The sequence below is a fragment of the Vulpes vulpes genome, chromosome 3 (genome assembly GCF_048418805.1).
Source record: "Vulpes vulpes isolate BD-2025 chromosome 3, VulVul3, whole genome shotgun sequence".
In the NCBI taxonomy this organism is placed as follows: Eukaryota; Metazoa; Chordata; class Mammalia; order Carnivora; family Canidae; genus Vulpes; species Vulpes vulpes.
The window spans coordinates 39656932-39800511 of record NC_132782.1 but is presented as its reverse complement, the minus strand read 5'-3'; the positions used below and the strand labels follow the sequence as shown (position 1 = coordinate 39800511).

General features: G+C 43.3%; 4 protein-coding genes and 3 pseudogenes across 9 annotated transcripts in view; 3 read left to right on the top strand and 4 right to left on the bottom strand.

Moving 5' to 3' along the window:
* The window catches only part of LRRC34 (leucine rich repeat containing 34), a 16566-nt gene extending 8559 nt beyond the window's left edge, over positions 1-8007 (bottom strand). Inside the window, exons 1-6 of one of the 2 annotated variants that reach the window (XM_072752253.1) lie at positions 7875-8007; positions 5073-5187; positions 4453-4571; positions 4288-4352; positions 3025-3108; positions 1479-1607 (exon numbers count right to left, since the gene is read on the bottom strand). In XM_072752253.1, the coding sequence (XP_072608354.1) occupies positions 1479-1607; positions 3025-3108; positions 4288-4352; positions 4453-4571; positions 5073-5187; positions 7875-7983 (621 nt within the window). In that variant the 5' untranslated portion in view covers positions 7984-8007. The remainder of the gene's footprint in view (positions 1-1478; positions 1608-3024; positions 3109-4287; positions 4353-4452; positions 4572-5072; positions 5188-7874) is intronic. The other variant, XM_072752254.1, reaches the window with a different exon arrangement.
* A 6493-nt stretch (positions 8008-14500) lies between these two features.
* On the top strand, positions 14501-27495 carry LRRIQ4 (leucine rich repeats and IQ motif containing 4). Its single transcript, XM_026007697.2, has 5 exons — positions 14501-15523; positions 19289-19462; positions 20996-21134; positions 22165-22361; positions 27310-27495. The coding sequence occupies exons 1-5, from the start codon at positions 14501-14503 to the stop codon at positions 27460-27462; spliced, it is 1686 nt and encodes a 561-aa protein (XP_025863482.2). The 3' UTR covers positions 27463-27495.
* Positions 27496-29597: 2102 nt separating this feature from the next.
* On the bottom strand, positions 29598-58612 carry LRRC31 (leucine rich repeat containing 31). Of its 5 annotated transcripts, XM_026007693.2 has the most exons (10): positions 58359-58513; positions 57193-57445; positions 51409-51552; positions 49542-49709; positions 46085-46252; positions 45693-45860; positions 44596-44763; positions 42063-42230; positions 37755-37922; positions 29598-30235 (listed from the first exon to the last, which is right to left on the bottom strand). In XM_026007693.2, exons 2-10 carry the CDS (start codon positions 57380-57382, stop codon positions 29904-29906), a joined length of 1674 nt encoding a protein of 557 aa, XP_025863478.2. In that variant the 5' UTR covers positions 57383-57445; positions 58359-58513; the 3' UTR covers positions 29598-29903. The 5 variants fall into 5 exon arrangements, with proteins under 5 accessions (XP_025863478.2, XP_072608345.1, XP_072608343.1 ...); XM_072752244.1 differs by lacking the exon at positions 42063-42230 and having other exon boundaries at positions 58359-58612; XM_072752242.1 differs by lacking the exon at positions 51409-51552 and having other exon boundaries at positions 58359-58490.
* Positions 58613-61598: 2986 nt separating this feature from the next.
* LOC112926635 (lysine-rich nucleolar protein 1-like) lies at positions 61599-63089 on the bottom strand (annotated as a pseudogene).
* A 9282-nt stretch (positions 63090-72371) lies between these two features.
* On the top strand, positions 72372-72685 carry LOC112926636 (ATP synthase membrane subunit K, mitochondrial pseudogene; annotated as a pseudogene).
* A 2203-nt stretch (positions 72686-74888) lies between these two features.
* LOC112926693 (large ribosomal subunit protein uL11-like) lies at positions 74889-99171 on the bottom strand (annotated as a pseudogene).
* A 9140-nt stretch (positions 99172-108311) lies between these two features.
* SAMD7 (sterile alpha motif domain containing 7) lies at positions 108312-126403 on the top strand. Its single transcript, XM_026007772.2, has 7 exons — positions 108312-108397; positions 109630-109754; positions 113442-113520; positions 114891-115522; positions 116551-116672; positions 122727-122837; positions 126287-126403. Exons 1-7 carry the CDS (start codon positions 108312-108314, stop codon positions 126401-126403), a joined length of 1272 nt encoding a protein of 423 aa, XP_025863557.2.
* Positions 126404-143580: the final 17177 nt, after the last annotated feature.

Below are 143580 nucleotides of genomic sequence, written 5' to 3'. Positions count from 1 at the left end.
CTCTTAAAGTTTCAGGATCCATTTCCTATGGTGTTCACTTCTGGGTTTGCTCCTAAGCCCTCAGGGTTCTGTGGGCTGCAGACCTCAGATGCCCAGACACGCAAAGCCCAGCTAGGGCTCTACACCACTCACACACCCTCGTGCAAGCATTCTATGTGCATACTCGTACTTCGGGTGTATGTGGTGGGAAAGGTTACTAATCACCTTTTTCACGGCTTCCACACGGTTCCCTCTTGACCACCTGGGAAAGGCCTCATTCCCCCATTTCTATGGTGGACCCCACCACACACACCCAGGTGTTGTGCCAGAAAACCTGGGCCTCCTCACTGCCCATCTATTCACCCTCACATGCAATTAATCAGTTAAGTCTTAGAGATCGTCTCCACAAGAGGTCTCAGGTTAGCCGTCTGCCCCCACCCCAGCCCCGTACTCACGACGCCTATAGTAACTTCCTAAGTGGTAAGTGAGCTTCCTCTTTCCACCCTCTAGTGCCCCAGAAGCCAGAGTGATCTTTTTGAAGGACCATTAGATCATGTAAGCCCTCAAAGCCTTATGATACGTATTTATAATATGACCCCCTCTTCCCCTGGCCTTGACCCACAGCCCATACAATGTTGCTGGATCTGGCCTCTGCAGACCTCTCACCTTCACGTTGAGATACTCTTAACTCCCTTGGTCTAGCCATTCTGGCTTTTCAGTTCTTAAAACCCGCCAGGCTTGACATTTCATTATTCATATACGTCTCATGATTTTTGCGGTATTTGTCAGTTTTACTATTTACTTAGTAGTTTTCTGTTAAATCACTCACTTTTTCCAATTTTAAAGCTCTATCACTACCAGAAATGGAAAACTGTAATTTCTCAAAATAGAAAGCATCTGTAAAATACAGATAAAATACAACAGTAGTAAAATTACCTCAATCCATAATAGCATTGTAACCCATACCACGCTATTTTAGAGTCTGTGTGTGCTGGACCCCTGCCTGGAATGTTGTGCCATGGACCCTCTTCCAAGGCAGTTTTTTCTCATCCTTCATGACTCGTAACTATTATGTCCTCAAATATTAGGCAACTGTCCTATCATGCATATTACCTCCTTCCAAATGGAGTACTTGGCCATCTTTGTAGCACTTTTCTCTTTATCGATAGAATAAATTAGAACTAGAATATAGGTTTTCTAATGAAGTAGCAGTTGTTTAATTAAACAGTCTTTAAAAATCCCATTTAGATTAAGAAGGGTTATAGATAGAGGCTTAGGAACAATTTTATTCTAGGCATTCCTCTATAGTATTATTTAATACAATCTGATTTTTTTAATAGCACCATTATGTCTAATAGTAAAAAAAACTTGTGATATTTAGGGACAAGTTTATTCATTCATAAGACTGTTATTTAGCTGGTCTCTTTAACGGTTCCCTATCCTGGTTTCCAAGAATGATGCAGTACCTGGGTGATTTTTCTCATAAGTATTTTACTCACCAGATCACAGTCACCCAGATCTAACTTTTCTAAAGATGAATTAATTTGCAGCATTGCAGCAAAAAACATTCCACCTTTATTTTCAATCTTGTTTCCAGTCATTCTGAGGTATTTCAGAGTTGTATTCTTCTGAAAAGGAAAAGAATCAAAACTTCATTAAATTCTTCTTCCACAGAATTGTCTTTTGATTACATAAGTTAGGAGACTATTACTATTTGCAAACTCATCAATTTTTCATGAAGATAGAATAGGCTGTACTCTTTAAAGGTAAATATTGTTTCCCAATAAGAGATGAAAAAAATCCAGCTTATTTTTGTAGTGTCAGGATTCCCAGGAAACCGATGCCGAAACAATGCCTAGTAAATGATGCAAATCTTAATTAATTTTCCTTTCAGTGGGAAATCTATACATTTGTTTTCTAAAAAAATTATACCGCTTTTTAAAATTGTGAAATTCATATAACCCACAATTAACCATTTTAAAGTGTATAATTCACTGGTTTTTAATAAAGTCACAATGTTACACAGCCATCACCTAGCTAGTTCCAAAATACTTTCATCACCCCCTCACCCCCCACAAAAGAAGACCCTGAACTATTAAGCAATCACTCCATATTCTACCTGTATTACTTTTTATTTTTCAAGATTTTATTTATTCATGAGAGACACACACAGAGAGAGAGAGAGACGCAGAGACACAGGCAGAGGGAGGAGCAGGCTCCATGCAGGGAGTCTGACGTGGGACTTGATCCGGGACTCCAGGATCACACCCTGGTTAGAAGGCAGACCCTTAAACCGCTGAGCCACCCAGGCTGCCCTCCCTGTATTACTTTTAAAGGAATGTAATTTCTCAGACACTTGCAAAGTTTAACTCCCCATTCCACTCCTTTCACTATTCTTTCACAAAGAAAGACGTTTTCTAATATTCACACGGAAGTCTGCAAATATTGACAGGACATTATTATAGACAAAAAGTGGAAACCCAAACATCCTTAACTGATGCATGAATAGGATATATCCAAACAAGGGAATATTATTCAGCAGTAAAGAAGGAATGAAGTTCGTTACAATACGGATGAACCTTGAAAGTATTAAGCCGGTCACAAAAGACTACATATTGTAAGAGTCCATTTATGTGAAATGTCCAGAATAGGCAATCTATAGATGGAATATAGATTAGTGACTGCCAGGGGCTGGGGAGTGAAAGAAGCATGGAGAAGTGAAAGAAGTATTGCTAATGGGTGCAGAGCTGCTTTTTTGGGATAAAAATGTTCTAAAAACAGTGATGGTCACACAATTCTGAATATACAAAAACCTACTGAACACCTTCAAATTTTCATGGAAAATTTTTATGTGAATTATCTTAATAAAGCTATTTTTTAAAGAAGTTCAAAAGTGTTCATGTAAGGTTACATTTAAATAAATTGAAGTGTAATGAAAATACACATTTGCACAAGTTCATAATAACATTTGACCCTGTTAATTACAAGCTATCAGAAGGTAAAATTCCCAAGGAAAATATTAGTTTGAGGTCTATAAATGCTTACATGTAGTGCTTTAGCAATCAGTTCTCCACCTTCGGGCCCAATATCATTAAACATAAGATTTAAGTAAATGAGTTTATGTTGTTTCTGTAATAAGAGAAAACAAGCTATTACACAGGTAATTATGAGGAAAAAAATATCAGTATAGGAGCTGCTTAATTTAAGTAAAAGTATTTACCTCCAAGGAAAATCTTTGTAACATAGAAAATCTGAAAGTCCAACAAAACAAACTACCATTGAGGGGTGGGGGGTGGGGAGGGTGTAAATGACCATTCTCATTTAAACATAACTGCAAAATAATTGAAAGAAAAAGATTATTCTATTTTGATTGATGATTCAAAGTACGAATGTCCTTTATATATTTAACTGTTCAGGTTTGCAAAAGAGGACTCAGGAGCTCTAGGTACCAACAATCTGATAACACACACAAGTGGGTTTTCAGTGTTTTTTTTTTTTTTAATATTTTATTTATTTGACAGGACTTAAGCAGGGGAAGCTGCAGGCAGAAGTAGAGAGAGAAGCAGGCTCCCTGCTGAGCAGGAAGCATGATAGGGGCTCCATCCCAGGACCCTGGGACCAAAGGCAGACACTGAACCGACTGAGCCCCCAGGTGCCCCTTTTCAGTATTTCAAGTGTTATAAATACAGTGCAAGTCAGGACCCTGGACATTTTGCGAAACTAGCATTTTTGTGTGTGTGCCCCTAGTCTAGGGGGTTTCACTGTAAACAAAACTAAGAACATTTTGATGATTTTTGCAGCATTTTGTACTTGCTGAGAATAAATTAGTTCATATTCTTTTTTAAATCTTCACTCTACTGCTCTGCACCATCTCACGAATATGCAAGATCATGTTAAAGCTCATTGGAAGCACATTTAGCAGTTGGGACAAGTAGGTAGGAACTTAAAGAGCTAACTAACTTAAGAGGTATCAAATGATACAGGCTGCTTTAAACATTTTAACTGAAAATACAGACATATACCCATATTTTCCAATCTTCTGATGTTGAAACAAAGCCTTAAAGTACACCTACTCTGATTGGTGGAGCAGGCTGGTTTTTTTTGGTTTTTGTTTTTTTTACCTCTTTCTTAAATAAAATGCAACCTTAATGCAGCATTTCAGCAGGGACATCTCCAAAGTGAAGTCTGCAATAAAGGGTTAACTTAGCAGGCTTGGGGTGCTCAAACCCTGCACCTTCCAAAGGACTGGTTCTTCACTGACTTCTGGAAGAAAACAAAGAGAACTAAGAACATTTTGTAGTAAAATACCTGGAGCAGTCTTGCAGCATAGTATGCACCAACGTCACTTATGAGGTTATATCTAACATCCAAACCTGAAGAACACAGATGAATAGAGACGGATATTCCATATACTGAATAATTAAAATCAGGAAAATGAAAGCAAGAGGCAATGATTGTTAGGGAGACATATACCATTAATATATAGATTCTTCTTTAAAATTCTGGAAAGAATCCAAAAATCTTCACATGTTACTCTTTCTACTGGCATTAAGCAACTGTTACCAGCAATGTTTAATGTGAGTCCTTCCAATCTGTTAAAGTACAAAAAAGAAACCCAATAAAGAAATGAGTACTTTTTTCTTCCCCCGTAAACAGTAACATCATGAATAGCATTTACTGAAACCAGGTATGTATCACAATACAGATTTATACCAAGTAACTTAAGACTACTGAATATTCTGCAGATTTTGTAAATAGTTTTACACTATATAATTTTTTCTCACAAAAAAAAAAAAGGTATCTCTACTTGATAATGACATCAAAGACTTCAATGATTTTCATAAGTAAATCCAGCTCACAGGAATTCAGGACAAATCTGAAGGAGAGCGCTGGTCTAGTGCTCTTCCCCGTACTCCACTACCCTCAAGGCCAACTAACCGCGTCCATCATCTACTTCCCCAAATCAAAGGGTATGTGTGTCCATTTTAATAAGCATTTGCAAATCATCTTAAACAAATCACTCAGTATTGCAAGGTTTTCACACAGATCCAATGTCAGTGGATATTATGTAATCAAGTATTTGTCTTCCTTACCCCTTTTCAATTTCTTTATCCACTTCTTGGAGCTTATGCAATATAAAATAGTTAATTTTCTGGGACTTTTCCACACATAGATTATAATAATTCTCCTGGAGATGGCCAATAATTTCTGGAGATTTTGAAAGATAAGTACATTGCTCTTCATCACTTAGAAATTATACCAGGACCTTTCCTGTCCCCCTCCCACCCACCCACCCCCAATTGCACTTCTTTCAAAGATATGAATGTGTGTGTGTGTATAGAGTCAGGGGTGAGGAAGAAAAGGAGATAGAATTAAGAATAGAGAAAGGAAGATGGAATTGGGAATAAAAATGCTGTCTGGAGAAGCATGCACTGAGGGTGGGCAGACACTAACTTGCAAGTGGCACAAGGGAAAAACTGGTCCTGGTAGCTGAGGAAAGGGATATTCAAAGAAATTATTTTGTTCAAAACCACACAGCTAATAAGGGCAGAGTATAAAAACAGACTCCAAAGCCTCTTTTTGCCACCTTGGGTTAGGGTGACTCACAGGTTTTGGTTTTTATTTTTTTTCCCCATGACTTCAAATAAAGACATTTTTATCAGAGAGTCTAAACTCTAAAAGGATCCGAAAAATCACCAAGTCCCAGAAGCTTCTTAGATGCCCTCTACACCATCCTTGAATATAGCTCTGGCGGTTCCTCCTAACACTGAGTTGAAGCCTGGCTCATAGAAGCTCTTTGCCCTCCCGGCCTTCCATTACCTCTTTGTAAAGCTTGATTCTTCTCTGTTCGGTCCTTAATAAAGACAACACAAACAAAGCAGGAGTTGAAATCTCCTTCCTCTGTTATGCCTGCAGCTTTCCTTAACGGCCTTACTGTTTTTGGTATTAATTTAAAAGGATCTTTTGCATTCTGGGGTGGAATCTATGTTAGCAGCACATACCACTATCTTTGTTTTTTGTCCTATCTTTTGTATAGGTCTCTTAAAACAAACGAACAAAAACAAAAAACAAAAACAAAAACAAAAAACAATCTGCTCAGAGATCTCACTACTCAACCATCCTGGTGTCTTCAGGAGCCAACCTCTGAGTCTCTGCATCTCAAGAGATATCCTTGTGAGTAGATTTGTGCACTACATGAACTCAAGAGTTTGCTAAACAAATTTACAAAACAAGATTAAAAAAAAAAAAGATTTTATTTACTCATGAGAGACACAGAGAGAGGCTGAGACATTGGCAGAGAGAGAAGCAGGCTCCATGCAGGGAGCCGGATGCGGGACTTGATCCTGGGACTCCCGGGTAACGACCCGAGCCAAATGTAGACGCTCAACCCCTGAGCCACCCAGGTGTCCACAAAACAGGATTTAAAATGAGGAACATTGACAGAAAAAAATAAAATAAAATAAAATAAAATAAAATAAAATAAGGAACATTAAAAAATGAAAGCAGTAAACTTTTCTTAATAGTTTTTAAAAATAACCTTTAAGAAATTAACCCACTTATTCCAGACAACTTGGAAATTTCAAATTCAAAAGCAGCTAAGTATCAGCAATCCCCTTGCTAAAGAACCATTACAACGGAGGCTCACGTGGAATTCAACCTATAAAATGCTACTTCAATAGCAAACAGATCTCGAAGGAATTTACTTGTTGGAGCTGGGATCCCACTGGGCTTCTTTCTTCCCTTTCTGGCTCCTACCTTCCTCGGTATTCAAAAGAGAAGAGGGGCAGCCGGGGTGGCTCAGTGGTTCAGCGCTGCCTTGGGCCCAGGGCGTGACCCCGGGGTCCTGGGATCGAGTCCTGCAGTCAGGCTCCCTGCATGGGGCCTGCTTCTCCCTCTGTGTCTCTGCTTCTCTCTCTGTGTCTCTCATGAATAAATAAGTAAAATCTTAAAAAATAAAAATGAAAAAGGAGAAGACTGCCCTGAGAATCCCTGAGGTTCAGTGCCCGCCCTCAGCGGGCCGCAGCATACCCGAGGCCTGCAGAAGAAACGTGTCAGACTTGAACTCCTTGCTTCTCTGAGCGAAGGAATCTTCCACTACAACCTGAATGGGGCTAAAGAAAGTCACGAGAAGATTCTTATTACCTGACCACGGGCTTAAAGTATTTAAAAGTTTCTGCTCTATTTTCCCTGCTGTGCTCCCTTGACTTAAAATTCACCTGTTGCAACGTCAGGATTCTAGGGCACCAGTAGCTTATTTCCGGTATTCCTATCAGGGGAGCAGTACCAAGTCCGGCCTCACCCTGCCAGGAAAGCTAAAACTAGGACTAACCAGTTGCACAAGAAAATAGCAAGAGCCTGACTCAGACGTCCCTCTTCATCCGTGCCGGTCTCGTATTCCAAGTACCTTTCACCTGGTAGCACGTTTTACATTTTCTAAAGAAAGGGCTCATTTTGCAGGTGGCCGCGCACGCCCTTCTGCGCTGGAGCAGCCCAGGCCCAGGAGGCTCAGGGCGGAGCACGACGCCCATCTCAAGCTTGCTTGCTTGCTTGTTTGTTTGTTTGTTTATTATTTAGCTTTAAGTGAAGATCTTAGACCGGGGGGTGGTGGCAGGCCTGGGGGGGGTGTCGCAGGGCCACACGGGGGGAGGCTGCGGGCGCGGAGCCCAGGGGCCAGGGCAGCTCCGGAGGCCGGCAGGGCTGCTCGCGGCTGCAGGCCCAGGCACGCGCTTCCCGCCCAGCACCGAGCCCCGACGGCGGCCGCCCGCAGGGCCCCGGGGAGGGGGGGCCCTGGCGCTCCCGGGGCACCTCCCGGTCCCCGGCTCCGCGGAGGGGCTGCTGCGGCGCCCCTGGCACTCCCGAGGCCCGCGGCCGCCCGGGGGCGCCCTAATCCTTACCAGTACCGCCAGCCAGCGCCCAGGACGGGGCCGCGGTCGCGGCGGGGGCGGGGGCGGGGGGCAGAGGCGGGGGCCCGCCCGCGGCGCCCTCGCTGCCGCCGTCCCACATCCTCCGTCCCGGTTCCCGCGCCGCGCCGACGCGTTGTCATGGCGACCGCGCGCATGCGCCTGCGCGCCCCAGGCCGCCCGCCCGCCGGGGCTGCGACCACGCGGCTCCCGAGCGCCCCCTGCAGCCCGCGGCCCGCGGTGGCGGTCGGGCCCCGAGGCCTGGGTGGACGCGGGCCGCGGGCTGCGGGGCTCCTCGCTCACGCCGACCGCCTGCAGGTGCCCCAGGCCCGGACGATGACCGCAGGGGACGGCGGCCCGGGCGTGATCCTGGGGACCGGGGGTCGAGCCCCGCGTCGGGCTCCCTGCATGGAGCCTGCTGCTCTGCCGCTCTCTCCTTCTGTGTCTCATGAATGAATAAATAAAATCTTAAAAAAAAAGAAAAAGAAAAAGAAAATAAGTTCCCGAGGTTTGGGGCGCACGGCCGGGGGCCCGGGGCCGGGGCTACAAAGACGATTATGACACAGCGTCCTCCCCAAAGTGTGCAGGTCCCTGCGGGGCCCAGCGGGCAGCGCCGGCTCGGAGGGGGCCCGGGGCTAAGGGAGCCTCGCGGAGGGCGGCGCGTCAGGGAGGCCTTCCTGGAGGAGGAGGCTCCCGGACCGGCCCCAGCGATCTCCCCGCCTCCCGCACCCCAGGGCGGCACTGCGGGGCGCAGCCGGGACGCGCAGGTACTTGGATGTCCAGCCCCGAGGTGGGCGCAGGTGGGGCCGGGTGCGTCCCGAGGAGCACGGCTGGCAGGTGTGGGAGCCCCCCCCCCCCCCGGAGCCGCCGGTGCAGATGGAAGGCGGCGGGCTGAGGCCGCTGCACCTGCGCCCCCAGAGAGGCCCAGCGAGGCTGGACTTGGGACCAGCCCAGCCGTCCTTACAGGGCCGCTGCTCGGCCGCGGGTGGGAGCGCAGGAGGGAGGAGGGAAGGAAAGGGCTTGGGTTGGGGCAGCCCGGCCAGGCCACGAGGGAGGCGTTGAGAGAAGCAGAAGGGAAGGCCCGCAAGGGAAGCCCGGAGGCTTCTGCCCCCAGTCAGAGGTGGAGACCCCGAGGGCCCGGACCTCTGTCCTTGGCACCCCGAGAGCCAGGGGTCTCTTGACACCCTGCGTAGCCTTTCAAGCCTCGCCTGCATCATTTCAGGCTGAACATGACTAGAAAATACTGTTTTCATTTACTCCATGTGCTACCAACAAAGCGGAGGGTAGCCTGGAACACTAAAGCATGAGCGGGGGCACCCCCCCGCCCAGCACCCAGCGCCCCAAGCACCCTCAGGATATTTGGAGTTGAGTAGAGGAAAGTCAAGAAGGGCTCAGATTTATTCGCTGCTGTCCTAGGGGAAAGGAGCGGTACTCTAAGCGAGCAAGAGGCACCAAGCACTTTTGTTCCTGAGGGTGACCAGCAAACAGGGCCACCTGCTTTCAACCCGTCACACAGCCCTTAAAGCACTGTTCTGCAGCGGAGCAGTGTTGGCACAGAACTACCCCCTCTGTGTCCAAATGCAGACCAAATAGGATGGTCAAAAAAGAAATACTGACCCCCTGTACAACTCATTTCCATCAGTACATTTTTCATTAACCCAATGATTTCCAGATGGAGGAGAGATGTAATTTTTTTTTAATTTTTTAAAAAAATTCTCCCCTTGAGAATCACTGGCTGGGGGTAGGTAGCGAGGTCGGGGAAACGGGTTGCTGAGCTGGCTTCCAGGAAACTTCAGTGGATTCACTGGGGGCTTATGTGTCAAGAACCCAGAGTGGAGGTCTAGCTGGACTCTCAGCCGTCCTGAAGTCAGAACCGAAGGGAATACATGAGGGTGTATGGTCCCCATTCTTCTTCTTTTTAAAATATTTTATTTATTTATTCATGATAAACACACACGCACGCACACACAGGCAGAGGAAGAAGCAGGCTCCATGCAGGGAGCCTGATGCAGGACTCGATCCCAAGACTCCAGGATCACGCCCTGGGCTGAAGGCAGGCCCTAAACCACAGAGCCACCCAGGCTGCCCAGTAGTTGTATTTTTATATAAGTAACTTAATAGACAGGTCTTGGACTATGGTTTTATAGAAGATCCAGAAATATTTTTTAAATGTTTCTTTTATTGTAACTATTTAAAAAGCCAACAGCATGAGGTTTCATTATAATCTAAGGAAGTCCTGTCTTGAGGAAACACAATAGGGTCTAGGTAAATGGTTTCCCGCTGACATGGAGCTAGAACCTAAAAGAATCTGGGAGAAGCAGTGTTTAACAGGCCCCTTGGCTATTTTCCCCAGCTAAGCCGCTGGCAGGTGCCAGGCCCAGCAGAGCCCTGGTCGGATTCCTGCTGGGTGTCTCTTGGCTTCTGGCGGAGAAAGTCGTGTCATGGAAAAGCTGGGCGGGAACGGATAGAGGGGACGGATAGAGGGGGACCCAGTGGTCGAGAAGCTTAGTCCTTCTGGTCTGAGGAGCCGGGAAAGTCCACCAGCGGTCAGCGCCTCACCGCGTGCTCATCCCGCAGCAGTTTGCAAAACCACATTCTAAAAGGGGGGAAAGAAGAGCTTTGCCTGTGAATGACTAGATCTATAGTTTGGGGGTGCACGTGGAGGAATGAGGGGCAGAAACATTTCTGAAACGGGGTAAAATGCCATTTCGAGTCTATTGAAAGAAGACAAGTCCTGGGAAGCTCATTGAGATGCGTAGTTTGGGGACAACAGGGGGAGGGGGGGTGCCCGGAGCAGCCCAAGCTCAGGGGTCAGGCCGAACCCCTCTCCAGGGTCACTGGCCTGGGTGCTCAGGGACAGAGGCTCGGGGCGGTGCTGCGGCTTCCTGGCCCCCGGCTCTGAACACAGCGCACCAAGGGCACCCTGAGGCCCTGCACCCTGAGTGGGCGTCCTGAGGTCCTGCACCCCGAGTGGGCATCCTGAGGCCCCTGCGGACCCCGAGTGGGCGCCCTGAGGCCTCTGAACCCCGAGTGGGCCCTGAGGCCCCACACCCTGAGTGGGCATCCTGAGGTCCTGCACCCCGAGTGGGCACCCTGAGGCCTCTGTGGACCCCGAGTGGGTGCCCTGAGGCCTCTGCACCCCGAGTGGGCACAGACCCTCCAGCAGGAGGGCTCAGTCCCCCAGGGCTACTGCCACTTGGGGTACCTGTCACCAGGCCCTACAAGTCAGGGGCTCCCGCAGCTCCCTCCTGAGGTTCAGTCATTTGCCTTAACGGTTTCCAGAACTCAGAACAGTGCTCTAAAACCTACGAGTCAGAAACCCTCAAGTGGAAGAGCCGCCTGTGGGGAGAGGGCGCAGGCCTCCTTGATGTGCTCAAGGCCCCAAAGCCCTCCCAGCCCCGCCGTCTGGGGGATTTCTAGAGGTTCCCTTCCGAGGCCACGCTGGCCTAAATCACTGGCCACTGGGGATTAACTCAACCTCCAGCCCCGAACGTTCCACCCGCCTCGACCCGCAGGTCTCCCTCTGGCCCCGGCCCAGCTCCAGGAGGCTCTCTGGGGCCTCAGGAGAGTGACCCAGTTAAAAGGACTCGGGTGTACTTGGTTTGGGGCTTAGTAGGAAGAGCAAAAGGCCCTCTTCTCCAAACCCTCAGAAAATACCAAAGGATTTAGAAGCTCTTGTATCAAGAACTTGGGGACAAAAGACCAAATATATATTTAATGCTGTCTCACAACATCAGACCCAGAACCTGCCTTATTATTGGTTGAGCCTTTTAGACTTTCCCACACCCCTGCTAAAAACCGAAATTTGCTTGCATAAAAGTTTTCCATTTAGCCTCAGTATTACCTGAGAGAAGACTTAAGCCTCTTTCCTAGGATTTTAGTCTCCCAGACATTTTTATCAAAGCAAAGGGTGTTCCCATGACCGTTACATGGTTCTCCAGTCCTGGGCATATGGAGTTTTTCGGCTTGTCTGTGTCAGAGGGAGAAGATCAACCAGGTGGAGCTTTAGGTAAAATCTTGAAATTATTTTGACTAGAAGTGGTTCTTTATGCTTATCGGGGAGTCATGCTAACCTCAGGACCCTAATCTTATCTATCCAGTTGGTGTCTAATCAGACTTGGAAACAAATGTCCACCAACACTTGATATAAATGTAAGAGAGATGATCATTTTCCTAAATGGTTTTCTCAGGCATCAAAAATCACACAAAAAAAGGGTTAATTATTAAACTACCCAAACCCTGGCTCCTTGAAATGACACAACAGTCATTACACTTAGAAATTCTGCAGTAATATGGGGTTGTAACAGGTTAATCTGACCAGGTTGCGGTAGCAATCCTTTTTTTTTTTTTTTTTTTGCAGTAGCAATCCTTACGAAAAAAATATAGCCGATAAGGAACCCATCTCCTCCGTTCTTATTTACTGAGGCTGAATAACTGTCCAGGCTGTTGCAAATCTGGCTTTACAACCTCCTTTTATTAAGTCTGCTAATGGATATACAATATATACAGCTTTCAGAGCCCATCAAATTGGTTCCAGACACATGTGGGCTATATGATTCTGGCGAGATAACATGTGTACACACACGTTCAGACATTCTAGTCAGGTCTCATCGTGGTACCAGATGAATGTTAGGAGAAATAATTCATTTTATGGGTCTGGAAGCCCAGACGCACTTGTGTTAACCCTAATCAGATGGCCGGTCCGCAGCAATCTTCCCCCAGCTGACTCTGCTGGAAGGCCACAGAAGAAAATCAAGCTTGAATGCTCGCACCCAAGACTGATTTTAATAAAAACCATTCTTGTAAACAAACGTTAATATCTTCAGTGAGGTTAAGAGAAATTCTCTGCTTCCTACTATGTCCTGAGAAAAGACCATTTGGTTAGTTTCTGTATCTGTAAAGCAGAGGCCGTAATGGTGCCTGCTTCTTAGGGTTCTAGTGAGGATTACACACATTAATTGAAGTTAAGCTAAGAGGGTATAGTGTCCTGAGTGTTGTCTATTTTCATTTCTACCATGGCCTTGGTCTGTACACTGTGGATGGTCTAGCAGTCTTCAGCATTGTCAGTAGTTTGATATTTAGGACACTGGAAATTTGACCCTACAGGACTGGACAGTAGTAAATCAATCAAATGATCAAATGACAAATGTCGGAGACAGTTCATTCTAGATGTAATTTAATCAATGTTAAGTGTTTTTTTTTTTAAGATTTTATTTATTTATTCATGAGAGACACACACAGAGGCAGAGACACGGGCAGAGGGAGAAGCAGGCTCTCTGTGGGGAGCCCGATGCGGGACTCGATCCGGGAACCCCCAGATCACACCACTGAGCCACCGAGGCGTCCCAGTCTTTTTCTTTCTTTAAATAACAGAGAACAACCCTGTCCCAGAGCTCTGTTGGAGGTTAGGCATAGAGCAACGAGGATCCAAACCACCTACTGTTGTGTTGCAAGGTGCAATAGTATTAAGTGTGGGGCTGGAAGCACAGCCCTTCGTCTAGGGCCTGGGCCTCTGTGTGGGAGGAGAGGCCTAGTGCTGCAGCAGGAAAGCCCCATCCTAGAGAGCAAGCCAAAGACCCTAGGCTTAGGGATCTAGGGCCACGAGAAGACAGGATGTCTCTCTGCTCTTTCAGCTGGTCTGCAGCTTCTCCTAGGCCACTGAGTCAGCCCCAGGCAACCGAGGAGAGCCAGATCTGCATTTTGGGTTCTTCCGTGCTCATCCACCACGCCATTCGTGCACGGCTTTGGACAGTTTGGCTGGTTTCTCTTTATCTCAGAAGTTCCTCTGCCTGTGCGTATTCTCTGCCTGCCAGTCTCCAAAGTTGAAAACACCACCAGGCATGAAAGTACCCGCTGGGCTCTACTTAGGAAGGGAGAGTCCATCTCTAGAGTTTAATTCCACAGCTCTCTGGTGGCTTCAAGAAAAAATGCAATATTTTAAACTATTGGGTTTTTTTTTTCCCTAGTGTTCTCTCAGTGTTTATGGTAAGAGCAATTCTTTGCAACCTTTTTTAATTTTTTTAAAATTTTTTTTAAAGATTTTATTTTTTAATTTTCATTTATTTATGATAGTCACACACAGAGAGAGGCAGAGACACAGGCAGAGGGACAAGCAGGCTCCATGCACCAGGAGCCCGACGTGGGATTCGATCCTGGGTCTTCCAGGATTGCGCCCCGGGCCAAAGGCAGGCGCCAAACCGCTGCACCACCCAGGGATCCCTTTTTTTTTAATTTTTATTTTTTTCTTCTTTGCCACCGTCTATGTTCCACCTGGAAAGAGAATCAAGATAGGGATGTGAAAAAACTAAGACAATATTTTTCTTTTCATAGAAGTCAGCCTGTTAGGAGGCATCTATGCCTGAATTCATCTCCTGACACATAACACAGAAACCTACATTTCTCTTTTTTTTTTAATTTTATTTAAATTCAATTCATTAACACATAATGTTTTATGGGTTTCAAAAACCGACATTTCATGCTGTGTTAGAATGTCAAGGCCTAGATCCAATCAACTGAACTTATGTTTTCTCTCTCTTAAGGATATGGAGTCTCGTGGCAAGTAAACGGATTTTTTTTCTTTTCTTTTCACAATATTTCAGATTTTGAATATATTTGACTTCATGTCAAAGGACATGACAAAATCAGGAGGACAGGCATTTAAAATGCATCGGATAAATGATCCGCAACGGGCCTCCGATAGGACATTTTTCATTGATGCCTCCAGTCAGAGCTTGACGACCGTTCCACGGGAGATCACAGATTTAGAAGAATTAGAAGAAGTGCATCTGGAAAACAACCAGATCGAAGAGATCCCGCAGGATATTCAGCACTTAAAGAACCTCCGGGTTCTCTACCTGAACAAGAACAGGCTGGGCAAGCTCTGCCCAGAGCTGGGCAGGCTGGGCAGCCTGGAGGGCCTGGACCTGAGCCACAACCCGCTGCTGTCCTCATCCCTTCCCGTCCTGGGCGGCCTGCGCAGGCTGCGGGAGCTGCGCCTCTACCACACGCACCTGGGGGAGATCCCCAACGTCCTCTGCAAACTCCTGCACCACCTCGAGCTGCTCGGCCTGACCGGCAACCACCTGAGGTCTCTGCCCAAGGAAATCGTGAACCAGATCCAACTGCGGGAGATCTACCTGGGGCACAACCAGTTTGAAGTCTTCCCGCCGGAGCTCTGTGTCCTCTGCAACCTGGAGATCATCGACCTGGATGAGAACCAGCTCACCGCCATCCCCGAGGAGATTGGCAACCTGGCGAGGCTGCAGAAGTTCTACGTGGCCGACAACCGCCTGGCCGGCCTGCCCGAGGCGCTGGGCCTCTGCGCCGGGCTGGCCGTGCTGGATCTGTCCCGCAACCGGCTGCGCTCCCTGCCGCGGGGCCTGGCCCAGCTCGCCGCGCTGACCGAGGTGGGGCTGAGCGGCAACCACCTGGAGAGGCTGCCGCGCCTCGTGTGCAGGTGGAGCTCCGTGCACCTGCTGTACCTGCGCGACACGGGCCTGCGGGCGCTGCGGCGCTCCTTCCGGCGGCTGGTCCACCTGCGCCTCCTGGACCTCAGCCAGAACCACCTGGAGCGCGGCCCCGCCGAGCTCTGCGCGCTCAGGCACCTGCAGGTGCTGGCGCTGGACGACAATAGAATACGGCAGGTGCGATGCTGGCTGCATGGGGGGGGGGGGGGGGGGCACCGTCCTCGGTGCCACGTGGGGAGCTGGGGGGACAGGGGGGCTCACCCACCTGGCGGGGCACAGGCACAGCCCTTCCATCCCGGAGCTGCTGCGCCCCAGAGTCTGCATTCGGAACCATTCTGCGCCCCTCAACCGGGATTCCTCCTTAGGAGGCAGATTTTTTCTTTTTTTCTTTTTTTTCTCCTGACACCCACAGCCTCAAGGCCTTAATCTTCCACTCACGGTGAACTGCAAAAACAGCCTCATCCCTAGAGAAGCCCCCTCGCAGGTTGTGCAGGGCGGCCCTGTTCAAAAATGCCCATCATAGGGACATTGACGGGGAGCCTGGGAGACAGTCTCAAGGTCAGCGGAGCAGTGGGCAAAAAGCTGCCGCTACACTCCTAAAATTAAAAATCTACACAGTCATTTAAGTGACCCGGTGCAATATGTGCCTGTGCAGATAAACCTCGAAATTGTGGTGTTTGTTAGGAACGCAGACAACAAATTGCAGAACCTGCCACTATTTATAGTCTTTTTTTTTTTTAAGATTTTATTTATTCATGAGAGACACAGAGAGAGAGAGGCAGAGACACAGGCAGAGGGAGAAGCAGGCTCCATGCAGGGAGCCCAATGTGGGACTCGATCCCAGGACCCCAGGATCCCAGGATCATGCCCGGAGCGGAAGGCAGGTGCTCAACCACTAAGCCACCCAGGCGTCCCCATTTATAAACTCTTAATCACACAAAACTACATACATGCACACACAACACATAGTTTGTGGATATTTATATATATAATAAAAGAATAAAATATATGAACTAGGAAAAAACCTCGCTCACTTCTTAGTAGTGGCTGCCTCTGGGAAGAGGAAGGAAATCAAGGAAGTGAGGAGGGGATGACAGGGGGCTCAGGTTTGTTTGTTTGTTTGTTTGTTTATTTATTTATGTTAAAGGTTTTATTTATTTATTCATGAGACACACACACACACACACACACACACAGAGGCAGAAACACAGGCAGAGGGAGAATCAGGCTCCATGCAGGGAGCCCGACGTGGGACGTGGGACTCCAACCCGGGTCTCCAGGATCACACCCTGGGCTGAAGGTGGCACTAAACCGCTGAGCCACCAGGGCTGCCCAAGGGGCTCAGTTTTAATTGCAGCATTTCCTTTTATTTAAAAATTCTTTTTAGGGCAGCCCGGTAGCACTAAGGTACCCTGAGGTAGCACTCAGGGAAGCTCTGAGGTAAGAAATTCCTTTTACAGTGGACAAAGTCTGTCATTCCACATTGAGAGTGAAAGGCTCAAAATATAAAGTGCCCTTGGGAAGAATAACACATTGACTTGATTCCTATTGAGTCCTGAACCTAATTCTTTCCTGTGAGACATTGTAAGAGATCAGAATAGAGGAGGGAATCACACACAGATGGTTGCCTTCACAAAGATAAGCATCACCCAATACCAGGTTTTACCACTAGTCAAACTGTACTGAAATGTGGACGTTTTCAACATTATTATATGGGATGTGAAGATCTCTGGGTGCCATTGCTTGTTATTCTTCAGGTCTTTTTTTTTTTTTTAACAAACATTCAGGTCTTATGATGATATTTTTGTGGTTTTGGGTCTTCTTTTCTCGAGTCCTATTATGGTTAATCTTTCCAGTTACCTCCCAGTGCATTTCTCTGTATAATGACACATGGCTTTTAAGCCAGCTCCTTACCTCTCCTACCCCAAAGACTTACCTGATGGATTTCTTGCTCTTGGCCAGTAGCTTTTTCTAGGTGTATGCAAAAGTAGCTGACTTCAGTGTGTATCTACATAGATTTTATTTGTATGGTACAAATGTCCTGCTAAAGGACATTTGACTTATGCTCAAAATGACTGTAGCTCAAATTTAGGGCATCCATACTGACTGTCCTGATTTAACTCTCTATAGGTTTTCTGTACATCTGGATTTATTTTCCACTATACTTTAATGTGACTGTGATGGGATTAATTACTAGATCTTGAATATCCGGGGGAAAAAGAAACTTTGAACATTCAATGTGCTTTGAAAAAGAAAAGCTATACTTATGAGCTAACTGAACAGCAGTAAGAGGGACGTTACTAGGTTATAATGAAGGGGTAAGATTGAAAAACTTTATCCTATTATTTTGGACGGCACTGATGCAGATGCTGTGTATTAAAGGGATCTAAGTGCCTGTTGAAGAATTTTGAAATAGCCAAGAAGGAAAGCTTAAATATCAGTTTCTCCGGAGACTGACTTCCTCCGATTAAAAAATAAATAAAACTATAAACATTTTAGAGCACTTTTAGGAAAATGAGCCCTCCTCCTACACAATAAAGAGAAAAATACCATATGAAAGATTGCAGATGTGTGAGACTTACTGTTATGTTATCACTTTAGGGAGCTTTCTTTTGAGCTGCTCCCCAATTATGTTTCCAACCTTCCCCGCCCCATCTATGGAGAGGTGAGGCTAAGCTGAAGTGTCACCATTTTCATGAAGAAGAGAGGAATGGGTAGCGGAGATGCCAGGGCTGGGATAGGGAACTGTGGGGAATATATTTCCCCATTGGAAGTAAAGCCTGATAAAAGAAGGTGGTTCAAAGTGAGTTAAGAAGCTGTTGAGATCTAGAACTGTGTTTTATTTTTCTACAAGAAAATAGGTGTCTCGGGATCCCTGGGTGGCGCAGCGGTTTGGCGCCTGCCTTTGGCCCAGGGCGCGATCCTGGAGACCCGGGATCGAATCCCACGTCGGGCTCCCGGTGCATGGAGCCTGCTTCTCCCTCCGCCTGTGTCTCTGCCTCTCTCTCTCTCTCTGTGACTATCATAAATAAATAAAAATTTAAAAAAAAGAAAAAAAAGAAAATAGGTGTCTCAAAAAAAAAAAAAAAAGAAAATAGGTGTCTCTGCAACATAATCAATAGGGAGACTATCACATATTTTAAGAATGAGATTTTTCCGTGTGGTTCCAGATGGCCAGAAAGAGACCAATAGGTGAACATAATAGTGACACAGATTTTTGGCTTGACAAAAGAAGAAAATCTGATGATTAGAGGTCTCCATCCAAGTAATGAGCTTTGCATTCCAGGAGGTGCTGTTTAAATGTGTGCTGCATGGCTAGCATGTGTGGAATATGTTCAACCATCCCATTAAAGGATTAGAATAGACAACCTTTGTAAGACGTGCCAAGCCTGGCAGTCTGGGAGTCTAGGAAATGCCTCCCTGATACCTACAGAGGGTCCATAAGCCTCATTATTTACTGGTGGGGAGAATATGGTAAGATAAAATCATGATCATCTTCACTGTTTGCATCCAACTGAGATTTCAGCTGAAGTTTATAAATTGCTGACATGTTACTAGATTGATCAGTTCCAATAACTGAACTTATCAATATTACAGTTGGGGTATTACTCTGATAACTTCAGCACTTTTGCAGTAGTGTCAAGCATTTGCTGCACCACGGTTCAAAAGTTTGCAATAAAGTAGGTTAAAAATTGCTTCAGTTTAAAGCAATGCCTAAAGTGAAGAGCAGAGGGGCTTGGAGAAAGAGTGGGACTCCAGACTTTAGATCTACAAATACAAATACTCTATACGCAAGTATTTGTGCCAACTTCTCATCCGTAGGAATTGCTAAATTGCTCTACTTTAGGTTTATCAATTGTCCTCAAAACTAAGAACTCCATTTATTATCTTATTGTTCAAAATAATCTTGACCGGAAACTTATCTTTTTGGAATACTTCTAGTTACCTTCAGACTTCGGCTCACTTTCAAAGCTGAAGATGCTTGGATTAACAGGAAATCAGTTCCCTTCGTTTCCAGAAGAAATCCTTTCTTTAGAGTCTTTAGAGAAATTATACATTGGGCAAGACCAGGGAATGAAGCTCACCTATATTCCAGAACACATTAGCAAACTACAGGTAAGCCTCCCCAAATGAGTAAGCAATGAAGTACATGCCTACTGACTCCTTAAGTTGGCTGATACTGAGAAAACACAGTGGCATCCCCAGAGGCTTGAGGGAATCCTCCATATTATATTTCCAACCCCAAACAGTCAGTCATTCTAGCACTGTTTTCCTGAACCCCTGGATGCATATGCAAAGAACATAGCCAAGAGGCTATAGCATGCCCCCATGCTATGCCGGGGGTCCTCTCCGCTGTGCAGTTTGGCACGTTTTATTTGCAGAAATTGAGCCCTAAATAAAAGGAAAAGGAGAAAAAATGAGTGGGAAATATCAGAAAGGGAGACAGAACATGAGAGACTCCTAACTCTGGGAAACGAACAAGGGGTGGTGGAAGGGGAGGTGGGCGGGGGGTGGGGGTGAATGGGTGACGGGCACTGAGGGGGGCACTTGATGGGATGAGCACTGGGTGTTATGCTATATGTTGGCAAATTGAACTCCAATAAAAATAAATAAATAAATAAATAAATAAATAAATAAAACCTGGGAATTAGCAAAAAAATAAAAAATTTAAAAAAACCTGAAAAAAAAATTGAGCCCTATCACTTTCCATTTGATTTCTACCTTTTGTAAGAGGCCCCTGAAAATTGTACTATTTTTGAAGTTAAAGTATCCTACAGGTGACATGGCTAGGAGTCTGCATTCTGGATGGGTCAATGTGACCTCCCTCCCTGTATGATGGTGGGCAAATCAGGGTTTAACACGGTCCCAGGATCCTATGGAGATGGGCCCACACGCAGCCCTGTGCTAAATCCTAACAAAGCAACAGGATAACTTCATTCAAAGTAGCCATACCCCTGTGTCTTAATGTATGCATACTTTAAAGAATTGAGATTTTTTTCCATATTTGTTGTACTGCGCTCTTCCTAATGTTAAAGTAGGTGTGGGCCACAACATGAGCCCCAGTTGTGGAGCTGAGCGACAGCATGTATGGCATGGGTAACCTCTCACCTGTGACACAGATGTCCTATTCCTGATTCTCCACTGCTTTGCCCTGGGTTCAGAATTTTTCTCATCATCTGGCTCCTTGATACGCCACGGAACACTCTCTGAAAGCTTAGGGTGAGATGCAAACATTACATTTTTGTCCAGTGGATTTGAAAATAACTAATTCGTTTGCACATTTTGGCTACTTCCACCTGGACAATGTTAGATTGATACTTGATGCGATTTCAGTCCTACAGCAACTGCTGCTGCTAATTAGCTACTGAAGGGGAGCAAACGATATAAATTATCACAGTTATTTTTCTGTAAAGTTCTTGTGAAACAAACATGAGATTCCCGTGTTTTCTTTTCCCTGCATAAATGGGAACCACATCCAATGGTTTTACCCAAAAATAATTTTATGTTTTGATGATGGTTCTTAGTTTCTTCGTTGACCCAATGCACACTATCCCCATTGAAAGAGCATGGGAACTCATCAGTGAGTCTGGTTTTCTTAATTCTTTTATCAGTGTAAGGATCATTATGGTCTACTCCTATGTTTTTCAGAGTCTTAAAGAGTTGTATGTGGAGAACAATCATCTGGAGTACCTGCCCACATCTTTGGGATCAATGCCTAACCTGGAAATTCTTGACTGCCGCCACAACTGGCTTAAGAAACTTCCAAATTCCATTTGCCAAGCACAAGGTAAGGAATCTCAGTAGAGATCCTCAGCCTAGAGGAGTGCGAGGCCAGCATTTCTCATGCTGAAGCATTTCCCACTTCCTTGGTTCACTCAAGACTAATCTCAATGTTCAGAGAGCTTAGCCCTACCCCCATTACCTCCTCGCAGGTCTCACTAGTGAGACAGGGAAGGCCAGGTGCCTGATACAGGTAAGAACCTCACGAAGGCAGTTAGATTGTTTATTTGGAACTGAAGAGAGAAGGAAAGAGCAACTGCAGAGAAAATTAGCCTTCCTCCTTCCAGTCATTATGCCACCGACAATCCTTTTCTGCCTACCTACTACCTGCCAGAGTTTGGAGCCAGGGGTCCTAGAGCAAATTTGTGTTAGGTCACTAAGTCACTTGAATAAAATGAAAAGTGTTGACCTAGAGTGGTGAAGTCAGCAAGGGGGGGGGGGGGGTACTTCTGGAGCTGTGGGACTGGCATGAAAAATCACATATGATTCATATTTAAGCACCCAAACATCATTTGACACTAGGTTAAACCATTCTTTATTTGTACATGCATCAATCCATCCATCCACTTACCAGCCTTTTGCTGAGCTTCTGGTGGGACCAAATAAAATGGTTTTTGTTTTTTTTTTGTTTTGTTTTGTTTTTTTTTTGCCATAGATTAGAGTCGAGGGGTGGGCATGTGATGCTCCTGACCACACATTTTTTTCCTGTCCTTGGTCCCTGGAGGAATGAAACACTGTGAGATTTTTTTGGTGTGTGCTCTATTTCTGTCTCTAATATATACACTGGCTCCAACAATCTGAATTGTTAGAGGGAAGAGACCTTGGTTTACCTCATTAAATCGGTGTCTTTTGATACATGACACGGCAGGAAACAAACATTTCAAAGTAACTGGACTAAAGAATGCATGTTTTAACTTTGCTTCTTCTTCTTTTTTTTTAAAGATGTTATTTATTCATGAGAGACACAGAGAGAGAGAGAGAGGCAGAGAAACTTTGCTTCTTCTTAAGATAAATCTGTCATTCAAAAATTGTTTCAGCTTTGAAAGAATTACTGCTTGAGGACAACTTGATCACCTGTCTTCCAGAGAATTTGGATAGCCTGGTGAACCTCAAGGTTTTGACACTGATGGACAATCCCATGGAAGACCCCCCAAAAGAAGTGTGCATTGAAGGCAGTCAGGCTATATGGACATACTTGAAGACAAAAAGAAACAAGAAAATAATGGCCACAAAGGTAAAATCCGCAAAAATTCCGGATAACGCATTCACAGTTGCTGTGGAGAGGGGTCAGTGGTGAACATATCACAGACTGTTCCGGGGCTGCGCTTCACACATCTCTACGTCGTCCTCATTGAGAGCAGCGACTCTTACTTCCTTTATCTACTCAGAATTAAGCAAGGGGATCTTTGAACCTCATCTTAGCCTTTTTGCCTTTTTGACCTTCATCTCTTTGTCAGATAAGACAACAAACAGGCAAAAGAACCCCAAACCTCAGGATCCCGAAACAGCCTAAGATTCTTGGACTATTCACTGGACTGAAAAGTTTATATTCACAAAGTCACTAAGGCTGAAAAATTAGAAGTGAAAGTCTTTATGGAGCAGCGGTATAGAGACCAGAGTTCTGCTCTGCCACTAACTAGGGTCAGGAGGCAAAAAGCCTTTATAAAGGAGGGTGAGCGTGATGCCTGGGTGGCTCAGTGGTTGAGCTGAGCTGCCCTCCCTCAGCTCAGGGATCAAGTCCCACATTGGGCTCCCCCGCAAGGAGCCTGCTTCTCCCTCTGCCTGTGTCTCTGCCTCTCTCTCTCTCTCTGTATCTCTCATGAATGAAAAAATAAAATCCTAAAAAAAAAAAAAAAAAAAAAAAAGGAGGGGAGCAAAGAAACTTGTCATTTCCTCTTTGCCCACCTCACCCATGGATACAATTAGGATACCCCCAGTTAGGCCAGGCCAGGCCCCACTTCAGTCAGTATTCAATATTCTTTATTCGGCTGGTCCAAGCCCCCATGATCTCCCACCCTGATGGCCTTAGTCCTCTAACCAGTATCCCCACTTCCACACCTGCTAGCCTTACAGTGTACTTCCACGTAGCAGTCAGCCCCATGCTGTTAAAACTTAGGTGGGATCTTTTCACTACTCTACTGAAATCCATGATTTTTTTTAGCTGAACAGTCTTTGGTTTGCAAGACCCTCACCTATCAACGGCCCTCAACCATATCAAACCTAACACCCTCTCTTTTATGATAAATAGTATGTGATACCTTCTTTACTCTCCTGAAATTAAACCAAAACCCATAATTTTAATAAATGAAGATAAGGACAGCGCTGTGACATAAAAAGGAAAGTAATTTATCTTAAAACACTTATTTTAATATGTATATACTCAGGAGTGGCAACACTGGAAAAAGGAAAATAATACTTTTTGGATACTTCCTAAAACGCGTAAAAAGATTTTGAAAAACCACATACCCTCTTGCACATTTTAAAATTGGTGTTTTAATTCTTTTGCCACTAAGTTTAAACATTGCAAAGGATTTACTTTTCCGTGAGTTTTCAATGTTGACATCTTAAAATAAAGCTTTTAAATCAGTTATTTTAAATGTCCCCAATGGAATCTAAATACCCTTATGATTTGATACAAAATACTTGAGCAAGGTCTTATTTTACAGGCAGAAATTTTTTTAAGATTTATTCGAGAGAGCATGCACGCATATGTGTGCTGAGTGGGAGAGGGACAGGGGAAGAGGGAGAGAGAATCTCAAGTAGACTCCATGCTGGGTGCGGAGGCCGAGGAGGGGCTCAGTCCCACTGAACCCATGAACTCATGACCTGAGCTGAAATCACCAGTCGGACGCCTAATGGACTGTGCCACCCAGGGGCCCCTATAGGCAGAAATGTTATAATCCTTTCTTTTTTATTCTTGAGCATGTATTTCTACTTCACTTTCCCCCAAGAATTGAGCTTAACGTTTTATATATATAATTTTAAGTCATTTGTAGATCACCTTTCATGCTTTCAGGCAACAAAAATATTTATACAAATGAAGTTTTAAGATTAGAATTTTTTTTCTGTAATCATAGGGTTTTTTAATGTCCTGGATTGAGTCATATTACAATTATTAGCACTATAAAACTGACCAAAACACTATAAAATCCATTATATATTTTGACATTTAATTCTTTGGCCTATAGGATTTGGGAGTTACATATACAAGTGGGAGACCTTCCCACATAGGTTCTATATCCCTGCATAAACACTACCTGTTGCTGGGACGAGACAGAATTGACATTGGTTCTGTTCCTGTATTTCGTTTTTTACAGATGAAGCCCTGAGAAACCTTGTTTACTTAGAGAAGTTGACAAGAATGGAAGCAGCTTGTGTGTGTGTGTGTGTGTGTGTGTGCGCCTCTATGATTTTGTTTTAAATGGTAATGTTCACACGTCTCTGAACTTCTTCAGATTTGCATCCCCCCAAATCACATGGCAGGCTCTTAGTGGGCAACTCAGCTGGTCTTTCCATTTTCTTGAAGGCAAAGAGCTCGGGAACCACTTGCCTTACAAAAGAATCGGTTACCTAGTCCCTACGGCCAACGTCAATACTACCAGTCTTCTGTTTTTGAAATCGAATTGACATACAATTTTATATTAATTTCAGGTGCACAGCATATTGATTTGACGATTCTATGCATTACACGGTGCTCACTGCAAGCGTCGTCCCCATCTGTCACACACGATGTTATTACAATATTGCTGCCTACATTCCCTGTCCTGAACTTTTCATCTCCATGACTTACTTACTTTATAACTGGAAGTTTGTACCTCTTCAGCCCTTCGCCTATTCCACGCACCCCCACACCCACCTCCCCTCTGAGAAACAACAGTTCTCTGTATTTGTGTTTTTTGTTGTTCTTGTTTGTTTGGTTTTGTTTTCAATACGACTATTTTGTATTGTCTCTTCTTCGTGGTGTCCCAGGGGTTTTTGGAGTCCAGGGCAAAACACACCCTAGTCAGATTCAGGTGGCTGAGAGGTGTGCCAGAGAGGCAGCTGCGGAGGCCGAGGCAGGCGTGGAGAGCCAGCAGCTGTGTTCCTAGGTGGACACCTGGTAGGAAGGGGTGCATAGAGCAGGTGAAGCTCTGGAAATAGATTGCCTCCAAACTACCCACGCGTGCACCCCCTGGGAAAGTCTTTGTGGACTCGGTGCGTGTCCCACAGTTGAAGACTGCCTACCCTTAAGGCAAGAAAAAGCCCTGTAACTGTCTAGAACGCCTCTCGAGGGCGATTCTGTTCCCCTGGAAAACCACCACCTGAAATCACTTGTGGCGGCTCTACTCCCCATCATCTCCTCTATCCCATTTTCACAGCACAAAGGGATCCTGGGTGTTTCCCCAAGGCCCAAGCCTGCTGCTCCTCCCTCTGCCCAGAGCTGCATCCCCTCCATATGGATGAGACTCCCAGCCCTCACTTAGTCCCTGTCCAAATATCCTCATACCTGCCCTTGATCCCCCTTCTGTAAAACAGCATGCCCCGCCCACCTCATTCATTCATTTGTGCATTCATTCAGCAAATGCTCACTGAGCTTCCACTATGTGCCAGGCACTGTCGTAGGCCGTGGAAATACATCAGCGAACAAAGCAGACAAATTTTTTCTGTCCTCACATTGCTTAGGGTCTAGTGCGATGGAAATAAGAATCTGAGATATCAAACATAAAATTACAGAGTCTGTTAGAAAGTGATAAGTGGTATTGGAAAAAAGCTCAAGCTAAAGGGAACTGAGATTGCCAGAAGTCGTGTATATGTGTGTGTGGTGGTGGTGCTGGGGGTCGGGGGGGGGGGCGGGATTTGATTAAATGAGATAGTTTGGATAGGCCTCCTTGGGAAATGACTGGTGTAGGCAGCTCAGCCTACCCTAACAGTGTACCGTAGCCTGGGTGGCTCAACAACAGAAACTCTCTCCCAGTTCTCAAGGCTAGAAGGCCAGGATTAGGGCGGCAGCATGGTCCATCTCTGGTGAGAGCTCTTTCTGCCTTGCACACGGCTGTCTTCTTGCTGTGCTCTCACAAGACAGAGACAGAGTGAGTTATCTGGTGTTCTCATGAGGGCCCTGACCCCATCAGGAGGACCCCACCTTCATGATCACATCTCAGCCTAGTTACTTCCCAAAGGTCCCTCTCCAAATACAATCACATTAGAGGCTGGGGCTTTTAATAGGAGTTGGAGGTGAGGGGACACAATCCAGTCCACAGCTGTGCCAGTTGAGCCAATACTTGAAGAACTGGAGGTTAAGCCATATGAATGCTGGGAGGAGTGCTCCGAGCAGAAGCAGCAGCAAAAGCAGAAGCCGTGAGCTGGGGTCGTGCTGGGTGTGTCCAGCTGTGAACAGGCCTGCACAGCTGGAGCAGAGTGAGCAAGGCGAGGGAGTAGTTAGGAGGTCAGTGAGGGCAAGAGGAAGGGAGCAGATCACAGAGGGCCTTGTGACGCCTCCTAAGGACTTGAGCTTTTATTCTGAGAGAAGTGGGGGAGGCACCAAAAGGCTCAGAGCCTAGCACTAGAGGAGGGACGCTTGTGAGCATGTGGGAGGGAACAGGGTCTCAGAAGGAGTGGGGGGCCGGCCCAGCAGTCCAGTGACAAGAGGGAAGGCAGGTACAAGCCCTCCTGATCCCCTTACTGTGTCCTGTTGTCTCCGTGCCATTTACTACCATCTAGCAGATCATAAAGTCCTGTGTTTATTGTCTCCTTTGGCGGCAGTGTGAGGGCAGTGACATTTAGCTGCTGTTTCCTAAATGTCTAGAACAGTGCCTGGGACATAAAAGCACTGAATTTTTTTTAACGATTTTATTTATTCATGAGAGACACAGAGAGAGACAGAGACACAGGCACAGGCAGAGGGAGAAGCAGGCTCCATGCAGGGAGCCCGATGTGGGAATCGATCCTGGGACTCCAGGATCTTGCCCTGAGCCAAAGGCACAGGCTCAACCACCCAGACGTCCCTGAATTTTTTTTTTTAACTTGTTTTCCTTTTTACATTTGCCAGAATGGCCAATTAGGGAGGGAGAGAAAATAAGGTGTAGAGTTCTGATGATATTATATCCTTCACGTCTTTAAAACTACATACCAGAACGAAGAGATAGCCATCCCCAGTCTGGAGGGATACCGACTGACACTGTTTGGGTTTATCTTGTTTTCAGATTCAGGCGTGGTGGCGTGGAACAATGGTCCGGAAAGGACTGGGGAGATTTGAAGAACAGCAAAGACTGCTAAAGAAAGGAAAGAATTCTCCAAAAGATAAGAAAGGGGAAAAAGATGCAAAAGGAAAACCTGTAAAGAAAAAAAAGAGATAATTCTGTAATGAATTGAGATAATGAACCCTGTTGGATTAAGAAGGCAAAATATGTAGGAGTGAAGATGCCTACCACGCTGAAATTTTTCATAGAATCATGATTATGTCTAAAAATAAAGACTCTTACTTTATTGAATGAAGTCTTTACGGCTAAAATGATATGATGCCTGGGAGAAGTGGCAGAAAAGTATCAGGGAGAGGTAAGTGTGAGGGACCCAAATGAAACAAGACGGGCCATGAGTTGAAAATTGTAGATGCATGTGATAGGTAAATGGAGGTTGATCCTGTCTACTTTAAAACTTTATTTTAGTAACCTCTACCGCCAACATGAGGCTTGACCTCATGACCCCGAGATCAAGAGTCGTATGCTCTTCTGACTGAGCCAGCCAGGCACCCCGAAAACTTTACATTTTGAAATAGAGACTCACAAAAATCTCCAAAGAAATGGACAGGGAGGTTCGTGCACCCTTCACCCTCCCTCAGTGTTGACATTTTGCATGACTCTAAGACAATACCAAAACCAGAAAATTTACATTGGTGCCATCAACTGGGCTTTTTCAGATCCCATCAGTTGTAGGAACACTTTGTGTGTGTGTGTGTGTGTAGTTCAATGCAGTTTTGCCACATGTAGCTTTACGTAACCAACACAAGTCTCCCTGTGCTACTCCTTTTAGTCACACCTACCATCTACCCCATCTCCCGGTCCCTAACCTTTTTTCTCCAGCTCTATAATTTTGTTATTTCAGGGAAGTCATATAAATGGAGTCTCATATGTGTAGCCTTTAGGGATTGGCTTTTTAACTCAGCATAACTCAAAGTCCATCCACATTGTCACATGCATCAATTTGTTGCTGAGCAGTATTGCCTAGTTCCATAGTTGAATCATTCACCCACTGAAGGATATTGGTCTGTTTCTGGTTTTTGCTTAGTTGTTCATAGATTTTGCCTATGTTCATACAAACACAAGAGCATAGGTGCTCATGGAATTCACGGGAATGCCCAGAGAATGAAGAATACCACAATTACCTAAAACAACCCCATCTACACGACCCAAAGTTCCTCATCCTGATGACCTTTTTTTGGAGTAATATTGATTTCAAATCCTACATATCATTCAAGCAACGATTGCAATATAAATTACCAGTGTAGCAACAAGAAACCAAACATAATTTGCCCAAAGTGTGTCAGAATAGAAATGTGTAAAAAAAAAAAAAGAATAGAAATGTGTGAGCAAACATTTCTGCTGTGCAATGAGTTTCATGCTCCTGCAAAAGATAACCCAAAATTTCAAAAATCACTTAGAGCAAGACAAAAACCTTAATAAATCAGATAGGTTTTACAGAGAATATTCCATGCCAAAAAATGCCCAGAAGGTAATGTTCCCTTATTTTAATAATAGAAATTTTTTTTAAAGATTTTTATTTATTTATTTATTCTTGAGAGATAGAAGGAGAGACAGAGCCAGAGACACAGGCAGAGACAGAGCCAGAGACACAGGCAGAGGGAGAAGCAGGCTCCATGCACCGGGAGCCCGACGTGGGATTCGATCCCGGGTCTCCAGGATCGCGCCCTGGGCCAAAGGCAGGCGCCAAACCGCTGCGCCACCCAGGGATCCCTAATAATAGAAAATTTTACTTTATTTTAATAAGATGTGTTTTTGATACTGGGTTTCAATATTTTTGACCACTTTTTTTTTTTACCAAGATGCAGATATCTGTGACCATTACTAGTGTTCATGGTTTATATCTGAGATAAAAAGCACCAGAACATAAAACAATAAACCGTGGAAGGGTACGCTTGCTGCTACAAATGCAAACAGATCTCATTAAGACACATATAATAGTAAAGATAGTGTGAAACTGTCATAGCTAGTGCCTTTCACATTAGAATTTCACACACATACACACTCACTCACACTTATATTTAGAACATTTATCATGTAGGAAAAAAGAGGCAGAAAATTCCAGGGCAAGAAAAAAAAGGAAACATATTACCAAAGTCTAAACATTTTTGGCAGGCCTTCTACACAGTGAGCGAACTATACATCCAAAATAAATGGAAGTCCATGGAGGCAGGGCATCCTTGTCATTAGAGAGTAAAATCGTGCTTAGATTACTAGATACATATTTACAACGCTTTTTTTTTTTTTTAAGATTTTATTTACTTATTCATGAGAGATACAGAGAGAGGCAGAGACACAGGCAGAGGAAGAAGCAGGCTCTATGCAGGGAGCCTGATGTGGGACTTGATCCCAGGACTGCAGGATCACACCCTGAGTCAAAGACAGGTGCTCAACCCCTGAGCCACCCAGGCGTCCCTTTACAACGCTTTTGTAACATGGGGCCAACCAAACAGCCCAGAAGCTGACACTCTGATTACACTGAATGAAGGAATCTCATTCATGTTTTTTCCTATAGCGTAGTGGCGCCTGGGGAGGCCAGCCTACTGACCCTCGCCCAGGTCAAAGTGAATGCTGCCTCTGTGATCTTGCTGAAAATGTTCTAGTTCTTCCTCCTGTGAGGTGGGGAGGATCCATCTTTTCATGCCTATCTCAGTGATCTTGGAAAGTTTGGAGACAGCACGTAACAAGTGTCTAAACCAGCGTCCGCAATCCCGGGAGGTTGAGGGCCGAAGGCTGATATCCAGCTCGCTTAGCTCTTTGAGGAACCCCACATTTTGGCAGAAGATGGCCCATCCTGCATCACAGATGCTGTCGTTATAGCTCAGGTCGAGCTTCTGCAGCTTGGCCAGATGACCCGCCTGTATCACCGATGCTGAAAAATAAAATGACACCGAATGCTAAAACACAAGAACACTTTCTCCAGTGGCTGTTTGCTGCTTCCAGCAACACAGTAGTTCCAAGATTAGTGATGACAAGATTGGTGGTTCCTAAGGATTTGTTACTGGCTAGCAGCTTTATCCAGGATGTCTGAAGTCACTTTAGGACCCAAGCCCACGTACAGCTGGAGGACTGTTTTTTTCCTTTCCAAATCCCACCCCAAAGAATATCTTTTTTTGTCAAGTTTCTGCTCTGGGCTCCACTAGAGTTCCCAGCCCTGCCTGCAGACTCTAATTCAATGTGGGGAGTGGTGGCTCGCTGGCTTTAACCGAGGACCATTTGTCAATAGTCCTCTTGCTGTTTGATGCTGTTGAATTGTCCACTGCTCATTCCACCATTCTTCATTCAACAAGTATTTAACTGAGCACTTTTCACATGCAAGATACACCTGGGTGATTTCTAAGTCACCTTAGGGACCTCCAGTTCATAGGACACTTCTCCCTTTGAGGGGCACACATCGCAGTACTACTAAAAGGGCACCTGCTAAATAGTAGTTGGTGCTGAAGCTGAGAAAAGAGAGTCACAGGTGTGAGAGGAGCTAGGAGAGGCGCCCAAAGCAAGCCGCGCGTGCTTCCCTTGCCAGCAAATGTAGGCCTGGACTAGAGATCAGACGAGCGACACAGGATCTCAGAGTTGGCAGGGGCCTCGGAGGTCTCCTCATTCAGCCTCCACGTCAGTGACCCGAGAGGACTCTGTCACAGCCTCCCTACTGGTGACCAGCCGGCTCCTGTCGGAAGCACCCCCCTCAGGTTGCACCAGCAAAGTGAGGTGGCGAAGGTAGTGCACGCTTGGTAGACCACAGTACAGTGTACCCATAACTTCTTTTTTTTTTTTTTTAAATTAACTTTTATTGGTGTTCAATTTACCAACATACAGAAAAACACCCAGTGCTCATCCCGTCAAGTGTCCACCTCAGTGCCCGTCACCCATTCCCCTCCAACACCCGCCCTCCTCCCCTTCCACCACCCCTAGTTCATCTCCCCGAGTTAGGAGTCTTTATGTTCTGTCTCCCTTCCTGATATTTCCCAACATTTCTTCTCCCTTCCTTTATATTCCCTTTCACTATTATTCATATTCCCCAAATGAATGAGAACATACACTGTTTGTCCTTCTCCGATTGACTTATTTCACTCAGCATAATACCCTCCAGTTCCATCCAGGTTGAAGCAAATGGTGGGTATTTGTCGTTTCTAATCGCTGAGTAATATTCCATTGTATACATAAACCACATCTTCTTTATCCATCATCTTTCGATGGACACCGAGGCTCCTTCCACAGTTTGGCTATTGTGGACATTGCTGATAGAAACATCGGGGTGCAGGTGTCCCGACGTTTCATTGCATCTGAATCTTTGGGGTAAATCCCCAACAGTGCAATTGCTGGGTCGTAGGGCAGGTCTATTTTTAACTCTTTGAGGAACCTCCACACAGTTTTCCAGAGTGGCTGCACCAGTTCACATTCCCACCAACAGTGTAAGAGGGTTCCCTTTTCTCCGCATCCTCTCCAACATTTGTTGTTTCCTGCCTTGTTAATTTTCCCCATTCTCACTGGTGTGAGGTGGTATCTCATTGTGGTTTTGATTTGTATTTCCCTGATGGCAAGTGATGCAGAGCATTTTCTCATGTGCATGTTGGCCATGTCCATGTCTTCCTCTGTGAGATTTCTCTTCATGTCTTTTGCCCATTTCATGATTGGATTGTTCGTTTCTTTGGTGTTGAGTTTAATAAGTTCTTTATAGATTTTGGAAACTAGCCCTTTATCTGATACATCATTTGCAAATATCTTCTCCCATTCTGTAGGTTGTCTTTTAGTTTTGTTGACTGTATCCTTTGCAGTGCAAAAGCTTCTTATCTTGATGAAGTCCCAATAGTTCATTTTTGCTTTTGTTTCTTTTGCCTTTGTGGATGTATCTTGCAAGAAGTTACTGTGGCCAAGTTCAAAAAGGGTGTTGCCTGTGTTCTCCTCTAGGATTTTGATGGAATCTTGTCTCACATTTAGATCTCTCATCCATTTTGAGTTTATCTTTGTGTATGGTGAAAGAGAGTGGTCCAGTTTCATTCTTCTGCATGTGGATGTCCAATTTTCCCAGCACCATTTATTGAAGAGACTGTCTTTCTTCCAATGCATAGTCTTTCCTCCTTTATCGAATATTAGTTGACCATAAAGTTGAGGGTCCACTTCTGGATTCTCTATTCTGTTCCATTGATCTATGTGTCTGTTTTTGTGCCAGTACCACACTGTCTTGATGACCACAGCTTTGTAGTACAACCTGAAATCTGGCATTGTGATGCCCCCAGCTATGGTTTTCTTTTTTAAAATTCCCCTGGCTATTCGGGGTCTTTTCTGATTCCACACAAATCTTAAAATAATTTGTTCTAACTCTCTGAAGAAAGTCCATGGTATTTTGATAGGGATTGCATTAAACGTATAAATTGCCCTGGGTAACATTGACATTTTTACAATATTAATTCTGCCAATCCATGAGCATGGAATATTTTTCCATCTCTTTGTGTCTTCCTCAATTTCTTTCAGAAGTGTTCTATAGTTTTTAGGGTATAGATCTTTTACCTCTTTGGTTAGGTTTATTCCTAGGTATCTTATGCTTTTGGGTGCAATTGTAAATGGGATTGACTCCTTAATTTCTCGTTCTTCAGTCTCATTGTTAGTGTATAGAAATGCCATTGATTTCTGGGCATTGATTTTGTATCCTGCCACGCTACCAAATTGCTGTATGAGTTCTAGCAATCTTGGGGTGGAGGCTTTTGGGTTTTCTATGTAGAGTATCATGTCATTGGCGAAGAGGGAGAGTTTGACTTCTTCTTTGCCAATTTGAATGCCTTTAATGTCTTTTTGTTGTCTGATTGCTGAGGCGAGGACTTCCAGAACTATGTTGAACAGCAGTGGTGAGAGTGGACATCCCTGTCTTGTTCCTGATCTTAGGGGAAAGGCTCCCAGTGCTTCCCCATTGAGAATGATATTTGCTGTGGGCTTTTCGTAGATGGCTTCTAAGATGTCGAGGAAAGTTCCCTCTATCCCAACACTCTGAAGGGTTTTGATCAGGAATGGATGCTGTATTTTGTCAAATGCTTTCTCTGCATCTAATGAGAGGATCATATGGTTCTTGGTTTTTCTCTTGCTGATATGATGAATCACATTGATGGTTTTACGAGTGTTGAACCAGCCTTGTGTCCCAGGGATAAATCCTACTTGGTCATGGTGAATAATTTTCTTAATGTGTTGTTGGATCCTATTGGCTAGTATCTTGTTGAGAATTTTTGCATCCGTGTTCATCAGGGATATTGGTCTGTAATTCTCCTTTTTGGTGGGGTCTTTGTCTGGTTTCGGAATTAAGGTGATGCTGGCCTCATAGAACGAATTTGGAAGTACTCCATCTCTTTCTATCTTTCCAAACAGCTTTAGTAGAATAGGTATGATTTCTTCTTTAAACGTTTGATAGAATTCCCCTGGGCATAACTTCTATATGTACTGGGAAACCAGAAAATTTACTTGACTTGCTTTTTTTTTTTTTTTTTTTTTTTTTTTTTTGCAATATTTGCTTTATTGTGGTAGTTTGGAACCAACCCCATAATACCTCTGAGATACGACTATATTTTGTTTATTTATCCTACAATATTATTGACTACATTCTCTAAGCTATACTTTTCATCTGCGTGACTCATTTATTTTTATACATCTTAGTTCCCTTTATCTATTTCACCCATTCGCCACCCACCTCCCCTCTGGTAACTATAAGTTTGTTCTCTGCATTAAGACTCTGTTTTTTGTCTTGTTTGTCTTGTATTTTTAGATTCCACATAGAAATGAAATCATATAGTATTTGTCTTTCTCTGACTTATTTCACTCGGGATTATATCGTCTAAGTCCAACCATGTTGTCACAAATGGCAGGATCTCATTCTTAGGGCACCTGACCAGTCCGTGGAGTATGTGATTTGATCTTGAGTTCAAGATCATTGAGGCAATGATCTCATCACTGGGTCGTAAGTTCAAGCCACATGTTGGGCACAGAGCTTACTTGAAAAATAAAGAAATAAAATGTGTGTATCAAAAAAAAAAACCAAAAAAACCTCTATTTTATGGCTAATACTCCAGTGTGTGTGTGTGTGTACCACGCTTTATCCACTTTTTTTTTTCACTCTTTATCCATTGATCAATCTGTAGGCGCTTAGGTTGCTTCCTTATCTTGGATATTGTAAATAATGCTGGTATAAACAGAGGGGTGCATATATCTTTTCAAACTAGTGTTTTTGCTTTCTTTGGGTAAGTACTTGTGGTAGGATTACTGGATCATATGGTATTTCTATTTTTAATTTTTTGAGGAACCTCTCTTTGGCTTCCCACAGTGGCTGCACCCATTTACACTTCCACCGACAGTGCATGAGTGTTGCTTTTCCTCCACATCCTCTCCAACACTCGCTATTTCTTGTCTTTTTTTTAATCTTAGCCATTCTGACAGGTATGATACTTCATTTTTTTAAGATTTTATTTTTAAGTAATTTCTACACCCAACATGGTGCTCAAACATACAACCCTAAGATCAAGAGTCACACACTCTCCCACATGCCTGAGCCAGCCAGGCGCTCCCTTATTATGGTTTCGATTTGCATCTCCCTGATGATTATTGATGTTGAGCATCTTTTCAAGTGTCTGTTGGCCATCTGTATGTCTTCTTTGGAAAAATGTCTCTTCAGTTCCTCTGCCCATTTTGAAATTGAATCATTTGGGGTTTTTGGCATTGAATTATACAAATTCTTTATATATCTTGGATATTAATGCCTTATTGAATATATCATTTGCAAATATTTTCTCCCATTAAGTTGGCATTTCATGTTTTTTGGTGGTTTCCTTCATTGTGCAAAAGCTTTTAATTTGTGCAGTTCCAATAGTTTAATTTTGCTTTTTTTTCCTTGCCCGAGGAGACATATCTAGAAAAATGTTGCTAAGGCTGATGTCAGAGAGATCACTGCCTATGTTTTCTTCCAAGAGTTTTATGGTTTCAGGTCTCACATTTAGGTCTCTAATCCATTTAAAATTTTTGTGTGTGGTGTAAGAAAGTGGGTTCAGTTTTCCCAGCACCAGTCATTAAAGAGACTTTTTCCCATTGTTTTTTCTTGCCTCCTTTGTCAAGATTACTTGCTCATATGAGCATAGATTTTTTTCCCCCTTGGGTCCTTCCTTGCTCTGTTGTGTTGATCTACATGTCTATTTTTGTGCCAGTACCATACTGTTTAGATAACTACAACTTTGTAGTATATCTTGAAATTGGGGATTGTGATACCTCTTCTTTTGTTCTTTTTCATGACTGTTTGGCTATTCAGAATCTTCCATAGTTCCATACAAATTTTAGGATTATTTGTTCTAGTTCTGTGAAAAATGCTGCTGGTGTTTTCATAGGGATTGTATTAAATCTGTAGATCGGGGATCCCTGGGTGGCGCAGCGGTTTGGCGCCTGCCTTTGGCCCAGGGCGCAATCCTGGAGACCCAGGATCGAATCCCACATCCCGCTCCTGATGCATGCAGCCTGCTTCTCTCTCTGCCTCTCTCTCTCTCTATCATAAATAAATAAAAATTTAAAAAAAATAAAAAAAATCTGTAGATTGCTTTGGGTAGTATGGACATTTTAACAATATTTGTTCTCCCACCCGATGAGCATGGACTATCTTTCCATTTGTTTTCAATTTCTTCCATCAGTGTCCTGTAGTTTTCAGAGTATGGGTCTCTCACATCCTTGGGTAAGTTTATTCCTAGGTATTTTATTATTTCCAGTGCAATTGTAAATGGGATTATCTTCTTAAATTTCTCTTTCTGCTGTTTTATTATTAGTGTATAGTGTATAAGAATGCAACAGAATTCTGTATATTGATTTTGTGTCCTGCAGCTTTCCTGAATTCATCAGTTCTAATAGTTTTTGGTGGCATCTTTAGGGTTTTCTAGATATAATATTAGGCCATCTGCAAATAGTGAAAGTTTTACTTCTTCCTTACCAATTTGGATGCCTTTTATTTCTTTTTCTTGTCTGACTGCTGTGGCTAAGACTTCTATGTTGAATAAAAGTAGCAAAAGTAAACATCTTTCTCTTGTTCCTGAGCTTAGAGGAAAAGGTCTCCGTTTTTCACCACTGAGGATCATATTAGTTGTAGGTTTGACATATATGACTTTTATTACATTGAGGTGTGTTCCCTCTAATCACACTTTGTTGAGAGTTTTATGATGACTGAATGTTGAATCTTGTCAAATGTTTTTTTCTGCATGTCCTGAGATGATTATATGATTTTTGAGATGATCATGTTACTGTATTTTAAAGGAAATCCCAGACATAATTTTAACTTTCCTGTGCTGTTTGAATTTTCCGATCATGTGAGTATCCTAATTATTTCACTATTTTATACTTATTACATATTTTTAAAATCTGGGTAATAAGATCGTAGGCTATGGAAATACTCTTATAGTTTACTCTGAGAAAGTGCTGTTATTTATAAAAGAAAAAAATAAGCTACAGGTGATCAGGAAATTCTTAAAGAACATTTGTTAAAATAATCCAAGCAATATAAAAGTGGCAGTAGCAACTGCACATAGTAATAGTACTTGTCAGTCACTAAAAATCTTTTGGAGGGGTGCTCATTGCTTTGGAGATCTGGTGGCTGATGTCTGCGGAGTGCTCAGATGTGGGCACAAGGGTAGATGAAAGACACGGCTGTATTCTCCAATTCCCTGTTTCCAATGGGAAGTGGACATTACGGGGTGATTTTAGGGGATTTTGGGGAAATGTATTATATCCTCTGGAATCCAGCAGTGCAAAAGCTATTCCTTATTCAAATCTCTTTCCATCTTTCTAAATTGACATGGAGAAAGGGTCAGATTGATGCTAGCATGTCTTTAAACCCCTTTCTTCCCCTTTTTCTAATAAAGAGAGAATGAACCTCTATTCTAAGCCTTCAGCTGGCAACAGTCTAATAACATCTGTCTATCAGAAGTGATACCCATATTTCAGTGATGGTGATGGTCAGTCTCCTGTTTAAATAAAAGCATTTAAGAGTCAATATAAAAAGAAAAAAGTAAGAGTGCGGGTGCCACGTGGACAGGGCAAACTTTGTGAAGGGAGATGCTAGGTTACTGAAGTCTGAGTGTCCCGGAGCTGTCCCGGAGCTGCACAGGACCCAAGACTGTCCTGTGGGGAAGGTGAGGCGCTGACGTTGGGATGACCCACTGTGGTGTCTATGCCCATCGCTCCCTCTGTGGAAGGCCCCCCCTGTCTTCCTGGCTCTGGAACTGCCCTTATGCATTTTCACCCTTATCTCTCCTAAGCGGAGAGAAGGGAAGGTGTGCAGAGGGCTCCGCCGGAGGCCTGGCTGCGCTCCCGCCTCCCTTCCCCGCGCCGCAGGTGCACCGGGCTCCCGTGCCCACCGGACTGCGCGGGGACCAGTAGGTACAAACCCAGGAGGGCCACGTCCTCCGTCACCAGGGCACAGCTGCTCAGTCTCAGCACTCGAAGGGCAGCCAGGAACTTCAGCATTTCCAGAAGCAGCTTCAGGTTGCCACCAACACATTTGTTCCAAGAAAGGTCGACTATTTCCAGAGCAGGCAGGTAGGCGGAGGCTTCGGCTAAAATTGATAACAGAACAGCGATCACTTAGGCTTCCCTCTTTGGAACTGAGGAACCTGGGGCAACAGAGGACTGTAACTGAGATGAGGAAGCTGCGGAGACCGTTTTCTTTTGCCTGAAATTCATGACCACAACCTAAGTTGTCTATTTTTATTGGGCAGAAAAGTAAAACTCGATTAAGTGGAATTCACAACCAGCTGGGATTTTTCTCCTTTGGTTCCCATCGAAGAGGAGGAAGAGGCAAAGGATTTGGATGGTTGGTGGAGATTTCCAGAACGTGTCCTGGTTTTACATATTCCCGGGTAGGTCGTGGCTGAAGCTCAGCGCCGAGGGCCAAACCTGCTCGGGACTGAAATACCAAAGCATGTCTGCGCCTCCCTCCCTGCAGCTACAGAGACAAGGCAGGAACTAGTGAATTCTGGAGAGATTTCAAAAGGAGATTGAAAGAGGTTCTACTTAATTCTCAGTTACCCCAATGTTGAAATTAACCCAAACAACTTATTCCCTACATATAGTTAATTATGCTTTAATTCCACTCTTCTTTCTAAGGAATAACACATGTTATTCTTTAGAAGGGGCAAATATATATCCGTTTATAGTATCAAATAAGGGGATCCCAGGGCACCTGGGTAGCTCAGTGGTTGAGCATCTGCTCAGGTCGTGACCCTGGGGTCCTGGGATCGAGTCCCTCTCTGCCTCTCTCTCTCTGTGTCTCTCATGAATAAATATATAAAATCTTAAAAAAGGAAAAGAAAAAAATGCCTCCAACCTGCATGGTACAGAGACTTATGAATAAGAAATGGAATTTTTCTTCTAAAAGTGATGTGGAGAAATCTGTTTACTTGATTTACTTCTTTTTTTGTTTTTGTTTTTGAGAGTGAGAGTACAGGCATGTAAGGAGGGCGGGGCAGAGGGCGAGGGGCATCCTAATCAGGCTCAGGCCCAGCAGGGAGCTGACACAGGGCTCAATCTCATGACCCTGAGATCATGACCTGAGCCAAAATCAAGTCAGATGCTTAACTGACTGAGCCACCCAGGCGTCCCTACTTGATTTACTTCTTAATTCAAATTGAATGATAGGTTTATTTCAGATGATATAATTTAATGTAATACCTACTTGATGATGATTCATTATGCAGCAGTAATTGGGAAGAGCTCTATCTTCTGATCGCAGAAGACACAAAATTAAAAACAAAAATTTCTTTTAAAAATATCCAGCTTTGAGGGGCTCCTGCGTGGCTCATGGGTCAAGCATCTGCCTTCAGCTCAGGGCGTGATCCCGGGGTCCTGGGATCAAGTCCCACATGGGGCTCCCTGCATGGAACCTGCTTCTCCCTCTGCCTATGTCTCTGCCTCCCTGTCTCTCTCATGAATAAATAAATAAAATCTTCAAAAAATATATATCCAGCTTCTTCCAACTAGAGGCATCATGTTGTCTCTAAATTTATTTTTTTTGTAGAACTTCCCTAAATGGACATTATCCTGAGCAGTGGAATGTATCGTATGTGTGTGTGTGTGTGTGTGTGTGTGTGTGTTTGGGTTTACCTAATCATTTTGGGGATTACAGACTCCTTTGAAAAGTTTGTTTACTTGCTTAACTAATATGCAGAAATACCTAAAATGTGGTTAGGCTGTGCAGTGAAGATACGCACAAGCCTTGCCTTTGAGGAGGTTTATAAAATGGAGATAGACACATTGAGAAAAAACACATCAATAAATACGTTCTTACAAATTCTAATAAAGACTATAAAAAAACATACAGGGGATCCTAATTTAGATCAGAGAGGCGGGCAGCCCGAGTGGCTCAGCAGTTTAGTGCCGCCTTCAGCCCAGGGCGGAGACCGGGATAGAGTCCCACATCAGGCTCCCTGCATGGGGCCTGCTTCTCCCTCTGCCTGTGTCTCTGCCTCTCTCTCTCTGTGCTTCTCATTAACAAATAAATGAAATCTTTAAAAAAAAAAAATTTAGATCAGAGAGGCTGTCTTAACAGGGAGCATTTACACTGAGACCTGAAGTCAGAGCCTCCCAGGAAGGAACAGGAGGTAGGCAGGGGTGGGAGACATTCCATCCAGAGAACAGGAAGGCCTGGAGAGGAGGGAGAGCTCAGAGAGGGGAAGGAACCAAAGGAAACCAGCTGAGACTGGTTCAGGGAGCAAGGGGGAGAGTGGCCGAGAGGTCCTGGGGCCACATCACCTGGGGCCTTTTAGGTCCCCTGAAGAAATATGGATTTTACAAGGGATGCTATGGGCTGCCATGGTGTCTTTTTAAACTGGGTAGTGATAAGATCCAATTTACTTTGTAAATGAAATGGATAGATTCTCTCCCCATAGTTAATATTAGCAACTAATGTTCACTGAGCATTTACTATGTGCCAGGCACCTTTCCAAGAACTTTACAGGTGTCAGCACATTTAATTATTACAACCCCACGAAGTATCTATTACTATTCCATTTTACATTTTACAGACAGAGATGTTAAGTCATCTCTGTCTCAGGTCACAAGAGCCAAGCCAGGACTGGAGATTTAGGCAATCTGACAGCAGGTGCTGTGGAGCCAGAGAATGTACCACCCGCATCCCCCGCAAAGTAACCTCAGTCGACTTTGGGGAGTTCACAGCCCCCTCCCCCAGGCGCAGCCCCCCACGGACCCTCTGACCCAGGTGAAGAACTCCAGATCTGAAAGGTACATATCTTGCTGCTTTTCCCCATCCAGATGTGGGGACAAGATGAGCAATGCTGTGAGGGGTGGGCGTAGTTCACAGCAGGGACCAAGCCTGTGCCAGCTGAACAAAGTACTTGGGCCAAAAGGGGGACGACCATGCCCTAACTATAGAGTTCTTGGAAGTCGAAGAGAATTATATGCATTCATTTCTGTTAACAGATATTAATAACTAGCTTACTTTATTGATAGGACATATTTATTTCATGAGTCATAGCCCATAAAACAATTCATTTTTCATGAAGTGTCAGCTGGCATAGAACACCCGAGCGTTAGAGAGGAGCACTCTGTTTTCATCCTCATCCAGGGGGCACCAGGACGCAAGCCTGCTGGCCTGAGTGTGTGCCTAAAAACAGAGTTGACCGGCCAGGCCGGAGGCTGCAACCCCCAAAAGGTTTCCTTGCAAGGCTGGTTGGTACCTGGGAATTTGGGGTTTAGATGTGTTGCAACCATTCCTTACCTAGTACGAGTGGCTCGCTGCGCCTAAACTGTGTGTCTACCCGTTATATGGCTTACGCTGCACACCAGCTTTCCTTCTGGGCCGGGAAACATGACCTGTGACCGCACGTGTCCCCAAAAAAAGCCCCAGACGGAAGGCTCAGGGGAGCTTCTCTGGAGGGCGTCATTTCCCACGTGTTGCCAGAAGTCGCCGGGAGAGTGAAGTGTGTCCTGCGTGACTCCACTGGTGGAGGCCTCTCGGAAGCTTGTAGCTGGCTTCCTCCACACTTCGCGCCACTCTCCGTTCCCTTGGCGGGTTTTGCTTTGAATCCTTTGGTTGTAATAAATCGCAGCAGTGAGTAGTACAGTGATACGCTGAGAGCTGAGTGTCTTCCTAGGGAATCTCTGAACTGAAAGGTCGTCCTGGGGACCTCCCCCCCAATGCTCTCCACCTGGGTGGTGAATTCTGAAAAATGACGCAAAGTGCCTGTGCCCCAAAACATCTCTGTGTCCTTGCAGATGATGTTCTTGCCCCCGAAGAGACAGACATTCCAGATTCTATAGCCCCTTGACCGAGGCCAGACTGCATCCGTGACCTCAAGCAGGTCCGGAGTCCTAGACAGGACAATGAATCCTGCCAGAAAGTAGGTGCTGAGCAGTCAGCGAGGCTCGCACACTAGTGATTGCCTCAGTTTCCCCGCAGACTCCCGGCAGCCCGGTTTGTGCTGGCACCTCGGAGAAACCTGGACCTCCAGAGTTGGCTGCATACACTTTGGATTTTTAATGGTCAATTCGCAAATGCCAGAATCATTCATCTGGCCTTCAGAAGGCCACTTTTGAGCGAGCACATTTCCTGAAAAGCAGACAAATTGGTGCTTCACGGTTTTGCCTGTGGCTGAGTGTCGGGATGAAATTCCAGTGTAGGGAGTATGTGTTCTCGCGTGTTGTGTGCGTGCCTGCGGGGGCCTGGCGAATTCTCTTACCCAGGGCGGCGAAGGTCTCGCTCTCCAAAGCACAACCGTTGACCAGTAAGGACCTCAGGGCCGGTAAGAATCGGAGTCGGCTGAGTAGGTTTTCAGAAGAGCTGCCCATCTTTCTGTTGGCAGATAAATCCAACTCTTGAAGACTCGACAGTAAAGGGATTACCTGGGCTGTTAAAATGTCAGCAGTGACACGTTTTAGGCTGATTATGTGGGTCCCACAATCCCCTCCCTTGCACAACCTTACACACACACATACACATACGCCAGCTACGCTTTCGGTGTGCAGCTTGGGCTGCTTCCAAGCCTCTCTCCAGCCTAGACATTAGGAGCAAAGAAAGGCCTTGGATGCAGAATTGGGTTCTCGTCCTGCCTCTGCTGCTAAATAACTGTGTGATTTCAGGAAAGTGACTTCACTTCTCTCAACCTCAGTTATCGTAATAACAACAATAATAACAGTACTTCGCAGGGTCATTGGGAAGGTCAAATGTCCTGGTATATGGAAGGTACTTGGTACATTGCCTGGCACACATTAGCTGCTCAATTAGTGCTCGATACCATCATTCTTTTCTCCGAATAAAGTACTGAGTATGAGGGAGCAGTGAAGTCAGGCAGTCAGGACCGATGGCTGTCGGTGACAGCACTGGCGTGGTGGCCTGAGGGCCCTGCGGGGCCAGGAGCCACCCTTGCCTCACTGTCTTCCTGCTACCTTTCCTGCCTGCAGGCCTTTGCCCTGGCTCCTTCCGGTGTGGGAAATGCTGGGGTCTCTGTGGGGCTGGCTCACGTCCTCAGAGCCTTCCAGGGCCCCCCGAGCCACATCACCCCTCGGCCACTATCAGATCACCCTAGCAGAGGTGAGCTCTGTGTGTGAGGCCCGCTTCCTGCCCAGAGTGTGCAGCAGAATCTAGGCCACGGGAGGCATGGACATTTGTGGAAGGCGGGGGAAGGAGGATGGGAAGGCAAGAAAGGCAGGCAGGTGGGATCCCAGCGGAGGTAACCGCTTCTTCCCCTTGCAGCCCCCCTAGCACTCTGCTCTTCACCATGCGGTTGGTTTATGTCCGCCCTACCGGGCTGGGGCTCCTGAGGGTGACTAGCCGGTTAGCCGGTGGCACAGTGCCTCGTACCATTAGATGATTAATCAAAAGCTGTTGGCTAGGGGCGCCTGGGTGGCTCAGTGGTTGAGCGTCTGCCTTTGGCTCAGGGTGAGATCCCAGGGTCCTGGGATCGAGTCCCACATGGGGCTCCCTGCTGAGTAGGGAGCCTGCTGCTTCCTCTGCTGTGCTAGTAAGTAAGTAAGTAAATAAATAAATAAATTCTTTTTTAAAAATTTTTTTGTTTTATTTATTTATGATAGGCACACAGTGAGAGAGAGAGAGGCAGAGACATAGGCAGAGGGAGAAGCAGGCTCCATGCACCGGGAGCCCGACGTGGGACTTGATCCCAGGTCTCCAGGATCACGCCCTGGGCCAAAGGCAGGCGCTAAACCGCTGCGCCACCCAGGGATCCCAATAAATAAATTCTTTAACAAAAAAAGGCTGAACTCTTCTCAGTTTTCACATAGTCAGGAGCCTAAAATGTCATTTAGCGGGTCTAACATATAGATGTTAGACCTAAGAAACTATTTTACTGTTCTCCTTCCCAAATGGTACTGAAAACAACTAAAAAGTTCCTTTTACTCCTGTTCTTAACTGATTGATTCATGCATCCAGTCATATCCAGCAAGCATTTCCTGGGTGCGGGCTGGGTGCCAGCCCTGTACCTGACCGAAGGAGAGACCCTGGAGGTGCTCCTTCAGTGGGGCCCATGATCCAGAGAGGGAGCAGGGACGAAGGCCCCAGGGACAGAAGGTCAGCACAGACAAGGGCCGGGGTGATGTCGAGGAGGGAAGGGCTAGCAAATGAGGTCGGAAGGGCAGAGGGGGAACAGGGAGACCATTTGGACTTGCGACAATCTGGGCATGAGATGACAGTGGCCCGGACCAGGGTAGCAGAGGTCTAGAGGGTGACCTGGGGTCAGATTCGGGAGGCATTTTGAAGGTTCATTGTGGCCACAGAAGGCATAAAGCCCTCGGCCCCAGGCTATGCGTGTGCTGTTCGTTTCTCTAGCACGTGCCTTAAATGCAGGATTGTGCCGACTGTGCAAAGCAAGTGTAGGCACCTGGGGTCATAATGGACCCCCCAGACACCCCCCCCCCAAATTCTTCTGTGATTTCATTTGTATCTCAGGGGCTTGACTTCACTTTTGGCTATAAAACATGGTCATTTCGAAACAGCAACAAACACATATTCAAAATTTCTCCGCCAAGTGCCACGTCCATCATCTACAGACCCGCGCAGGAGGAGCTCAGACTCCCCGGCGTTCCCGGGCACCTCATCGTGCCAGATACAAGACTGGGGCATTCACTGGGCTTTTAGGACTTGACGCCTTTGAGGACTTCATAAACACCAAGTTTAGGGGGACACCCCAAATTTGCCAAGTTCCAAACCTCTACTGAGTTTCCAAAAGCCCTTCCTTGGGCCCCGCGGTTCACACTTACTCAGAGACGCCACGTCGGCGGCCGTTAGCGAGCACTGGTGAAGATCCAGGACTTCTAGATGCTCCAGCGCGGCCAGCTGAGCTGAGGAGTCTTCAAAACCTCCACCCAGCTCCTTGTTGCAGGAAAGGTCTAAGTTCTTCAGTTCACACAAGTACCGAAAAACAGCATCTACGAAGAGAGTCAGTAGGCCCGTTCTGACAGGTTATAGGGTGGGAGGCAGGTGTGGAACAGGGGAGTGGACAGGTGTGTAGGAGGAAGATCGAGAAGGCACACTGGGTTGAGAAAAGCCAAGACGGAGGCAGAACTTTAGACTTCCTGCCAACTGGCCCTCTTTGGACTTGACAGTGGCTTCAAACACACGCCCCGCACGCTCTGATCTGCACAGAGCGCCGAGGCCTTTGGTAGAACCCTGCAACTGATGGTGCTCCCCCTTCTACCCTGGAGCACTGGCATTTCACAGAATCCTAGGCTCGCTCACACTGCCAGCCAGAAGGATATTATGGGCTCTGAAAGTCGGAGGGGAAAACACAATTTCATTTCATGTTCTCCCTACAGATGCCACTGAAGCTATTCTTTTTATCTGTACCAAGTCCTTCCTACTAACTGAGCATAAAATAATGCTGACATTTTCCAAAGCAAGGGGGAAATGGAGAGCTTTAGGAGCACGAGTAACTTTTCTTTTGCCCAGTGTCTATCTCAAACCCAAAATAGCCTGGCCTTTTCAGAGGCAGCCATTTTAAAAGGTTATTTTTATAATCATGAAAGCATACCCTTGCCATAAAAGATCTAGAGAAGAATAAGACAAAGAAGATATAAATTGCCCATAATCTTATATTTTGTTGAATTTTCTAACAGCTTAAAAAATTAAATATAGGGACGCCTGGGAGGCTCAGTGGTTGAGCATATGCCTTCGGCTCAGATTGTGATCCTGGGACCGAGTCCCATAACGGGCTCCCTGCAGGGAGCCTGCTTCTGCCTCTGCCTATGTCTCTGCCTCTCCCTGTGTGTCTCTCAGGAGTAAATAAATAAGATAAAATAAATTGAATATAAACTAAAATGACACATGCATATAAAAACCTCAGTTGTTGCTAACTCACCCAATAGTCGGACACTGTCTTGTGATAATCCACATGAATGCAACTTCAGTACTTTCAGATTTGAGGTACTTCTTAACCCCTGAGCAATACTGTTCAGACTGGCACCGATGTTTCTGTTAATGGAAAGATCAAGTACTTCGAGATTTTGCATCATGGGCAGCAAGTCACCTAGAGGGAGGTGAATCCAAACAAGAAGAGCAACTCAGTAAAAATGCAGGGTGTGAATGTTGGGGCAGGAGGGGGGCAGCCTCTTGTGACCCTGGGGGGTACAGTGAGCCACTCTTCCAACTCAGGGTAAGAGAAAGCACAACCCACGTTGACTCTCAGGCTGCCTCATCATGGGGCCTGTTCATATTAATTTTCTGGAAAGGACTCTTCCAAATTCCACTTACCCACAAAGGTCCCGTCTTCTGATGTGAGGTCACAATCCACAAGCTCAAGCGTGCGTATCTTACTCCCTTTTTGGAACTTCTGGAGGATCAGAGGCAAGTTTCCTCCCACCCTACTGTTCCAGGACAAGCTCAGCTCCTCCAGTTCAGGTATTGCCTCGAGTGCTTCTCCTGTTACAAAACAGCCCAAAGACTGGGTTGACTGCTGACCCACAGAGCAGGGGACCCACCTCAAAATCAGTACAACCATTACCATGGGATAATAATGGCTGGGCCAGGGACTGGTTGGGTGCAGAGGAACAGGGCAAAGAAAAGGACCCAGCTGCTACCCGTTCCCAGCAGGGTGAGCCTCTATATCTACAGGCACAGCAGTTCTGGCCCCTCCAAAATTCAGAAGCCACACCCATGTGCAAGAATCACTGTAGCAAAAACTCCACCTGTCAGTAGGGAGGTTTCACAGAGTTATTTCTGTGGTAGCAAATATTTGTACTATTCCAGCTAACTTTCTGTCATCCACCTTGCCTGGGGCCAGCATCACGGGGAAGCTAGGCCAGGGGATGAGGTGGGGCAGACAGGGTGCCGGCTGCCACAGGGGTGAAGCTCACTTTGACATCAAGAGTATCACATGCAACTGAACCGAGCGCTGCAGAGAACAGGTCACACCGCACAAGGCGCTGGCAGCTGGTAGCAGGCGTGTAGCCCTGGGGGGTAGAGGAGGATGGGGGAGCTTGGCATTTCGGAAACCCACCCGCCTGGGAGGCTGGGAGGGGACAGGGAAGCGACCAGGGAAAATCAGCCTTGGGAATGGCCTCCGCTACCTTGGGCAGAGCAGAGAGGCACCTGCATGGAAAATGCACTTTCTCAACATGCAGAGTCAGTCTCAACACTGGACAAGTAAGAGTATTGGAAAGTCCCCCGTGTCTCGAAGCCTCTCCTCCACTGTCCGCTTCTGGGCCTGGATTACTTATTACCACTGGTTATTCGCTGTGTGGACTCAGGTTTCAAGAGCCCAGGAGCCACATGTTTAAATGCGTGTTCTCCCAGCACGGGTGGCATTTTGTGAGCCATTGCTGGTCCATTGGAGAGGCTTTCTAGAGCCCTGAAGCATTCCTCAGGGTCAGAGACAGAGAGTATGTGGCCGATTAGCCCTGTCTGCAGCGTCCATGTCCTGGGCGGTCCTGCATCTATCATCCTACACTGAGCAACTGTAACAGGTACAATAATGTTGGAATGTCTCCTCATTTATGGTCTCTTCTCCTTAAGCCATTTACTCTCCCTGCACCCCATCTGTCATCAAGGCTAAGGGAAGTCCCTTCTGATGGGGGAAGATGCAGAAGCCCCTCCAGAGAGGAGAGGGACTCTGGGAGAGGGAGCCGGTTACAAAACATCATAGCAACAAAGATGCAGACCCTCTCCTGAACCGGGTAAGTTTAGAACAAGTCCCAAGGCAGAAATCCCAATTCCTGATTTCCTAAGGACAGAAGATCTCTCTTAAAAAAAAAAAAAAAAAAAAAAGATTAATCCTAGAAGAGTAAACAGACTACATTTTCTTTTCATGCCTGAGTAGCAGTGAGTTAAATTCGCAGCTCCGCTACACAACAACCAGCTGCTAACCAGTGGGGCTAAACTGATCACATAAAACCACTGCACGTTAATTCTGAATGAGGGAATAGAGAGAGGAGGAACTATCCACCGTTGGGCACATACTATGTGCCAGGCATGTAGTAAGTGCTTCACAGAAATTATTCAATCCTCACCATAGTTTTTTGAGGTTGATAACAAACCCATTTCAGAGATAAGAGAGCTGAGGCTCAGGAAAGTTAAATAATTTGTCCATGGCCACAAAGCTAGCTGGAAGTGGGGGTTAGAATTTTGAACAAAGAGCTGGGCAGCTCCGAGATGCATGGTGTTTCTCCTCAGCTACAGGAAGGGTGGGCTGGGGGCATCAACCGACCCTGATTTTTCTACAGAGGGATCCGAGAGAAGACATTTGACATGGATTGTGTTGTTTTTATAGAAATCTTTGCCGAGATGTAAATGCTCAAAGCATGTCACTGAAATAAGACACATCAGACCAAAAGAATTTTTAAAAATATGAATGGCATCCAAGCAAGGATTGTAATAAAAGAGTTGGGTTAGTAGCATGACACATTTTATCCTACGCTCTATGTCATTCTATGTTGAGTATATAACGTAATTGAGGCTCTAGTTCTATTTAAGGCGTTGCTTTTAATGTAAAAATCTTGTTTTGATCCATTTTTTAAAATGAGAGTGGACGGCATCAGGGAAACACAAATGAAAACCACAACAGGATACCGCCTCACACCTGTCAGAATGGCTAAAATGTGCAAGTCAGCAAATGATGACATCGGTGAGGATGAGGAGAAAGGGGAACTCTTGCCCTGGTGGTGGGAATGCAAGCTGGTGCAGCCACTCTGGGAAACAGTGAGGAGGTTCCTCAAAAAGTTGAAAATAGGGCTACCCTATGACCCAGCAATTGCACTACCGAGTTTTCACCCCAAAGACACAGGGGCACCTGCACCCCAACGTTCACAGCAGCAATGTCCACAATAGCCAAACTATGGAAAGAGCCCAGATGTCCACTGACAGATGAATGGGCAAAGAAGATGTGGTCTGAATATACACAGTGGAATGCTACTCAGCCATCCAATAAAAAAGAACTCTTGCTATTTGCAATGACGTGGATGGAGTTAAAGGGTATTACACTTAGCAAAATAAGTCAATCAGAGAGAAAGACAATTATATAATCTCACTCCTATGTGGAATTTAAGAAACAAAGCAGAGGATCATAGGGGAAGAGAGGAAAAAATAAAACAAGACACAATCAGAGAGGGAGACAAACATGAGAGGCCCTTAATCATAGGAAACAAACTGAGCGTTGCTGGAGGGGGGTGGTGGGGCACAGGGTAACTGGGTGATGGGACACTGAGGAGGGCATGTGGGCATGTGATGTAATGAGCGCTGAGTGTTATATAAGACTGATGAGTCACTGACCTCTACTTCTGAACCTGATAATACATTATATGTTAACTAATTGAATTTAAATAAAAATTTTAAAAAATAACATTGCATAAATTTTTTTAAGTGGGAGCAGAAAAATTTAGAAGAGAATGTTTCAGAATTGGAAGATAATCATTACCTACCCCAACTCCTCAATTTCATAGACAAGCAACAGACCGAGAGTAAGCAAATTTGCTGAATTATCTCCATTTAAAATCCATGACAGCAGGTGTCCATCTGGCCAGCCCTGTTCCCTTCTCTGTCCTGGGGCTTACCACAGTGCTAGGTACAGGCTGCCCAGCTTTTTAGAAGTTATACAAGTGCTCAGCATGGCCTTCCATCACCCATGTGCTCTCATCCATGAGCACCCGAGGGGGTGTGACCCAGATAGTTTGCCCTTGACTCTTCAAAGCTGCTTCCAGGGAAGCATTCATCATACCCAGGGCTCGAACATCATCAGTGGTAAGTCTGCAACTTCCCAGCCTCAGGATTTTTAGCTTGCTGACAAGATGCATTTGCTGGGTGATTGAACGGAGGGTTCCGCTGACAAAATCATTCCAGGAAATATCCAGTGTTTCCAAGTCTGGGAGAAGAGGCAGCAAGGCAACTGGAGGCAAACAAAAGAAAATATGGATTTGCATATGTAATGTGCAACTGGTAGTAAATAGGATCCAACGCCTATTGCCCTGTAAGAGAGAAGGGAGGCGTGGACGTGTTGACTTGCAGCAAAGCAGGGATCCCTCAGCCATGCAGTTGGAGAGACCATGATGTTTACATTTCCTACTTCCTAGGACATTTTCTATTTCTGCCAGATAAATGCACTCTAAAAATGCAGCAGTATCTTCATAAGATTTCACAGGAGCTCCTTTATTGGAGCAGAAATGGTAATTCTGTGACTACGGCTGTCACTGTGATATGTGGTCTAGTCCTTTTATTTTGCAAAACACTCTGAAGTCCCTCACCCCTTCATCCTATTGGATCCTCAGGCTGAGAGCCAGAGGAGTGCTGTGTTGGCCAGGATTGCTGAGATTGAGGGTACCTGTTACCCTTTCTTTATATCGTGATTACCTGGGTATCACCACCCAGGTAAAGGCGCCCCTTATATTTAAATAGACCAACATGTGGAGGGTTAGGCAGGCATGAAGCCTGACTGGAACCTTCTCTGAGTACCTGCCACTGCTCATTAGAATGAAGTTACTGGCTGTGAAAAAGATTCTCAAAGGCCATTTTTATCTCCTGAAGCAGCGAGACTCAAGAGTGGAAATGCCAACCTAGAGTGGGTAAAGCATCTTGGCTTGTTTGCTTTTAGATATCTGTCCTGAAGGTTAAGGGCAGCAGTCAGAAGTAGCAGCTCCAGACCTCCCAAAGCTCTGAGGCCATGCTTAAGAGTGAAATTTGGTTTTGGTTTTTGGTTTTCACTAGCCTTCAATTTCAACTTGTTCACCAAAATCCTACCTTTATGAAGCATAAAAGTCTATTGAACACACTGAAAAGGAAAAAAACAAAAACAAAAAACACCAAGATTGCTGGGGCCCGCTCTCAGAGACCCCAAGTCGGTGGTTTGGGTTGAACACAAGTGCCTGCATTTCCACAAGTTCTGCTAGTAATTCTGACACACGGGCATCTGGAAACACGGGCATGGTTAGCGTTTCTCTTAAGAGAATTGCCCAAAACACAATGGCATGGATTTTAGTTAAAATAGTCACGGGCCCCTCCCTCACAATTCAGTTCTTTTGGTAACTCTGCGTTGGTGGACCCATCCAGCCTCATGAAAGACTTAAGGTATCTGAGAAAAAGGGAAACGAAAGGTGGCAGTAGTTGTGTGGGGAGGGGGGTCTGGTCTTCACAACCTGAGTCCTGTTGGCGTGTGACAATTGCTGGTTACGCTTTTGAGTACAAAAGTCGTGAGCGATAATTGCTGGTAGTTCCACTTTCATGCCACAGGTAACTGAGCACGACGCCCCTGTACATTCCCGGGGGCGTGGGCTCAGCTTTAGGGGTGAGTTGCATGAGTTTCTCTCGTAGGCAAGACAGATGCTTTCCAGGGAGTAAGGAGCAATCCACATGGGGGGCAAAGTCCTCAGGAAGAACCCACAAATTAACTTTCCTCCTAAAAGCCCAAATCTTTGAAGCTTGAGGAAGGATCAGTTGACTTGTTTTTTGTTTTAATTTTTTAAAAATATAAGTGGCCCAGCTGCTATCCCTGAGCCTTCTGGAGCCGCCCTGCAGACCTTGCAAGGCCGGCGGGTAATGAGTGTGATTTGCCTGCTTATCTCCACCCAGGGAGAGACCCACTGCATACAGACCCACTGCCCTCAGGTCCCCGGGTGTCAGTCCGCGGTTATTCAGATCGAGACTCTGGTCCGCGGCCGTCGGGCCCAGCTGGGGCGGCAAGAGCTCGCTCTTCTCCATCCTGGATCCCGGCGCGGTGTCTGGGGGAAGAGGCTTAGCTGCACGGTGAGAGCGGAGGACAAGGCTGTGAACGGCAGGGGGACGCACTAAGGCTGCAGGACAGCGCCGGCCAACCCTCTGCAAGGTCACCCAGAAGGGCAAGGAGCAGCCCCCGGAGGCCGCACGTGCCCTGTCCTGCCTCCGGGAGCTGGGCCTGACCCCTCCACCCGGCCTCTGCCCATGGAGGACCCGAGGAGCTCAGGGGCTCTGCCTTTGTGGCCTGGCCTCCTGGCCTGGGGGCGGCGCCGGGTCCCGGCCAGAGGGGGACACTGGGCAGCACGGCCTCGAGGCCCAGCGCCCCGCCAGACACACAGATGCGTCTGGCACCTGCTGACATGGGGATCGCAGGCATTTGACCAAACAGGGGAAGAAGGGCAGGCGCTGCGATCCCTGCCAGGGAGCCCCAGCTGCCACAGGGAGCCGGTGACAGCTGCCTGTCCCCTGCCCCGTTCCGTTGACAGGCCCAGGAAGAGGGGTGCGGGAGGGGGGTGTCTCCGTCCCTGCTGGAGCACGCGCTCAGAAGGCCTCACTGGGGGGATCCCTGGAGGGCTCAGCAGTTTGGCACCTGCCTTTGGTCCAGGGTGTGATCCTGGAGACCCGGGATTGAGTCCTGCATGGGGCTCCCTGCATGGAGCCTGCTTCTCCCTCTGCCTGGGTCTCTGCCTCTCTGTCTCTGTCTCTCTCTCTCTCTCTATGTCTATCATGACTAAATAAATAAGTAGATCTTTAAAAAAAGAAAAAAGAAAGCCTCGTTGGGCCTTCCTGCTGTTGGAGACCACGTGGCGGCCCTCGCCGACCTCTGGGTGCAGCGCTCCACGGCCGGCGGCATCGGGCAGGGGAAGCCTCACTCGCGCTGAGCACCTGCTACGCGCCAGTGCGCCTCCTACTCCACCAGCCGGCACGTAAGACACATGTAAGACACATCACAGTTTTGTAAGGAAAGATGAACCTGCAGGTACTGACAGTAACTTCAAGGAGGTTTTGAAGATGAAAATGTACAATTAAAACATATAAAATATATAAACTGGGGGCGCACCCGGGGGGCTCAGCAGTTAAGGGTCTGCCTTTGGCTCAGGTCATGACCCTGGGGCGCTGGGGCCCTGCTCAGCAGGGAGTTGGCTTCTCCCTCTCCCTCTGCCTCTCCCTCCCCTTGTGTCCTCTCTCTCTCTGTCTCTGTCTCTGTCTCTCTTCCTCAAATAAATAAAATATTTTAAAAAAAGAATATACTGGAATTCAACATGAAAACGTCAGCCCGAATGTGCAGTGATACTCTCCTGACCCTGACAAAGGGCAGCACCACACAGCTAAAAAAAGAAATCTACTAAGAACCACAGAAAATTAATAGGGGGATTTCAGTAGTAATCCATGTTGACTTAAATATTAGGGAGTAATAAAAACTCTACCTCTCCTCCCAGGGTGTCCTGGTGGCTGGCTATTTTTCAGGAAACACCTTCAGGGTGCACATCTTTGCAGGGGTGGCTGGTGTTGCCACAGTCTGCCAGTAAGAGGCAGCACCACCCACCGTTTTACCTCTTCCCTCGGGCCTTCCATCTGTATCGTGCACTGGACACAACAGACGTAATTTTGTGTTGGGGAGGGTTGCCAGATGTAGGAAAAACAAAAACAGCCTGTCCAATTAAATTTCAACTTCAAGTAAACAAGGAATCATTGCTTAGTAAAAGTCTGTTCCAAATACTGCATGTGTTCTATCTGGCAACTCTAATTTTGGGTAGAGCCCAAGAGGGTGGTGGTTTTGGGGGTGAAGGGTGGGTAACATACTCTTACACGGCCAGTGAGAACAGGGCATTTTCTGTGAACTTAATGCAAGCAGTCACAATCACACTATTTCATAGATTTGGAACCTGAGACAGAACGACTGTTAATTAGGAAGTAGCAGAGTCAGAATTTGAACCCAGGACAGTCTGCTCCAAAGCCCATTATATGGATGGGTGTATGTTTAAATATTTGTGTTAAAAAAAAAAATCTCTCCACATGGTACTGGATGGTTTCTGTCTTCTGTTTTCCAGCTTTTTATCTCCATAGGCTCAACCTACAATCAAGCTCAAGTTCCAGCCTCACTAAAGCGTCTTTGTTTTCTCCTCAAGCTACTGTTTTGTCTGTCATTAGGAAATGATTACTGTCAGATGTTTGGAAACAGTGGTTTGTACTTGCTGGGCCCCCTTCACCACATTCACCAATTAACCCTCTATGTTCTGGTGACCGCATTCACCGGTCCAAACAAATAATTTCTCAGAGGTCACCAGCAGTGACCTACCAATTGACAGATTCAGGGATCTCCTCAGACCACATCCGACTTGGGTGCTCTGTAACGTTTGCCATGATTGGCAAATCTCAGTGCACATGGAAGATCTGGCTCAAATCATGGGTCCCTCGGGTGAGCAAGTCACTTAACTTCTCTGAGCCTTGGTTTACTCGTCTATAAAAGAGACTATATAATTCCCGCCTGGTTCATTTCTCATTTACTGGGGCCTCCCAGGGAGATGGGTCTCTGCAGTGCCTTTTATATGAGAGGTATTTTGTAAATATTTACTGAATGCACAAATACTTGAATGAATGATTATTACCTTTAAAGCTCCTTAATCACCAAAATCAACATGATAAACCTTTATCAGATGCCTGAGTATAAATATGAGCGCCAACTTATGAGATCCCTGGACACATCCTTATAGACCATATATTTCTCTTTTCTTTTCTTTTCTTTTTTTTTTATACATAAAACCCTTTCTTCAAAGGATAGCTTATGTCACAGCTCAAGATATAAAACAATTGAGACAGAGTTGCTACCAGTTGGCTGAGGTAGGATGACTGGCACTCCATGGAGAGCTCAAAGTTTTCACACGTGAGCAGTTTGGATGAGTGATTCAGGGCCTTTTCCTGGCTGCTGTCCTGCTGAGCCAAGCCTTTGCCTTCTCCATGCAATTCTGTGAGCTAAGCAGTATCCTCACATTAAGTTCTTTTCCAACTCAAATCTATAAGGGCGGGTATCTGGGTTATAAACGACCAAGAATCCCAGTGGTTCCATAAAACATTATTACATGTTTGTAACTGGGTGGTGCTGTACAAGGAACCAAGATAACAAGATCCTGTTTTCAAGGAGCTACCTATCTAATGGAAGAGACAGACAAGGAAGCCATACTCACAAGACAGAGGGGACGTGCAGTGGTGGAAGTGTGCAGAGGGTGTGCATGGTGACACACGGTAGTAACAGTAAGTACCTCAGGCCCCATGGGCAGGTCTTGGCAAGCTTGTAAGAGAAAGGGGTACATGAAGCGTACCCTAAGGGTGAGCAAGAGTCAGCCAGGTGGGGTGGACATGAAGGAGGGAGAAGTGGGGGAGGGATGCGAGAGGAGGATGGTGACATGAGGGAAGGTCTTTGTAGGCACAGGAAACCCCTTAGGAAGAATAAGGCCAGTTCAGGAAACTGCAGGTATATCTGAAGTCAGGAGTAGAGGGTGAACATGAGGTTAGGGGGAGGCAGAGGTCATGAAGAGAGATCCACCTGATCGCAAACACCTTGAAGACCACACTTGGGAGTGGAGACTTTCTCGTCAAGGCAAGAAAGACTTCAGGGAAAGATTTTAAGCGGGTGAAAAACATCCTGTCTGTGACTTAGAAAGAGAACCCCGTGGCGCTGTGGAGAACAAGTTGGCCAGAGGGCAAGGGGGGAAGTGGAGAAACCAGTCAGGAGGCTGTCCCAGTGGTCCAGGCAAAAAAACAATGAAGTCCAGAAGAGCAACGAAGAGGAAGACCCAGCTCCAAGAACCATTTGGGGGCAAAATTAACATGACTCCAGGAGCCACTGAATTTTGGGAAAAATGGAAATGGAGAAGCCATAAACATGGTTGAGTGGGATGTTGCCCAGCCGGGATAACCAGTGCCTGGTCTTGCACTGCTAATTTAATCATGATTGTGGGTATTCACGAACCATGTTCCGGAAGGTTCAATTCTTACTTTAGAACAAATATCAACAATTTTCTGATAGAGGTTGTCCTTTTCTTTTTTTAAAGTAGACCTTAACTTCCTATTTCCAAAATATATTTAAAATATACTCAATCTACTTTCATGTAAAACGATATTATTTTTGGTATTTGATACAAATAATTTGACAGAAATGAGAGCAGGTATAAATGAAACAAGATTGACCATGGGGGGCAGCCCGGGTGGCTCAGCAGTTTAGTGCTGCCTTCAGCCCAGGGCGTGATCCTGGAGACCCGGGATCGAGTCCCACATGAGGCTCCCTGCATGGAGCCTGCTTCTCCCGCTGCCTGTGTCTCTGCGTCTCTCTCTCTCTCTCTCTCTTTCTCTCTGTGTGTCTTTCATGAATGGATGAATAAAATCTTAAAAAAAAAAAAAAAAGATTGACCATGGGTTGGTAATTGTTAGAGGGAGGTGATCATGGGGAGTCCTTCTACTATTCTCTCTATTTCTCTGTATGTTTGCATAAAAAGTTTAACATGTTTAAAAAATACATTTAATCTCACAGATAATATAGTAATGACGCTGTATATGACACATAGCTTTGGCAACATTGATTTTTCCTAACCCTTGAATTTGTCATCTCTGTTCTAAAAATTTATACTAAAAAAAGGGGGGGGGCTGAAATACAGTGAAGCAGGGAAAAAGCAGGAGGGGAAGACAAAAATATTCACTGAAGGACCAAAAAGAAACCTAAGTAATTATGGCAAATGCATGGGATGGAGTATTATGCAGCTGTCACAATTGGGCACATGAATGTCATTCTCTGTATACCTGCCAGGTGGGGATGCAGCAGTATAATAATATGTTCTAGAAGTGGGATCAGAGTTCCACGTAAGCTCAAGAGGGATTTGTAAGCTATTATAATTGCAAAAAATGTCCACTTTGGCCCCGACAAACCTCTGTGACTTGTCCTACTACTCTTGGCCTTCATCCTTTCTCATCTTACTTCAACACCCTTGACCATGGAAGGGCTCACTCCCAAGCACGCCAGGCCCAGTCCCACCTTGGACCTTGGCATTTACAGTTCCCTCTGCCTGGGAAGCTATTGCCCCCGACATCTATGTGACTGGCTTTATTCATTCATTCTACTCAGCTTACTTTATTCGGATTTCTGCTCAAATGCCACCAAATCAGAGACTCCTTCCCCGTACTCTCCATCTGGAGTATAGCCCATCCATCATTCTCTGTCTCCTTAGCCTGCTTTATTTTTCTTCATATCACTTATCACACTGAAATTATGTTTGTGTTCGGTTCCTCGTATACATGAGGCCCCGTTTTTCGTGGCTGCATTTCTAATACAACAGTGGCTGGCATACAGTAGGTGCTCAATGTTTGTTGATTGGCTGATGGACCACAAATGCGTGCGTATGAACAAAAGACTGAAAAGAATCTTGAAGAAGTGATCATTTGTGTTAGAATGAAAGGAAACAAGGTATTTTCTCTAACTTTCCTGTAGTGTTACATTATTTTTGATAATTTAAAAAGAAAATTAGCAAAGTATTTAAAGTGATTAGAATGCTTAAAATAGAGAGTCCTATTAGGTTTGGCTTCTCCCAGATGGTCTTTTCTAGGGGAAAAGATTGTTCTAAAAAAAATAAAAATAAAAATAAATAAATAAATAAATAAAGTCAGAAGTTTACCAGTATCTAAGGTGGTCGTTTCCTTTGCATCGTTGCTGGGTTGGAAATTGGTAGTTTCAAGGTCATTGGTTTCTTTTCTGCTCCCAGCTTTGGAGTTCGTGAGTTTTGAGCCCCTGAAGAATTTGTTGACAAATGAAGTCCGGGGTTTAGTTTCTCCATTTGAGGAATTTTGCTTCCTTGTTTGACTCATGGTCAAATTGAAGGGGTCTTTCTCAGTAAGACATCTTCCTGTTGTCGTCTGTGTCTAGGATCACTGAGAAGAAAGAGACGCTGTCAAGCCTGTGTGAAATCAGAATTTCCCTACATGAGTTTTTATCTTCCCCTTTCCTTTCCTTTTTTTTTTTTTCTGGTAATGTTTAATGTAAAAATAAGAATGACATAACCTAGGATCCGGGAACCAACAGATGGTGGCAGATACAAATCTAAAGCAAACTCGGTTTTTAACTTTGCCCTATTTTATTGTGTGAGATACAGGTCCTTAAAAACCACTTTGGCAAATGCATCAAATGTGTCAATACATTTGAAATTTCAGCAGCCAATTACAGTTACCTTCAAGGGATGGTAGTTAAAGAGGATTCAGCAGGCCTCTCAACTGTTTGGCCCTTGGCAGAACTATCACCCGGGGGAGTCTGCCTCCAGGGAGCCCAGCCTCCTCTCTTCACTGACTGCTCCTGGCATCTGCCCTGTTTCCACTCTGGCCCTCACCACCACCACCCCATGAAAAAAAACACATTGGCAGTAAAACATTCACTCACTCCATAACCAGAACCTGCTCCGGGTCAGATACTGTGCTAGATGGGAGATTCGATGTTGAACAAGACACAGCTCCTGTCATTTGTTTTGTTTTGTTTTTTATGTTTTAATATTTTTACATTTTTTACCATTTAAATTTGATTTCCCAACATGGAGTATAACACCCAGTGCTCATCTCAAGTGCCTTCCTCAAGCCCGTCACCCAGTCATCCCAACCCCCCACCCGCCTCCCCTTCCACAACCCTTTGTTTCCCAGAGTTAGGAGTCTCTCATGGTCTGTCTCCCTCTCTCATTTTTCCCACTCAGTTCCCCTCCTTTCCCTTATAACCCTTTCACTATTTCTTATATTCCACATGAGTGAAACCATATGATGATTGTCCTTCTCCGATGACTTATTTCACTCAGCATCATACCCTCCAGTTCCATCCACGTTGAAGCAAATGGTGGGTATTCATCCTCTCTGATGGCTGAGCAATGTTCCACTGTATATGTAGACCACAGCTTCCTTTTCCATTCATCTGTCTAAGGACATCGTGGCTCCTTCCACACAGCTCCTGTCTTTGATGGAAATTTAACCTGGTGGGCAGCTGGGCGTGTAAGCCAGAGAGCACACAAGGGCCACCAGGGAGGAGAGAGCCAAGTAGTCAGGGAGGGCTCGGTTGGACTCTGCTTGCCTTGGAGAACAGACTTTGAACCTGGGTTTTGAAGAAGGGGGAGCTAGTTAAAAGAGAGAAGAGAGGGAAGAGTGTCCCAGCAAGAAAAAAAAACAAACTCAAAAGTCTGCAGGGGTGAAGGCTGGAGAAAGCCAAGGGTTGGCTCCAGCAGGGAATTCTGGTTTATTTAGAGCAAAAGACATAGGGGACGGGTGAGGAATAGGTCTGGTGTGATTTGAGGCTAAAGATTCTTAAGGGTCAATCTCTTGTCCCTCCTGGGATTTGCTTACATTTTAAGGGAAGGTTGAATACTTAACCTGGGGATAAACTGTCAATGGAATTTTAGATTTTGTTAATAAAATTTAGATGCTGTCTTTGGGCCAGGGCCTAATAGATATCCTTGAAATTACAATGTTCTTGGCTTCTTCCCTATAAAATAGGTCTTCCTGTAATACTATGTCCTAGAATGACTCAAGAATGTTTTGTACAGGGGCTCCTATACATGACCTTGGAGAGCCCACCTCCATGCCAGGGAGATGGAATATTCTATACACCTTGAGTACGACTTTAGAAGTCACTATCTGGCATCTTTTTCTTTTTACATTATCTTTTCCTTTTTTTTTTTTTTTAAAGATTTTATTTATTTATTCATGAGAGACAGAGACATAGGCAGAGGGAGAAGGAGGCTCCCTGCAGGGGAGCCCGATGTGGGACTCGATCCCAGGACCCCAGAATCATGACCTGAGCCAAAGGCAGATGCTCAACCATTGGGCCACCCAGGTGTCCCTATGTTTTCTTTCCAAATTAGAGCAGGGTGCAGGCCAGGTTCACCCAGGAACAGACAACAATGGAACTAGACAGTTGCCCCCCACTGCAGCCCCACAGCTGACCAAGGCTCAGTGGGTTAGGTGGCAAAGAAGAAAAGACCACTGCCCAGTGAACCCAGCCACAACCAGCAGACCTCGGCTGCCCCATCCTGATTCCACCATCACCTCATGGGTTCTTGTCCTTTTGCAGGTCCTCGGCCCCCACCCAACATTTACCTCCGTGGTCATTTTTGTACAATTGTACCTTTTGGAGATTGACACAGAGCCATTCTCTGGAGTGCCATCCCACTAAGTGGTTTCACTTTCCCCCCACTAAAGGCTCTGACATCAGTTCCCAGGTCTTAAGCAAACACTGCTGGATGGGGCTCCAGGATGTGGTGATTGACCCAAGTGGAACTCCAGTCAGCTCATGAGGCCCCTCCAGGTCCTCTGTTGGGGTGGGGTGGGGTGGGGAGACACAACCTAGGACGCAGGACTCAGGACTCGAGGGGACAGAAGAGGAAACAGAAGTTCACCCGAAGGCAGGCAGAAAGACAAGAAAGGCAAGGGTAAGGAACAACAGGGAGGAAGCCAGGGAGGTAAAAAGGAGCAAGCAGACGTGTGAGTGCCAAGCAGAAAGCATTTGTGTCTTAACATACAGTGGCTAAGCAGTAGGTGACCACGCTCACTCTGAAAACATCCTTTTTTTTTTTTTTTCCCCCTAATATGTGTCCAGGAAACTCCTCTCTCTATACAACTCCAACAAGTACTGCAGCTTCCCTTACCAATTCAGGCTTACACAAGCAACCACTTTCCCCTCGTCCCTGTGCTGGGTTTTATGGTGTGAAGGCAAAGCCTAGAAACGGAACTGGGAAATTTGCAGATCACAACATAACAACCAGACTCAGGCAGCTAAAAACTGGGCTCCTAGCTTCAGACACATTCACTTAAGAGCCCTTTGGGAAAACTAAGGGCTGGCACTTCAACTTAACAACGTTGACCGAGCAGTTATTTTTTGATATTTGCTATATTGCCAGTAAGTTTACTTGCCATGAAACCCCAAGGATAATACACATTTGGCATGTTATTTCTCTTGCATCTAAGCTGGTTTTATTTATTGAATTTTTGCCAAAGTGAGAGATGACTTTTCTGTCTTTTCTGACCTCAGGTTTGGGTTTAACACTTATTTAACATTTTGATCCAGTGTTTCAGAGTGAATCGTGTTTTCCCTGTTGCTTGTTACAGAGGATGTGTTTTTATTTCTCCACAAAATTTATTTCATTAAGCAGGAAGTCCTGACACATGGTACAACACGAATGAACCTCGAAGACACTATGCCAAGTGAAAGAAGCCAGTCGCAAAGAGACAAATGCAGCACGATTCCACTTATGTGAGGTATCTGAAGTAGTCAAACTCATAGAAGCAGAAAATAGAATAGTGGTTACCAGGGGCAGAGAGAGGGGGCATAATGGGGAGTTGTTCAATGGGTACAGAGTTTCAGTTTTACTAAAGAAAAAGGTTCTGGAGATCAGTTGCACAACAATGTGAACATATATTTAAACTACTGAACTGTCTCCTTAAAAATGGTTAATATGGGGGGCACCTGGCTGACCCAGTTGCAAGGGCATGCAGCTCTTGATCTTGGGGTTGTGGGTTCAAGCCCCAAGTTGGGTGTAGAGATTGCTTAAAAATTAAACCTTTTTAAAAAGTGGTTAAGATGGTAATTTTTATGTTATGTTGTTTTTTACAATTAAAATTTATTATGTATGATTCAGAGCATTCAGAACACTAAATGACAGGAAGTTTTAGAAATACTTTAATTTCTGTTTTTTTCCTTATGTATGTACAAGTGTGATACGATTTTTAAAAATTTTTAAATTTGTGATTTTTTTTTTTTAGTGAACCCAGGCAATTTTATCACTACATTCCTGAACCTCAGTTTCCTCATCAGTAAGATGGGGATAATAGCACCTATTTCATAATTACTAACTACATTAATGCAAAGGAAACACAGTAGTACGTACCTGGCACATACTAAGCACTCAGCAAATTCAGCTATTATTTATACATGCTGTCTTCAAACAGGGATGGAATCTTAATACAGAAAATAGGAGGTGTCGGCCACTCATATGTTCTCTTGGCTTCTGAAACATGAGCTCCCTGACCCCAGTTCATCTAAGCACATGAACATAGTTTTCCTTAATCTCTGCAGAGGTGTGATTTGAGACAGTTGTCAGATGGCTTCCAACTGCATAACTGAATAATAAAAGCAATTTTGGCTGTTTTGAAGGACTAGACAGTAGACTTTAATCTTCAAACTTGATGGACTTGGAAGCATTCCTGTCAATACAAAGATTTTGTCTGGAGTGGAGGAGAAGCCGAGGCCAGCACCACGCCTGTACTTCCAACTCATGGCCCGGTCATAGTCCTGCTGCAGGTTCTGCTGCAGGGCATCGGCTGCCTTCTTGTTGAGACCCACGTTGGGCCTTCCAGTTGTGTTAGGGGGGCGGCTGAGTGAAGGGGACACGTTTTTAAAGCCACCCATAAGTTTGAGAAATTTCAGTTTCTGTTTCTCATTTTCAAAACCAGCAGTATCCCACTGGCCAAACTGAGTTCCTGTCCACTTCCTTGGTTCAGAAACTTCTGGTTTTGCCTGACTCACAATAGATCTCTTCTTGCAAGGCCTTTCGCCTCACCTGGTCTATGTGTGCCTCATCCATGTTGCCTTTCTTTTCCAACACCGCCTCTAAGTAAGTCTGTGTCAGGCTCTTCTTCCCAAGATTCTCCTGCTACTCTTCTCTCCCCTTGTTTTTATTCCTCTTCAGAGCTGGTTCCTCAGTCCCTGGCTGCTCTTTTTCTTGGACTTCATTTTCTTCTTTGCAGGGGGTTTGGGGTTATGTCCTATTGGGATATATTCTGGAGGCTCAGTTTTGACTGGTTTCTTACTTCCTTTCCTAGGGCTTCTCCCTATGGACTTGGAGCACTCAAGGTGCCCCAGAGCAGTATCTCCCTTCTGGTGGATTTTCTATTTCTTTTTCATCTTCACATTGCATTCTCTGGGGCTCCCCTGCTTTTGTTTCTGCCCTGAGGTTGCCTGCTCCTCGCCATCCTTCCCCACTGAACAAGTGTATAGAGCATCCCCAGACTCACAGAACCAAGGGTCTTTGGCTGAGGAGGCTGTAGCCTCCTGGGTCTTTTTCTCCTTCTTGTGTTTTTTGGGTTTCTTGCCAACTCTGGTCACCTCCTCATCCTCTCTGGGGTCTGGGGGGGGTTCTTCATTCTTGAGGCAGGGGCATGGCCAGAGGCCATAAGGACTTTCTCTTCTTTTTCTTCTCCCCACCTTGGAGCTCAGATGAACCAAGAGCCTGCTTCCTGGCGCTGGACAACTTCCAGCACATAACACAGTCTCAGGTTCTAGGCACTCCTCACAGAGGGTGCCGTGGCCCTTCTTTTTCTTCTTTTTCTTCTTTTTCTTCTTTTTCTTCACTAATAGCATCTCAGATGCCTGCTCTAGGACCACACTCTTCGAGGGGGATGTGGCTCTTGTGGAATAGATCTCACTGAAATAAGAATCACTGTTTAAAACTGAGTATTGAGTCTCTGGTTCTTTGACCACCTTTTTCTTTTCCTTCTTTTTCTCTGGGAGCCCAAGGCCCAGGTCTCCTTTGTAGGTTTTGGTGATCATTTCCATAAGCCAATCTTCCCCACCTCCGATATGATTTTTTTTTTAAAGACTTGATTATTTATCTATTAGGGACAGAGGGGGTGGGGCAGAGACACAGGCAGAGGGAGAAGCAGGCTCCATGCAGGGAGCCCGATGTGGGACTGGATTCTGGGTCTCCAGGATCACACCCTGGGCTGAAGGTGGCGCTAAACCGCTGAGCCACCCAGGCTGCCTTTTTTTTTCATAGGATTTTTTTAAACCCATGTCTGAATATATTTTAATGAGTATAGAGTAAAAATCCTAGGTAATTGTTAAAAATATTATGGTGGCATGCGGTGTCTTACGTTCTATATCCAATGGGCTTAGTTCAGCCCTATTCAGAACTCTTGTCTAGAAAACACATTATTGTAGATCTATTTCTAGCATTATTGTTAATACTACTATTTTCAGTACAGGCAGAAAATGAATTTATTGAAAGGATAACAAAAGTTCTTTTAGAAGGATGGCAGATAAACCTGTACTTGCCGGCCCTCCTTTGAACCCCATTTAAATAACAATTAGAGGATTTAAAAAAACCCACTTCATAAATCTCTAAGGATAAAGAGAACTGGATAAATGCCAACAAAATTTTGGAATCTAGAGAGCATAAGGAAGAATTTAGCTGACTTTATAAGTAAGTGCCTACAAGAGTTGGGGAACAAATTTTTAAAATTTCAGTATCCCAAAAGACTCAGTAAATGAACCAATAATTGTACCAGGCAACTCTGAAGGAAGAGGTGAGTAGCGCTGGGACTGAAAACAGTGATCAGTTAAAAATTTGTAAGAAGTTTTTTGGAGTTTTTTTGGAAGATTTTATTTTTAAGTAACCTCTACACCCAACATGGGGCTTGAAACCACAACCCTGAGATCAAGAGTCACATGCTCTGCCAACAGAGCAGCCAGGTGCCCCAACTTGTAAGAGATTAAACAACTAAATTTTATTTCTCACCCCAGGGCAGACAAGAGATGGCCTCTCCCCCACCATGGTAAAAGATAGTTTATTTCCAGGATAGGATGAAACATAGAGGATCTGGACTCAGACACTGGTCACGCTATGAGTATCTTATTGGATAGGGAAGTTAAGTAAAGTCTGTATATTGAGCCCAGAGACCCCTCCCTATTCCCCCTTCAGTTCTTCTAAGAACACACTGGCAACCAAGCTGGCCCCTCCCTTCCCTCACCCCATAGCAGCACATAGGAGGACACCAATCTGGGAGAAACCAATACTGACAGTGCAGGATCTTTCAACTATATGGCAGGATCTGTCTCTGCCAGGCAATTACAGAGATGCTCACTGATTGAGAAGTCCTACAGATATACACAGAGCTCCTGAAAAATTGCCTAACTCTATATATGCTTTGAAGGCCACAGATCTCAAGATAGTGGAGGTAAGACTGACGTGAAAATGAGATGCAGAAATAATAAGAAAAAGGTAACTTAGAGAAAATAAGCACCATGTAGGGAGAATAAAAGATTTTTTAAAAATCACTATTATACTTAGTTAAGAGTTGATGGAGAGTTCATAAACCAAGAACCAGAATGTGTTAAGAAAGGGAAAATCCAGAGAACAGAAGAACTTCTAGAAATGAAAAATGTGATACTTTCTGTGCGAGAGTAAAGTGGGTATCATTTTGAATCTACCTTATCCTCCAACGAGAGCCACCACCACCAAAAATGCACAATGGTGACCTGCTATAAAAGTAATAAGGTATCTTGTGAATTCTTAAGAACAAGGAGAGGGCTAACTAACTGGCAGCAACAAGACCCACATAAGATCACCAAGTGGCAGGAGACAGTAGAAAGCAGGCAGAGAAAGGATCTTCTGGTGGCACTGAGCACCAGGAAACTCATAATCAAACTTCTAAAGGTACTTAACCCCAAATCCAAATGTCCCCACTTAGTGTAGAATGCTAACTGAGCTCTTGAGATGCCTGGGTGGCTCAGTGGTTGAGTGTCTGCCTTTGGCTCAGATTATGATCCTGGGGTCCTGGGATCAAGTCCCACATCAGGCTCCTTGTTGGGAGCCTGCTTCTCCCTCTGCCTATGTCTCTGCCTCTCTCTGTGTGTCTCTCATGAGTAAATAAATAAAAAGAAGGAAGGAAGGAAAGAAAGAAAGAAAGAAAGAAAGAAAGAAAGAAAGAAAGAAAGAAAGAAAAAAAGAAAGCAAGCCGAAAAAGCTAACTAAGCTCTTTTGGGAGCAATGGGAAAGGAGTTGGAAAGGTGATCCTGAGGGTGAAGGCAAAGGAAAAGTTAGATTGTATGGGACAGTCTAGACCCTATTAAGACTCAGCACTAACCAATGGAATCTCTTTTGCAGGACAAAGTCCCTCTCAGAGGAGAGGCTGCTAGGGTGGAATCTACATGGAGCAGCACAAAGAAACCATGGGAAAAGGCAAGAGAAACTCCAGGTACAGTAGGGGAGGAGGCAGAAAAGGTATTTTCAGAAAGCATAAGGCAATATTGTTTAACTCTTTATAATAATAGAAAAGCCATTCAGCTAGGGGAGCAGTCCTGGCCCACTTTCCTCTCTTAAGGTACACCATGCGGGCCTCTTCATAGGGCTGCTTGATGTGTCCTCACAAAATGGCAGCCAGCTTGCCAGAACACATGGGTCATGAGTGAGAGCAAGTGGAAAGCTGTGAGGCCTGTGGTGATCTAGTCATGCACCATCCATTCCATCATATTCTATTCATAGAAGTAAGTCACTGAGTCCAGCCCTCACACAAGATAAGGGAAATTAGGTTCTACCTCTTGAAGGAAGGAGTATAAAAGAATTTGCAGATATTTAAAAGTGACCTATATTTCAAAAAAAAAATAAGAAAGAAAGTGAGAGATGTAAATAGATGATATGCAAAGACAAAGCAACATCTGTATAAGGGGATTCCGTGAAGAAGAAACCCAAAACAAATACTAAAGCCTTTAACTCGTGAAACTATTTCTGAACTAAAACTTAAACTGGCATATTTAAATGGCATAGAGCATACCTAGGACAATCTACCAGGAATGGATAACACCAAGACATAATAGAGTAAGACAAAGGAGCTTTAAAAAGAAATAAAAGGCAAAAAGTCCACGCCATTTGTAAGGGAAAGTAATAAGACTGTCAGCAGACTTTTCAACAATAGTTTGCTATTTTTTCCCAGATACTAGGGTACATATTTAAAATACACAAGGAAGAAAATAAGCCAAGGGTTCTATAATTAGTCAAGCTGACCTCTGCAGGAAACTGCTATGAACATTTAAGAATAAGGGAATACTGTTGCCATGAACTCTTCCTGGGGATCTTCATCTAAAGAATAATCTTTAGACAACAAAAGTAATGGAAGTGACATCAGCATAAGGACAAACTGATGTGAATCACTGAATATATTTACCTGTGGTTCTAAGAATAATTGATATATTTAAGGGAGACCAAGTATTTAATGGTTGTGTGCTCTAACATCATGAATAATCAATTATGAAACCTCTGAAAAAGAAATGGCAACTATAGTATAACCGAGTGTGGTTTCTGTATTATAGGAAAAAACTAAAAAGAAATAGCTGCAGGTAAAACTATCAATAACAGTCCCTTCTCTCCAGAAAGACAGAAAAATAAAAAGCAAATAAATAAAATTTTCCAGTATGAGTTTCTACATTGAAATAGCCTCCCAAGTAGTCCTCAAAAAAATGAAGAAAACACCTGTATCAAAGTACTTGTTCCCAAAATTTCTAAACAATGACTAATAAAAGATCCTAAAAGCTACTATTGAGGAAAAGCAGGTCCATAAAGAAGATCAGGACTCAAACCGGCATTGGATTTTTCCCATTAACCTTAAAAGCTATAAGACTATAGAATAGTGTCTCCAAAACTCTATGGGAAGTAATTTCCAATGTAGATTTCTATATTCCCAAGTAACCCGTCTTGTGGAAGGTAAGAGATAGAGCTCTTAGAACAAATTAAGTCTCAAAAAAGTTTCCCTTCATGTACATTTTCTCAGGAAGCCAATGGATTAGCAGCTCCACAAAAATGAGGCAATTAGCCAAGATAAAGAAAAACATGGGATCTAGAAAGGAAAAAGTCCCAAGATATTTTCAAAGGGAAATCCCAGAATGACAGGCACTAGGTTTAGGGTCAACCAGTCCATTAGTGGTCAAAAACAGAGGATTTAAAGAGGGATATTTCAGTTAATAAAACAACAACAACACAATTGGGGCAGGAATGATTTCTGATTTATCTGACCCTACTGGAGGGAGTTTTGAAGCTCTACCAGAATCTGTGCATGAATTAGTAATAAGTACAACAGAAGGTAAATTTTAAACTGCAGCAATTGTTAACTATAGAGAACAAACCGAGGGTTGCTGGAGAGGATGTCAAGGGGGATGGGTTAAATGGGTGATGGGGATTAAGGAGGGCACTTGTGACGATGAGCACTGGGTGTTATGTGATGAATCACAAAATTCCACTCCTGAAATTAATATTACACTATATGTTAACTAATAGAATTTAAATAAAAACTTGAAACATTAAAAAAATAAATTACAGCAATAATTAGAAACTGTTAGAAGTATGAAACAAGTTTGTCAAAGCCGTGGGATCAATATACAAAAATCAACTGAATTTCTGTTCAATGAACAATCCAAAAATGAAAATTAAGACAACTCCATTTATAATAGTATCAAAAGAATAAGATACTTGGGAATAAATTTAGCAAAAGAAACGTAAAACCTATACTCTGAAAATTATAAAACGTTGTTGAAAAAATTAAAGAACATTTAAATAAGTGGAAAGATGTTCTGTTTCCAAGGATTAGAAGACCTAATATTTTAGGATGATAATATTCCCCAAACTGACCTACAGATTCAATGTAATCACCCTCAGAATCCCAGCTTGCTTCTTTGTAGAAATTAATAAGCTGATCCTAAAATTCGTATGGAAACTCAAAGGACCCAAAATAGCCAAAACACTCTTGAAAAAGAACAAAGTTGGAGGACCCTTGCTTCCCCTTTTCAAAAATTACTACAAAGTAACAATATCAAGCTAGTGTGGTACTGGCATAAGAATAGACACATAGATGAATGGAATAGAATTGAGAGTCCAGAAATAAACCCACTTATTTATGGTCAATTAATTTTCAACAAGGTGCTGAGAATATTCAATGGGAAAGAGGGGTTCTTTCAACAAATGGTGCTGGAACAACTGTATCCACATGCAGAAGACCGAGATTGGACCCTCATCTCACACCACTACAAAAATTAACTTCAATAAATCAAAGACCTAACATGTTTTGTGTGTGTGTGGTTCAGCTAGTTTATTTTTTAATTTTTTAAAATTTTTATTTAAATTCAGTCAGTTAACATATGATATATTTTAGTTTCAGAGGTAGAGTTCAGTGATTCATTAGTTGCATATAACACCCAGTCCTCATTACATCACATGCCCTCCTTCCTGCCCATCACCCAGTCACCCCATCCCCCACTCCCTCCCCTCCAGCAAGTCTCAGTTTGTTTCCTATGATTAAGAGTCTCTTATGATTTGTCTTCCTCTCTGATTTCATCTTGTTTTATTTTTCCCTCCCTTCCCCTGTGCTTCTCTGCTTTGTTTCTTAAATTCCACGTATGAGCCAAATCATATGATAATTGTCTTTCTCTGACAAATTTATTTCGCTTAGCATAATGCCCTCTAGTTCCATCCATGTCAAAGACCTCAAATGTAAGAGGTAGCGGGGGCCTGGTTCTCTCAGTTGATAGAGCTTGTGATTCTTGATCTTGGCTTTGTACGTTTGAGCCCCATGTTGGGTGTAGAGTTTACTTAAAAATAAAATCTTTATTTATATTCCCCAAATGAATGAGAACATATAATGCTTGTCCTTCTCCGATTGACTCATTTCACTCAGCATAATACCCTCCAGTTCCATCCACACTGAAGCAAATAATAGTTAAAGGGAATAGAAGGGAAGGGAGAAGAAATGGGTAGGAAATATCAGAAAGGGAGACAGAACATAAAGACTCCTACCTCTGGGAAACGAACTAGGGGTGGTGGAAGGGGAGGAGGGCGGGGGGTGGGGGTGAATGGGTGACGGGCACTGAGGGGGGCACTTGACAGGATGAGCACTGGGTGTTATTCTGTATGTTGGCAAACTGAACACCAATAAAAAATAAATTTATTATAAAAATAAAAAATAAAATAAATAAAATCTTTAAAAAAAATGTAAGAGGCAAAGCCATAAAATTCTTAAAAGGAAACATAAGAGTAAACCTTTGAGACCTTTGACTTGCCAATTCTTAGGTATGATACCCAAAACCCAAGAAGAAAAGCAACAAAGGGAAGAAGTAGATCATTTGGGCTTTATCAAAATTTAAAACTCCTGAGCCCTGAGGGACATCAGTAAGTGAAAAAACCCACAGAATGGGAGAAAATAACTGTAAATCATTTGGCTGATAAGAAACTTATATCTAGAACATATAAAAACTGTTTGAACTCAATAATAAAAAGACTAACCCAATTGGTAATTTAAAATGGGCAGATAATCTGAATATACATTTTTCCAAAGACAGATGGCCAATGAGCTCATGAAAAGACACACAACATCATTAGTCACCAGGGAAATGCAAATCCAAACTACAATGAGATACTGCTTCACATCCAGTAGAGCGGTTAGAATCAAAAAGTCAGGGGATGTGGAGAATTCAAAACCCTCATACACACTGCTGATGGGAACAGGAAATGGCACAACTGCTTTGTTTGCTTTGTTTTTTGTTTTGGGGTTTGTTTTTTTTGGGGGGGCACAATCAATCACTTTGGACAATAGTCTGACAGTTCCTCTGTGTCCAACACCAGGAAAATATTAAAAGTCACACAAAATCGCAAGCATCAACGGTCTATCTAGACATATCCTGATGATGAAATCAGCTTAAGGTAAGGAAAATGCAAAGATAGTTAGTGTAGAAACACTGCCCATTAGTCACAGCAAATAATATAGGTCCAGGAAGGTTTGAAACATCCGCCCCGCTCGGGTCCTGAAGCTAGAGGCTCCATGTGGCTTATACCAACTGCATTCCTTATGCTCCCTTGTAAACCTTCTCAAAACAGCCCAGAGCCACTGCCTTACAGAGGAACTTAATGAGACAAACAACATTTGTATGGCACGCATGTGTGTGTACTTTACACAGTGCTGAGTTCGGACAAAGCTCACCTGTGATGACCTTGTCCTCTCGCAGCATCTAACGTTCCTAACAGAAGGAACAGATAAACAGAAGGGCATATGCTTTAACGAAATGCAGAAGAAATGGAGAAATACGGTGGCTTTACTCTTGGTGGAGAAAAGACTGAAAGATAAGACGTGTAGTACCAGATGCCCCCCTTGTAGGGTTTTAGCTTCCCCGAAGCAGCCTGGAGTGACCTCTGAAAATGGTTCATTATTCACTTGACCCAGAAAACCCCACAAAATCATGCAAGTCAAGAGGTTCAAGCCTTTGTGTCGACCTTAAGAACACATGCAAAAGTGCCCAGGCCATCGAGGGCATGCATGTCCAAGAAGCCGCCAAGGATCTGAAAGAGGTCACTCTGCAGAAGCCACGTGTGCCATTCCATTGCTGCAGCGGTGGACCTGGTAGGTGTGCCCGGGCCAGACAGTGGGACTGGACACAGGCTTGGGGACTCAAAAGGAGTGCTGAATTTTTACTGTGTGTGCTTAAAAATGCAGAGAGTAATGTTGAACTTAAGGGTTTAGGTGTAGGTTCTCTCGTCATAGGGCACATCCAGGTGAGCAAAGCCCCCAAACTGCAGCATAGAATTTACAGGGCTCCTGGTTGGATTAACCCACCTAGGAGCTCTCCCTGCCACCCTGAGATGAACCTTACTAATAAAGAGCAGGTTGTTCCTAAATCAGAAGAGGAGGTCGGTCACACAGAAGACAAAGATATCCCCGAAGAAACTGGGAAACAAAAACTTATGACCCAGGAGTTAATTCTGCATGAAATAAATGCAGAGAAGTATAGGGTTTGCAAAAGCTGCAGTGAGAGCTGGAAGGCTTTCGAAAGCAGGGCTCTCGTTTAACTTCGGTTCCTCTGAGATGTGGCATCAGGAGCACCACGATTGGCACACTCAGAATCTCCCTCAACCCTCTTCCAGCAGTTTTTTCCACACTGCAGAGACTACAAACCTTTTTTTTGTTTCTTTTTTTTTAAAAGACGTATTCATTTTTGAGAGAGAGAGCACACGCACATGTGCGTGCAAGCTGGGAGAGAGAGGGAGAGAGAATTTCAAGCCAACTCCATGCTGTGTGTGAAGCCCCACTTGGGGGCTCGATCCCAGGACCCTGAGATTGGGACCTGAGCCAAAACCAAGAGGTAGACACTTAACCGACTGAGCCACCCAGACACCCTGAGGCTACAAACGTCTAAGGACTTCTCCCAGCCTCCCCTGATGCTGGGTTCTGGATGGGGTCTAGGGCCTGGCGATCCCTCGTGCTTGTGGCAGCCTTGAATCTGCAAGCGAGGTACCTGGGCAGAGGGGCAGGTCATGTGACACCCGGTTTCCTAATGCATGTGGTTTCAAGCCAGCAGCTGTCACAGCTCCATGGGCCACATCCTCATGGTGACAGGCCAGCAGCCTTCTTGGTGGGCCAGTCACATGGGGTGGCTTTAGTTTCTTCCTAGAAACACAGTGTAGAACCCGTTTCTCCATGACTCCATAAGCAGCTTAATACCTGTACCTAATGCCTTTCTACCAGTCTAGCCAGAGCTGATGCTGGTCCCTGCCCAGCCATGGGGCTGGATACCCCAGAGGGGAGGAGGTGATGGCAACCTCCGAAGCAGCAGGAGACACCCCTCGGGGAACTCAGGACAAGAGGACACGCTCAGTCTCCCAACTTGGTTCTGAGACTCCCAACAAGGAGGGACGCAGCGCCACTTCACAAGGATTACAGAGGGTGCCGCGTGATCGTGTGTTTCAAGAATACCCAGATAAATTTAGAAGAAGTTATTGAGATCTTCAACAAAGCCCATATGGCCCATCCAGTGTGTCTCACAGGCCTGATGGACCGCTCCCTCACTTTTTCTTGTCCAGCTGTGCTGGCCTTTCCTTAGTCAGATTCCCTATGCCCCTCTCTGCCTCAGACCCCCAGTCTGGAACATTCTTTAACTGATACCTCCTACTTGTTCTTAAATCAATCCTGCCATCAAAGCTCAGACCTCAGGCTGCTCATGTCATGTGCTCTCTTGACATGTTCCATCTCCCTTCGTAATGAGTCACAGCCAGAATTAAAAGACTGATTTGGGGTGGAATTGCTACCTTTTGCAAGATTGAAATCATGGCAGGTCCAGAAACTGATGCCCAATTCCATTTCACTGGCATCAAAAAATATTTCAACTCTTATACTCTCACAGGTAGAATGAATTGTGTATTGGCCACATATGGAGGCATTGCCTTGATGATTTTATACTTCAAATTAAGGTCTAAGAAAACACCAGCTATGGAAGCAACATAAATGGACTTTAACTTGGACCTCATCTGTTAAGTTCCCATGCTTGGAGAAGCTAATGTCAACTCATCATGTGATACTCAATTTGTACAATAAATTATGAACCTGGAAAAAAAAAAAAAAGACTGATTTGGGCAAGTTAAAAATAGATGTCTGCCCCGTAGACAAGAAAGTTCATGCAGGCAGAGACTTAGCCTTGTGTGCTCGCATAGTCCCAGGGTCTCACCGCGCTCTGCACGTGGCCGGTGCTCTCTAGTTTGAGTGAATGTGCTCCATCTTCCTCAATTTTGTTGCATCTCTATCTCAATACCTGCTCCCAGGTTGCTGCAGCAAGGGAAGGCAGCCTGCAGAACTGGCCACAAGTTCCTAAATGCTGCTGTCCGGGAGGGACAGGCTTCCCTTCCGTGAACATTTCCTAGGCCAAAGCACGTCACAAGGCCATCTGCATTCAAAAGGGTGACTGGGTGTTTTTCTGTATATTGGTAAATTGAACACCAATAAAAATTAATTTATAAAACAAACAAACAAAAAGGGTGATCGGGGATGGGACAACTGCAAATACCGGCTTGTTGCAGCTCCCTACCCAAGAGGCTAACCTAACGTGAGGTTGGGATAGGGAGAAGTACTGATTAGTCTGTAAGTAGTGGCTTGAGTTTTGCTTCCTGAAGCAAGCACATTGAGTTCTTTGTTCTAAGGCACATTTTTCCCGTTTCACTTTTATTGTTATGTTCTCCACTGGCTAATGTGCATTCACATCTTGGCAGTCCTAAGCTCAGGGCTTTACCAGAAATGTCCCTGTGAAAATGAACTTTAGGTCAATAGCAGAATTTGCTTACCCAAGCTGGCTCATCATCTATTCACTGCCTTAACGAGGACAAGCAGATTGAGTCCCTTTGTTACACATGAACCCTGGGTGTACTGTTGCTTTCATTCATTTGCTTTGAAATTAGCTGTTCTTGGGGCTTTTGCAGAACGGGGCCTGCCTCAACAGTCGGCCACACATTTATTGAGCATCTGTTACCTATAATTCCTTTACCAGGTATTGAGAGGTACGAAGAAATACATTTGATGGCTCTTGTCTTCAAGGAACTAACTCCAGCTGAGGAAACAAGATGAAACAAACCCTCCAAGTGTCACCTAAACTCATGGCCATGGATACTTAAACACAGACTCAGTGGCGAGGCACTAAAAAGAAGTGCAGAGGCAAGAAAGTGCCACGTGGTGGTCGTGTGGTCAGGGTCTCTGGGGTGTGTGGACGGTGATCTGGGCTTGGGGAGGGTGGTAGGTCTCAGCAAGTGGAGCATGGGTCTCCCCCCTAGGCCTGGGCTTCCCTAGGGAGAGCCTGAGAGAGAGGAGAGAGAGGAGCATGATCAGCAACGGTGGTGGGGAGAGAACATTCACCACCAGTGGATGCGGGGAGATGCTGCCAACACCTGAGGAGCAACACTAAAAGCAGGGGACTCAGCCCAGCGGTGGCCTCCAATCGGTCCAGTCATCTCAGTCCTGAGGTCGGGTCGCCCTCAGGTCATAACTGCTCCTGAGAATCCAGAAACTCTACGTCTTCTGGGAAGTCCAGCATTGGGATTAATATCCAAATCAGCCCACAGCTGCCCTGGATCTTTCTGCAACAATCAGGCCTGCGCAGACCGAACCTGTCAGCACTGCCTGGGCTGAACTCAAGGGCTCTTCCCTCTTGAAAGATGCTGGAGGAAGCTGCCCAGCTTATTCTGTGGGTGCAAGCCTGAACGCATAGGGCAGTCAGCACCCCTGCGGCAAACTTCAGCCAAGGGGGAGTCTTGGGGGACATGCTGCGGATGCATGCTCCCCTCCTCTGTCTCCTGGGCTGACAATTCTCAGGGTGTTTTACACATTTCCCCAGGGGGTCCCCAGAAGGAATGAACCACCATTGCCCTCCTTAACACACTCTGCACTGGCTTTTCCTCCTCCAGGTCCCCAAAGAAACAAGTCTTCATGCTCAAGTAGAGACACAACAGCCTCACCCCCAAAAAACTCTTTTAACTTCTTTACTTACTTCTTCATTAAAGCATTTACCCTTTTGCCTCAGGGTTAATCATTAACTAAGGTTAAAAAAAAGGAGCAAATTCTTTGCACCTTGCTCTTATAATTTAACAAAATATTTTGGAGATCTTTTCACATGAGTATCTATGTGTCTAATTTTAAAAATAGTATCCTCTCTGGAATATCATAATTTATAGAATTGGTTCTCTATTCATTCTTATGACAAATACTCCAATGGATATATTTTTGGGAGGGGGGGGTTTCTTAACTAGTGGGGGATTCTGTTGCACCAGTGTTGATGTTATTGGCCAACAACCTGGCAGCCCACAGATCGAGCAGTCCCCAGGATCTTTTTAATGGTTCCAGAGTCTTCTGGCTAAAGATCAGTATTGCGTCTGTGGGGCAATGTTGACAATCTCATCCAAAGTGATATTTCCACTGTGCTTAATGTTTTTCTTTCTGTCTCTTGGCAGTTCCTGGAGAGCTCTCCTCATCAGGGCAGAGGGAGAAGGTACCATTTCCATCTGGGCCTGTCTGTTCTGAACGGTCAGTTTCCCTGTCATCCTCAGACCCTTCCAATCACCAGTTGCCTTGGTGATGTCGTCACCAACCTTCTTGGGAGACAGACTCAGGGGACCCATCTTGGGAGCCAAGACAGACACGGCACCAGCTTTCCCACGGGGGCAGCTCAGATATACGACTTTGATCTTGTTGGGGTTGAACTGAGGTGTCGTGGTGGAGGTGGCTGGTGTCAGAAGAACCCAGAAACTGGATGGCCAGACATAGTTGCATCTTCACCTCCTCCTCTGAGCCAAAAGCCAAAAGCTCAATGGACATCCTTGTGTGTGTGTGTCTGTTTTCTCCCAACTGCCCTTAATCTTCATTTTAATGTGATTTCTCCTGACCAAAATGTTGGGAGAAATATCCTAGCCTGTACTTTAGTAGGATAGGCCAGGATGGACAGCCCTCTGGCAGTAAAGCTGAGCTAGTAGCTGTGCTGTCTTGCAGGACAGCCTTTATATCTGCAAGAGTTTAGCCAACTGAGAAGTTGGAGCAAGCAGTCTGCAGAAGCGACTACGCTCACTTCCTACATAAGCTGCTAGAAGAATTCACAGAACTCATTGAAAGCTGTTATGTTTCGGTTAGACTGTAACGCAGCTGAAGGATACAGCCTGGAATCAGGTAAAGGAAGAAGTACCTGGGGCAGCTCAATACTTAACTCAAGATCAAGTATGAAATGCTGAGCTCTTGTCCTCTCCCCATGAACACATGACATTGTCACTCTCTTGGTATTGATGTGAACGATATGCAGTGAGTATTGCCAACCAAGGAAGCTCACCCCAGCCTCGGTGTCCAGAGCATGTATCGGGGCCCCATCCAGCGGGCAGACTCAGGTTCTAGCCTTTCAGGAGTTCAGCTGACAGCACATGGCTCAAATCCCCCAACCTCTAGCATGTCGTGGCTGTCTGTGGTGGGCTGTGAGACAAAGCAAGGACACTCTGATCAGAAAGCTGAGGACAAAGGCCAGACCTCCTCTTGGAGTAAAGTCTAGATTCTTTACTACATGATACCAAAAGCAGAATCCACCTCCTTAAATTTTTCTGGGAAACATCGAATTAATAATGTCCAGTTTCTTGGGACACTTGGGTGGCTCAGCTGGTTAAGTGCCTGGTTCTTGATTTTAGCTCATGACCTGAGCCAAAGGTGTTAGGCTCAGCGGGAAGTCTGCTTGAGATTCCCTCTCTTCCTCTGCCCCTCCCCACTCTCTAAAGCAAATAAATAAATAAATATTTTTAAAAAATAATGACCAGTTTCTTTCCTGAGAAGTGAATTCAATCAAATAAAATAGGAACGACCATCAATCAACTCAATTACAAGAAGTGCCCTTGACAGCAATTGACTCAAGATGTGACAAAGAGAAAACCATGCCAGGACCTCCGTCAAACGGTTGCCCACTGCACCCCCAAATTCACTCTCTGCCCAAACATGCCTCTGCTGGCCAACAGCAAGCTACATTGGGGCCACATGTTTTCTCCTTGGTCTGGAATCTTTGTTTATTTTAAAAAAAATAAAATCCTTATGTTCTTGAATCATTTATACTTAACTCATTAAAAAAATTTCACAATGGAAATGTTCTGGTTCTCTTCTCCTTTAAAGCTTGATGGGAAAAGAATAAGGAAGTCTATGCCAGGTATTTTAAACATTTAATATAACCACAAACCTAGTTTCAGACCAGGAAATCGTGAATAATAACCTTGGTGTTAATAATATCATATGGACCATATTTTTCCAGACCTTGACTATTCACATCACACCAGATCCACAAAGCTTTCTGGGGCAGTTCCAGACAAAGGTTGTCTTAATACATTTAGGCTGCTCCAACAGAATACCATAGACCAGGCGGCTTATAAACAAAAAATTATTTCTCAGGATTCTGGAAGCTTGGAAGTCCAAGGTCAAGATACTGGCAGGCAGATTCTGCGTCTGGTGAGAACTTGCTTCCTGGTTCCCAGAAAGCCATTTTTTTCACTGTGTCCTCACCCAGCAGGAGAGGCTGGCATGCTCTCTGGGTCCCTTTTCAAAGGACACTTAAGCCCATTCATGAGAGCTCTGCCTTCATGACCTAATCACCTTCCAAAGGCTCCACCTCCAAATACCATCACACTGGGGATTAGGTTTCTTTCTTTTTAAAGATTTATCTATTTATTTATTTGAGAGAGAGAGAGAGAGAGAGTGAGCATGAGCAGGGGGAGGAGCAGAGGCAGAGGGAGAAGCAGACTCCCGGCTGAGCAAGGAGCCTGACTTGGGCTTGATCCCAGGACCCCAAGATCATGACCTGAGCTGAAGGCAGACGCTTAACCTACTGAGCCCCCCAGGTGCCCTGGGAGTAGGTTTCAACATATGAGCTTTGGGGGGACGCAAACATTCAGTCTACAGCAGAAGGGACCAGTCAGCCTTGTGAATGTGCCGCCCCACCTCCCATCTGATCTAGTGTGACCCGTGTGCTTCTCTCTCCAACTAGAGTGTGAAATTCCAGGGTTAGAAGTCACTTCAGACCTTGACATGTGCTGCACGTCGCCTAGCTCGGCACCCTTGGATCAACATTTGCTGATGATGAAACAATTTATATTTTTGTAGGTTTCTTTTTGCATGTGTTTATCCGATGGCCACAACGCATATTGCCACTTTGTCCCAGATTCGGGAGACCCTCATCACCCCAATTCTTTAGTTGGAAAGTACCGTACCACCAGCTCCAGTAAGGCCCTCAGGACCAGCGTTCCACACCCGGCAACGACGCATCTTCTCCACTCCACTGACCGTGCAAAGTTACACGCGACTGGAGGGAAACAGAAACAATCTGAAAGACCTCCCAGAGTGTGGGAAAGGAGAGATCTTGCCATGAGGATTTCGCTCTGGTTTTTAATACATTTTATTTTTTTGCCCCACTGAGAAAGTAGGCAATTAACTTCCAGAACCAACGCACAACAAAAACCTACTGGCTTTTTTTTTGTTCCTCGAATAAGCTTTGTGTAATTTATACATCCAAGGAAGTTAGACCTTTTCTGGGGGCCCAATCACCACCAATTCCCAAATTATGTGGCTAGGAGCAGTATCATTTAAACACAATACTGGGTTTCTACTACATAATTACTTTAAATTAATCCACTGGTTTGGGCATGACCAGGAGACCATGTTCTGCCCTAAAAGAGCCCTTAATGACTAACTGTTGTTGTCTAGGAAAACAGTGGAAACTCTGTTGGCATTCAAGAAAAATGTGGTCAGGGGCCTGTTCCTTGATTGCTAAAGCAACTCCCGGGTGTTCTATTTAGTGGGCCAATTTTCAGAGTAGTCTGGCCATAGTAAAGATTTTTAAAATCTGGTGTTAGATACATTCTTTAAGTCTTTGGGGGTAAATGTTAACTATATATAAACTGTATATAAACTTTTAATCTTTGCCCCCCCCCCCCATCCATTTTTCTCCAGCCTAGCATCTCTGAGGCTCCAGCTGCTTTATCTGGTAAATAGTTTATAAAACTGGGACGATTGTTGACTCTCTTTCAAAGGTACTCTTGTAAAACAGGATAGATTTTTGAGCTGTATGCTCTGACTTAATGTGGTCCTATAAGACATGGGCTCAAAGTATCTCCCAGAGAAAATATTTGGGACCAACAAAAAACCTTCCACTGAGGTCCTCAAAGTGAAAATAATTTTCATAACCCCACAAAGAGGTTATTTGCCTACTTCACTCTCATACTCTCAGGACTGTACAGTGGAGCTTGCCAGAGACTACATGACATCATGTCACAACAGATGGATTAAGCAGCAGATAGGAGAATCCAGCTGTCCTCTTTTAAACCAGATGCTCCAGGGACGCCTGAGTGGCTCAGTGGTTGAGTGTCTGCCTTCTGCTCAGGGCGTGATCCTCAGGGTCCTGGGATCGAGTCCCACATCGGGGTCCCCTTGAGAAGCCTGCTTCTCCCTCTGCCTATGTATCTGCCTCTCTCTCTGTGACTCTCATGAATAAATAAAATCTTATAAATAAATAAATAAATAAATAAATAAATAAATAAATAAACCAGATGCTCCAGAGATTGACAAAAATGGAAAACAATGTCATTCTTCACACTGAATTTTTTTGAAAAGATATTGTTCATAAAAATATCTTACTTACATTAATAAAGAGTTTGTTTTTTAAATAAATTGATAATTTTTTAAATTACTTATTTTTTTCAGAGAGATAGTAGTAGAGGCCAAGGGAGAGGGAGAGAGAGTCCCAAGCAGCCAGGGAGGAGTCCAAAGCAGGGCTTGATCTAACACCCTGGAGATCATGACTTGAGCAAAATGAAGAGTTGGACTCTTAAGTGAATGAGCCACCCAGGTGCCCCAAATTGATAAATATTTTTTAAAATTCTCTTGGTTTAATGTCTACTATAGTTAATACTGATACACATATCCATTTAAACAAAAGCTTTTTGAGGTACTCAATACATTTTGAGAACAAAATGGACCCTGAGACCAAAAAAGTTTAAGAATTGCTGGTGTAAGGAAAATATTGAGATGTCCCTGCCACTTACTAGCCACCTCTCCACATGTCCCACCTCGAACAGCACACAACACACACACACACACACACACACACACACACACACACACACCAAATTTTTTCCCATCTCCTACTTAAGAAAAAAGCAACTTAATTCAGTAAGTAAATATTAAGTGGCTCATCAAAGAATTGAAAGGAAAAAGTTCCCCAACTGAGTAATGAAGGAGGAAACCAGAGTATGTCAGCCCAAAATATGCCTCTTTGAGCTCTTAGGTTGAGGTGAGGGCAACCAAGCAGCAGCAAATATGGGAAAACTCTCTACCTTCCATCTTTTCTGCCTAAAGGCAGGATATCAGTTCACCTTTCCTGGAGATGACTAGACTCTCGTCAGCCCAGAGATAGCACCAGAGGAATCTGCCAACAAATCCAGTTCCAGCAGCTTCCACCCCTGTATCTCCTTCCCTCAGTCTTCCTCCCTTGGAAGGCTAACAAGCTTTCCCCGTCCTGGCATGCCTTCTCACATTTATCGTTCTGTGCTGAAGCTGCTGCAGAAGCAGGAGTTCTAAGCCACCTTTTTTATTTAGTTTCTCTTTTTCTGAGTTTCTCCCATGTGTGTATGTGTGAGATATACATGCTAACAAACTTGGGGTTTAACTAATTTGTCTTTGTTATAGGGACCCAACTGGAAACATAGAAGGTAGAAGGAAAGGCTTTCCCTCCCCTACAAACAGAACTACTTTAGATATGGGAGGAAAAGCACACACACACACACACACACACACAAAACCTAAATGCAAATGATTATTTTGGTAATATGCTATATTTGCATTCATACTCAACTGTAATTTGGACAGCCAAAGAATTTTAGCTTTTCTATTAGCTTATTAGGGGTGCTTTAATCCTTTTGTCTTGAATACATATATTTTCTTTTTCCTTCTGCAAGTCTGTTGAGATATATTTTATCGTAATAAACTGGACATATTTAGAGTGCATGATTTGATGAGCTTTGACACATGTACACATCTGGGAAACTGTCATCGCAAGTTAATAAATATGCATCATCCCCCCAAAGTTTCCTTGTGCCCTTTTGTAATTCACCCCCCATTCTCCTACTTCTATTTTTTATTTTTTTTCATTCTCCTACTTCTATCCTCAAACACTAAACTGCTTTCTCTTAACTACAGATTAGTTTGCATTTTCTAGAGTCTTGTATAAATGAGATCATAGAGTAGGTTCACTTTTACAACATTACTTTGAGATTTAGCCATGTGGCATTTATCATTAGTTTGCTCATTTTTATTGCTGAGTAGTGTTTTATTGTATACGTCTACCAAAACTTGCTCATCCATCCACTTGTTGATAGCCACTGGGTTGTTTCCAGGTTTGGGCTATTACAAATAAAGTTGCTAGGCACACTTGGGCACAAGTCTTTGTGTGATTATATCTTTTATTTCTCTTGGGTGAGTACTTAGCAATGGCTGAATCACATGGCATATGTGTGTTTAACTTTATTAGAAATTGTCAAACTGCCAAACTGTTTTCCAACACGATCACACTATTTTACTTTCCCATCAGTGGTGTGTGAGCAAGTTCCAACTGTTCCACATCCTTACCGACACTCAGTGTGGTTAGACTTTTAAACATTAGCCGAACACAGGTATGTAGGGATAACCTGTTACTTTTGCTCTCCTTCCTGAAAACTGTATAATACTCTTCCGAATTTTCTAAACAGTATATTCATCACCCCAGGCCAACCATAATATAGCATGTCCTTCAATGAAATATTAAGCATTTGTAAATAAATTCCTCTATTCGTGCTGATATGGAACCATTTGTAAGATACATTAAGTGAAAATAGCACAATTCGACCTGTATTATGGTGCTTTCTACATGCTGGGCCCTGTTCTAGGCATTTAATATACATTAGCTTGTTTAATCCTCGCAAGAACCATAAGAGGCAGGTACTCTTATTTACCTCCCTCGCAGAGATCAGGACTCCGTGACTTTTGCCCAAGGTCGCCCTGGTAAAAATTGACAGAGCCAAGTGGGGAACACGGGCTCCAGAGTCTCAGCTTTTAATAATCCAACTCTACTTCCACTCTGTGTTTCAAGACGCAGAGTAGCTACACTTTGTAACTCTAACGGGGGAGGAAAAAATTATCGTATTTATTTACACATCCATAAAACAGCTCTGAAAAAATAGGCAAAAGTCACCAATGTTGATTGCCTTAAGGAGGGAAGTCGCAGTTGAAGGCACGGGAGAAAGGGAGTTCTTTGGATTTTTGAACCATGGCAATACATTATTTACTCAAAATATACAATAAAATGTAAGTAATAAACAACAAAAAAACAAAAAACCCACAAGTTCAACTTCTTTCCAAAGGGCCTCCCAGACCTTCAATTCCACATTCACCTTGCCCAACTGATATTTGGTCATTGCCTCATTTTTTTTTTTTACCTAAATCATCCTTCTCTACTAGATTATAAACTCTTTACTATCTTGGTGCTCTTAATTCTTGGAATTTCCTTCCAGACTTAGCTCAGTGCTTGGCATTAGCAAACACTTAATAAAAACCTGTTTATCAACTGGTAAGCCTGTTCCCGAGAAACTGAAATCCTGACAGCGAGCCAACTTTTTGGAGCAAATTGTCTTTCGTGATGAAACCACATGGGACTGGTCAGCAAAAGGGAAGAGCAGGCATGTGCTGATTGGCTAAAGAGAATCACCCCAAAAACCTCTTTTCTGAAAAAGTGCATATTTGATATTTGAAAAAAAAATTGAAGAGGTCATTATGGGAAATAGAAATCTTTTGCTGGACTCCCTACAAGTATTTTATAGTTTGGAAGGTTTTCACTTGTGTTGTCCTTTCAACACCTGCCCTGGGGCCTCGAAGAACTTAATCTAGGTGAGTAATCAGAAGGAATGGAAGATTTTTCCATGGTGATGTAATCTATTTGTCTCCTTTTCCGGATAAACTGGTGATGCTGAGCTTTTGTAGAAAAATCATTTAGAATCCCAAAGCATTTTATGAATGAAGCAGTGAGAGTGGTGGGTTAATACCACACGACTGAGGAGCTAGCCAGCCCTCCTTTAGGTGAAGGTGGTTGTGATAACATAAAGCTTTTTAGATTTCAGCTTGGGCCTTTTTTCCCCCCAATTTTGTGAGCTGAACTTTTGGATTCTCTCTCATATGGATCCTAAACTTGGTCATGTTTTATTTTTCAGGAAGAGTGGTTGGTGTCACAAAAATGGGGTTTAAGTGCTCATACAGAAAATAGGTCCGTAGGGGAGAATTTTTCCCATTATTTGAAAGGACTCATTCAAAAGTTCCAGTTTCTCTGCCTGGGTCCCACCGATCAGTAGAAAAACACGACTTACACACAAAATGTTAGCAACACGATGCTCCACTTCCCAGGGAGCATTTACATTCTTCTAGGGTCAGCAATCCTTAACTCACAGGAATGATTTCAGATGATGAACCATTCAGAAGTTTCTACTTCCTCTTAAAGATTTTCTTACTCTCTGAGGTCCTCCTCTTCTTTTTTTTTTTTAATTTAATTTTATTTATTTATGATAGGCACACAGTGAGAGAGAGAGAGAGGCAGAGATACAGGCAGAGGGAGAAGCAGGCTCCATGCACCGGGAGCCCGACGTGGGACTTGATCCCGAGTCTCCAGGATCGCGCCCTGGGCCAAAGGCAGGTGCCAAACCACTGCGCCACCCAGGGATCCCGGTCCTCCTCTTCTTAACTTTCTTGCTACAACTGCAAATTATGAACAAAATTCTATATTTAGAATATAGAGAAAGAGAGAAAGAAGAGAAAATTGTCAGAAGAGAAAATTGTATTTTATTCAAATTTGCTTTCAAACTTTTTACAAAAGAGAGTCAGGGAGTAGTAGCCACCCCTTCAAAATCCAAATGCTGTTCTGATTTTTTATTGTTTTGGAGAACAAAAGATGGTGTTTTTCTTGGGACACCTGAGTGGCTCAGTGGTTGAGCATCTACCTTTGGCCCAGGGCATGATCCTGGAGTCTCAGGATCGAGTCCCACATTGGGCTCCCTGCATGGAGCCTGCTTCTCTCTCTATGTCTTTGCCTCTCTCCCTCTCTCTCTGTATCTCTCATGAATGAATAAATAAATAAATAAATAAATAATCTTAAAAAAAGAAAGATGGTGCTCTTTTATTAGAAATTTTGGAGTCGATTTTACGTTCAGACACTTTGAGGAGATAAGGACAGCTTCCCTGCATAAACAACCATGACTTCCCACACCTGCCTTAGTTCTTCTTGTACCATAATTTTCTAGCCACATTTCAGGGTTATTGACAAACACAAAATTTTGTCATTTAAATGGATATCAAAACAGCTTGGCAGTAAGGGGTCCTCACAATTTAACTGAGTATCATGAAAACACAGCTGAGGAATCTGCTACCTGACCAAAACCTTTATGTAAGAGCTTGTCTCAACTGGGTTACTTAACTAAGTCACTGGTGTAGCAGCCTGAGTCATAAACCTTCATCCTTTGTTTGACCCGCATAGAAAGCCAATGAAAAGGTACTTTTGCAGTAATTCGCTCGATCAATTCTTTTTAATTAAAGCTGATTCCCTGTTTAAAGGAAGTGAAGCTTTTTGTAACTTCAGATTTTTCCTTCCTAGAAAGAAAGCCGACGTGATTCTACCTCCCTATCCACGGAGCCAGCGTGCATGCCTCCTCTCCTGAGCATTTACCCAACCAGGCCTGCTTGCCAGATTGCTAGATGGTGAAAGAGCATGGTGGGGTGCCAGGACGCTCTAGGCATCTCCGCCCTGCTCATGGCCAAGCACTTGGCAGGAAACAGGGCTGAGCTCTCCAGGTCACAGTGCTGGAGGCCAGCAGCCTGGTGTCTGGTAGGATTCCTGGCTCCTCAGCAGGCAGGGGGGGAGCTGTGCCTTTGCCCCAGGTTCTCCCACCTACGGCCTTCCTGTCGCATTGGCTAAGGCAGCTATAGCTAGTGACCTCCGAGGTGGCTGTCATTTTTAAAACATTGTTTATTTCAGCTTTTTCTTATCACCCAAGATTGCTAGTTGGAGGTGTTTTTGTCATGTATATAATACATTAAATCATAGTACATGTGTATAATTTATCAATAAGCACGTAGAGGGGATCCATGTTTGAATTTTTTTTTTTTTACTGGGAGTTCACAATCAAAAAAGTTTGGACACCATGGATCCAGGAGTGATAGTTCTGGTAAGGGTCTCTATGTCCTGTTCCCAAAAGCAGTTAAAAAGCTTATGTCCAAGATTCAAGAACCAATTTGAAACAGCTCCAAATAGCCAATGATGGGGCCATTTGAGCACTAATGCCAACAGTGGATTAAACCATATTAAATAAATTAAAAAGTCATGAGTTCATAATGATATTTTTCAAAGTAAACTCACTGGTCACCTCTGAAGGATATTAGTAACCAATGATTCTAAAATGAATCAAGCATTGAACCTGTCTTTCCTGTGTGAGCTGTACCCTCACACTCAAGGAATAATAGAATTAGAACACTATCATTTGACAAATCTCAAGTGAAAGAAGATCTAGGTTATGGCAATCAGTAGCTACAAACATCGCAGGGGAGGACTGAACAGGATGTGCCTCCTGATGGACGATCCAACACCATCTTTGTATCAAGTGGCCTTGCCAAAATAACAAGCCTGAATCAGATCGAGCATCTCAATCTAAGATTTACAAAATACAAAGGCCCAGGGAACATGGTAACAACACAGGGGAAGGCAATAAACAAAATCAGAGACTAGACGGAAAAGGTAACCTGTTTTGTCGTAAATATATTCCAAGGAAAAAGAAGGGAGAGTAGATCCTATAGTTTCAAAGAAATTCAATGCACATAAACCAATGCACATAAACCACATGGACATTTTTTGGATTCTCAAACAAACCAACTTTTTAAAAAACTATGAGACAATCAAGGCAACTTGAACCTTGACTAGACAATGAATGGTGTTTAAAATCCTGAATGGGGATCCCTGGGTGGCGCAGCGGTTTGGCGCCTGCCTTTGGCCCAGGGCGCGATCCTGGAGACCCGGGATCGAATCCCACATCGGGCTCCCGGTGCATGGAGCCTGCTTCTCCCTCCGCCTGTGTCTCTGCCTCTCTCTCTCTCTCTGTGACTATCATAAATAAATAAATAAAAATTAAAAATTAAAAAAAAAATAATAAAATCCTGAATGTTCCAGGTGTGATTGTGGTTTCACAATTTTTTTAAGGGTCCTTCTCTCTTAGAGATATATACTGAAGTATCGGGGGATGAAATGATACCATAGCTGGCATGTGTTTCAATATAATATAGTGTGGGGAAGGGGAAGGAGAAGCAGAAGCCATAAATGAAACAAGAACAGGCGACAATTTCTAATTGTTGCAGCTACCCTATTGGCACATTCAGGTTTATTGTTCTAGTCTAGTCTGTCTCCTCTAGAATATGTTTGAAGTTAGCCTTAATGAGAAGTTAGGTTTTTTTTTTCTTAAGGCTCTGTCCAACCACTATCCTCTTCTATTCCTAAACCACACACTAGAGAAGAGAAAATATTTCTCAGTGGGACACCTGGGTGGCTCAGCGGTTGAGCATCTGCCTTTGGCTCAGGTTACGATCCCAGGATCTGGGATCAAGTCCCATAACGGAGGACTGTCTCTCTCTGTAGGGATCCTGCTACTCCCTCTGCCTGTGTCTCTGCCTCTCTCTGTGTGTCTCTCATGAATAAATAAATAAATATTTTTTTAAATAAATCTTAAAAAGAAAAAAGAAAATGTTTCTCATAAACAAGAATTTCAAACTCTCTAGTGAAATCCCACAAAACTAGATTAAATGGACCAATGAATCTCTGCTCCAATCTCACCTCTAAGGAAAAGCCAAGGAAAGAGGCCCTGATTATTCTGATGATTGTTCCATACATGATTTCCACTCTAGAAAGGGAAATCCTGTAGCATTGAGTGCTTTTAAGGACATTTTCCAAACAGGAACCATAAAGTGTTGTTGAAACAAAGGACACCTTGTTGCCTGCCCCGGTTGCTAGGTCAGATCTCCTTTCCTACCGCACTTTCCCCCTGGAGAACTGGTCAGGGCAGCAATGCTAGAGATGGATTTCAAAAAATCTGCTCATTACAATATTTTTAAAAGGAGATGACTGAGCATTTAACCTAATTTCATTTGTCATGTTTTAAAATCTACAAGGTCACCTGGGTAGGTAGCTCAGTGGTTGAGCATCGGCCTTTGGTTCAGGTTATGATCCCAGGGTCCTGGGATGGAGTCCCACATCAGGCTCCCTAAGGGGAGCCTGCTTCTCCCTCTGTGTCTCTCATGAATAAATACATAAAATCTTTAAAAAAAAAATCTGCCAGTTCGTTTGGCATATAGTGGTTGTCTGTAAGTGGGCTTTGAATGAACATTTGTGCAGACAATGTTTCATAGGGTTTACACTTCTATCCCAGAAGGTGGTCACCCTAGTGACTCACCAGGACACAGCCTGGATGGAGAACACAATTTAAGGGGCATAACTTTATCATGATAGTGGGACCTGCCATCCATTTGGTTCCCTGATGTTATAACTAAAATGTTCCAATACCTGGTGCTCTGAGGGCTTTTCTGGGTGTGTTCGTTGCCTGTGGCTGCTCTAACAAAGCCTCACAACTGGGTGGCTTAAACAACAAAAATTTTTAGTCTCATAGTTCTGGAGGCTGGAAGTCCAAGATCAAGGTGTTGGCAGCACGGATGCCTTCTGAGGACGGTGAGAAAAAGCTAGTGCCATGCCTTTCGCCTAGCTCGAGATGATTTGCTCACACTCTTTACAATACCTTGGCTGGTAGAAGCATCGTTCTGGTTTGTGCCTTCATGTTCACATGACGTCCTCCCTGCATGTCTGTGTCCAAAGTTCCCTTCTTATAAGGACGCCAGTCACTAGATTACAGCTCGTTCCAATGACCTCACTTTAACTTGATGACTTCTGTAAAATCCTATCTCCATATTAGGTCACATGCTGAGGCACTGGGGGGTTAGGACTTCAGCACATAAATTTTGAAGGGGCACAGTTCAACCTGTAATACTGGGTAACCCCTATCTTCCCAGGCCTCCTTGTCCTTGGAGACAATTTCACTAGCTTAGACTGAGTTTCCAAGGAAGACACTGGGTGACAGGCCTCAAGCTCTTTTCCTTTCCCCATTGGCTCCCCTGTCATCTTCCTGGTCTTGCTTCTGAAGCTTTCTCAACATGGCTGTGGTGAATGTTGCCTGTTCTGGCTCCTGGAGGCCTGGGTCTGTGGCCTGGCTGTTATTTCCTGATCACTAGAATATGGTTCTCTGCTCCCTCTTCTTTCACTGCAATGATCCTTAATGCTGAGGAAGTGTTTCTTCCCTACCAGCAAACAGCTTTTTTGGCCTAACTTCCTGTGGCCTGGCCTCATACTGCCTTTTCTCTTCTTGGAGCTTTCTTTGAAAGGTAGCCTGCTCCTTTTGGAGGAACGTGTGAATAGATTTCCCAGATGGAGACAAATGGGGGCATGTAATAGAGTATTTCACCCCTACTGACCTTGAGCTCTTCTTTAGGAACCAATTTTCCTTCCCTCATTCAAGACATGGTACACGCTCTGCTTTTCAGGGTGCCCATGTCCCCCTAAATTGAAGAAAGCCTTCGTTACATCTTTGAGATTCCTCATCTTGATAGCCTAGGAGTTCGTAACTTCTCAAGATTCACGTCCCCATTTTTCTGAGACTCTCAGGGGTTCTCCTGCAACAGAAGTTCTGGTAACCTGCTACGGTGTTCCAGATTTCCCATGGTCAGTGTGCAAACTAGAGTCCATCCACCTGTCGGTTAGGATTATATCATCCTGAAACTATAATTCCTGCTGTTTGTTGTCTCGGCCCAGAGCAAGCAAACAAAGGAAAGCCTTATGCTTTTGGACATATAGACTTCCAACCTTATAGGCTACATTCTTAATCTCAGTGCTTCCAAAATTAGAGCTAGAAAGATGACAGCTGTGAGCTCATGTCCCCTGAGCTAAAGAGTGCCATGCATTATTAGCATAGAATGTTAAGAAACTTAATATTCCTCTTGCATTTTCTTTTTTTTTTTTTCCTCTTGCATTTTCTGAGTGGAGAGTTATACCCCAGGTCACCAGACAACAGTAATGATGGCACGCTGAGATCCCAATTGCAAGAAGAAAAAGCAAATAGCCTGGGGAGGCAGGGCCAGGAGCAAGCTACCAAGAAAAGGCCCAGAGCCTCCAATGGCCCAGACCTGCGGGGCGGGGGGGGGGGGGGGGGGGGGGGGGGGGGGGGGGGGGGGGGGGGCGGCGGATGGAGGCAGGGGAGGGATGGGGACGGGGAGTGGGAGGGAAGGTGTTCTGTTCCAATACACTCAACTCCAACCTGAGTCCACGGGTGAGGGTGAGAAGCCTGTGAAGCCAAACAAACATGAGTTCAAATCCCAGCTGCCTCTAACTGGCAAGGCGAACCCACCTGCATCCTTGGCTCAGATTCTCATAAATAAAATGAAAGTCGTAACAGTCCCACCTCTCAGGTGTGTTGCGGGGAAGGCATGAGAGAGTGTGTAAGAAGTACACGGCACAGGGCTTACTCCACAGGAAGGACTCAATAAATGTTAGCCCTCAGCATTACTGTTGTATGAAGTCCAAGGCGCTCTTTGTACCCAAGGCTCTGTTCTGCTCCAGCAGTGGTGACCTGAGCCACCTGTATCTATGGACAAACAGCTCCCTTCCCCTGAACTCAGATCAGCAGCACCTCGAGGTCAGTGCCACCCTATGAAAAACATGCTGGCATTTTTTCCCCCCAAAGGCCAGAGCAGAACTGCCCAAATTTCTTCGTAAGGTGGGGCTGCATCTTGCCACGTCACATCTTTGAGTCTCCCTGTCTTTACACCTTCGACAGTTCAGTAGAATGTGGCTAGCTCATCAGTCTCACCAAATAAAATGAAACACCCACAATAATGGGAACTGTGTCCCAACAGGCATGCCCAGAAGGGCTTCACCCCAAAGAAGATCTCTCCAGTGCAGGGCAGTGACACAGGCAGCCTTCCCCTCAGGAGTAAAGAGGGGGAACCCTACCTGCAGGCGTCCAGGTGAAAGGGTGTCACCATGGTTCCTGATGGGGGTAGAGGCTGCAATACCATTTTTGCACAATACTAGATGGACAAGGTGAGATCTCACCCTCGTGTCCCATAGTGTCTTTAGAAGGGCAACGGTAGATGAGCAGAAAGTAGGAAAACTTGCAATGTGAAGAGGTGAGGCGTTAGCCTTACAGACAAAAGAGAACAACTACTTATTTTTTGCTGTTGGATCTAAAGAATTCTTAATGCATCCAGAAAATTCCCTGACATACCAGCAGCAGTTGCTGGTACTTGCAGGTGAGTTCTCTTCTCGACTGGCTGGCTGGTCCCTGATTGCTTCAGTGTCCCTTCCGGGCGCTCCCTGCGTGGATGGACTGGGGGAAGGCCCTGGGGTCATCAGCACGGCCACCAGCTGCAACCTGCTTCTGCTCTGAGGCACGTTTCTTCTTCCAGTCGAGAGAACCTGGGTTTGCGGCCCCAGGTGGTTGCGGCCCGAGGTGGAGCACGAAGTGCAGGCATTGGGTCAGGGTTTGGCCCTGTTATGTCGGGGCTGACTGTGTTGAGTTAAAAGTTAGGCACATTTGATTATCAATTTTTTTTATTTAAGAAGGGGACACTACAAAACGATGAAAACGAAGCAGTGCTTGTGTAAAATGGGACTCACGTGTTCAAGTGTGGGTGTGGGTGTGGGTGTAGGAGTCAGGATGCAACTGCAGGAGGCTTCGTGGGGTGCATTTGCTGAATAATAAGTGCCAGGCTGGTTTTCCCAGACAATTACCACATTTCCAAGCATTTCATCTTTCATTGTTTTGTAAACCTTGACTCCAAACCACAAGGTATTTAGGCCTTGCTCTTAGGTGATGAGTTTTTAAAACCTCTAATTGGGGGCACCTGGGTGACTCAGTGGTTGAGCATCTCCCCTCGGCTCAGGGCATGATCCTGGGGTCCTGGGATGGAGTCCCACATCAGGTTCCCCGCAGGGAGCCTGCTTCTCCTTCTATGTCTCTGCCTCCCTCTGTGTCTCTCATGAATAAATAAATAAATAAATAAATAATAAAACCTCTAATCCGTTGTAGGAAATATGACTGACCAGGTGAAAAGGCTAGTGGTGTGAGCGTTTATTCAGCTTGATTCCCCTGGGGCCTTAACTCTAATATTTAGAACTATACCCAATACCTGACATGTTATTTCCTTTTGTCATTAGTTTTTCCAGATGATAAGCATCTTTAAGATTACACTGTGACACATAAGGCAAGCTCTCCCTTTAGTCATCAAATACTTGCATCATACCTGATGATGTCACCATCATTCCAGAAGACACATGAAAAATTAGCTGTTTATGTCCGCTTATATCGAAAATGTTTTATTTCATTTTTATGTGTGTTTATGTTACTTTATTTAATATTTAAATGATCATGCATTGATATGTTTCCACTGTATTTAATATAAAAATATGTTATTTGCATCAAATAGAATATTTTTGACTTTTAAAGATATCTGACATTTTAAAATAAGGACTAAATTAGTACACTTTACATATGAGCATATTATGAGATTTTAGATAGATATATATTGACTGAGATTACAGTATGGTATGAAATGTTGATTTGGTGATTGAATAGCATAAATGACATTGCTGTTCATGATGTGATTTTTTTTTTTTTTTTTTTTGTAATGATGATCTACTCTCAACAAAATTTGGAACAGAAAAAAGCAATTTTTTCTCAACTTTTACCATAGTTGAATACCCGGAAAATTCAGTGTATTTCAAAAACCACACAAGAGAAAGCTTTGTGATTCATGTAAAGTGGAGTTGCAGTTGTGAGCTTTGCTAATTTTAATTTATCTTCTTGAAGTCCCAGTGAAACACTTGTAAGTTGTGTATGAGGTAATACAGTCCTTTGTTGAATGGGACTTCCACACATTGCAGGATGTCTTCTATCCCCAGAACTACCCATAAGTCCATAATATTCACTAAATAACTGAACAATCAAAAACCCTCAACAGGGTTCCACAAAGTCCCTGTGGAGGCATCACTGTCCCAGTGAGAATACTTGGTCTAAGATCCCTGCTAACTCTAAAATTTGGTGGTTCTGTTTATATACTTTACCCCCAAATGTAATTATTTTTGATGGCTAGTGTATGCTTTTTCATTGAGGTTGGCAAAGACAAACTTATGTCTTGTTCCTTTACAAAGATTTTTACACATTTATCCCTAATGTCTAGCATAGCCCCTGATACATAGTAGATGCTCAATAGTTTTGAATGTGTGAAATACACACAGGGAGGGTACTCAAACAGTAGGAAACACAAATCATGCCCTGACATTCTCATTGGAGACGTCAGACGTTCCTAATCCATTACAGCTGGAAAATGAAGAACAACACGTGACAACAAAGTAACATTCATGCAAAATAATAGTTCATTAAGGGTGTATCTTATGGTAGAAGCTGTAAGGACAATAAAGTGATAAGAGAAATTACTGAGGTACCCAGGGAAGACTTTTGTAGTCTATGGAATCGGAGCTGAACCCTGAAGGAAGGGTTAAACCCAGGTGAGAAACGGAGAGGAAGCAGGGCCCAGTGTCAAGAAGGGTGGAGGGGCCAGATTTAGACGGACTTTGAGTAGCAATTAGTGGAGACTTCTTTCAAAGCTTTCCAGGAAAGGCCAAAGTTATATGCTATTTTAGAAACCCAGGCAGAATGTCGGGGGGTGGGGGGTGGGGGGTGGAAGGAATGTGGATATTTGAGGGCAGAAGTGGTCTAAGCAGTGTTCTGCTGGGCCAGCTTGCAACAACTCACAAGAGCTGATTATAAAATTTTTAGGGCTTTTTGCAAGGTTGTTAAACTTAGCCATTATTAAAAATCGAATTATATAGACTCACCGTTGAATCCAGTGTCTTAAAATAATACACACTCAAAACTTACCACTTCCTAATTGTTTTACCACATTTTACTATTTTCTATGTGCTTGAGATTATTTATATCTACTTACCAGATGATGGAAACAACACATAGCAAGGTGCTGCTGTGCATCTCTTCAGGGACGTTGGGACGGCGGTGGCTTGAGATCTGCTGTGGTGAGAGTATGGATGCCCCAGAAACCAGAGAAGGCTATGAATCAGAGCTTGATATATCGCTTTGTTGATCAGAGACTTAAGAAAGTGATGGAGAAAATGTTAATGATCCAGACAGAAACAGTGTCATGTTGTCTCTGAGAAGCCATTGCTTAGAGAATAGCACAAAAAATAGAGGAATTATTATTTCAACATATATAAAGTTTTCAGCTTTATTGATGTATAATTGACAAAATTATGATATATTTAAATTACAATGTGATAATTTGATATACAGACATGTTGTGCAAGTTTTCTCTCCATCAAGTTAATTAACCTGTTCATCGACTCTCATATTGCCATCTTTTGGGGGGTGGTGAGAACATTTGAGTTCTATGCTCTTAGCAAATGTGGACTATACAATACAGTGTTATTATAGTTATCATGTTTTACATTAGATACTCAGATTCTTATTTATTTTAACTGAAAGCTTGTACCCTTTTATCAAATGTTCCCTCTTTTTTTTACCTCCCAGCCCCTGGCAAACACTTTTCTACTTTCTGTTTCTATGAATTTGATCTTTTTATCTTTTTTAGTTCTACATCTGAGTGATACCAAGCAATAATGGGAGAAAGTCATGTATCCAGAATATAAAAATAACTCCAACAACAAGGTAATAACAACAAACAAACACAAATAACTCAATTCAAAAATGGTCAAGGGACTTGAACAGACACTTCTCCAAAGAGGACAAACAGATGGCCAACAAGCACGTGAAAATACGTTCAACGTCACTAATCACAAGGGAAATGTAAATCAAAACTATGATCAGATACCACTTCACACTCAGTAGGATCACTATTGTAAAACACACACACCTCTCCACACACAAGACAAAAATAACCCGTGTTGGCAAAGATGTAGAGAAATTGGAATCCTTGTACATTGCTGGCAGGAACTTAAATAGTGTAGCCGCTGTGGAAAACGATAGAGTAGTTCCTCAAAAAGCTAAAAATAGAATTACCATATGATCCAGAAAGTTCACTTCTGGGTATATACTCAAAAGAATTGAAAACAGGGCCTTAAAGAGATATTTGCACACCCATTTTCATAGCGGCATTATTCATATAGCCAAGGGGTAGAAGCGACCCAAAAATCCATCAACGAATGAATGAATTTTTAAAAAGTGGTATATATACATTCAATGGAAATTTCTTCAGCCTTAAAAAGGGAGGAAATTAAATTTGAGGACGTTATGCTAAGTAAAACAAGCCAGTCGCAAAAGAACAAATACTGTATTGATTCCACTTACACACGTTACCCAGAATAGGTAAAATCATAGAAACAGAAAGTAGAATGGTGGTTGCCAGGAGTTGGGAGGGGGGAGAAGGAGGGAGACGGGGAGTTTTTTTTTTTTAATGGGTACAGAGTTTCAGTTTTGCAAGATGAAAAGAGCTCTGAGGATTGGTTGCACAACAATGTCAATGAACTTGCTGCTAAACCGTATGCTTAAAAATGGTTAAGATGATAAACTTTACATTAAGTGTATTTTACCACAATTAAAAAAAAAAGATATTTCATGCCATGTGGCACTCATAAGAGTGATTCATTATTTAGATACCAAATATAAACATCCGAGATGGCTTGCAACAGGATGTTGTTCATTCCAGGAGTGAGGGCCCTAAGCTGGAGGAGCGGGGGAATCTGGGGCCACTTCTGATTTCCTGTATGATGCACTGCATGTGAATGCAGCTATTGCATTATCATACCTTTTGAGGATTTGATCAAATGCTATTACTGCTTTCAAAAAAAAGAAAAAACAAAATGTTTTAGCTACGAATGGGGTAATACCTATAAAGTGACAGTGGTGCCTTACCAAAAAGAAGACTTTAAGAAAAAAATATGGGCACCTGTGGCTCAGCCATTTAAGCATCTGAGTGTTGACTGCAGCTCAGGTCATGATCTCAGGGTTGTGAGGTCAAGCCCTGAGTCAAGGTCCTGTGCTCAGCTTAGTCTGCATGAGATTCTCTCTCCCTCAACCCTTCCCCCTGTTCCCCTGCATGCTCTCTCTCTCTCTAAAATAAATAAATAAAATCTTAAAAAAAAATAAAAATCATTGGTATTATTATGCTACTTCTATAAATATTTTTAAAAGATTTGTTTATGTATTTATGTGTTTATGTATTTATGTATGTATGTATTTATTCATGAGAGACACAGAGATGCAGAGACACAAGCAGAGGGAGAAGCAGGCTCCGTGTCGGGATGGGGGTGGGGGTGGGGACGGGGGCCAATGTGGGACTCGATCCCAGGACCCCGGGATCACAACCTGAGCCAAAGGCAGACACTCAAGCACTGAGCCACCCAGGTGCCCCAACACTTTTACGTTGTTAAAAAGAAATCTGTCCATTTAACTAGTCAGGGCTAAATATCTATTAATGAGAGGCTGTTTGTCACAGCAAGTAATATTTAGTTTCCAGAAACCAATCTTTAAAAGCCTGCTTTGTACAACTGTTGAAGTCTATCATTACAAGGATTTATTCTTGGCACTGAATCCTGGAGCTTTGGCTAATAGCAGTCAACTGAGGTAATTCTAGCTTAATTTTGCAAGTGTTCTAATGGCAGTAAAAATATGTTACTCATGAATCATAATGACTCTCAGGGAAAGAGCTCAATGTTTTATAGAGCGGTAAGAGCATGGCAACTGTAGTTCCCATTTTCCATGATCATCCTCTGTAGGGAAAATTTTTATTATTTAGAGAAATGCAAATTTTTTTTGGAATCAAGCTCCATAATAACTAATATCCACATAACAAAAATGTGTTCAATTGCAGAAGTTTTGTGACATGGCCAAGTTGTCTAGATCCAAATTTCCTGGAAGAGTTTCTAAACTAATCCTGTAGTCTTGGTACCAGAGAAAATATCACCATCAAAACCCAGTTTACAAGGGTGGTTGTTTTAATGACCCTTCCAAAATACTTTTCCTGTTTGAAGATAAAATGCCATTTCTTTCTGTTTATGGGTCTACTCTCTTTTCTATACCTTGCTGATTCTATTTTGTACTTAGTTGTTATGCAACATCTCTAGTGAAGAGGGAGGAGCAGAGGAATCATGTAGCAGAAAAAAGGTCCTTTGTAAAAAGGAAGGGAGGGGCATATATATGCTAGAAGCAAGAACCATGTCTTTGGCAGACAGCTTTCATGGTGGTTGGCCTTTTATGGCCATTAAAAAGTATTATTTAAGGGATGGCTGGGTGGCTCTGTTGGTTAAGCCTTGGACTCTTGATTTTGGCTGAGGTCATGATCTCAGGGTTGTGAGACCGAGCCCCACCTGGACTCTGCGTTGGATATGGAGCCTACTTAAGATTCTCTCTCTCCCTCTCCCTCTGCACCCCTCTAAAAGCAAAAGGCATTATTTAAGATCAATGATGTTTTAAAAGCAAACTGCCACGCAGAAAATAATTTTTAAATATTATTTTTATTGTCAGGGTTCATTAGTAGTTATTTTTGAGTGGGGATGTCCAAGAAAATGAGAGTTCTAAAAACTGACAAAATGAAGGAAAATGGCAAGTAAAACTAGCATCTAAAGAAATGAAAACCTCTGTTGATCATCTTTGTGTCTTACCATTTCCAAATTATTGTCCACTTGTAAAATAGACATGAGCAAGAAATAAACCAAAGTTCAGTGGAATTGCCATTATAGCAGTAACATATTTCATAGTCTTGAATATATGCAAATTGATGTAGAGTATGTTTGCTATTTCCAGCTCAGTTATTTACATAAGCAAATACTTTCATTCATACAAGGGCTTATACTAAATACAGTCTTCGGTTAATGGCTAAGCAACTAAATTGTGAAGCATTAAAAATTGGCATATAACAATTTCAGAAGAAATTGATGCTACCATATTTTTTATAGATGAATCACAATCTCGTTAAGCCAGAGATCCCAATTTTCCACAATTTCCTTAGATCAAGAAATGATCACCATCTACATTTTGGGCAAGGAGAGGGAAGCACAGATGAAGGACTATTTCCCATTCTTTCTTTAGAAGTCCTTTGTTTACATGGGTCTCTAGAACAAATTCTATTACATTCCATTTCTATACTTACATGCTTTTCTTCCAGGAAAAGAGCTTTCGACACTATAGGAGAAAATAATTTTAAGTGCCTGGTGGATCAGAAGCATGTCAGTATCAAAACAAATGTGATAAAATGACTCTAAAGCAATCTTTAAAAAAAATAATAAAGCAGTCTTTATATTTCCGTGTATCCTTTCCACGTTTAGAGAAGTCACTGATGGTAAGTCTGTAAGAACTTCAGTAATAAACCAGGTTGGAAAGTGAAATTATTTTTTAAAAAGTAGATGGAGAAAATACAAAGATGTGATGATATAAAGGCAGCAACCATTTCTTAAGATGGCAGAGCCATGAGGCTTAGGGCCACTGCAAGGGTGAGGGTGAGAACCTGCATCATCAGACCCATGGCGGGGGGAGGGAGAGGGGGAGGGAGGCACTGGTTTTGAGTCCCTAACTTCCTTTTTTTCACCTGCTTAGTTGAGACATTTGTCCTTAAAACTAGAATTTAAGGTGAGAGGACCAATAGCCCGATTCCAGATCACCCCCTTCGGTGAGCATATCAACAGTGAAGGCTGGGATCCCTACTCATGGTTGCACATCAGGGAACACATCAGGGAGGTCCCAGCAAGTAAAGAAGAAGGTGGCCTCTGCTTTGATTCCAGGGGCCTGAGTTAACTTTCCCGAGTGAGCCTGAGTGGTGCGGAAGGAGGGACCTAGAAGTGCCTGCAACCTCTCAGATGATATAAAAGTAGCAGAGGCTTAGGGCACCTGGGGGGCTTAGTCGGCTAAGCATCTGCCTTCAGCTCGGGTCATGATCCCAAGGTCCTGGGATTGAGGCCCACATCAGGCTCTCCGCTAGGCAGGAAGCCTGCTTCTCCCTCTCCTCTCCCTCTGCCTGCTTGTCCTTGCTCTCTTGCTCTGTCAAATAAATAAATAAAATCTTTAAAAAAAAAAAATTAGCAGAGGCTCTGTCTGAGAAGCTTGCTAGAGTGGGTCACCAGACCCAGGCCAAACCTCAGAGGCTCTGCTGTGTCAGATGCTGAGTCGGCAGGCAGGGCCCCCTGGAGAGCAGACCAGGCCATGGTGTCCACATGGGAAGCCAGCAGAGCCTCCAGCTTGGAGCCTGGGACAGGACATGGTCCCTCAACCAGCCCCTTCCCCCACTGGGACACTGTATGTTGCCCATGCCCGACTCCTGCAGCATCTTGTGGAAGAAGGGGAGATGGAGAAAAGACCCAAGGGAGACCATTTGATCTTGGAAGAGGTGAAATTACCCGAGAGACATGTCTCTTTGCATGGGTGGGTAGGGTTGAACTTACCCGATTGGATTACGCATAGTTTCTCGCCTCTTGCCCAGAGAGTAGGACTTTGGAAGGAGACTAGACCAGATGCAAGAAAATAAAGTGGCTTTTCTTCATACTGAGTGTAGGGTGCAAACTTCCAGCACTCCTGAAAGCTTAACAAATAGCACGCAGGCCCGTGGCTGGTCTCACCCTCACCCACTCCTGTGCACCTACGGAGCTCCGTCTGTCTACCCCCCAATAGCCAGGGCCAGCCATCCTCCCCTCCCCTCTCCTTTGCAGCCTCCTGCTCCTGCTGCTTCTCAGCACTGTGACCTTTTCTCTCTCCTTCAGAGGCAGTCACCTCCACTACAGACCAGTCCGACTGGATTTCAGTCCGGGCACCAGAGCAGGGACCCACAGCCCTCCACCTGTAAGGAGCCTTGTCTTTAGATGCCTTGACTCTGGGGTGGGGGTGTCTTGGGGGAAATCCTGGAACAACCAGCTGGAGGAACACTTGGGGGCTCGGGGCACACCCTGTTTTCTTTCTTTTTTTTTTATTTATTTATGATAGAGAGAGAGAGAGAGAGAGAGAGAGGCAGAGAGAGAAGCAGGCTCCATGCACCGCGAGCCTGATGTGGGATTCGATCCCAGGTCTCCAGGATCGCGCCCTGGGCCAAAGGCAGGCGCCAAACAGCTGCGCCACCCAGGGATCCCCACGCCCTGTTTTCTAACCAGAGCAGAAGACTTCAGTCTTTTAACAATCGGCACATTCAGACCCACGTGTGCTGACTGCAGACCAGAAGCTTCTACCTCCTGTCTCCCACTTCCAATCAGAGCCTCCCACCCTCCCGAGGCCGGCTGCTGTTTCTCCTCCTCCCCCCACCCCTTCCACCTGTCAGAGCTCCTCACCTTCCTTCCTACCTTCCATAGCAGGAGCCAGTGGTGAGAAGTAAAAGGAGTAACGGCTGCTAATGGGGTGTAGGCACGCATCCAGGGCCAGGCTGGGAGAAACCGTGTCGCTCATGAACCCGACCAGAACTCTGATCGCATTTCCAGAGAGCAGAACTATAAACAGTAGCTCTGGCCTGGAATGAGCACTGCTGCCACGCTGTGCGATGGGTGTTTACCGGCTGGCAGCAACTGGATTCTCCTTTACGATGTTGCTTGCACGAAAGCAGGACGTTTGTAAGTTCTTCTTTAATAGACAAGGCTCTCACACTCAGGCTCTTGTAAGTTGAGGCCTATCGGGGTGATGAAAATCTGTCGTTTATTATCAGCAGAGACTTCGATATACATACACCATACGAGGAGAGAGACAGTTTGGTAAAGAAATCAAGGCAAAAAGAAAATCACATTAGGAAAAAGAAGATGAAGCCAGGGATACTTTCTAGTTTTAAAATGCATGCCCAGGGCAGCCCCGGTAGCTTAGCAGTTTAGCGCCGCCTTCAGCCCAGGGCCTGATTCTGGACACCTGGGATCGAGGCCCACGTCAGGCTCCCTGCATGGAGCCTGCTTCTTCCTCTGCCTCTCTCTCTCTCTCTCTCTCTCAATTTCTCTCTCTCTCTCTGTGTCTCGAACAAATAAATAACATCTTTAAAATATATAAATAAATAAATAAAACAAACGCAGGCCACAAATTTGGCCCTGAGCTTCCTAGTAGCCAATGCAAAGAAAGAAATTCACTAGATTCCTGATTCTTGAGATTTTGTTTTGGCTGGATTTCTCAGCCAAAAGCTCAATTAGGGGCACCTGGGTAGCTCAGTGGTTTCTCTGCCTGCAGCTCAGGGCGTGATCCTGGGGTCCTGGGATCAAGTCCTGCATCGGGTTCCCCGCCGGAAGCCTGCTTCTCCCTCTGCCTAGGTCTCTGCCTCTCTCAGGGTCTCTCATGAATAAATAAATAACATCTTTTTAAAAAGAAAAGAAAAGCCCAATTATTCCTAACACCGCAGGCTGAGAAAACTTTCTCCCATGGCTCTTCAGCAGAGGACTCCATATAACGCAGTTACCTAACATAATAATTAGCACTTAGTGGGAGCTATCCAAATGCTTTGTCTACATTACTGCCTTCATGTCTCAGAGAAACTCTTGTACAAGAGTCAGCTGAGAGGGGATGCCTGCATGGCTCAGTGGTTGAGCGCCTGCCTTTGGCTCTGGATGTGATCCTGGGGTCCCAGGATCGAGTACCACATTGGGCTCTCTGTGCAGAGCCTGCTTATCCCTCTGCCTGTGTCTCTGCCTCTGTGTGTGTGTGTCTTTCATGAATAAATAAATAAAATATTAAACAAAAAAGAGTCTGCTGAGAGGAGATTGAGGCTCAGAGGAGTTCAACGACTTGGGCAGGTTGTAGAGCTCACCGATGGTGGGCCTGAGACGTGACCAGGTCTGTTAGTCATGTAAATCCCTGCTGTTGACTGCAGTTTTAGGAGAAAGAACCCCAGAGTGAAGTCAGTACATCCCATATGGTGTTTTTTTAGTGACCTCAATAGCCAATGATAAAGATGTGTGTCAACAGGGGCGCCTGGGTGGCTCAGTCGGTTAAGAGTCTGACTTTGGCTCAGGTCATGATCTTGGGATCTTGGGATGGAGTCCCAAGTCTGGCTCCCTTCTCAGTGGGGAGCCTGCTTCTCCCTCCCCCTCTGCTCCTCTCCCTCAACCCCAGCGCTTGTGTGTGCTCTCAAATAAATAAATCTTACAGAAAAAAAAAATGTGTGTCAACAAAGAAGCAAGTTATCTTCAAACAGGAAGCCTAAAGCACTACTTGTAACATAATTCTAAGTTTTGTACTGGATTCTTATTTTGTACTTTCCACTAGCAAATTTTTAGGAATAAAAATTGTTGATGTCCTCTTTCAAGGCTCTAAGTATTTCACTCATAAATAAAGCAGACCACAATTTCAGAATTCCGTATTTTCTCTTCTATAGAGATCACAGCTCTCACACAGACTGTGAAGAGCTTTCTCTCTATCAGAAAGTACAGTTGTGCTTTCTACAAGCTCCTTCCTCAAATAGACTATCTTTTGTTTCATTTTGCAGCTCTGTGAAAAACAACTTAGTTTTTTTTCCCTACTTGCGAAGGAACTTCCCCACTCAAAACCTATAGGAAATATGAAATAGGTCCTATTCCCATCAAAGAAAATTTACTATTTATTCTCCCAGTTATTTTCCTTTTGTGTCAACTTGAAGAGCAGCATTAAGTGAAGGCCCACAAAGCATCTTAGAGGCTAAGGATGGATTAAACTAAAGGCTAAACTCTGAGACAGGTTTATGTACACTGCAGGGCACTTTCCTGGGGCTTAGCTTCTTTTCGCCTATCTGGAGAGGATATCGGAGGGCAACGTTTCTGTCATGAAATAGGACTAATCAACTTAGTTGAGTTCGTATTTAAGGCAAGGTGAATTAGTTAAGACGGTTTCTGAAACTGCTGTCAGATGTGCTTGTAAATCTGCAGCCAGAGCAGCTTCTGCAATTGAAAGGGCATTTGGATGGTTCTTCCGTGAGCAATGTCAAAACCATGAAAACTTCACAGAGGCTGTAAGTATATACATCTACACTTTGATTAGTCCGAACACAGGCTAGTTGCTTTTAGTAAAATGTTTGCATATATAAAATAAAAGGACTCCTTTATCTTAAAAGGAAATGCAAATACATGGATCTAATATCCAATGGAGAAGCAAGGAAATAAGCTTGTATAAATACCATCAACAGCATTCCTGCCTAAATCACTGGGTACATTATAAAAATAAAACACATTAGACTTCGGGAAAAATAAATTTTTACAAAGAAATGCTTGGGTTTATCTATAAATTTTGCTGGCTCCATTATTGCTAACAATGTGTTAGCCAATAAATTCTTGTTTGGCTGAAGTTATTAAAGAGTTATTGATGATATACTGCTCATGCCAAATAAATAAATACTGTCATGCCTTAGGGTTTTTTTTAAGTGAAAGTAAAAGGAAATTTATTTAAAATAAAGTCAGCTCAAAGTTGTATATAAATTTAATTAAGTCTTTTCTCATCTTCAAATAGACTAAGTACCTGCCTCTGTGTTGCTGCTATACATTTACTATGCATTATTATTTTAATGGCCTTTCATTACTGCAGACAACTACGTTCCAAAAATTGTCATGATGTATAGGGCATGAAGTGTCAGAGTAGAAACTTTTAGAAAAAAAAAATTAAGGAACAGTCAAAGATAATAGTGAAAAAACACTACGTTAACATTTCTTAACTCATTCTTTACAACGATCTAACTAAAACATCTAAAATTCAGTTCAGTTAGAGGAGTACTGCTAGATTTCACTTGGGTTCACATACAAATTGATGCGATGGGGTTTGTCTCCCAATATTTTGGAGAAAGTGAACATAATTTATTCAAACTGTAGTAGCACATAAGTTATATTGAAGCGGTGAAGATATTGCACCATTTCTACTTGTTTAATGATGACAAAGGTTTAGTCTTTTTCATTGTAACACTTGCAAATATACCTAGAACTTTGCATTTCAAGGAGGCATGGATGACTGTAATGACAATGAGCTTCCAGAGAGAAAAGAAATGAGAGGTGAGGGAAGCACACACATCATCTGTCTTTGTTGACACTTTGCAGAACATTCATTGTGATGCGGTGTATTTAGCAAAGTGCTAGAGTATATCCTTTAGTAAAAATGAAATATATTTTAGAGCCATTGTCAAGTGCCTTGGTATTAACTGCCTTTGTTGGCAGTACTGCTTACCACTACAGTGATAACTCATTTCATTTATACTGCACTAGTACAACAGAGCAAGGACTTGTTATTTAAAGCAAAAATACGTGGCTGCCTTCTAGAGTGGGATGTTCATGCCACAATTCAAACCAGTAGAAAAGAAGACTCAGTTTCTGTCCTACCCTTGGCAAAGATGGGGAGGGGAGGAAATACGCAGAGGCCCAGAGTGAAAGGCCCATTAAGGAGAGACTGGAGCAGAGTCGGGAAAAGGGTCTAGAGGTCCTCTGCCAAACAAAGTTTTTGGGTTGTTGGGGGACCAGCTGAGAGAAGGCCAAGAAAAAGAATGAGGAGCCTGGGCTTGAAATGTCAAAATTCCTCAAAGAAATGTTTCACAATAAAAAAATTTAAAAAATAAAAAAAAGAGAAATGTTTCACAATGGAGAAATTTAATGTTCAATTTTAAATTGGTTCTGACGCAACGCTCCCCAAGCCCTCCCACCTCTGACTTGCCAACATCTCAGTAGAATGGGCTACACACACATTGCCTTGTGTGGGTGGTTTTATGTGGATACTGAAGGAAAGGGATGGCCTTTGGAGTCAGTGTAGAGCAGTGAGGGGGGAACAGCTATAGGAGGAGGGCCATAATGTACGTTCGGGGGTAAAGATACTTGAAATGTAGCTATTCCTTCCGCTTGAAATAAGGGGTTGATAATTTTAGAATTCCCTTGTAATCTCAGGAAATTATGTGTATCTACAACTAGAAACAGTCAAATATTTTACCTGTTTCTTCATCTAGTCTTACATTAAGCTTTACTTCAATTGACAAATGTATTTTGAATATCAGTATAATTGTTTACATTTTACACAATATTTTATGTAATTTTTTAAAAACTTTTTTCTTACTAGATATGAGAAACACACTTTTCACACTTCTAACTATAACTGTTAGAAATTAGCATGATTGCTCTTCTCACAGCAAGTCTTTCTGCCAGGGTACTGATAATGAGATACTTCAGGGCAGCTCATTGGCCTTCCTAATTTTTAAAAGAAATTTCCCATTTATTATTTTTAAAAACTGAAAATATACTTAACAAAGTGTGCATTATGCTTTAGCATTAAGATGCTTTTCAGAACCCACATTAATATAGGACTCCTAGAATAGTGAATGTGTGAAGCTACTAAGGATTGTTTTATACCTTAAAAAAAGACCTCTGCAAATATCTCCTGCTAGCTTTAATTTAAGAAGTAATATTTATTTTTTTCAGAATTGTAGAAACATTAATTCTAACTGCCCCACCCTTCGAATGTAAAAGCTTACCAAATACAGAAGTTATTTAAAAATGAATTTATTTCAATGAGTATAGACCCAGAATCCACGCATCCTGCACACAACAAATATTCTATATGTAATTGCTCAAATCCTGGCTGAGCCAAACTTAGATCGCACCGACTTCAATAAATGGTCATGGTGTAGCCAACGAGACACTGAAATAGAATCCAACTGACACCTGTCTACTATGCACGAGGCAAGCATTCGGTAAATATCTGCTGATTTGGCAAGAGCCTTAGTTCATGAAGTTCATGTCTTTCTTTGACTGCCCTAATCAGTTGAGACAGAATTAGCACTAGCTCAATCGTCTGTGTGCTGCCTGGAGGGGTTTGTTGAGGGTAAGAGTCTGAAGACAGAGATTAAGGAGTCCTCATCCTCCTAAAGTGCTGGGCATCCAGGATTAGAGCTCTGGGTCAGGGAAATCCTTCCTGAATGCAAACCTAAGCACCGGTGCACTCCCACACTTGGGTTTACCAGACACACTGCATTTAGAATGGATATCCCAGTCTGCATTTTGACTCAAGAGCGTTTCATCTGCCATTCCAAAGTGACCTTGGCTCATAATTTGTCTAGATGTTTTCAAAATAGAAGAGGATACCCTGAAATTGTGAAAGCTGATATCTAAAGACTTATGCATTTTTAAAAAGTGTCATCTTGGGGAAGAAAAAAAAAGACTTATGGATTGATCCTATGACTCCCCAAATTGTACGTTTGTAGAAACCTAGATCTGGAGCTCAAGAGTCTACCTTGCTGATGAAGGGAAAGATCTGATCAACCCCAGAATATTTCCTTGGAAGTCTCCTGATAATATTTGCTTCGAAATATAGGTTGCTTTAGGGCAGTGAAACTATTCTGTATGACACTATAGTGGCAGATGCATGTCATTTTACATTTGTCAAAATCCATAGAATGTATGACACTAAGAGTGAGCAGTGAGGTAAACCGTGCACTTTGGGTGGTAGTGATGTGTCAGTGTGGGTTCTTGGGTTGGACCGCATTCACAAATATACTGCTCTGGTGCAGGATGTTGATAGTGAGGAAGCCTATGTATGTGGGGTGGAGAGAGGTATACGGGAACTCCCTGCACTGTCTACTCATTTTGCTGTGAACCTAAAACCTAAAAGATATATATAATATTAATAATATATATAAATAATAAATATTATAAATAAATATATTATTATAATTATTATAAATATATATTATTATAAATAAATATAATATATAAAATAATAAATACACATATATATAATTTGGGGCATTCAAAATACAACAATATAACCTAAAAAAAGATATGTTGGTCTTTTAAGGCTATAACAGAATGCCAATACCATAGTTTGAGTGGCTTATAAATGCAGAGATTTACTTCTTACAATTCTGGGGGCAGGGCATCCAAGGTGAAGGCACCAGCAGATTCAGTGTCCAGTGAGGACTGACTTCTTGGTTCACAAACGCCCACTTTCTTGCAATACCCTCACATGGCAGAAGGGGCTACAGAGCTCCCTGGTGTCTCTTTTCTAAGGGCACTAATTCTATTCATGAAGGGTCTACCCTCATGATCTAATCACCTCCCAAAGAGCCACCTCCTAATACCATCATATTGGGGATTAGGTTTCAAGATGGGAATGGGGGCGGGGCAGGGCATAAAAATTCAGTCTATAGCACCAGGCAATGATATTTTTTAAAGAAAATTTGAGCACCAATAATCATGATGGTGGTAAGTAAAAAAGCACTTGCTCACCAAGTGTGAGATGAAAAGAAACAATAGAAGCCGAGTGGAGCTGAGACCCATAACATTCAGGTGTGGCAGATGTCAGTGACTCATCCTTCCCAGGGACCTTCATGGCATGAGGATACTTCTAGAGACACTGGAAACGGCTTACATTTTAGGTAAAAATCCGGAGAGTTGATTAAAAAGCAATAAAATATTATATCAGATGTGTTAACAAAGTTTTATAGATCACATTCAATCTCCTTGGCAGTGCAAAAAGAAAGCCAGACCCAAGAACCAAAGAATCCAGAACAGTTATACTACCAAAGAGGGCTTTAAATTAGATTTAAATTAGATGAGACTCGTCTCTGATGCCTCATTCCTTCACCTCTGCCAACCTGATAGCCTTGAGTTCCTTGCTTCCTTCACTAAATGTGTGACTAGCAGTGAAAAAAAAAAAATCCTGCTTTGTTGTTGCAGACAATGGACCCTACAGAACCTCATAGAAATATGCCTATGCCTGGTGAACCTGGTACTCCAGAAGAAAGGCATTTGTGCCAGTTATCGAATGGAATGACATTAGAAGGTAACCACATTGCCTCGACAGCACTAGACACTGTTGCTGCCCTACTCCGTATCCCCTTTGCCCCCTTCTGAGTTCACCTACAACCATGGGGGTCCTGCACCTCTTGGTTTCTCATTTTGAATGCTCCCCCCACACACACACCATAGCAGTTCGTTGCAGCTACTTCAGGCATAGCCCAGATGGCTATTTACCCAACTCTTGGTCTTTCATTGGGACAATTTTTATTTTATTTTATATTTTAATTGGGACAATTTTTAAAAAAAAATTTTGTTTATTTGATAAAGAAAGAGAGGGAGAGAGAGAGAGAACAAGCAGAGTGAGGGATAGAGGGAGATGCAGAATCCCCACTGAGCAGGAACTCCAACGCGGGGCTCCATCCTGGTTCTCCAGGATCATGACTTGAGTCAAAGGCCGACACTCATCCGACTGAACCACCCGGGCACCCCTCATTAGGACAATTCTGAGTTATGTTCCACAAGGCTTCTTAGAGGGTCCCCAGCAGGGCTGAGCCCCAGTTGACGACAGTAGTAACCCACCCATTAACTCACCTTTTAGTGGTTTTTCCTTTCCTAATTTCACTTCCCCACTCCCTCCTGTGGGCTTTTTGGGATCACTACCTGCACTCAAGCCCTTATCTTAAGGCCTGCTTGGGGTGGGAGGAGGAATGCCAAAATAAGACAGTCCTCATCTGCCTTTGGTGACTAATCTCCATGGAATGTCCCTCAGGTGACACGTGTGAGGACAAGAGGTGGTCAACATCTAGGCGATCCTTGCTCTGGAGGGGCATTCTGTACCTCTCCTTTGGGAAGGATTTGTCTCCAGCATCACATAAAATGCAAGATAAACTCTATATTTTATAATTTTAAAGATTAAATAGTATTTAAATATACTAATATTTAACACTAAATATTAAAAAGTATTTAAAATCATTCAAAGGACATGAATAATTAACAGGAAGGTAGAAAGCAAAATGTTACTTTTTTAAAAAAGATTTTATTAATTTATTCATGAGAGACAGAGAGAGAGAGAGAGGGGGGCAGAGACCCAGGCAGAGGGAGAAGCAGGCCCCATGCAGGGAACCCGACACGGGACTCTATCCTGGGACTCCAGGATCACTCCCTGGGCTGAAGGCAGGCGTCAAACTGCTGAGCCACCCAGGGATCTCCCAAAATGTTATCATTTAACAATGGTCCCTTTTTCTGATCACCATGTTCTGCAGAGAAAGTTATGAATCCTTGTGTTTATGTACATTTGGATATAACTTGCTCACTTGTTTTAATTAAACACAGTCTTATCCTGTATCCACTCTAACTAGACATATTATTAGCCATTAAGAAGATCTCCTCCTTCTTTTCTGTTTTAATCTTATCAATTAAAGAGAGATATTTTTCTGAAGATTGAATATATGGTACAATACATGAATTTGTACCTCTGGAGATATAAAAAACAAAATAAGTTGTAAGAAAGGAGGTTGGTATTTCTGGACTCTTGCAAGGCCGGTTTAATTTTATTATTGTTTATAGTGTGATGTGGTATTTCATGTGGACTCATCAACAAATTCCAAGGACAAATTGATAAATCACTAAGTTCTACAGTGGTATCTAGGTGCTTCCAATGGAGGGGTGTCTGTGTAACTGCAAGGTTGATAGCCTGTCTTCCCAAATGTTGGGTAAGTACAAAAGATATTCATTGTGTTCAAGAAAAACTCACAAAAAGTAGAGTTCTTTGGTTTTTTTGTTTTGTTTGTTTTGTTTTTAGTAGAGTTCTTTGTTAACATACCTATCTGATTCTTTTTAGAACTCCATCAGTGGCGAGAGATATTGATGATAAATCCAATGATGGCCATGAACCCTTTACTGACAACATCAGGGCAGCAGAGGATGCCACTGGTTCCCTCACCATACGAACCTCCAACGGTGGATAGGTATTTCTTTCCCATTTACTATTCCGGTCAAAGGAGAAAATGGATGATCATTAACTTTTCAAATGATGGTAACTCCAGTGTTGTTTTCTTGTCTAATGTTATTTCCGTGAACTGTGGTGCACTGATTTGTATCCAGATGCTCTGCTGGCCACACCCTCAACCCACTTCCGGTCCCTTCCCATTTGAGGCTTGCTTGATATAGTCACTCACACACAGCAAACGAGCACTTACCATGTGACAGGCATCATGTAGGTACAAACATTGATGGAATCTGGGAAGGCTGCCCTAACAAAATACCACAGGCTACACGGTTTAAACAACAGAATTTGATTCCTCATAGTTCTGGAGGCTGAAAAGTCCTAGATCATGGAGTCAGCAGGGTTGATTTGTGGTGAGGTCTTTCTCCTTGGCTGACAGACAGCTGCCTTAATACTGTGCCTTCACCTGGCCTTTTTCTCTGTATATGCACTAATGCTACTTCTTCCTCTAATAAGGACACCAGTCCTATTGGATCAGCGCTCCACTGTTATGGCCACAGTTACCCTTAAATCCCCCTTAAAAGGCCCTATCTCCAAATATAATCATGTTGGGAGTTCAGACTTCAACACATGAATTTGGGAGGAACACAACTCATCCATAACAACTGAGTGCCCTGAATTTCCCATGATAGAATAATTCTTCCTTTTCAATAAAAGTGACATTATCAATGCTTAGGAGGTACACTCTGGCAGTTTCTTATTTTTCCTTCTTTCAAGTATTTTGACATTCTGAGAAGAAAGTAATATTCATTATTTATTGTTGTGTGTGGAGCGTGAACAATAAATTTGGACTTCTTGAGACCACTGAAGTTTGGCAGAATAAATAAACTGTCACCCTGGGAGTCAAACACTGATGTCAGATGGCAAAACGCAAGCCAAAGTATGTCCATTACATGAGAAAAGAGTATTGTGGTCAGAACGGTATGTTGGTCATGGGAAATCAGAGAGCAGCATTGATTTGGATAGATCTTCTTTCTAAACATTCCTAAGACTTTTTTTTCTTGTGTTTTCTGTTGTGTCATCAGCTGGGTCAATCCTTCCTTAGTAGATCTTTTTTACCATATTTCTACTTAAACCAATAGAGGCTGCAGTATTTTTGCACTTCAATCTGGCAATGAAAAAATCTAATTGCCTATGTAATGGGAAATTTGTACTATTTATTCCTCACTTTATCCACTTTCTTTTTTTCCCTAGAGACTTATTGCCTTCTACCATAGCTCCCACTGACCCAAGACAGTTTTATGCTCCTTCTCAATTTGGACCTTCTGTCCTACCAAATGCAAACATGCCGAACATGCTGTCCAATCGTGTCTACTCAGGTATGAGCGATAGATGGCTCCCATCTGTGGAACCACCGTGAACTGGATGGCTGCTTTAAGCTTGCCGTCGTGCCATCAAATTTACTGCTAAGTTTTGGCAACAGAACTGTGCAGCGGTTATGCCCATAGGTTCTGCACTTGGTACGTAGATTTAAATCATGGTTCCACCACTGTGTGACTGAGCATCTGGTGCTTAACTCCCCCAACCATCAATTTTCTGATGAATAACACAAAAGGTTGCAACATTACTGTCTTATATGTGAGAAACTAATGAGGTCATGAGGAGATGAGACCAGAGTTAAAGGGACTTGGGGCTGCTTGTCTATGGCATGACAGGTCTTAGTGGGGGCTTGCCTTTTATTCTGAGTAGGAGGCGAAGCTTTTGAGGAGTTCAAGCAAAAGAGCCACATGGTCTGACTTATATTTTACCAGGATCACCCTGGCTGCTATGTCTGGGACAAACTTGCTAGGATCAAAGTTCTGAGGATAAACTGATGGGAGTTAATGGACTATTAGAATAGCCAAAAGAGGGACGCCTGGGTGGTTGAGCACCTGCCTTTGGCTCAGGGCGTGATCCTGGGGTCCTGGGATTGAGTCCCACATCGGGCTCCCTGCAAGGAGCCTGTTTCTCCTTCTGCCTATTTCTCTGCCTCACTTTCTGGGTCTCTCATGAATAAATAAATAAAATATTTTTAAAAACAATAGCCAAAAGATTATGATAGGTTAACCCTGGGTGGTGACAATTCAACAGTAACAAATGGTTGGATTCTGTAATTATTTTGAAAGTAGAAATAACAGGTTTACTGACACAGTAAAAGGAGATAGCAAAAATTTTGCTCTGAACAATAGGAAAGATAGAGTTGCTGTTCACTGTTGAGGAAGAGTGTGAGAAGAACAGGGTTCTTGGGGAGGAGAGATGTCATAGGCACACTTTTGCTCCTATGTTTGAGGTACCTAACAGATAATCAGGAAGACAGCTAAAGCCCAGAGAGGACTTCTGGAGGCAACCTGGAGATATAATTTTGGAAATCATCAGCATAGATGACGCTAGATGAGATTGCCCCTAGAGCGAGTGTAGGTTAAAAGGATGATCCCTAGGACATATCAACAATATCCAAAAGATGAGAAGGAACAAGCAAGGGAGAAACAGGAGGAGAAACATATGGGTGAGAGAAAACCCAGAAGAGCCTGGTGGCCTTAAAGGCAAGAGAAAAAGTTGTAAAAAGAGCGAGAGAGCAAGAGAGAGAGAGAGCATCTGTGTCAAGTACGCCGTTCAAAGATCAAATAGATGAAAACTAAGAATATCTGATTAGATTTAGTGAAGTGGAGCTCATTGGTGATCTTGATAAGAGCGCTCAGTAAAGTATTATCAGTGAAAACATGACTGGATAGGGGCTCAAGAGAGATTAGGAAGTGAGAATTTCCTCATGATATTGAAAATCAAACTGAGTATCTTATCTCCCCAAAGCTATATTCGTGAGTTTCTGTTCATCCCTCCTCTCCAATTCCAACAACTCTCAATAGATAAGAACAACGTGAGTGAAAAGCTTGACACAAGAAGAAATATGATTGGTGCCAGGGCCAGTGAAGACACCAGCCTGCCTGGATTTGAGCATGTTGTGTATGGATCCACTTCACTGGGATTGGGTTTACAAGCCAGAGCCAGATATGAAACTAGACACATCCAAGGACCAAAAAGTCTGTCCTAACAGCTGATCTCAGATAAAAGCCCCATCTGGCAGCAAGAACCCAGTAAATCTATAACCCATGGTAACAGGCAACACATAAATAGAGCAGTGAAATAGTTTCATTGCTGACTCATAGAGCCTGTCTTAGTGATAAAGAAAACCCAGAAGCTGCCAATATTTGGGTATAAGCAAGCAAGTTGACCACCTGTCTCAGGGACATTGGTCAGGTCTCCTGCCTCAAAGCTAATGTGGAGGAGGGTAGGCAAGGGTAAAGGAGGGCCTCAGTCTACAGAAGCTGAGCTACTAAGTAAGTTAGCAAGATAGAAACTAAAACAGAAATCTATTTCAAAAATTGGATGTTAGGTAGAGAGCAAATTATTACAGCTGGAATAGCACTACATTTGATGTCATCTACTTGGGAAAGGGAAAGAAACCTGGAATAGGTTTGATGATTCCAGACTTCAGAGGGTCCTAAAATCCAGGTAATTAGAACTATGCGCTCTATATTGGACTTCTCAAGAGAACTTTCTCTGCATCCTTTGGCAATACCTCATGGGTTGAAAGTTTTATGCATACTAGCTCTCTAAAGAAGAGTATTTCTGAAGCCACTGAATTATAAAAATGTAGAACTTTATTTTTTTAATTTTCAAAAGATTTTATTTATTTATTCATGAGAGACAGAGACAGAGAGAGGCAGAGACATAGGCAGAGGGAGAAGCAGGCTCCCCACGGGGAGCCTGATGCAGGACTCAATTCCAGAATCCCCGGATCAGACCTGAGCCGAAGGCAGATGCTCAGCCACCCAGGCATCCCAAAATATAGAACTTTAGGGTTAGGAGGATTTTAGAGGTCACCTCATTTAATCTCTGAATTTTACAAATGACAAATAATCTCCTTAAAAAATATATAGTTCATTTATTTCAAGACAGGTTATTAATAGGAGTTAAATGAGCTCTTCTAGCTTAGTACAAAAAGCAGTCCTAGCTCTCATGATGCTGACCCCCTTGTTAGGGAAAACAGATTTTCACATGTAAAACTATCAGTGAACAAAACCACATATAATAAGTAAAATTTGCATGTCTGTTATGTTAAAGTGTGTTCTGTAGATCTGGGCTGGTCTGTGAAGAGGCCCTGAGAATAAATGCATAAATACACTTTTGCAGTAATGTGACAGGGTAATTCTATGTCTATTGACCTAATAATTTTTTTGACATTGTACTTGTATTTGTCCTTGTTTTCATTTCAGTTTTATAAAAGTTCATTTTCTTGTATTTTTAAAAAGTATTGGTCCATGATGGGTGAAAATTTTAATAGAAAAAAAAAGGTCCTTTATCATGGATGGTTTGAAAAGCATCAATATAGACTCTAAGTGCATTAGGAGTACAGAGAAAGAAAAAGTCAATAGAACATAAAATTACCAGGCAAGAAGAGAGCCTTGAAATCTGTGATTCTGTTATTTCAAGACACTTTAGAAGACTGACAGAAAGAATAAGTTCTACCCAACTCCATTGAAAGCATTTTGGAAAAAGTATCTTCCTCAGATGCACCAAAAAGTCCACATAGAGACCTTTACCCATTGAGTGATTGCATTTATCCAGGGGTTTTGGTGCATAAGAAGCACTTAGTTACTTTTTTTTTTTTTAAGGTCAACTAATTTCTCTTATAGCAAAAAAAAAAAAAAAATCCATTTTTACTTCAAAAGCTAGAAAGGAAGACATTCACAGCTCATTTCATCTTTTTCCTTTAGAAGTATGGCAAGAAAATGCCACCAATCATGAGACCCATACTTAGAGAAAAAAAAATTATCTAATGTTTATTATTCCATCACCAAAGTGACCCTAAGATGCTGAGTAACAATTATCTGATACTGTTTCCAACGCTGTGCTTTACTGGGGAATTTTTGTTGATGCTGTTTCATTTCATTCTATTTTATTGTAATATTTTAAAATGGACATTGTTAATTTGTTTGTGGGATGAGATGATGGTTTTCTTTTTTAAGGTTGGGGCATTTTACCACCTGAATCCATAAAGGCAATGGCCAGAAGGAATGAAATGATTCAAAGGCAGCATACTGCCAGGTAACATAGCCATAGCAGTGTTGTTTTATTTATTTTCTATTCACTCATTTGTTTGTTAATTCCTTTGTTTTAGATAGATAGATGATAGAGACACTTTTTATATACACACTTGTTATATTCACTTGTTCATTTGTTATATTCATTCATTATATTTGCATATTGTATTTGTATATATACATATACACCCTAATTATATGCATATTATATATATTTGATAGGTAGCTGGTTACATACAAAAAGTATTTCAGGAATATATACAAATATACAAAGAAATATATACAAACACGTTCAGGTTGATTAAAGTTAAAAGCAAAATTAGAAATCACATAGTGAAGCTTAGCCTGTATATCGTAATAGTTTAACAATGTCTCACAATTAAAATGCCTAGTTGTGATGTCTCTGAAATTCATATTGGCATTTCTGTTTTAAATGACTTCAATTCTGGGGACACCTGGGTGACTCAGTGGCTGAGCATCTGCCTTTGGATCAGGTCGTGATCCCAGGGTCCTGGGATTGAGTCCCACAGCAGACTCTCCGCAGGGAGCCTGCTTCTCCCTCTGCCTATGTCTCTGCCTTCTGTGTGTCTCTTAGGAATAAATAAATAAAACCTTTTTAAAAAATGACTTCAATTCTGCCCAAATATAGGAGCCAAGTTAGCCAACTCCACTTCAGACTCTGTGAGCAGAGCCCAGACAACCTCATGTCAGCAGCCCCGACAGTGGCCTTTAGCTGTAGCAGCTAGAAAGAAAAGACAGCAATCATGATAGGACATGACCCTGTCCTCAGTTTTCTCATCACTGAAAGGCATTATCAAGAAGACATTATCCTCAGTTTTCTCATCACTGAACCCTAATGGGTCCAGGTGATAACTAATAAGCAAAGTAAAGTAAGTAAACCCCCCAACAAGTCGTCCTGCACAACCCCTGCCAGTTGCATTGATTTGTAACAGTTGAGACTTGCCTTGGCTTACTGCCTTTTTTTTGAGACCCACTAAGATTATACCACAGGGTTTAAAAATCTCTTCCCAGAACTTTAGTTTGAGGATTAATCTCTGGCAAGAAGCTCCCCTATGCCATGTTATCTCCATTCCTGCTAAATTTGCCAGGCCCGTTAGAGGCAATGCTTTAAAAACTGGCCTTGCACTTCCATTGAGAGATTCGGCGAAACCTTTCACCCTCAGATCTTTATTCCAAACTCTCCTTCCCAGTGAATTTTGGGGAGAATTCATGTTTTCACTGAACAAACTTCAGATAAGTGGTGGGAAGACTCAGGAAAAGCAAAGATTCCATCTCAGGGAAGGCAGAGGACCATTAAGATTATATTTCTAATGGTTTTCTTGGGGTGTATAAAATATATTGTTCTGTTTTTAGGATGGAAATGGAAATGCATGCCATTTACCAACAAAGGAGAATAGAAAAAGTGAATCCCAAGGGACTAGCAGGCCTAGGGATACCATTCCTCTATGGCTCCAGTATCCCACCTGGCCCAGCTACCTACCATGGTAGGAGCATGCTCCCTGCTGGTGACCTGCATTTCCACAGAAGCACCCTGAGAAATCTTCAGGGAAACCCCACTTTAGTGGCGAATGGTCCACATTTTCTCGAGAGCTGGGGTCAGAAATGTCGTCGTCTTAGGAGAAGTACAGGGAATCAGAAAGTTCTAGACAATGATATTGAGAGCTCCAAAAGTCAAGGAGAAGAAAAACTCTTAGGTCAGACTCATGTGATGCCCTATGAAGAGGATGAATATGCAAAGGAACCAGAGACCGAAGCTCTCAACAACCAGAAGTCAAGTGAAACCAATGAAAAGCCAACTACAGCTCTGGCCAACCCCTGTGGGGAGCTTGAGCCCACCCACAGAAAACCTTGGGGAGCTCATGGTGCTCCTCTAGAAGCAAAGGCCTCCTGGGATGGTGCGAAAGAGAAGCCTTCAGAGCAGGGCTTTGCAGCCTGTGGGGAAAAGAATGATGTTTGCCCTCCAGTTCCTCGACCAGCTCTGCCAGGTGGGTGTCAGGGGCCAGTGGCAGATCCTAATAAGCCACTGGTCACCAAGTCCTTAAGTAATTCCATAATGCACTATACCCATCATGTTTCCTTTCATTCTTTTTCTTAATCCTATTTAGAACTATGTCCTTTTGAAGTCACTTTATGATATTAGTTCCAATAAAGCCATATTAGTGACACTCGTCTCCCTTCATATGTTGCTATATAGAGAATTTTCAGCCAAAGCTAGGAAGGCAAGAATGAGGAAAGATGGCAAAACCTATCAGAATTTTGGACCAAAATTTTAATTTAATTAGCTGTTAATTTCTTCAACACAAAATAGAGGGGCTTCTTGCTTTAAAGTATCAATTCTAATCTCCCCTATATTTAAGTGTAGAAAACTGTAGACAAGTAAACAGAAACATTAACTTTCAATGCCCATTAGTGTTGCAATACCTTCTTACCTTAAAGCATTAGCACACTACTCCCCCCCCCCAAACACACTGAATATTTTTCTAGAACTTTTTTAGATAAAAAAAAAAAAAATTTAAAACACAGGGATTTGAGGGGAGGGGGTTCTAGTCTTCAAACCAACTGCTTCCCTTGCCATTTTTAATGAATAGGTAGCTAAATTCTTGCATCACCTAGACAGTGCAATGAATCACATAACACCCTAGAACACTATAGTCTTCATCTGGAGAAGAAATCCACAGGCCATGTCTCTCGGAATCAGAGAGAAGCAGAGCAGTTGGGAACTTTATTTATGAGAATGCTGTCAAAGATCCTTTAGAGGAACAAAAGAAAAGAGATTGTTAAACTTTTAAGAAAATGTCTTTTCAGTACCTCTTAAGGAGTTAACACGTAGATCTAAAGGGATCTAAAAGGACCCTCTGTGGTTATAGAATATGAGGAAATTAATGTAACTATACATAAAATTGTCATGTATAGTTACATACATATGTGTAACTATACATAAAACTATACATAACCTTCTCCTGTTTCCCTGGAAATTTTATACCACCAAATAACTTCCTTTCCATTTTTAAAGGAGCACACCCACTGGTTACAATTGGGGAAAATCTGTCTTTGGATGAAGATATTCAGAAATGGACTGTGAATGACGTGCACAACTTCATCAGTGGCCTTCCAGGTTGTTCAGACTATGCTCAGGTGACATAACATTTATGTATCTTCATGAAAGTAAGACACTTTGAAATATATTTCCTTCCTGATGACTTCTGTCAAATTTGCATTTTTCTCTCAGATAGGATTCCTAATAACCTACTCCTTTGTATGTCATCAGCTGAGTAGGGACATGACCCTGTGATTGGTTGTCATGTCCCCATACCCTATCTGCAGGGTAGGCTATGGAAGCCATGTCTGGCTTTAGTTTCTGTTCCATCAAGACCCCTAGAATTTACATCAAATTAGGAAATTCCATGGCCAAATCTCCAAAAACAGCAAGAAATGTTTACTACATTCCCTAGTCTTCCATATAACAAACATTTTGGGGATATCATACTTCTGTACCAGAAGTTTTAGGCTACTTGTAACAGGTAATACAAATATGTTCTTCATTCTAAAAAGGATAACAAGACAATAGATCTGAAAAATAAGAAATTATTTTAAAATTCTATATTTATGCTGGGGTAACATACAAAAGTGCATACACACATATAATTCAATCTGATAGATAAAATACTATTTTTTGAGTTATAATGAACTATCAGGACAGTTGGAAAGAACACTAGTTTCACTCAGATGGGAAAATGGGTTGGCCAGTTCTAAAAGTTTATGTCAGTGCTATATTTTCATAAAGTTTATTTTTTCAAGTGATTTTTTAAAAGATTTTATTTATTTATTTATGAGAGACCCAGAGAGAAAGAGAGGCAGAGACACAGGCAGAGGGAGAAGCAGGCTCCATGCAGGGAGCCTGACGTGGGACTTGACCCCGGGTCTCCAGGATAATGCCCTGGGCTGAAGGCAGTGCTAAACTGCTGGGTCACCAGGGCTGCCCTCAAGTGATTTTTTTAAAAGATTTTATTTATTTATTTGAAATAGGGGGCTGGAGAGCAAACAGAAGCCAGGGGGAACAGCAGAGGGAGGGGGAGAAGCAGACTCCCCACTGAGCAGGGAGCTCCACAAGGGGCTCCATCCCAGGACCCTGGGATCATGACCTGAGCCAAAGGCAGCCGCTTAACTGACTGAGCCACCCAGGTGTCCCAGAAGTGATTAAATAACACAATTTTAAATAACAATTTGCCTAGTAAATCTGGTATCATTTTCCTTGGCTTATTAAAGAAAGCAAGGAAAGGACATTATCATTTAACAGAATTAACTGATGTTAGAAATAACTTTTTTCAGATCTTAGTTTTGTGATAATTTTTTATTTCAGTCTAATGCTGTTAATTCTTCTACATTTTTTCTTTCTTCTTTCTTTCTTTCTTTCTTTCTTTCTTTCTTTCTTTCTTTCTTTCTTTCTTCTTTCTCTTCTGTTTATGGGACTTATTTATGGAATAGTTGAATAGAATAGTCATTAAAGTATGGCTTATGAAACCAGAAAGTACAAGTTCAAATCCTGGCTTTTCTGTTTTCTGGACATGTGACCTAGGACAAGCTTTTCATCTGTAAAATGGGGATAATTCTATAATATATTCTCAAAGGATTATTGTAAGCCATAAAGAGGGCCTGGCATCTCATAAGTACCTGATAAACATTAATTTCATCATTCAATTAGAGGCTCCTCAAGAGAACAGAACCTTGGGTTACTTATGAGGCACGTTGTATTCTTCAAGTCACCCACGTTGTCGTGATAAAAATTTTTGTCCTGTTCTCTCCTGGTCAACAAGTATAACATTATTGTTTCATTATTAGTCATTAACTATGGGGCAATCACTTTTTAAATTTATCTATTCCACTTATCAAGTGCTACATCAACCATTGGTACAGCAAAGTTACCAAATTTTGATAACAGCCAGAAATAAGCAACCCTGTGTGTAATGGGCATGTGATAGCTGGCTTCTGGTGCACTGAATCTATTTGAACTCTCATCATTCTTGATCAGCCAGTGATCCACAGGCATTGAAGTGCTGTTTATAACAACTACTCTTGTAACAAATGATGCCACATGCATTTCATACTTTATCATCCCAAACATTGTCTTGTGGGTACATAGAAGTCACATAAAAAGAAATACCCCAAACTTTGCTGACTCATTATCTCTCAACAACAGGATGTCAGTGCTCCTTTCCCCACCCCAAGAAGCGGTACAATTATTTCTAGGTGTTTCTCAAATGTGGTTAGGATCAGGTTCTGCTCTTGCTTCCTCATTAGTCTATTCCTTCCCTGGGACTGCTGGTGAAATCAATTGCAAGGAGGCCACTGCCCTGCTGGGCACGACCCTGCCGAGCTCAGTGACAGTACTGCATGCAGAAAAGGAGAGAATCTCCCTGAACGTGACAAAGTGCAACCAGCTTGGAAGCAGCACAGCTCAGGCACAGCTGTCATTACAACCCTTGTCTAATGTCACAGCCTGGGACTAGCCCGGGTTACACCCACTGTCCTCCCCCGACCCCCACCCTGTCCTCTTCTTTCTCATTTCTGCCTTAGGTGGCTACTCACAACCTCCCACCACCTGCCTCCTATAGGTATAAAAATAAATCTAGAAAAAAAGAACCACAACTAAAACTCGAAACTCCTATGCAAATGAATTCTTTTAAATAGATGTAAAGAGAGGGTTGGTAGCTTGGTTGTTCAGGAACATCCAGGAGACCCTGCAACACATCTTGCTTGTTCTAAGTAACTCAACAGATAAAATATTCTCTCTCTAAAAATAACTGAAATTACTAAAATTATGTGTACGTTTATACGTTGCTCTTGGCCTAAACTGCTATCTATCCTGAGAATGAGGTGGGAGAGACATCTGAGCGATTCTGGAATGTTCTGCGACTTTGCCTTGGGGCCAGGTTCACTGACGACGGCTGCCAACCTGTCTTTGTTCGAAAATGTATCCCTTCCCTGCTCACTGGAATCCCTACAAAGGAAAGAGAAATGGGTCAAAATGTCCCACTGTTAATATATTTAACTATTTTTGCCAGCATTCCTTGTTCTGAATGGCAATGGAATGAATTAAGCAGGAAAATCCTGGATTGGAAAGAGAAGCCACATGTTATCTCACAAGTTCTCTAACTGGGAAGTTCTGGTTTTTGGCAACTCACTTAACCTTGTCTACATTGGCTGTCTCACTATTCTAATAATGCCTACTCTTTGCTGAGCATGGACTCTGTGCCAGGCACTGTACCAGGCACATCACTTAGATTATCTTTGCAAATTTAGTCTATACCCTAATTCTGCCAAGAAGATATTAACCCTATTTCACAGCTGAATAAAACTGAGCACCACAGTGGCTAAAAGAGTGAACGCTTGAAAAATGTGTACGTGACTACACATCGAGCTCTTAACACCATAATTACTCTACAGTGAAGATATTGGGCCACATGGTTTACAGTCAAAGCTACGTGGGCCCCTAGGAATTGTCAAAGGTGGTAAAAGGGATCCTTAAGTTATTCTCAATGCTTCAAAAAACTTAAGAGAAATCACACATTTCCCCAAGATGAGGCTATAAGACTAACCCAAGCTATCAACTTTTTTTGCTTCAGTCTAAGAGAAGTTCATTCATATTAGCCATTCTATGGTTTCTTAATTAAAGTGGAAAGAGAAATAACTACTTAGTAAGCTTAGTTTGTAAATAAGCACAATCTAGTAGAACACACATTTCCTACTACAGAAGCTACCCAAAAGTTTTTATTTTTCCAGCCAGTCCTGAGGCATGCCTTCTGAGGCAGGGAAAGCATAGTGGAAATAAGGCAGGTGTGGTTCCCCTTCTCACTGAGCTGCTCATGCAGAAGAAGAACACTAGTAAGGAGGTCCACATCAGTGTGAAGGTGATAAGAGAGGACAGGTATGGAGCATGGTGGGAACAGACAACTTCCTGAAGGGAGAGGCATCTGATAGTGAGTTTACCAGCTGAGGTGGGCAGTGAGGTGGAAGAAAGGCAAAGGAGGATTTTCCAGGTAAAGACCAGGAACCAGAAAGAATTTAGCAGAGCTGGGATTTCTGGAGTAGTTCCTGGTGGCACAGAGAGGGCCAGAACCAAGGTGGGACAGGTGAGAATGGCAAGACAGGAGGCTGGACTTGGGAAAGGGGCCAAGTCACAAAGAGCCATGGAGACCCAGTGAGGGACTGTGACTTTATCCTGGGGGCAGTTGAGGTTTTTGGCACAGGTGGCATGCTTAGCTTTATATTTCAGAAAAGTCATGTAGGTTGCTTTTATGAAAATAGATTGATGGTGGCAAGACTAGTGGAGAAGCACTAGATCCAGGGTATCACCAGTGGGGCGGGTAGATAAAAATACTATCTAGGGCGCCTGGGTGGCTCAGTCTGGCTTCGGCCCAGGTCATGATCTCAGGGTCCTCGGATTGGATAAGGCCCCAGGGAGTCTGTTTGTCTCTCTCCTCTGCTCCTCCCACCACTGTTGCCCCTCTACCCCCACCACTCATGTGCTCTTACAGTCTCTCTCTCAAATAAATAAAATCTTAAAAAAAAAAAAAAAGAGAAAAAAGACTATCTAAAAAAACAGAATTAGCATGGTTCAGCTTCTACATTTAAGATATACACTGGGGAGCCTTGCTCAGAGAGAGACATTCATGGAAGCCAAAAGATTGAGATTAATTAGGAAAACAAAGAGGACCTGAGACAGAAGCCACAGGAACCCTAACACGTGAGGATGGATAAAGAAACGGTAACCACAGAAGTGACTGGAAGGAAAGGCAAGGAGTACCCCAGAGGGAGATGCCTCACAAAGGCAAGGGAAGAGTATTTGTCATGAAAACTTAGTCAACAATGTCAAATGCAGCCAGAAGCACAAGGAATATCCATGCATTTGGTAACAGCAGAGTCACCGGGGACCCAGAGTGGGGACAGGTTTAAGGGACTAGTGAGGGTGGAAGTCAGACTCCTTGAGACTAAAGAATGCCTGGGAAGTAAGACCATTGAGGCAGGGAGGATCAAAACTCTTGAGAAATTGGGCTGGGAAGGGGATGAGAGATATGGAGCAGCATCTAGAGTCGGAGTGAGGTAGCGTTTGTGTAGGTGCTTTACTGTTGTTTGCTGGGTGATGGAGACTTGTGTAAATGCCGATCGGAAGGAGCCAGCCGAAGAGGGGAGACTGACTCTGAGACGGGGAGGATTATCCATCCGCTGAGGTGGCAGGTGAGGACCCACAGCATACCCGAGGAGACTGTCTTCACACATGGGAAGACCCTCTTCCACTCCATCAGCCCAGAGGAGGATATGACTGTTGTTAGGCTGCTGGGCAGAATTAGAAGAAGTCCTTTCCTTTTTGTTTCTTTCTTTCTATTTTTTTTTTCAGTTAAGAAGTTATATGATCTGCTGAAAATGAGGGAGGATGCTGTAAGGTCTTAAGTTTGAAGAGTGTAAAGAAAGCTTGAAAATAGAAAAAAAGAGAGCACTCATCAGTAAATAAAGGACTGCCAGGCAGGTTGAAGGTGGAGATCATGAAATTACAGGACTACCAATCTGCCCAGATTTTTTATTCATCTCTTTATCTGCCATATTTGTCTACCAGCAGCCTCCCTAGTTTCTGGAAGAAAGGAAGGCGTGATGGCAGCCACTACACCGTCTCAGAACAGACAGGGCCCCTGGAAAGGCCCAGCATGACAGCTCTCACCTGCATCACCTCTCCCCCTACCTTGCCATTCATCCAAGGCAGTGGACAGAGGCTGTACCTGTCAATGTGAGAGGTGCAATTTGTCCGCCATGGTTTTTACCTACAACCCTTTACTCTATTTGTCCATTCTTTGATTGGTCCAGCAACATTTATTGCACATCTACTAAGTGCCAGCCACAGCATTACAGGGCCACTGGGAAGTAAGACATGACCCCACCCTCAAATAATACCTACTCCAGGTTGGAATTGAGTTCCATAAACATAATTACAAGGTACTCTAAGAGTGATTAAACAACACAGGCAACTTGCTACTGGAGCACAGAAGAGAAAATAACTGCAAATGAGAAATTTTATAACATTTTGTGTCATCCTCAAGCAATCTTCATGTTGCCTCCAAAACTAAAATGCCTATATATAACACAAGAATTTTCTTTAAAGACATACAGAAAAAGTTAACACCTTTTGTGTTTCATAAGGTATTTAAAGATCATGCAATTGATGGAGAAACCTTGCCATTACTCACAGAGGAGCATCTTCGAAGCACTCTGGGACTAAAGCTAGGGCCAGCACTAAAGATCCAATCGCAGGTATGGTAGGTTCTCGTAACTAAATATGCAGTAATAGTATGAGGCTTAAGAGAAATATGTTATCTTTCTCCTGGTGTAATACGCACGATACCTATTTAACCTCTTTAGGAAGCGTTGCCTCTCTGTGGGTGGGGACATTATAGAAATGAGGGAACCTGAAAGTTTTGGATGGGGTGGGTGGTGGTACACATTCCTAGCGATAATTGGGAAGGCACAAAGCAGTGGTGTGCTGGTAAATGCTTAACAACTAGTTCTCTTTAAAATGAACTCTGATTTGTGGCATTTAATTTCTGTGGCATTAATTTGTGGCATTTAATTTCTGAGAATATAGATACTCCCAGTATGACCGACAAACTCCTAATGTAATGTCACTGAATACAGAATTGGGACGAGATGCACAGCAGTACCCCATCTGAGAGTATTTTCACTATTTGGATAGACATAAATGATCTCAGGAGCAAAGATAATGATAAATAACAGTATGGGGCACCTGGGGCGGCTCAGTCGGTTAAGTGTCTGACTCTTGTCAGGTCATGATCCCAGGGGTCATGAGATCGAACCCCATGTTGGGCCCTACGTGTTGGAGCTTGCTTAAGATTCTCTCTCTCCCTTTCTCCCTCTACCCTTCCCCCTGCTTGTGTGTGTGTGCATTCTCCCTCTGTCTCTAAAAGTAATAATAATAATAAATAATAGTAAAATAATTCGGTAAAAACAATTAAGAAGTGATGAGTTTTTGAGTATTTATTACTCGAGTTTTCAATAGAATGCATATAATTGAAAGTTTATATAATTTAATTTTTAAAGATGCACGTTTAACAACTGGCTTGCAAACTTCCAAAAAGTTTCTCAACTGGCTCTTGAGACCGTACCAAGCCAGCTTTAGTTCGCCACTTCTTGCCATCTCCACGGCTTCATCTGGGACGAACGCACCCTTATCTCTCATGGGATTCCTGCTTTAGCCTTCTAACTGGTCTCTGTGCTCTGCCGTTGCCCTCCCAGCACCTATTCCCAAAACAGTTAAGGCTGATCCTTCTAATACATAAGACAGATCGTGTCACCTTCTCCTCAAATCTGCAATAGCTTCCTGTTTCCTTCAGAGTAAGAGCCAAAGTTCTATATTATTTTTGCTTCTCTCTACCTACCACTATCTTTAACTTCCTGACCTCATCTTGTCCTTGTCTACCCTCCTGCTCCTCATCCCTATCCCATCCCCCCAGTCGCTGTTTTTGACACTTGCCACTGGATGCCTCTTAAAAATGTTGGCATGCTCCACCTTAGGCCGTTCCCTCTGCCTGGGATGCTCTTCCCCTGACGTCTTCATGCTTTGCTCCTTCATCTCCTTCACTTTTCCTCCACAATACCTGCTTAATGAAGCTTGCTATGATCACCCCATCTAAAATTGTGCCCAGCCCAGCCCCTCTGCATACTACTGCTATCTCTTTGCTGCTCTTCTTTTATTCCCCACAGCACCTATCAATCATACAATAGAACTCAGTCATTATAGTCACGTTTATTGTTGATTCCCCCTACCCCACTGGAATGTAAGCTCCACAAGAGCATGGATCTTTATCTGTTTTGTTGACTGATGTATCCTTAGAATATGCAAGACCTGTAATAGGTTAAAATTATTTACTGAAAGAGTGAGTTTCCTAAAAGTGAAACCAAGAAGCATCAACTGGTGCTTCCCAGAATTTACACGGGACTGCACCATTCTACAATGCATGTTTACACAAAGAACAACGAGGTTTCAAAATAGCCTTCCAAAACCATTTTTTATCTGCCTAAAAAATTAGAGTAAGGAAGTTCTTTATTTCCAATGTAAATACTTTCGTGCTTCCATTGGTAAGCCTTTTACGACTTCTTATTTTGGAATAATTTTAGATACAGAAAAGTTGCAAAGATGGTACAGAGAGTTCACCTAGCTCTTCTTAATGTTAGCTTCTTACATAATGTGGCACATTTGTCAAAGGCAAGAAATTAACATTGGTACAATATGGTATTCACTTTTTAAAAAAGATTTTATTTATTTGAGAAGGAGCCAGTGAGAGAACAAGCAGGGATGGGCGTAGAGGCAGAGGGACAAGACTCCCCACTGAGTGGGAGCCCGAAGGGGGGCTCAATCCCAGGACTCTGAGGTCATGACCTGAGCCAAATTCAGGTGCTTGCTTAATGGACTGAGGCACCTTGGTATTTACTTTTAAATAATTTTTCTTTAATGAGTATACTGTATCTCTTGGCATACTTTATAATGACACTGCATGGTTTTTTTTCTCCAATCTGATCTTCTTTGGCTTTAATTTATCACTTTGGCTGTCTTTCTTTCTTTCTTTTGTCCTTACAATGAGGTCTTAATCTTCTCTTCACTTGCTACTAGCATTAACCCCCAAATCATTTTCACAAGGCTGTAGTCATTTCTCGTGCTCCTGGTTGACATGTATAAGTGCTTCCAGGGAGCCCAGCAGAGCTCTTATGTCCAGGCTCCATCTGCGTGTACAATAGAACAGGGCTCCCACAGCTTCTGTTGGAGAAGTTCTGGCCGATGCCAGACATTCCACCAAACAGATAGTTGTAGAGTCCTTGGGATTGAGAATTTCCAGGGGTCCAATTAAAGCAGCAGAATTGGAAGGTTCCAGGTAACATCTGGAAGACCCAGGAGGTGAGCGGGCACGAATTCATCAGTGGATATGATAACAAGGTTCAATCTCCAAAATGGGAAGCAGGGGCAAAATTTCATTACAGTGAGCCTACTATGAAGAGGGAAACCCACCCAGAAGACAAAAAAACTTAGAAGGTGGACCTGAGCAGGGCATATGAGGAAAGGAATAGGAGAGGAAAAAAGTTACTGGAATTTGAGAGCCCAGATATTATTAAGATTGGAGGAAGCTGGGTTTGAGCTATGACAATGTGAACAACATAGAAATCTCCTGGGTCCCCTTGAGGGTCAGGTTTCTGTGGGAGCCCAATGGCTAAGACTGGGGCCTCGAGATCCACACGGCCATCTATGTCTCCACACTAAGCCAACTTAAAGCCAGCTGTGTGCTGAAGTTGCCTAAAGAATTGCAGCCTGGGTTCAGAGAAGTTCCTGGTTGGGCATTGGTAAAGGTGGAGTGGTCTATCTGTGGGATCTCTTGTAGGACCATCAGAAAAGGGTGAGGTGGACTGAACCCAGAGTGAAATAATGCTGTGTGCAGATGAACCACAGCAGACCTGGGAATGGGAATTTGAAAGTTACTACTACCTCGATATCCAGTTTTACAGCACTAAACACTGTATGCTTCTGAGAGAAAGAAAAAGCCCCCCATGTCCTAGAACTGTGTCCCTCACAACCATATAGATGGCCCACACCTGAAATTACCTCAACTTCTCCGCCCTCTGTGGCTATGCAGAGTATGCTGGGTGATTGAAAGAATCTCTCTAGACTTAACTACTATCACCGTTTTGTCTTCAAGGTATCCCAGCATGTGGAGAGTATGTTGTACAAGAAAGGTCTTTCACTCCCTACCCATACAAAACAAGCATTTGATCAACCGGCAGATACATCCCCTCTTTTGGATTTTAATTCCTGAGGTGATAATACATTGGACATTCCTTGTTCCCAGGATACAACAATTCCTAAAAGAATTGAACGAGATAGCGTGAGAAATTAAAACCCTCAAGGAGCAAGAACGGTCTAATCAGTTTTCCAAAAAGTCCAGGACATTCTGAAGGGAGCGTGAGGGTTTCCCAGGACTTGAAACGGAGGCTGGGAGGGAGAGAAACCAGCCCTTCTGGAGCTCCTAGAGGCCTTGCCTGAGAGGCTCTCTCAAGTAACCTCAGCGCCAAGTGGCTGAAGGTGTATCCTTGGAAGCAAATGCTAAATGAGGGACAGAATTTACAAACATCAAAAAAGCAAAAAGTTGGATGTTTCCACGTGGAAATCTTGGAAGAAACCAAAAGGACCCAACTGAAAAAGAGAGCTCCTTCTCTCTCCTCACTCATTTCCCATCCCCCGGCCCAGACAGAGACAAAGGCAACCCTGTGGAGTTGAAAGGGGGTAGAAGAAAACGTGATGCAAGCTGACTGCAAGGCCTCCCCATTTTCTTATGTCAGGCTTCCAGGCTGAAGAAGGACCGAGCTAAAGGAGAGCAGAAGCTTGAACCAAGTTCACAGTGACTGTCACTCAGCTTTTTCTTTTGGACACGGCACCACGTTGTGACTAAACATAACTCCCGATTAGCTGAGGGGGAGATGACAAGTCATAGTGCCCACCTCAGATTTTGCCAGAGGGGTGGGGTAGCATTATCTCTGCAAGGCAGGTTGGAGTGGGCAGGAGGGGGGGGAGAGGATGGAGTGGCTTTCTGCTTGTCCCTGCCCAGTCGCTTTCAACTTCACATCTAACAGAAAGCTTCTGGAAAGACACACACAAAACTGCTAGCAGTTTGCTCAGGGAGGGGTCCGGCAACAGGGACACCAGGGAAACTGACCGCATATCCCCTCTTACGTCTTCCATGTCTAGTGAGGAGACTTGTGAAACATTTAAAATTCACATTCAAAATAAAGAAACTAAAAAATAAATAAATAAATAAATAAATAAATAAATAAATAAATAAAGTAAAAAAATGAAGAAACTGTAGCCGGCAGCCTCCAAGACAGCCCCCAGTGACCCCTGCTGCGCGTACTCGTGCCCTGTGGACTGCCCTCCCCTTTGACATGGCGGCACTTACTGACTCTTCTCATGAGCACGGTATGAAAAACACCACGGATGTCACGTCTGTGGTTCTGCCTGGGGTTGCTCTTTCTCTCTCGTTGGAATCCCTGCTCTTGAAGAAGCCGGCTTCTGTGTCTCCAGGCAGCCCTGCGGAGAGGCCTGAGTGACTCAACGTGGAAATGAATCTTCTGAGGCCTGTCAACAGCCCCATGAGGGAACTTGAAGGTGGCTCCTCTCCAGTCAAGCCTGGAAATGGCTGTACGCACAGCTTGGTGGAGGCCCTGAACCGGAGGCCCCCGCTCAGCTGCTCCCAGATTCCTGACCCACAGAAACTGCACAATAATAAGTGGGTTGTTTTCAGCCGCTACGTTTTGGAGTGATTTATTTCACAGCAAATAGATAACTAAAACAAACAAACAAATCACGTTGATGAACATGCATAGCATGGTATCCACATTCACTTTGTGATTTGCAAGGTGGGCTTTTGAAGTTATTCCCCTACAAGCCATGCTAACGTAACTCAGCTTTGCTTTCTTTCACTTTTAATCCAAAAACAACAGTGTTTTTTGCCAACATAAAATTATATTATACTCTCAAATATGCTTGTGATTTGCTTGTTTACCCTCTATGGAGAGAGAGAGAGAGAGAGAGAGAGAGACTGAGGAGAGGGAGAAAGAGAGAAATAATCCCTCCAAATCTCAAAGTTTTAAGAAATTTTGTCACATGACTTTTCACCTGTTATGATTCTCCATGCACAAGAAGTTTCACAAGATGCCAAAAGTGAGTTAACAGATGTTATGGTGAAGGATAAAAAGAAAAGCTTAATTAATATTTTTAGTGGCAAAGGGATCATGCGGTTCAATCCATATGATGGTTTTGAATTTCTTATCCCTGCTACATGCATGAGTCAGTAACTGATTCACTTAAACAGATGTGTCTCAGTGTAGCTCTAAGGAAACCGTTCCAATATGCCTTCCTGGCATGTACTATCACCAGAAAAAGCACTGTGCTTAGTCTTAGATCTGTGCATAAAAAAAGAAGCAGAGGATGGAGGTGAAGGAGGTGGGCCCCAGCTCCCCACACAGTTCTGTGGAAGAAAAGAAGGCTGGGGTTACTTTTCTGCACTCAGGTTACTTTCTCTCCAGATGAATGACTTCAGGGTACTTTTTAAAAACAGACCCTCTTTTTCTTTTTTTTTTAAATTTTATTTATTTATTCATAGAGACAGAGAAAGAGAGAGACAGAGACACAGGCAGAAGAAGGAGAAGCAGGCTCCATGCAGGGAGCCTGACGTGGGACTCGATCCCAGGTCTCCAGGATCATGCCCTGGACTGAAGGCAGCGCTAAACCGCTGAGCCACCCAGGCTGCCCCAGACCCTCTTTCGAGACAGAAACGATACTGGGGGATGAAATTTTCACTCATGTTATTGTATAGAAATAGTGTTTATTTAACTTTTCTACAAATACTACTTTAGTCTGAAGCATACTCTGTACCCTTTGTGGGAATATAACAAAGGACAGCAACCAAAAGAGGTCTCCTATGTTTGAAAACCAATCACAAAGAAACTGTGTGTGTTTGCTGCAGTTTTTGCTAAATAAGATCTTTTTACTTATGAAACATTCTGTTTAGACAGATTGAATAAACATCCATACAACTATGCAACCGTTTCCCCTGTGGAAGTATTACAGCTATTAAAAAGCAAAAGAAGAATTTGAATATCACTGTTTTACACCCCTGAAAGATAGAGAATCTAGATGATGATCATGAATGGCTGCTAACATCACAAAAAAAGAAACAACCAGATATTACATGACTCCTTATGGAAGTCCATGAAACAGTTACGAAAATAGCAAAATCCAAACTGGGAAACTGCATAGTAGAAACACAGTTTAGTAACTGTGTAGTAGAAATGACCTGATTTTCTTCAGCAAACAAACTGCAAAGAAAAACAGAGAGATGAAAAGGGAAAAATCAACAGATCAAAAGACGCTAAAGATTTAAATCACCCAGATGTAAACATTTTGGCAACAGGTAGCGATGCTGTTCACACAACATTGTGAATGTAATTAATACCACTTCATTGTACGCTTAAAAATGGCTTAAATTGGAAATTTTGTTATGCAAATATATATCCACAAAAAAACTATTTTAAGATTCTGATTTTAAATTACAATTATTTATGTATTTATTATACCCAATACAATTACTTGGATGCCTATTGAATGCACTGTAAAAAATTGTTTAAACAATTGGAGAAATTTGAATACAATCCGAGATATTCAATGCTATTAAAGAATTATTACCTTTTTTAGATGTGAAAATAATATTCTAAAGGCTTTTTTTTATTGTGGTGGGAACATTAAACGTGAAATCTTTCCTCTTAACAAAATTTTAAATGCACAATATAATATTGTTAACAATGGGGCACCTGGGCAGCTCACTTGGTTAAGTGTCTGCCTTTGGCTCAGGTTGTCATCTCAGAATCCTGGAATTGAGGTCCATGTCCTGCCCCCTGCTGAGCAGGGAGTCTGCTTCTCCCTCTCCCTCTGTGTCTCCCCCTGCTTGTTCTCTCTCTCAAATAGATAAAATCTTTTTTTTTTTTTAATTCACCTATAATCACTCTACCGAAATGTAAACATTGATATGTTGGCATATGCATTTCCAATAGGTTTTTTTTTCCATGAAAGAGGTGTATTTTTTTTTAAATTTTTATTTATCTATGATAGTCACAGAGAGAGAGAGAGAGGCAGAGACACAGGCAGAGGGAGAAGCAGGCTCCATGCACCGGGAGCCCGACGCGGGACTCGATCCCGGGTCTCCAGGATCGCGCCCGGGGCCAAAGGCAGGCGCCAAACCGCTGCGCCACCCAGGGATCCCACAAATAGATAAAATCTTAAAACAAAACAAAAGAATGGGTATAATGTTATATAGCAGATCTCTAGACCTTATCTCTTTTTTAGAGAGTTCTTATCTTTTAGAAATGTATACTGAAATATGTATGGATAAAATTATATATGTTGGATCTGGGATTTGATTTTACCTTAACTGCAACCTAATAAATTACCCATTTATTATTTTATGGCAGAACACTTAAGGCTCTTTAGTCAGAGATAAGGGACTTTATTACTCATGACACAACAAGCAGCCCAAACATTTGCATATCTGCATTGGTTTCCCTTGCTCTCAAGTGCCAATGGGGATAACAAAGATGGGCCTAGAGGAGCCCTGCACATGCAATGTCTTGCTTTACAGTTGAGGAGCACTGAGCTTGGGGAACCAACTAATTTTGTAGCAAGCAGTAAGCAAGTCTGTTCTTTGGGCTGGGGATGGAATGTGGGGACTGGAAGAGCTGTTATCCTGTTTCTTAAAGTTACCAGTACATAACCAACCCTGAAAAATGGCCCTGGTAAAAGAACACAAAGTCTGAGGTCTTCTATAGATCTACTAATAGTGACAAGATGTCATGCAGCCATGAGAAGTAATCTCCCCAGAAATGGTAAGAGTTCACCTAACATTCCTGGATGCCACTTTGAAAAAAATCTGAATGTTTTCAGTGTGCTTAAAAAAAAAAATTCTAATATATTTCACCACTACCTCTTTGGCTCATTCTCTGGTAGGTAACTTTATTTTACTAGCTAGAGTGACAAGAAGTTTACTCACTGATTATTAAATCAAATTCAATGATTACTTCTGTCATTCTGCAAAGAAGTTATACCCATACCTTGTTACTATTAAAAAAAATTATCACCTCTTGTCTTAGTCAGTGTGGGCTGCTATAACAAAATACCATAGATTGAGTAGCTTATGGACAAAATAAATATATTTCCAATGGTTCTAGGGTTGGAAGTCCAAGCTCTGGATGCCAGCATGGTTGACTTCTAGTGAGAGCCTTCTTCCAGGTTGAGGACTGCCAACTTCCTATCATGTCCTCAAGTGGCAAAAACCAGAGCCAGAGCAAACTCTTTTGTCTTTTCTTAGAAGGGTACCAACCCTATCCACGAGGGCACCATCTTCATGACCTAATCACCTCCCAGAGGTCTCACCTCCTAAAATCATTACATTGAGGGTTAAAATTTCAACCTATCAACTTGGTGAGAGGACACATTATTCAGGCCATTATACCTTCATCAGCCCCTTTGCTGCCAGTTCCCTCTCAACATTCCTCTGTTCTTTGATGTCTAAGAAAAACATTCAGCAATTTCGGATGCCCTTCTGTATCTTTGGGGGAAAGGGGCAGGAAGTACCAGATGTCTGCACTTTTTCCTCCCACAGTTGCATTCCTATGTAGAAAACAGCAACTTTTACATTGAAAAGAATGAGAAAGTTCCAGAAAAGATGATAACCCAGCTGTTTCAAGAACCTAAAAACCCTGCTTCTTAATTGTACATTTTCCTAACCATCCTAAGAGTGTGACTTAGGAAACACAAAAAGGCCAAGAGTATGTCTCCCTTCTCATTGTCAGCAACCACCATGATGCTCCTGCACTGGAGCCCTCAGCCTTCATACTCATCATGGGTCCTGCCATTCCACCATTCTTGCAGAGATGGTTCTTCACTGGGTACTTGAAGATCACTGTCAAAACCAGGCCTGTGCCACTGATGTGTGGCACTGCGGGAATATGGGCAACAAGGGCCCAAGCATAGAGAAATGTATACTGCATTCTGTTTAAAGTAAAAATTACCTAGGAAACATCTCATCAGAGCAAATGCCCCAAGGTGCATCTGTAGTGTGACCAAAAGTACCCAGGAGAGAGAGCTGTGAAACAGGAAGAAGGAGAACCAATCAATGGAGATGATGCAACCCAAGTCTACTGGCTAGCTACTCACTACCCATCGGAAGAACAGAGGCAAGATAATTATGTTTCCCACCATATGAGGCACCCATCTTTCAAGCTAATTCCAACCACTGAAGGAAAACACAACACTGACTCACCCAGTATAGTCCATTCCTGACCAGAGTCTACCTTGGCTCACAGAAAATGAGGAAAATTTTTCATTGTGTTCCAGGTGGGAGGAGAAGGGACATCACATCCATGCTTTGGATTCAGTCTTTCTTGTCACACTGCCAGAGAAGATGAATGCCACTGGGACAGCACCTGGCAGATGGTCATCCATCTTTGGCTCATGGCCCCTCCCCTTTTCCCACCACTTCCTCCTACTGAAATCATTCCACAGTCTCCTAAATTAGAGCTCTGAGTTTTAGCCCTGCCTTTCTCAGATAGGAAAACTCACCCTCAAAGAGTTTTGCCCACCGTGAGAATCGTTCAATTCTCAGAAGACTCACCAATCCCACTCTGTGGAAGGATGTCCCTCCCTGTCCTAGGGACTAACCTGACAGACAGCATCCTTTGTTCTGCCTCTTGACTCTAAATTCCTTAGGCCATCAGCCCATTCATTCTAAATTCAGCCTACTTCACTTCCTGGGCACTTCCTGTTAATAGTAGGATATCCATTCTTTCTTCTAAATTGTTCCATCTCCCTATAGTGGTCCCCTCAAGTAGTCTCCCAATCACTGTCCTGACATCCTGAGGAAAACACTCCAGGGAGACAGGATATGAATCTCCTCTTTGCTCTAGGAAACAGGCCTCTTCACACACGCATACTAGGATGCAGAATTGATGAGCTGTATTTATCACGTGGCACTGAAACAGCCTTCCTTCTGTGCCTGCAATCCATTCTGCTGCTTCTCTTCACTTATCTGGGTCCTCAAATTATGTCTTTTTAAGCATTTCTAGGTCTTTATTCCATACTCTTGTAGAGCTATTTAATGAATTTAACTGGACACATTGTGCAGAATCTATAAGGCAAAGTTTCTGTGTATGTTGTATATCAGAAGCCTGTTTCTTCCCTAAAGTAGGCTGTGCTACCAGCTGCCTTGAGTCAAACTAGAAATGCCATTCAACTGTTCTCTGAACACCACAAAGTGTTCTGTGGAAACTTGAAACTTCAGTGTTTTCTGTATGGAGCAGGCAGATAATATGATTGACTGTGAACCTGTTTCTTGATGTTGTATGACTAATCCAACCAGTTCTATGAAGAAAGCACAGTATCTGCTGGAGTTGTGTCAAATGCAGTGCTGTGCTTTGCCTTGATAACGGAACCGGCTGCCTACACGACAGAAATTACAAGTGTTTACAAAAAGCATTAGTACACTTGATAAATAGTTGAAAACAGTTCCACTGACATTTTTAAGACTCCAATGGCAGATTTCTACTATAGCAACGTTTCCTCTTCAGATACACATTTAGGTCCCCACATGCTGAATAAATAAAAGTAACTTCATTCAAACATCAGAAAGCAATTTGGTCCACATTAGGTTGTTTTGTTTTGTTTACGAATTAGATGATGATCAAGTGGTTGGTTCATGGTCTCATGAGATTGGAATTACTATGGTGGTCTAACAGGTTTAGAACCTTTTTAACAGTCAGCTTTTCCTAAATCATGTTGGTTCTTAGTACTTTATATCATCATCAGTCATTTGCCACTAAAACCACTCATTTGAGCAAACAAAGATTCCCAATACATGAATCAGCCAACGTCTGATTGTATAGGTTGTACCTAAGGGAGATATCAGCCACCCCAAAGGACAAATCCATAAAAGGCTGTTGACTTTTCATCCTGGGAACATATTTTTAAAAGTCCTTATTTCTGGCCTGATGACTGTTTCCATGCCAGAGGCATAAAGAAATCATTATTCATTAGCCTTTGTCTACACTCACCAGCACTTCAGGCAAATGGCACCCACAGAATAGATTCTAAGCATTGTTTTCCTTATGGAGAATTTCCCAAAGTGAATAGTCTAATTGGGTTATTTTTTATGATTACTATCTCTGAAATATCTAATTCAAAATCAAGGCTTTGTTTTAAAATTTAGGATAAAGAGGGGGACCTGGGTGGCTCAGTCAGTTAGGTGTACAACTCTTGATTTTGGCTCAGGTCATGTTCTTAGGGTTGTGAGATCTAGCCACACATTGGGGTTGGCGTTGTCATGGAGCCTGCTTGAGATTCTTTTTTTTTTTTTTCCTGCTTGAGATTCTTAATCTCTCTCTCCCCCTGTCCCTTTTGTGCACCCTCCCTCTCTCTCTAATAAATAAATAAAAATTTAAGATAAAGGATAACAATAAAATGCAAGAATTCTTATGAGGATTTAAACACTTTTCATGAACATGAAAATCTTTTATTTAAAAATAGCAATTTGTTTCAATTATCTTATTTTGGGATGGTATGTCAATTAGGATGCTCTATGATGCAACTGCTGTACCTCTGTTCTCAAATACTTCCCAAATGCTGGCTCCTCTTGCTGAATTCAGGTAACAGATAGACTGAGGAAATCTAGGAGCACTATAAGTAAATGATTTTAACCAAGGACAGCAAAACATAGACCAGGTTTCATTTTTCAAAATTTCTCTAATAATACTATAATGTCAAAGTTCAAGAGCAAGATAACCTAGAGGATGCTTAAAACTCTCCCGTTGTTGCAGAGCTTATTTTTCCCTGTATAAAATGGACAGAGTTGCCCTCATTAAACTGAAATGCTTCTATGACATTTAACACAGCTGACCTCTCAAAAAAAATCATCATTTACACTTTCCAAGCTAAAAAAAGATTTTAAAAATGGTTTTGAATCTCATTTATCTCTTCCTTGGGTAACCAATGAGTGTGTCCCTGTTGTTGTATGATGTGCCAGTGACAGCAGTTTGGCCCCTATTTAGCCTAGACAGGTATAACAAGTAATGTGACCATGAGTATTAGTACAGAGCACTTGATGTCCAAGAATATAGGTACAATACCCTCTCTGTTCATGCTCTCAGCCAGGGCTTCCTGGGAGCCACAGCTTTGGGGAAGATTCAAGCCACTAAGGACACCTATGCACAGCCTACCTGGCTCTCTGAAGAACTCACTCAGCATATCTTGGTCAATTTTTAAAATTGAAAATAACTTTTCTTCCTTAAGCCAAAAATAATGCATGTTTGTTATGCAGAATGCAGGAACTTAACCTCCCCACCACCAGCCCCCAATAAGGAGGTGGGAGAGAGTAGCCCTTAATCCTCACTCCTACCCCCACCCCTCCCCACTCCCAGCTTCTTGGTTAGCATTTTAGTGTATATTCAGAGTTTGCTCACTCATCACTCAATCTCTCTGGGATCTTATTGTAAATATTTTTTTGAGTTTCTTTACACATTATTAATTTTATCCATCTTTCATTTTTCACAGTACTTAACACATCCTGAGTAAGTATTCAGTAAAAGAATAACTGAATGTCCAAACCAGCTCCTTGGTTTTTTCCATATGCTACAGAAATAATATAGCAATATATGTTCCCATGTGCTTGCCAAAAGAATACCAGGTATTATTGGCATTTACCTACAACCATCAAAAAACCCACAGTATTTACTCCCTCAGAAAAACCCTCCTTAAAAAGAGTACATCAGGGACGCCTGGATGGCTCAGTGGTTGAGAATCTGCCTTTAGCTCAGGGTGTGATCCTAGGACTGAGGTAGGATGCCCAAGGGAGCCTGCTTCTCCCTCTGCCTCTCTCTCATACACACATATGTATGTGTATATATGCTTTTTATTTTTTAATGAAGAAAGGAGCCAGAAACTAGCCTTTGAGGTACTAAGATGACAGATTCTGGTTTTGTTTGCTAATTTTCTAAAAATTGAAAATCTTATAGGAAATTGGCCTACAAACACTTTCCATGGCTGGGGTGCCTGGCTGGCTCAGTCGGTAAAACATGCAACTCTTGATCTCAGGGTCGTGAGTTCAAGTTCCATGTTGAGGGTAGAGTTTACCAAAACAAACAAACAAACAAACAAACAAACAACAACAACAACAACAAAAAGCCAGCACTTTCCATGACTAAGTTGGGAAAACTGAATGCACAAAAACTAACAAAGAAAAACAAGACAATAAAAACATCTATATGTGGCTTTTATTAATTTTTAGTCAGATTCTCAGATGAATGTTGTAATTTTGTCTGAGATTCCCTCTCTTGTTTCATGGCTTTAGGCCTCCCCAACCCCATTACCAAGGTTACAAGCAAAGAACACCTTTTCATGGACCTGTGAGAGATGAGTTCTGTTTGGTAAAGGAACTTAACAACTGAAGCAAAGAAATCCTTATATCGAAACAGGTTGAGACATGAAAATGATTAGTAACTCAAACGTCTAGGTAAAGAGAGTAGAAACCATCACTTCTACTCTTTCTGGCCCATCAAGCTTGGAGCCATGTTTAAACCCCACACTCATTCCTGGAGAGCATTTAAGAAATGAGATGTTTCCAACATGATCTGGGCTACACGGGGGTCTCCTTCATGTCCATGCCTCTTCACTTGCCTAAGTGGAGGGTAGGTGAAGTGGGGTGGGAAGGGCGGGGGGCGGGCAGGTGCGGTCTGAGGAGAACCATGAGAGGAAAACCCTGCTCCTGGAAGTTTGCCCACTCAAGTGCACCAAAGCTTTGGAACTCACCACCTCCAGTGTGTCTGCTTTCTCCAAATGACCAATCAGAACAGATTTGTCCATTCCCAATCTGACTGAAATGCACCCAATTCTTACTCATTTCCTCTAGCTTGGGACCTTTTGCTCCTCTGCTTGTAGTACTGAGTGCAGGCCTGGTGAGAAGTGTTGTCTTTGATTCCTGGGATCTAGGCCAGGTCTTGCTGATCCAGTTACCACTGCTGTGGCCACCAAAGAGGATGTGGCCTTAACACCTGGGCCCTCCTTTCCCTTGGTGGTGGGGAGCCAATGCTGCTTCCACCGCAGCTGGGAAAGCAGTCTTGTGTCTTCAACCACAGTTGTGGCTGCTCCTCCTACTTCTCTTGGTTTTTAAATTCCAATTTTTAAGGGGCACTTGGGTGGCTCAGTAGTTGAGCATCTGCCTTTAGCTCAGGTCGTGATCCCAGGATCCTGGGATGGAATCCCCCATTGGGCTCCCTGCAGGGAACCTGGTTTTCCCTCTGCCTATGTCTCTGCCTCTCTCTCTATGTCTCTTATGAATAAATAGATAAAATATTTTTTAAAAACATAAATATATTTGAATTTTTAAAAAATATTAATTAAGGGAAAGAGTTTGCGTGTGTGTGTGGGGGGGAGGGACGACAGAGAGAGAGAGGGAGACAGAGAATCTCAAACAAACTCCCTGATGAGCATGGAGCCCAATGTGGAACTTGATCTCACAACCCTGAGATCATGACCAGAGCCAAAATCAAGAGTTGGATGCTTATGTCCACAATAGTCAAACTGTGGAAGGAGCCTCGGTGTCCATTGAAAGATGAATGGATAAAGAAGATGTGGTCTATGTATACAATGGAATATTCCTCAGCCATTAGAAATGACAAATACCCACCATTTGCTTCAACGTGGATGGAACTGGAGGGTATTATGCTGAGTGAAGTAAGTCAATCGGAGAAGGACAAACAGTGTATGTCCTCATTCATTTGGGGAATATAAATAATAGTGAAAGGGAATATAAGGGAAGGGAGGAGAAATGTGTGGGAAATATCGGAAAGGGAGACAGAACATAAAGACTCCTAACTCTGGGAAACGAACTAGGGGTGGTGGAAGGGGAGGAGGGCGGGGGGTGGGGGTGACTGGGTGACGGGCACTGAGGGGGGCACTTGACGGGATGAGCACTGGGTGTTATTCTGTATGTTGGTAAATTGAACACCAATAAAAAATAAATTTATTAAAAAAAAGAGTTGGATGTTTAACTGACTTGCCACCCAGGCAACCCTAAATTTGAATTTTATGGTTAAAAAAATCAGTGCATAGGGTCACATGGCTAAAGAAGGTATACAGTGAAAAACCTCTGCTCCCAGTCCTGTCTTCCAGCTACTAATCACCCTCTCAAAACAAGCAAAATTTTACATATATTTTTATCCCCTTTTTACAAAAGCATTAGGACATTGCACTTCGCTTTTTTTTAATGTAACAGAATATTACACTGTTGCCAGCTATGAGTGAGTGCCTATTGCCCCACACTCTTGCCAACAGTTTTATCAAAACTTTTGATCTTTGCTAATGTGATAGGTGGAAAATATCAGTATAGCTCTAATTGGCAATACTTGCCCTATAGGAAGTGGCAAAAATGCCAGCTGGAGGAACCTGTTCATTCTTTACCTCCTAAGAAGAGAAGAGGACAGATGGATCCCAGTGTTCCTTCATCAAGCCAGTCCCTCCCTTGGCATCCAGCACTGCCTCACTCTTGATACTCTTTTTCCTAGAGAGCTCTTTGACTGTGTCCTCAGTCTAGTGGCATCTGGAGCCTTCCTTATGCCTAAGGGCCAAGAGGAGGGAACTGCTTCTAGAACCCCAACTGAGAGATTTGAATGGAGAGGGCCACCTAGCAAGAGCTCTGATCTGCAGCCAAGGACACAACAAAACCACTCCCTCATAGCAGGGAAGTGAACTGGCAGGCTAAGCAACCTCAACATCTCTATCCTCCCTTGAATCTCCTGCCAGCACTCTTCATTGGCTGAATATACCCAGAGGCCTGAGTTGGAGGGACACCACTGGTTAGTCTCGTGATCACAAAGTAATGGAGAAGGGTGGAAAGGGGATCAAGACACCCAGCATGCTCACAAAAGGGCAAATCTCATGTTCCTTTGGAACTTGTCCTCAGATTCTTTACTTTGTCTCTTGAATTTTCCAAACTACTGAAAGATAAAGGTTTTCAGTCATGACTATCCATGCCTTCCCCCAATGTTAGATTTTTCTGGTAGGTGGGCACTTAGCTGCATAGCAGCCATTATTGCCTCTGGGTTACTTATAAATTTTTTAAAGTTCATCATCCAGATCTCGGATTAGCATAATTAAAGTCAAATACAAGAAAAAGATCTGAATAAGGATGACACAATTAACTATTATTCATTTGCAACAGGAAGATAACATTTCATGAAGATCTGCTTGTTTCATGAGTTGGAAATAGCTACTACGTATGCTCTGAAGATCAAGTTGACTAGGGCAGATTATTATTCTAACCCTAGATCCTGGTGTCTCATTATCTTAAGACAACAGCTACAAATAAAGCCCTCCTGATATTAATATCTAAATCTGAATTATACCTCACACCTACTTGTTCAACTCTCTGTAAGAGGCCCAATTTTTAACAGTGTCCTTATTTCTGGAAATTTGCTAGAATCCTCGGGGATCTTACATGTGTCCATGAGTCGGTAATGCCCATTATTTGCCATTCTGAGTTTGACTAGGATTCCAACCTCAGGGGCTGATGGTTCTGTAGAAGTGACACACATAACTGAAATGGCCCCTGCACCCATGGCTGTCCCCTGGATACTGGTAGAGCAGAAACTCAGCAATGCTTCAAGCTACATCTAGTGTCACTGAGCTATAGCCATGCAGCTAGTCTGGTGGAGTTGGAATTGAAATGTTGTCCTTGAGGTTAGAGGTCCAAATGTTGATCTAACAAAGTGAGAATGAGAATATTCCCTTTGGGTGATGCTCAGAGCCCCACAGTAAGGTTGCGTGGATCCAAAGTGTTAGTGCATTTAATTTCACAGTTACTTTAATTAACACACTAGGGGATGAGGGGATGCCTGGGTGGCTCAGCAGTTGAGCATCTGCTTTCAGCTCAGGGCCTGATCCCAGGGTCCTGGGATCGAGTCCCACATTGGGTTCTCCACAGGGAGCCTGCTTCTCCCTCTGCCTGTGTCTCTGTCTCTAACTCTCTGTGTCTCTCATGAATAAATAGAATCTTTTAAAAAAATTAACACACTAAACTTTTGCCAAGGGTCATACATGCTGCCAGAGGCCAATGCTGAGGTAAATTCTACAACAACAATCTAAAACCTCTATCTCCTCTGAAACTGTTATTCCATCTGACTTCCTTGACCAGATGCCTTCTTCTCTTATAAGGTGGTCCTATTGCTCTCATGCCCCACATTATTCCTTCTAAGATTCTGGCTCTGTTGAGGATCCTGCCAGTCTATCACACACGTTGTATATGCTTTCACAGGGCTCAGAGTCTTTCTTGCAATGATGTTCAACCTCGATATAGGTGAGTGGATGCAAACAGATTCATTTTTTTTTTAATTTTTATTTATTTATGATAGTCACAGAGAGAGAAAGAGAGAGAGGCAGAGACATAGGCAGAGGGAGAAGCAGGCTCCATGCACCGGGAGCCTGATATGGGATTCGATCCCGGGTCTCCAGGAGAGCGCCCTGGGCCAAAGGCAGGCGCCAAACCACTGCGCCACCCAGGGATCCCGCAAACAGATTCATAATGAGAGATGTTCCCTAGGACCTCTCTACAAAACCACATGAGCTCTTTTCCAGACCACTACCCCTCAATACAACTGCACAAATAGCACAAAGGGAGTAGTTTTTATGGGGTGGAATAGAGAGCATAGTACCCAAAGGTCACTGTGTTGCCTCTCATTCACAAACCATTTCCTAAGTGATGGTCTCCAGAGAGTCAAGCCAAATTGATGACTAACTAAATAAACTATCTGCTATGGTAGTATCCCAATTTAAAAATGTAGAAGGAATGATGGAAATAGAAAATCCCTGTTTAGCAAACATAATAGTAATAGTTATTTCAGGCAGAGATAAATAATGGACCCTAAAATAAGTGGGCAAAAGTATGATGAAAAGCAAATTATTTACATAGTTTCAAAGTATCCCCTCATTAGATGCTTACTAATTTCAAAGGGAAGACGGATGGTATCTTTCCAGTGGTGAAATGGCAGCTGGCAGATGCCACCTTGACGAAGTCATCAAAATTAGCATCACCAGTGATGGGACACATCTGCTATGTTCCTCCTGCATTGAGAGGCACAATGTCACTTCTGTGACATTCTTGCTCAAAATGTGTAACCTGAATGTAATCATGAGGAAATATCAGACAAACCCAAATTGAGCAACATTCTAACTGGCCAGTCCACTTCAAAGAGTCGAAGTCATGAAAGACAAAGAAAAAATAAGGATTTTTTTTTTTAAGATTAAAGACTAATGAACCATGAAAGCTAAATGCAATGCAGGATGCTTGGATTGGATCCTGGGCAGAAAAAAGATACATTAGTAGGACATGACAAAATTGGAATAAGGTCTGTAGATTAGTAGGTAGTATTCTATTAATTAATTTCCCATTTCGAAAATGGTACTGTGTTTATATAAAATATGGACATTTGTAAGCTGGATGAAGAGTATATGGTAATTCTTCATATTATTTTTTGCAACTATTTCATAAGTCTGAAAGTATTTCAAAATGGATAGTGGAAAAAAATTTAAAATAAATTTTAAAAACCACAGCTGAGCAAAATTGGCTTGTTACAATATTGCATTTTGGAAAAAATAAAAATATATATGTTAATTAAAAGAAATAACTTCACTCTTGAATTTAAGACAGGGCAAGCAAACCTCTCTGATTAGTCATGTGTAGAGTTATTCAGGCATTTCTTAAAAGCAAGCTCTAAGCTTTTAGCATTTATTTTATTACCAAAACTTGAATGTCAGAATAGCAATTGTATAGGAAAGTTCTTAGGTAATTCAGGCCTGTCCTTCCAACAATATGAATTGACCTCTGCTAGGAATTGTTTTGTTATGACAATAGAATTCTAAATACACTGACCTTCAGATCAGCAATTCCTGGGTGGAAGGTAGATGGAAGAGGAAAGTTTTCCAATTGGCAGATTAAAAATCAAGACACTCCCCACCGCCCAATCCTTTTCTTTATAAAATATAGCTTAGGAAAGGAACCCAATACTTTTTTGCTGTTTGCCTTGAAATATGCCACTTCAAATGCAGTGAGTTCTTTTGGGGGGCAGAGGTGGGATTACATAATTTAGAAGCAACCTGTAGAAAAAAAGATAACAATAATTGGAGCCATGGGAAGCAAACTATTTTACAAGTCACATAGGATTAGAAAATGTTATATCTTAGTAGTTACCTCCTTAGATATACAAGGAAAAATAACTGAATCGCTAGTAGCTTTAATTTGGGGTAGACACGTAATTACCTCCACCAAGTTATTTAGATGACTACCTAAAAGCATCCAACCAATAAGATTTACTGGCCTATTTTTTTTTTTTTTCAGAGAAATCAGCATTATTGAACTAGTACTCAAGCACAACAGCTGTCAGAAAATTATCTGATACCTACATAAGGAAGGAAAAAAGGTTAGGATTTTTCTCCCAATGTCCAGGCTCTCCTGGTCTAGAAGCTCTGGTTTTCTTGGCCCTCCTCACTTCCATTCTATGAACTCTGTGCCCGTTGAACCTCTGTTCTTTATTGCCATCCCTCTTCTCTCTTCCCTTCATAGACGTTGGGTTTGCACAAAAAACAAGTTGTAGGTATACTAATAGCCTCTGAGGTTTAGCTGCCTTTCTGTGTCCAAAAGGCTTTAATTTGAGGCATTTAGCTTTGCCAAACCCTGTATTTCCTCTCAGATTGTTGGGTTGGAGGTAGGTTGAGAGGGTAGATCCTCACATGTCTCTTTTCTCAGGTAAGACTACACTTACAGGAAACCAGGCAAAATGACTGATAGATTGTCTCTTCTTGCATGGGAAAGTTCTTCCTCAACCTAATCTAGGGGAACTTATTAAATTGATTTCCTTTTAAATTTCAAGAGGACTATAGAGATAATGGAAGCCTTGGGATATAATGAAGACTTCCCAACACAGATTTGTCTGCCTTATAAGAATATTTCTCTCCTTTACTAAAACTCCAGAGGATAAGGACCTGTCATTCTCATCATTTATCATCTATGCCATTGGCATCTATTCACTTTGAACCAGGCACTGGACTAGACATCGAGAGCAATCTGAGTCACAGTCTGGTAGAAAGAAAAACAACAAATCATAATGTAAATTTCTATGCCATAGCAATGAGTGCACAAAATGTTATGAGCCACAGAAAGAAACAACTGAGTCTGTGGAAGAAAGAATTCAGGGAAGGTTTCACTCTGGAGGTGACATGTTAACTGAACCTTGAAGGATATGGCAAGTAGGAAAGGCAAAAAATGGGAAACGTGAGTGTGAAAATGCACATGGCAGGATGCGGGGAGTAGGAGGAGAAATGTGGTCTTGATGAGGGATTGAAAAA

Excerpts from the sequence above, each read along its gene's own strand:
- LRRIQ4 (XM_026007697.2), top strand. The coding sequence starts at position 14,501 with ATGTCAAAGGACATGACAAAATCAGGAGGACAGGCATTTAAAATGCAT. Across the intron at positions 19,463-20,995 it reads AACACATTAGCAAACTACAG|AGTCTTAAAGAGTTGTATGT; the intron begins GTAAGCCTCCCC and ends TATGTTTTTCAG. Across the intron at positions 21,135-22,164 it reads TTCCATTTGCCAAGCACAAG|CTTTGAAAGAATTACTGCTT; the intron begins GTAAGGAATCTC and ends AAATTGTTTCAG.
- LRRC31 (XM_026007693.2), bottom strand. The coding sequence starts at position 57,382 with ATGAGTCAAACAAGGAAGCAAAATTCCTCAAATGGAGAAACTAAACCC. Across the intron at positions 49,710-51,408 it reads CGGGGACCTGAGGGCAGTGG|TTGCCTTGCTGCCTCTTCTC; the intron begins GTCTGTATGCAG and ends GTTTGCCTCCAG. Across the intron at positions 42,231-44,595 it reads CGCCGACGTGGCGTCTCTGA|CCCAGGTAATCCCTTTACTG; the intron begins GTAAGTGTGAAC and ends ACATTTTAACAG.
- SAMD7 (XM_026007772.2), top strand. The coding sequence starts at position 108,312 with ATGGCCATGAACCCTTTACTGACAACATCAGGGCAGCAGAGGATGCCA. Across the intron at positions 108,398-109,629 it reads GAACCTCCAACGGTGGATAG|AGACTTATTGCCTTCTACCA; the intron begins GTATTTCTTTCC and ends TTTTTTCCCTAG. Across the intron at positions 109,755-113,441 it reads GTCCAATCGTGTCTACTCAG|GTTGGGGCATTTTACCACCT; the intron begins GTATGAGCGATA and ends TTCTTTTTTAAG.